This window comes from Phaeoacremonium minimum, assembly GCF_000392275.1.
Source record: "Phaeoacremonium minimum UCRPA7 unplaced genomic scaffold PA7_03_scaffold_363, whole genome shotgun sequence".
In the NCBI taxonomy this organism is placed as follows: domain Eukaryota; kingdom Fungi; phylum Ascomycota; class Sordariomycetes; order Togniniales; family Togniniaceae; genus Phaeoacremonium; species Phaeoacremonium minimum.
Window position 1 is genome coordinate 134,848 of NW_006921267.1, and position 142,811 is coordinate 277,658.

Consider the following 142,811-nt stretch of genomic DNA (forward strand, 5'->3'; position numbering starts at 1 on the left):
GCTTCCGCGCCAGTGCATCGTCCCTCGCCTGGGGGCTCGCATTGCCGTGCACGCCAACAGGCGTGTAATACTCACCGCTCACAACATCCTTCGAAACCGACGCCCACAGCTGGTTCTTGGTCCCGCTCTCGATGCTTGTGAGGAGCAGGTCCGCGAGTGGCTGCAGGAAGCTGAGGAAAGGATAGCTTTCTTTCAAATACCGACCCAGGTTGGTGTTGACAGCTCCCGGATGGACAGCAGCTGTTTTGAGCTGAGGATATCGCTTCGCCAATTCGCGCGCGAACAGCGCATTGGCAAGCTTACTCTGGCCGTATCGTGTCCAGGTCTGCACGTTGTCGCACTTTGTGTGCACGTTCTCGAATTGAATGCCCTCCTTAGGACTCATGTTGTGTCCCACCGATGACAGGACAATTACGCGAACATCCGCATTGGGGGCCTCGGCCGTCTTGAGCAATAGAGGCATTAGCAGTTTGGTCAATAATGCATGCGCAACATGATTGACGCCAAATTGAAGCTCTAGCCCATCTTGTGTCAGACCTGGAGGAGACGCCATGATGCCCGCATTCAGCACTGTTTCTGGTTAGTCAGCTAAATCCCGAATTGCTCATCAAACCAAGCAAAGTGATTGACGCGGAAACCCTACACAAGAGATCGAGGCGGTCAGACTGTTCTAACAAGGTCTTGGCGGCATTCCTGACTGAATCGAGAGACGTGAGATCCAGCTCGATATGCTTGATATTGGCATTTGGAACTTCTTTCCTGACATCATCGATGGCAGTCTTGGCCTTATCTGAATCGCGTGCGGCGAGCCATATCTGTGCCGGCTCGTGTCGAGCAAATTCGAGGACGGACTGCTTCCCAAGCCCGCTGTTCCCGCCTGTCACGAGGATCACTTTGCCTTCGAGGGATGGGATGTCCGTTTTCGGATTAAATGAGACGCCACGGTTGAAGAACAGCATTATCGATCAGAATGGTGATAGCAGATGATTTGCAGTGTCGAAGGTTGCGAGAGGAGAATGCGCGAGAGTCAAAATCACGCAAGCCTCTCCTGATGAACGAGTCTCGTATCTTGAGCAGGCCCCTCGGCACAATTTAAGACCCGTGGCGGGACATCCCAAACGTCCTTCGATGGCGTCAAGACTGCCGACACCCCACTAAGCGGGTTTGGAGTAGGTCGAGAACCTGTTTAGCGCCAAAGGGTGTTCTTGGGAATGGTGAGGAGCTAGAGGTAAACTAAGGACAGAACTGCGAGGGGGACATTCGGGCGATTCGGAATGCCCGCATGTGCGTTTACTAATGCCATGTGACAGAACCTACGACCAACACACAGAACTTGGTCGCAACAAGAGCCGTTATGCCGAGAGTTCGACGAGCTGCATCAACCCTCCATAGTCCATGGGTCTCGACGTTGAGCGGTGGCTGTATGTCTGTCACTCATCATCACCCGCCGATGCCTCAATCAATATGAATCAAGAAGTAGGGTACTCAGGCAGGAAAAGCGCCCTTCTTCTTGTACACAGACAATTTATCGACGAAATTCTGGACTTGATATCGAGATTGAGAAATGCAAACTCGTGTTGAAAATGCATGCTGTCAATCAAGCTAACGGCCAAGTAAGTGTAGCCGAGATCCCCACGGGGAAGCAGGGCCTAAAAAACGATGTTGCTTGGTTCTGATCCGACCATTCCACCTTGATGCCATGGACCGCGGAGTATCCGTCGAACTTCGGCCTTATCGGTCGGCAAATTCACGCCTGATCCACGACTGCTGTGCCTCACTTTGAACCATGCAGCAACAGTGTAGCACCGGGGAAGGTTCACTAAGTTGCAACACCGAACTTCGGGTCCGACTCAATTTACCGGAAGGAGGTAACCCTAAGGTTTCGCGACCAGGAAAGAAAAGCTTTTGAGGATGTTCGGTCTGCCAAGGTCACCTTCTTTTGGGTTCTGAGATGTTGAGGACTTTCATCAGCGGCTGAATTCATAAGCCTTTGCATCCAAAAAATTCTAGGGATCCCATGGAGGTCCTTGCCGTCAGCCATTCATTCCCGACCGAGCAAGATGTTCGCGGGTTGAAAATCAAGACCAGTATTATACACACACCATTGGCTTCCGTCACAGACTACATCGAGCTTGACGAAGCAGGGGTCATAGATAATGCGACAGCTGCGCACGACGGGCCGGTATATGTTTGTTTGGCGGAAAATTATGATCACTGGTGTTCGGAGTTGAATGTGGACCGGTCATCGTGGGATTGGTGCCATTGGGGAGAGAATATCACCTTTCGTTGCACAGAAGCGTCACTTACGGAACGCGACTTCCATCTCGGAGACATCTGGCGAGTTGGACCCTCGGTACGACTCCAGGTTTGTGGCTCCCGAATACCGTGTATGAAGTTGTCCTGGCGATGTGGACAACCCGACTCTTGGCTAAAGCCACTGGCTGACTCGGGTCGTGTTGGAATCTATCTACGGGTTCTACAAGGTGGCCGAGTGCATCCGGGAGACGTGGCGGTTCTAGAAAGCTCCTCTGGCGATCCAATGGACGTGGCCATAATCAGCAAGTTGGCCTTTGATGCTTCACTTACAACACGAGATACTCTGAATTTGTTAGCGAACCATGCTGGTCTGCTCCGACTCAATCGATTCTTCATAGAACGCAAGTTGATCAACATAGACGATAAAGTCAACGTCGGAAAGAATGCGTGGAAAGGGTGGCGTGAGTTTCGACCATACCAGATCGTGGATGAAGGTGGGAGTGTCAAATCGTTCTACATCCGCCCCTTGGATAGTGAAGCACTTGCACATTATCTGCCTGGACAATTTCTTACTGTACGGCTGCCAAGCGGTCAAGTGAGGAGCTGGAGTATCTCGCAGTGGTTCGGAAGAGACGGGCCAACATATTACCGCCTGAGTATCAAGAAGGGAACCGGCGCGTCCGCGTGGATGCACGACCAGTGCACCGTGGAGACAGCTCTTTGGGTTCGCTCTCCAGCTGGACGATTTGTTCTGGACTGGACCCAGATTGCGTCACCCCGGCAGGTGTATATCACCGCGGGGATTGGCCTCACGCCGATATTAGCCATGATGAAAGCACATGCCACTCACCCAAACATGACGAAGACACCAGGAGTCTGGATTCATGTCGCCAAGAACAGCGATCACTTCCCCTTTCAGGGGGAGTTTCTTGACATTGAGCAGAATCCGGTTGAGAAAAGAGTCTTCTTCACAGATGCAATGATAACAGACGTCATCGGGGAGAGCCATGACTATGCCGGTCGACCTACCCGCGAGATCCTGATGCAGCTCTTGGCTAGCAACTACACGATGAACCCTTTGGGAGGCTCCGAGATGTCACTTCCAGGCCGCTTTTCCGCAGTGTATATATGCGGGCCTTCCAGTTTTGAAGCGGACATGAAGGCTTTACTCACCGAAGTCGGCATCCCACCTCCATTTGTGCACAGCGAATCTTTCTCGCCATCTAGTAACGTTCTCGGCGACCTCACACAGGCGCGGGTACGCTTCACCAAGTCGAACAAGTCTTGTATATGGAAGAAGGAAAAGCCAGTATCGCTACTCGAGCTAGCTGACTCTCTGGGACTGAAGCCGGATTACGGGTGTCGCGTGGGGGCATGTGGCAGTTGCGCTGTGAAGCTGATCAGCGGCTCAGTCTCTGGAGGCATTCAGCTGGATGGCACGATTCTCACTTGCTCGTCGACTCCATCATCGGAAGACGTTGAAGTCGAGCTATAATCAGATATGTGACTATGCTCAAGTAATATCATCTTGATTCTTTAGACAGGATGAGTTTTGCCACACCCCTAAAGAAAGGTTGGTAGGTTCAAGTTCTTGATGGATGCTGTATTATTACTCAGGCCGATGTGGCACAGCGGGCGGGTGATCGATCAATCGATTGGATCAGCTCTCAAGTGTGGAAATGATGCTTTTATGGATCCGATATCTTTGATTTCTAGAGGGGGCTAATGATTGCCAATGGAATGGCTCGTCTGGGTGTTCTCATTGCGAAAGGAAAATCTTGGCTGAGCTTGGGCTTGGGTCATCGCAGTAGCCATGGAAAGGAAGGAAGGAAGGAAGGGTTCCTTCCATTGTGGCCGGTTGAGTCACTGGGGGAGCCCAGGCAGCACCGACCCTACCCCGCCAAATACAAATACAGCGCTGTAAGGAGCACTGAGTCAGGGCCTAATTACCTACTCTCCTGTAATGGCAATTGACAACCTCGACAAATGTCTATAAATCGGCCAGGCATTTGTATATTTCTGCAACGAAAAAGCCTCTTTTTATTATCAAACAGCGAGGCAGGTTTATATGATTAATTTCTCAAACAAAGCCCCGTCTTTGGTGTGGTCATAGGTATTTTTCTCTGTCGTCGCTGGCCGAAGTTCAGAGAGATTCCCATCGTCCCCCCCGATCATTGCGCTTGGCCCCCCTTTTCCTGAGGTTGGGCGCCTGCACCTGCATACTACGACTCCCCGTCTCCCCTCCAGCTCAGCTCGGATAAGTTCAACTCAACGCGTCTAATTCTGACGAGTAGATATTGCCGCCAGGTAAACCTCGACTTGGCATATTCTTGATCATCGCGCGCTCAGCTTCAGTATCAGTATCAGTATCAGTATATGTCACTTTCAAGAATCCTTCGCTTTCCGAGATACCCACCTACCGCCATCTGCCATCATGGAGTCAACCGAACAGAGCCAGGAGCCGTGGTTCCTAAAATACAAATTCCCCGTCTTTCTACCATCTCATCCAGCCCTTGACCTCGCGTCTGATGACTATGAGAGGTATCTCGTCACAGAGTTCAAACAATGCCGCCAGGGCCTGGCCGGTGCAGGTGCCTCTCAGGCGAGTATCGATCAAGATGAGACCGATACAAATATGGGCACGGAGATCTTCACTCTTGTTAGCGGAGAGTCGTCTAGTACCACTGGAGAAGTCCGTCAAGGTTTGGAGAAGATGGCTGTGGTTACTGACGCTGCTTCTCCCGTGCCTGAGGGCCAACACCCGTTCATGCAAGGCCTCCTCTCCCATGGCAACGCTGCAACCCCTTCAAATGAAGATACGGAAAACAAGATGTTGACCGAGAATGCGGGAGTCGCCTATCGCTCCACTACAAATGCTCTGGTAGACCTTTTCGCGGAGCTCGAGGATGTCGTCTCAGGTCCTCGCCTCCTCGAACTCCTCAACGCTGCTTGGGAGTGCGACCCACTTGTCACCCTGAAAATCGTCTTCAACAGTCGTTCCATCCACCTGGGAAAGAGCTCTCGCCAGACTTTCTACCGATGTGCTGGATGGCTCGCAAAGTACCATCCTCTCACCCTCGTGGCGAACCTCCCTTGGCTCAGTCGACCAGTAATACAAAAGAAGATTGAGACAAATGCTGAGAATAAGCAAGGCAATGATGATCTGGTCATTGTGGAGGCTGAAAAAGATGATAAAGATCCAGCTCGATTCGATGTTCGACACGGGGTGTCCCACGGCTACTGGAAGGACCTCCTGAATATTCTTGCTTTGCATGTCAATGGAAAGCTCGACGTTCTGGCCAACCCAAAGGACATCCTAAATATCGAGCAAGAGAAGGGCAAAAATGACTTCCCAGATCAGAGAACAGCGAAAGATCTCCGTCACGAGAAGCGCGACGCTCGCCATGATGCCGCGCTCGATGCCTTCAACAATGACCCTGTCTATCGTGCTCTCCATCTTACCATTGCCAGGCTCTTCGCATCTGAGCTGAAGTCAGACCTCGCTCGTCTCCGCGCAGAAGACCCCAAAGCCAGGCGAGATATCTCGCTTTGCGCAAAATGGGCACCGTCCCACGAGCGCTTCCACGATAAGCACACGTTCATTGTCTCATCCGTCGCCGAGCTCATGCATCCGGCCACCGAATATAGCAGTGAGCTGGGGTTTTATGATGCCGGCAGTAAAGAACAGCGGGTGCTGTATCTTCGCTACGCTCGTGAGGCATATCGTAAAGACATTGCGGCTCTTCGCAAACGACTCGAAGTTGTCGAGCGTGAAATTACCGCAAAGACATTCGAGAACATCAAGTACGAGAGGCTTCCATCTATCGCGATGAACAACTATGCCCCTCTCTTTGCAGTCAAGGACGCAGATCGCTTTGATCAGTACCTCGACCACGTTGCGAATGGAAAGGCGCGTATTTCAGGTGCTACGCTTCTTCCAAGCACCCTAATCAAGGCCGTTCGAGAAGCAAACGGCGGTGCTTACATTAGCCCATCCGCTGTAGGCCGCAAGAACAAGCGCAAAGGTACCAACCACTTAGTCGAGAGCAAAATCCAGCAGATGCAGACCAAGTCTCTTGACGGACAGTGGAAGGCACTTGTGCAGCGGATCAAAGACTCGGGTAAACTACAATCTAGTATCGCAGTGGCCGATGTATCTGGGTCCATGTATTCCCCCCAATTCCCCGATGGGAGTTGCCCCATGGATACATCCATCGGTCTTGCTCTGCTTCTTGCAGAAGTCACCGAGCCACCATTTGGAGGCGCTTTCATCACTTTCAGCGCTAACCCCAAGGTCCAAAAGATCGATCTTTCCAAAGATCTGAGCGACAAGTACTCTCAGCTGAGCCGGGCTGACTGGGATATGAACACCGATTTCGAGGCTGTATTCGAGAAGCTCATCTTGCCGATGGCCCTTGAAAATAAGCTGAAGCAGGAGGATATGGTGAAGCAAATCTTCGTCTTCTCCGATATGCAGTTTGATTCTGCTTCTTATGGTGGAGGATGGTCTACTTCATACGAGCGCATCAAGAGGAAGTTCGAGCAAGCCGGCTACGAGATGCCTCAACTCATCTTCTGGAATCTAGCAGGGGGTCGAGCTGGCTATGGAGCTGGATACGGCGGCGGCGATCCTGTAGCTCCGAAGCCCATCACAACGGCAGACGAGGGAACAGCCATCGTTAGCGGATACTCTCAGGGCATGCTCAAGGTATTCCTTGATAACGGCTCGTTCGATGATGGTTCCGACGAGGAGGCAGACGAAGTGATGACAATTGTTAACGAGGACGGTGAGACTGTCGAAGAGACCCGAAAGAAGCCTAGAATAGACCCTCTAAGTACATTGAAGAAGGCTGTCGGCCACAAGGCGTACGTTATGTTGAAGGTTGTAGATTGAGAAGAGGCTCGTCTAGGATAGCAACGATTGGGGCAAGCATCAAGCTTTCTTTCTTTAATAGTTAGAGCATTGTGTACTTGTCATCGTCAAACAAGCTATCTTCCCGTGTTTTGTGGCTTGCCTCATCTGCATGACTTGCATTTTGATCTCAGGGAACTGCATGTGCAGAGTGTTCATGAGGACCGTGGTGTGTTGGCCTCAAACCCCCCCATCACCATGGGCTTTTGCAGTGTCTAGAACTGTCTTCTTGACGCTAATGTGGACTGAAAGTGCCTTTGCCCTTGGAGCCCTTGCCGATCTCCTTATTTCTGAGCAAAAGCGCCAGTAAGCCTTGCAGGCAGTCGGGCAGAAGTCAAGCCGCAAAGGTGATACAGCCCAATGCGCGATTGGTGCATCTCAGAAAGCGGCTGAGCCAACCCCTGTGAGCTCCCCTGTAAGCGATGCAGAACAACACGGCCGTCTATCTTGGCAAGCCACAAACGGCCCTGACTTGAAAGTGCCTACAACATGATTACCAGCGTGTTGTCCCATTTCGCAAGGTTTCGCGTGGAAACGAAGTTGTTAGGCTGGATTGGCAGAAAACATGTGATGGGTGACAATAAAAAGACGACTCCCCAGCACGCGATGCGATCCTCGGGCTATTTGTGCACGCTCCGAGTCAAATTAATCCCACCTGGCAAGGACTTTGATCTGTGACACGTTCCATTGAAATCCTGAACAACATTTACGTGTTACATTCGGTCGCCTCGCAAGATGGGCCTCAACCAATTGTGGAAAATGTGGGCAATCGCTGTGCTGCTGTTGCTGAACGCATCGCCTGTGTCGTCAACATACTGGACTGTAACCTCTTACTACCAATATGCCCTATCATCTACGCAATATGGGACATACACAGATGATATCTATTTTTATACGTATACCACAGTGGAAACAGTCAAATCTGGGGTGACGCCAACTGCAACACCTGTCTCAACCTCCAGCTATGTCTACACATATGACGACGTCACGGTCATATACGTCTATCTGGCCCCTGGGGCAGTGGCAGAAAGCGATATTATAACTACCACTGAGGAATTTACAATCGACAACCGTTATACTGTCTACGTAGAACCAGTTGTGTAAGTGGAGATAACCCTACCGCAACGGTCCTTCTCAAGAGGCTCAAACCCAGGATTATGACCTTGAACGCGCTTCTGGAACAATCAGTATTGATTGACTCAATCTAGGTACACCGCGCCATCATCTTGTCCAACACCTTTCACGGTGACAACTGTAACCGGAGTGAACATTCCGTCTCAAGTCACGGACCAATACACGCCCACATCAACGGCCACCTCAATTGCAACCTACGGTGATCGCTACACGTACATCACCGCTTATCTGGCCCCTAGTGCTGTGCCCTTGAGCAATTCACCCGCGACATCGGATTTCATCTACTCCTACTACATCGCGGACTGTCGCAACCCTACAGCGACGGATGACTCATATTATGGCCCATCAAGCGGTGGGGGAAGTTCTGGTGATGATGGTGATGATGGCGATGACGGTCCTCGTAGTGGTGGCGGATCAAGCGAAAGTACCGCCACCAGAGCACTGAGAACCTGGGTTATCGTTGTCATTGTCATTTTGGTACTTTTGGTGGTTCTGTTCTTCTTTGGCTTCCTGGAAAACTTCCTGTGGTTCCGTCGGCTTATGCTCGGCAAGAGTACCTTGCGTTTTGGAACAATCAGCTGGATTTTAATATCTCTGTGGGTAGCCTGCTTTACCCGCTCGCAATCTGCCCGAACTCCAGAGGATCAGGCCAGACTGAAGCAACAATGGGAGGCTATGAGCGGCGGGACAAAGTGGAAACTATGGTGGAAATGGGGGTTCCGACACGCATACCCAGTTGACCTGCTGGGTGACCCCAACACTCCCGGGTCAGCTCCGATGGGACCACCACAAATGCAGGCTATGGCATTTCAGGGACAGCCGCCATCGGATCCCAAGAATCCAATGGCGACAGCACAGCCCTATGCAGGAGCTCCTCCCCAGCAACATCAGTGGGGAGGACAGCCAATGTACCAATATGCTCAGCCAGGGCAGCCAGTACAAGGGCAGTATCCGATGCAGTTTCAAGGACAACCTCCGCAATATCAACATCCGATGCAGCAGCAATATCCTGGGTATCCCATGCAGTATCAGATGCAACCTCCCGATCAAAGTCACTCCTTGTCGCCTCAACCAACTGGAACTACTACATTGACGCAAACTTCCCAGATTCCATCACCTCAAACACCATCCCCAGCTCCAGATCAAGGCCAACATCAGCACCCACACCAGCAGCAATAGTCGTCGTTTCTCAGATTTGCTTACTTGACTGAGGAGTTAAGAATTCGGTTCGACAAGTTCATGGTGATAATAATAGCGTGAGCGTAATCGCAACGGTCGAGGCATAATTAGCTATGAAGTTCATACACATTTCGAATTTCACTTTAAATCGTAATAAAGCACATTTACACCCCGGGTTGTATATCAGAATGTGATCACGCATCTACTTCAGCCAGGTCATTGGAACGTTGTCATACAAACAATAGACTCTGCTTAAATTAGTCTATTTTAACATTCTAGCTCCGGCGGATTTATTGAACGCGAATCTTCAGGAGGTGCAAATACTCCGATCTTGGCAGTACAGTATTGCAATGAAAATATTGGCTCATATACTTGTGACGGCCGCCGGGTGGAGCCACCCGGCATGCTGGATTGCCAGCTGCCAGTGCGTCGTTGGAAGCGCGGGTGCAGCCGGCGGCCAGTGAGCTTTCAGATTTTAGCTCATCACGGACGCCGAAACATCATCTTTGCCAGGGCCAAATGCCTTAAAACAATGACCGTCAGCGACCCGTCGCGCGGCTCTGGCGACGCATTCCCTGGAAACTTCGGCGTCCTTCCGGTTGTCCCACCAGACTTTCCAGATAAGAATCCGCGGACAAACGCCGCGACCGCGGCAACCGCCGCCGGAGTGCGCGCCTTCACGGCGCAGGCTATCGCGTTCTACTTCCGTGCGCCGGTTAAGGCGTTCTTCCGAACCCGCGTAGACTACCTCGCCTACGCGAGGAATCTGCAGCAGCAGAATCATAGCTATCTATCAAATCTCGGCGATGCTGCAAGTCCGAGCAACGGTGGCGCCCAGTCCTGGTGGCAGTGGTTGCGCTCCGTCGGCAGGAGCACCACGCCTGGCGTTCTCGCCTCCGCCGTCAGACACTACGGCTGGCGCATCATTCCGGACCAGGTGGTCCCACCCCTGATTGCGAATGTTGGTGTAGGAGCTGTGCTGTATACCAGCTACCTTCAGATTCTTGGGCGCCTCCATGAGGAGAGCGGGAAGGCCACTCGGCGTGTATATCCACCGCCGCAGCCCGTAGACACATTCACAGCCGGATTTCTTGCCGGCTCATTTCAAAGCATCGTGGCCGCTCCGCTCGATGCCATCCAAGCACGCTTTGAACGCGGAGGCAAAGGGCCAGAGATTCTCAATGAGAATGGCAGGCCTCAAAGTATGTGGACTTTCGGCTATGCCAAATTGCGTGAGATCGGAGTACGCGGCATCTTCGCGGGCTGGGGTCTTTCCTTTGCTAAAGATGGGCTTGGGAGCGCCATTTTCTTCAGCACTTTTGAATATGTTAAGGCGCAGGCTTACTACAACTTTGTGGGCTGGTACTATGGCTCGCTGAGCGCGGATGTGGTGCATATCCTATCACGGCAAAGGCCTACACAGGATGCAGATGGCGATCAACCGACAACAATAAGGCCGCATTATGCAATAGAACCCGCCTTTCTTATGCTTGCAGGCTTCAGTGCTTCTATGGCGCAGCAAACTGTCATCCACCCACTCACCCACATCCAAATGGAACATTGGGAACACCTCGAGTATATTGATACGCAGGCGCGAAAGATTCGGCATTACTCGCAGTCAGATACGCACAAGTCGAAGTGGCGATGGCGAATGTTCCGAGCATACTATCATGCTTATCAGGAGACCTGGGCGAAGTGTCTAGCAGAGACGTCGGCTACAGAGGGTAACGGACCCAATGCACTCCGGAGGTGGCTATATCGAGGGTTTTGGTGGAATACAATTCGTCAGGTGCCAAGTACAAGTGCCGGATTGATCATCTTCGAGTTGGTCAGGAGAAAGTACGGAATGGGAGGAGAACCAGTCAGAATCACCAGAGACGGCTATGACATCTTGCTCAGTTAGAGTGTGGATTTAGAGAGGGCGTTCCAGAGTTTGTAAAGTCAACTTCCTCTCTGCTCATGATAGCATGTATCAAAGGATAGTCTCATGGGAGCTAGTGGCTCTTCAATGGCCGGAAAGCCGGCAAGATGCAAGTGGCTATCATGGATAGTCTAAACCATCACCGCTCTTGATGTTGTAAAATAACAAGTCGACTCACCAGATCATGCACGTTGTTCGATCGATTAGGTTCGAAGTCTTCTTTAAGAATAGACAGAAGATCTAGATTCAGGGTTATAATATAAGCATTGCCAGAGGGTATATATCTATGTATTATCTATTCCGAAAGCTCGAAATCAGTTGCTGGGGTTGTGCTCCCGCCTTCAATGTTTTCCTGTTTTGTCTTTCCGGTTTGCTTCCGTCTTCTCCTATATTCCTTCTCCAGAAAAGCCAAACAGATGACTAGGCCAAGGCCAGCCAGTCCGATTCCTAGGTACAAAGCACCTCGAAACCCTTTCAGAAGATCCTCTTCCGTCCGGCCTCCATTATTAACGTGGACCTCAACAGTACCTGCAAATCCGACACCAAGTGAGATACCATAATTTACCACCGTATTGACGAGACTTGCGGCGATACCCTGATGTTCCTTCTTGACTGCATCCGAAAGGATCAGTGTAGCTGCCGGAAAGCTCATATCCATTCCAAAGGGCATGATAATGACCGACACAAATGTCTGTGCCCAATAGACCTGGTGTACAGGGGCTGTAGCAGCCAATATGTCGCCAACGGCAAAGGCGAGCAAGGCCATGGTCATGACTACAGGAGGCGGCGTCTTGAGAGGTCCAAGCAGTTTGCCCGTCGCTACAGCGGCAATTACGCCGGCTATAGCCACGGGAGAGAACCAGGCCGAAGACAAAAGAGGCGAGAGATGCCGAATTTGCTGTAAGATCTGCAGGAAGTAGAGTGTCCATACTCCGAAAGTCGCCCAGCCACACGCAACCGCACCGAGAACGAACGCAACATCGGCGTTGACCGCGTCAAACGGCAATAAAGGCCGTTTCGCCCACTTAGCCTCGATATAGAAGAATGCGCCCAAAAGGACGAGTCCGATAACCAACGTAGCGATGACTTCCGGTGCGTCCCATCCAGCGAGTGGCGCCTGATTCCATGCGAAATTGAAAACAACAAGACCTGTGCATCCGACAACTGCTCCAGCAATATCGAGCTCTGTAACTAGCGTACGGAGGTCTAGAGTCAAGACCGTCTTCCGTGGCGGCGAGGGTATAACGAAGTAGCCAACAACCGTAATAATCGCCAGCGTGATAGAGAGGGCCCAAAGAACCCACGGCCACCAGGCCAGCTCGAGGACTGATCCGATTACTGTTCCGACCATAGCCCCTACAGGGGCACTAGCACCGAAGAATGAAAATACCATTGCCTTTCGGTGGCCAGGAGGGTACGATGCACCAAAAATAGCAAGAGCGTTGGGCAAAGCGATGGCTGGCCCAATGCCTTGGAAGACGCGTGAAAAAACGAAGAGGACATAGTTGGAATAGACAGCCAGACCGGCAACCATCGACCAGATCGAGAACCAGCTCAAACCAATGAGGAGCATCAGCTTGTAGCCAAATGCATCACCTAGGCGGCCGGAGAAAAGAATGAACGTGCCAACCGTCAAACTATAGCCAGCGACAAGCCAGCTTAGCTGGCCTGGGTTGGTCACACCATAACTGCCTCCTATCTGGTGCAGTAAGAACAATGTCTGGCAAAATGCGCCCTCTGTGTTGGTGATAATTAGTTAGTTCATCATGGCCGAGCTGAGAAGAAGACGGGGCATCGTGCTTCCGGTTGAAAAGCGGATGAGAAGATGATGAAATGGCAGTACTTACGCGTACAAAACTGGGTGAGGCAGATGACGGAGACGAAAAGGAACTCGCGTGGAAGTGTGAGGGTTGTGGCAAGCCATATTGACTCGGCGTTGGAGTGCTCGCGGGCGAGGTCTCGATGTGGCTGCTCCTCTTCCACGAATTCGCTGCGGTTACTGCCACTGCTACTGCTGCTGCGCGGCGATGCCGGCGCGGCGGTCTTGTTTTCCATCTCGTCCTCCGGCCCGCTCCGGCGTGCGGCTACCTGATCGGCAGGCTTTTCGCCGACAGCTTCTGCACCGGGCATGTTGGACGGATTCACCACTTCGAGCAGATTCGAAGAGGATGCTGGAGGGATTGCCCTCAGACACCAGCCCTATTCACGAGGAAAGGCTCGTAACGGCTGACGCGAGGCAAAGTGAAGAGTGTGCAGGTGATGCTGTTGCTAGAGAACAGTCCATTGATGGCGCGCTCAATGACGACAAATTTTAGTTGTTGTGACATCGGAGCAGAAGTGGGCCGGAGTGGGTTGGCCGACTCTTTGATTCCCAATGCTTAGAAATTTGCGAACTTTCTTTTTCTTGATTGTGCAGGTTCCTCTTCTATCGCCGAACGGCTCCGAGTCAGTCAGCTAGCTAGTCGACCGGTCAGTAGGCGCTCTTCCAGCCTTTCTTCCCTCCGCCCTTGGAAATACTGGTATGGTCCTTGAACGGTTGACGGTGAGGAAACTGAAGAAACAAGCATTGTTTTAAAATCCATAGTTCTCTAGATGACGTTCAAGACTTTGCGCAATGTAGGCAATCCTCGCTGTTGTTATCCTATCTTAGTTAGTCTAGCGTCCGCGTCCATTCCCTAGGTTTGTTTGAGAATTAAGGAGGATCGGAGGCGCCGGGAGCCTCCGGAGCCCACCTACCGAACCGCACAGCGCCCGTACCGGTGATTGATGGCCGCACACGCATGCATACACACATAACTTCCCTCAAAGCCGATGCAAAGGACTGCGCACCATTCCGTGGTGTCTGGTACCCCATCTCGGCCCCAAGTCACTGAGTGGATCAGCCGGTCACCGTGAAGTGCACGCGAGAGCTTATGGAACTCGAGTGTTCAACTGCCCCCGGTCCTACGAACACAGATTAATCTCAATGATGAGGTTGTCTGTGCTGAACTTCACATTGAATCGATGGGTCTTTGTTTGACGCGTTGAAGCGCCGCTAATCTGCCAGGTCTGTAAAGAAGTCCGGCAGTCGGGATCGGCTGTATTAGATTAGATAGAGACCAAGTGTCCTGCCCAGCCGCCGAGCCCGAGTGCGGGGGTTACCGAGCACATCTACTCCGGTAACGTCAGAGCTGTGTTGTGTTACCGGGCACGCCCTTTCGTCATTCAGTCCGCTTAGAAAAGCATCCATCAAACAGACCTTTAGGAGCCATTCTTCACCAAAATTCTGCTGAAAGTGCCAACATAAACTACCATTAACTGAGACAAGGAACCTGGGCCTGAAGATTCTCATCATCGATCTTCTCTTGTCTTGGATATCATGTCTGCTCCGTCAGCCAAGAAACTAATTCTTCATAACTTCTACCGCTCGTCTTGCTCATCCCGCATCCGCATTGCCCTCCATCACAAGCAGATACCTTTCGATTACGTGTCTGTTAACATCAACACTGGCGAGCAGAATTCAGAAGCATACATCAAACTCAATCCTTCCCAGAGTGTGCCCACGCTTGTCGTTCCTGGAGAGAATGGCGGACCGCCAAGCTATATCACTCAATCATTCGCAGCTTTAGAGTGGCTAGAAGAAGCGTATCCGAACCAAAATCCGCTCTTACCAACTGGAAGCACGCACCAAGCGATGCTGTCACGCGCCCGCATACGCAGCCTGGTGCAAATCATTGTTGGTGACGTGCAGCCGATCACCAACACCAAGGTACAAAAGTTCATCCGCGGTTTCGGCTACGACTCTGCCAAGTGGACCGCTGAGTGGTATGCCGTTGGCCTCAGAGCTTACGAGAGCGTAATCCATGATATTGCTCGTAAATATTCGGTTGGGGATGATGTGACAATGGCAGACGCGTGCCTGGCACCTGCCATTTGGAATTGTGAGGCAGTCGGTTTATCTTTGGATGAATTCCCCACGGTGAAGAAAGTGTATGCAGAGTTGATGCAGCTCGAGGCTTTTCAGAACAGCCATTGGAAGGCACAGGTTGACTGCCCCGAAGATCTCAAATGATCCAATCAATGTGATTGCATTATTGCCTCTAACAACGCCTGATAGATATCAAGATGTAGCTTAGCAAATTTACATAAACACAGAACTTATATACTGAAGCACTTCAGAGCACTATCTTCCTCCAGAGTGTTGTGATTAAAAGATAGAAGAAGCCCTATTCAAGTGGCAACCTCAATGTGCTTAACAAGCTGGAAACTACAGTCATCTCCTAGAGACTCGGGAAATTCACATTAAAGTATTGGAGACATGCTGCAGGCATCGATTACCAAATACATGGAATTTATTCGGAGGCTGCACTGATCCACTGCCCCTATGCGTGAGTTCTATGATAGCACAAGTCGTATAGGAAGATCTCCATGAGCATTCAGTAGCAATTAATCGACGTGAGATACCGCAATGTCTAGCCCTACTCTTGTTGATGCGGCCCTTTTCTTGTCTTGGTGCACCATGATGATTTAGTCACGGATGATGGAGTCGCCGTCAGACAAGCTGGTTCCGTTACAGTGAGCGTCACTGTTGTAGGGCCAGCGGTGCACAGAGATGAAGTCGGCGTCGGGTCCACACAAGCCTCTCCTTCAACGAAAAACTTTTCTGACTCTGCGTATATCACGTATACATTGGTGCCATTGATAGCAGAGCTAATGCAAAATTAGTGGTGTGACGATGCCTACTCTGTCTCAATGGCTTCTTACAATTGAAATCCGAAAGACGAATCAACAGAGCATGGAATGTGCACGTTGTAGCTTGATAGGGAAATTGGGATATCCTGGGCCAACAGCTCGTAGTAAGGTGGAAAATTGACGAAGTTCCAGAGGTAGATACTGAAGGTGGAAGGGTCGGTATCAACATATGTCCAAGTCACATCCACATTTGAGCCTTTGAGCAACGTAGAATTCTCGGCGGGGCCGGAAAATTGGATAGCCCCGACCAATGGCCAAACAATGGCTAGTAATGTGATAGGGAAATGCATCTTTTTATGGAGGTTGAGTGCCGTTGTACGGACATCTTGAAGGCAGGTCTGACTTATGGATGGCCTCTTATTATACCCGTTCATTGACACCCCGGGAATTGAAATTAGGTGTAATCTGACAGCCTATCCGCGCAACGCATGGCGGTCTTAGTGCCTGCATTGACCAATTGGGCCGAGACAAAATCGCCAAGCATGCTGTCAGTGCTGACGTGAGTCGCTTTTCGACTATTGCGTAGAGCAACATCATTCAGCTCTGCCACTTCCTTAAGGCTGGTCTGCGCTTCCTTCGATCCTCTCCTTTGTCCCAACAAAGATGTTCTCTGCCTGCTGTTGATCTTTCCCTACTCATCACAGCAACGTGTCGAGAACCCATTTGGTACGACAAAGCTTGTGAACAACAGTAATGGCTTGCGGAAATGAGCGTCTTCTTTTGCATCTTCGCTGAACTCTATACGCATCCGGTCACTCTACACTGCCGCTCAACTGGTGGGGGAAGCATTTGGGAGCGATATATATCTAAAAGACATGTCGAGCATGATACATGTGACTTGAGCTCATTGGCCACAGCTCGATGTTGAGGAACCGTGTTCCAGCTCCGGAATGTGGCATCGAGCCTCCTGTCCAGTTTCACCAAGAAGTGCATGGCCTGTGTTCACGGGTTTGATCAAATGCAAAACGAGGCGAACGCTTGAAAGGACCGTGAAAAGCAAGAAGATTGAGCAGTTCGCGGTCCCATTTCGCGTGACCCGCCACATTTCCAGATTCTCAAGTTTACTTCAGTGTAAGCACCGAGCTTTAGCCCTCCTTAGTATTCTGGTAATGCAATGATTCATAGGTAGGCGAGGTAGGCTATTTTATCTAGGTATATCGCCGCCATCGGGTGACAGAGGAGGTGTGGAAATTGTCCAATATCTCGGTAGTTCAAAGGTAAACAAGAGAAGCTTTTCTATTCCTCCGCTTACTGTTTCACAGAATGAAATATGATGCATTTGTGTGTCATGGTATACGTTTTAGAGGTAGCCTGTAATAATGTTAAGGATTAGCAAGCGGTTTCGTGCAAAGCCACGGTGGCGGGCCGGGTGAAGCTTCCCAATGTGTCGGCGGAAGCCGGAGGGTTCTAGGGTGAGTGCTCGAATCTGCCTTGCAGGGCTGACTGCGCCTTCTCCGATCCAGGGGTGCGCCAGCCGCAGTCCATTGTGTTCTCCCTCCTACTCGGTAGCATTACCAGGCGCAATCCAAATCCATGATCTCAATATGATTATACTCTCCAAACGTCCATCAGGTTCTTAAAGACATCATCAACATTACAATGACAGAGCTGGGAGCATGGCACTATGTCTGTCTCGAAACAAAGCGCAAAAAGACAAGCAACTGGGCCAACCAGTAGTACCAGGCAAATGATATGATCAGATCTTGGGACTCCTTACTTCTACCGTAGAAGCCACACGATGAACCTTCGCCGCGCTATCATCCCCGTCTGCATTTTACATGGCAAGTTAGCAAGCAGCACGAATTGAAACCCTACGAGCTACAATAGCTCACGGGATACCCTATAGCGGCACAGTACCGCGCTGTAAAAACTGGGTGGATTGTGGAGGCGGTAGAAGCCGCAATTCCGTTTGATTTTGTACCATAATCGCCATGCTAGGCGTGAACATTGGCTGCCGCCTGTGTTCAGCACGTGAATCAAAGAGTCAATCGAGCCGCAACCGTAAGTATTTTCTAGCTCCAAATCCTCCAATGTTTCAAAAGTCTTGTTCCTAGGTATTATGTGTTTCCGAGCAAACATACCTGTTGCCTAACCTACTAGCCTCAATGACAAGCACATTCACATCTTACTTAGTACTACACAGCCGTTAACCCATGGCGTGTTTGTGGAAAGGACCTATTTGGCCGGCCGTACATATGCTATACGATATGTGTCTGAAATTTGTTAACAGCAGCCATAATCCTCAGTGCCTCAGTAATAGCGAGAACCAAGTGCCATGATGCACCCCAGATTGCCAGCTCCTGTCCGGTAAGATCCAGCGGCTTTGTAGCGAAAGAGAGTGCGACCGCGACCGCAGGTTTGGCGATCGATGTGGCGGTGAGGCGCTGGGGCTGTGCCACCTTGCACCCAATACTTGCTAACAAATTTCTAACAGCGGCTCAGCCCGGTGTGGTATGGGGGGGAATAATAGAACTTTCGTAGGGCCTCCGAAATGGTCGCGAGCAGGCAAGAGCACAGCCCACCGACCTCCGGGCAACTACGAGGGAAAACCCAGACACACAACATCTTCCGGATTGATACAACACATGCCATCAGGCAAAAGCAGAAAGAATGTTCACAATGAGAATGGCCCTTACACGGTAGCAGATTCCCTTCGACTCAAAACGCGGAACGAGGGTTTTCACAGCAGGCAGAAGTGTTTTAGATCCCTGTAAAAGGTGACTACTAAGTATCTGAGGTATGTCGTATAAGACTACACTTAGTGGGTTTGATGGTGGCCAACTCTGCCTGTATGAGAAGAGAAATATGATGAGGCCATGTAGGCAGGAGGACAAAATAATGATTAGACAACTAACAATTGCTTGGAGTATGTCTCTGCAGGATACCTCTATTTGAAATCTAACTACTTACCTTAGGTCGATGTCGGCATGAGAATCATCCTCACTTAGGAGACCGCCGGAAGTAGAGTACTTGCCATTCTGCGCATACGCTGAACATTCCAAGAACTGCCTTTTAAGGTTGCCATTCTAGGCTCACACTGTATAGGGACTATCTCCATTATTGAAGCATCTTGCAACGACAATGTGGGGTAACCTTGCTCTCGTTTTCCTCTGTCCGTTCATCCAGCATCATGAATGTAGGCAGTCGCCGTATGGAGGGTCTGGCGCGAGCTTTTGGCCATTAATCATAGAGAGGCCGCTCTTCACCTGGCGAACCGTCCAAACCGTCATGCAGCAGACCATACTAGAACCGGCTAAGTCGAGTAAGCCGTAATGAAGTTGGCCCAGACTGTGACTCAACCGCTGAACTGGGTCTACCAGGACTAATAACGCGCTGCCCTAGGCCTGCAAAGGCCGTACAAACGGTTCGTGACGCGCGCACTGTTGGAGGTCAAGTCGAGACTAAACCAACGGCCCAAGTCTTAGGCAACTCAATTCTCGAGATCCGCTTTTCTTGACTAAGCTAAATAATACGGGGGGACCACTGTACTGCATAATACAATACAGACCATCCAGACGGAAGGCCAACCTGACCGTGAGAAGATCAGCAGATATTATCTGTCGCTTCTGCCAGTGGGCTAATTTCTGGTGCACAGTACCAAGAAGCATTTATTTGGAGTAGAGTCACTGTTGGTTGCTGTTTCGTCTCGCGCCTATGGGTGGCCGACTTGACTGGTTGCATGGTTTCTAATCCAGCCCTGGACAAGCCAGTCTCAAGAGTATACTGGTCTTCGCAGCGGGCGGTTCAGTGTCTTTGCGTCTAGTTGGCCTTTTGCCGCTTAATGGCCCGTCTCGCTGTCCGATTTGATTAGTGTAGCTTATTTTTATTCTTCAATGTCGGCATCAATCGCCTTGGATCGTTTCGCCTGCGTCGGTTCCAGCCAGTTGGGTGCTCTCCAGCGCCGTTCACAGCCATTGGGCTGCCTCATCCTTCGCGATTCTCATACACGCCACAGGGGAGAGGACTGCAGCCACGCAATTACGCACTGAAGGGGGTGCATGTACTGTACGTACTAGACAGGACTATCCTATGTCGCAGGGTTAGTAATGCCGTAGGTAGGACAAGGCCACTCAAACCCTCGACAGCCACAGGCAGCTTGCCCACCCCGTAGGACTACCGAACCACGTACGTACTGTATGTAGGCAGGACAGTCCTACTGATGGTCCCGGCTCCCTCCGAGCGCGGCCTCTGCTGCGTAGTAGACCCCCTCCCAGCCCGTTTGAGGTGCTGGTGGGTGTTGAGGACTTTGGTCATTCGTACACACCTAGTACGCAGTATGGTGACCTACCAGGGGCTCAGCCCCGGGCTGTGAAGCTCGATTGGCCTCCTCCCAGGGACATTGGCGTCCTCTCCACCCACCTGCTAAGTTGCTAGACCGCGTCTGTCTAGCGCCTGGTCTACCCCCGGCTCGTTTGCGAGATGAATCACCGGCCGGGGCCCATTGGAGCTACCGCAGGCAGACACTCTCACTCGATGGGCATTGGCGCATTGCGAGATTTGACTGCTGCGGCAGGCGGTTGGCGGCAGAAGCACACACCACCCAGACGCAGGTTTAACCTTTGGGGTTTGCAGAGCAGCAAGCAGCAGCAGCATGCATGGGTAGGGGTATTGTATCGTACTGTAAGGGGAACGTACATACATGCCATACCTTAGCTAGTACTGGACAAAAACAATTACCTTATGTATGTACCCTTCCACAGTGTGCATGTCGCTAGGGATGCCCGTCATGGCGCAGGATTGGGGGCCAGCCAGGCCACCACCACTTCAAGCTCCCTCAAAAACCTTCACACAAACCCTGTATTTAAATGTCCATCGAGTCCCGTGTCCTAGACTTGCGATTCCCCAGGCCTTCCAGGTATATATCCAACAGGAAATTCTCTGACCACTTAACCAATTCTTCCCTCGATCCATAACTCATTCCGCCTTGGCCTTCGCAAGTCTTGCTGAATGAACGACGAGTCTGCCTGACTAGGTACCATTCATAACCATCTTCAATCACTGTCGCATTCGCATACCGCCAAGTGACCTCCTTCACCGAGCGTTCTCCCTCATACGCTTTCGACTCACGAGTCTTTGCTCGTCTCCGCCGTTCTTGACCCCCAGACACTGGCTTATATGTCCCCATGTCGCTGAGCAGCGAGCGATATTTAAACGATCGATTCGTCTCTGACACGGCCGATTGACATTAGCTGCGTCGGTGTCTCGACCCCATTCCTCATCGTTCACCACAAGCTCTCTTCAGTTCTATCAAGAGGACATCCCTCGCCGGAGTCTCTACACCCAAGACAACTCACAGTCTCAAAGAAAGACAGTTGATTCATTGAGTCAACCTCACAGCTTATTGTGCACGACGCGCCATACGTTCCGAGACCAACGCCCACAATGTGCATCAAGGTCATCTACCACAACCGCTATGCGGACGGCACCCGGGACATCACCGAGCACGTCGATATCTGCCGGCCCGGTGGCCCTATGTGCCCTGCCCCTTACATCTGCGAAAAGGACCGCAGATTTGGTGTCACGAAGCACCAACTTGCATCATCACCACACCGCGGCCAGTCACCACTTTCGCTGACAGACCGTGTACCTGCGCCATTCTACTCCGAACACCTGCGCCCACCTACCCCTCGATCCGGTCATGGTTCCGGAAGCGAGAGGGAGAGCGACCTCGAGCGCTCATTCAAGCGACGTAGTGGCGTTTATGTTAACGGCGAGAAAGTCCTGGACCTGAATCGGCGCAAGCATGAGCGCCGCGCTGAACGACCAGTTGTCCTGGAGCCTACGTACCGCGCCCCAGCTGCTCCCATGCCGCCCCCAATCCCTATCCCTATCCCCAGAATCCGCCGCTCCACCACTATGCCCTCTGGCGGACCTTTCGTTGTCGATGCAACCCCACCTGCCGCAGAGAAACGCCCCAAGCCCATCATCATCGAAAACACCAACCGTCGGTCCAAGCATGAATCCAAGTCCAATTCACTTGAATCTGATGTTCTGAAAAGGCACGGATCGCGCAAGGAACGGGACTATCTCGAGCCCCACCCCCATCATCGCCGGTCATCCCGCTCTCCATTGGAGATGTACGCTGCAGATGACGATTTTGAGAGGGCTGAGCGACGCCGACGCCGTGAGATGCGCGCACAGCGTGTTCAGGAACCTGCACCAGTCCCTGCTGCCGATGTCTATGGTTCATCCCCCTTCGGATCATCATGGGGCTCCTCAACAGCCGCTGATACCCGGGTGGCTACCCCAGTTATCGTGAACGCATCCCCTGCCGTGACGGAAGTCAAGAAAGAGCTGCGGTGGGAGGACCAACAGCGTGCGAAGCACAATGCGAATATCAAGTCGCGCCCCAAGCTTGGCCGCTCGGCAACAGTTACCGAAAAGCCGACTCTACACGGAGAGGTCAAGAGCATTCTAAAGAATGGTCAGGAGACCAAGGATGATCTAGATCAACTTTATGCCTCTCTTCGTGGTCTTGGGCTGAATGACAAGGTGGCCGGCGCACAAAGGTTTCCTCGCCAAGAAGACGGCCTTTCGCGAGAATTACAAGAGGAGCAAGAGTATCGGGACAGACTGAAAAACCGCTTTAGCATGCCCTCCAGGAGATTTACTGTTGAGAAAGGTGGCACGGGGAAGCGAAGGACTGAGGTGTTTTATCCTGAGGAAGGACGTTACAAATGGATGTAAAGTCCAGGGATCATCGCAATGCCTTTTGTCTATGGTAATTGAAACTGAGAGCGACCAGGTATAACTCTAGGTCTTGTTGTTTGTCATAGATTACATTAGAACTTGTTTTAGGCGTTCGCATTTGATAGAAGTCTCTTGTAATAGAGTTAAATCTCGTCTCACAGAAGTTTGCCGGTCCTTTCGTCAAAGATGTGCCAAAACACCTGCAATCTGAAATCGCAGGGTGCACCACGTTCCACCTGTGAAAACTGAAGTCTCCCAGCTATCGACATGACTACACCTTGGAACCGCCATTCCCGGTAAACTTACGGATACTTCTTCAAGATAGCTACATGAAATACCAAACACGAGCACACCACCTTGAAGTTTATCCAGTGTCGGCATATCCACCCGCAAGCTGCAGTCAAGGCGTGCCTTTCGCCATGTTCCAGACCACACTCACCACGAGCTGTCATGTGCCTGCGACGTGCATAAAGTGTGGCACCTCAAAGTGTCCGACCGACATCGGCAGATCTTATTCGCAAGACGTACCAACCAATTCTCAATTCTGCTTTGGGAAAGGCGCCGTGCCTAGCGGTTCTTTTGCCGGTGCGTCACTCGGATGATGACAGCGCCTGGAGATAGCCGACTTCAATAGGAAAGCCTTCAGATACTATCTCTTCAAAGCTAGAGACCAATACAATAAGCTCGGGAAAACAGGGTTGAGGTCACTTTACAAAGTAGGCTTGCTTAACGTCTGTAAAAGACGCTTCGTTCTGCACAGGGCTTATCTCAGTGTGAAAGGGAGAGAATTATGACTATTTACGGCTTTATGGACAATGCAATCTTATACCGAGATAGCCTTTCGAAATTTGTACATAATATAAGTAGCCGTAGCCGTAGTCCCTTCTCAGGGACTATTCGTCTATTTAGATGTAGCACTGTTGGATAGTCTCAGCTCCATGACATGGATGCCAAAAAGAAAGAGATGTACAAAATAAGCGTGTGTAGTTTCTGATAGCATGACGAAACTAGGTATGCAAATATTACGCCCCAAGCCTTCCTTACAAGTGAAAGTGACACTTGATGCATCGTTGTACACCAGCCACTGATCGGCCGTTGAGCCCCCCATGATGACATAATAACTTTCACTGATCAGCTCCAGGTGGAAAGTTGCCACACCTGACGTTCAACAAAATCGCGGGGATGCTATGTTCAACAACACACAAAATACTGTGTTATGACAGTGAGCCCAGCAAAGAAAATGCCGACTCGCGAGGAAGCCTTAGAGCGGTTCGTCTATAGTGTAAGCCATGATTTTCACGGACCCAATAATGAAGCGCCAACATGGGCGGAAGGATATCCAAAACAGTGGGGAGATGAGGACGAGTGCATTATTCTACAGATTCAACAATCAGAAGCCGGTATATGGAACAGAACATTCAGGCGATATGGCAGCGCAGTGACCTCAGATGGGAAGTTGCTTGCTGCTATGGATGACAAGGGCACCTTAATATATGACCTCCAAACTAAAGAATTACGGCAGAGAATTAGAGATGGAGAGCATCCGATCAGGAGTTTATGGTTCCCTGCTGCCCAGGAGTCATCCGGATACGTGCTGATTTGCTCAAGAGAAGACCCAAGAGGACTTGACGGCACGATAGAGCTCTATCAATTGGACCAGTATGGACGACTAGTCGACGAGGATGCGCCCCTCGATACTCGTGGACTGGCTGCCAAAGCATTTACCAGCATTCGAAAAGACCTTGTTGAGACTTATGGATGGACCGACGGCAGTATTGAGCCTCTTGATTTGGTGAGAGAATTCGAGAATGTTCTCGACCTGGCAGAGAAACGGCATGCAACTAAAAACAAGATAATTATCCAGGGCTCGGCTACTGGCTTCGGGTCCACTCCGTTCGACACCAGTGGAAGATTCATGTTGCTTCGACGTAATAATTCTACCACTCAACGCGGAATGCGCCCTCCCGAAAAACTGCCGCATATAATCGTATACGATTTAGTCGGAAAGAAGGAGGTGTTTACCCTGGCAGGTCACTCCGACGCCATTGTGTGGTCGGCATACAGCCCTGACAACTCCAAGATAGCGACTGTGTCTTGGGATGGGTCGGCGCGCGTCCACTCTTCCGCCACGGGGAAGCTTAACTGGAATACCAACGTTGGAGAGGGCCAAGCATGGTCAGCATCATTCTCTCCGGACTCTAGATATATTGTTGTTAGCACTGGGAAAGGCCGCATTATCACAGTTCATTCCAGTGAAGATGGAAACATTGTCGGGAGGCTGAATGATCTCGAGATCAATGACTGGGTGCGTAACTTGATCTGGCGTCCTACAGATAAACACTCTATCGCATTGTCTCATCGAAAGTCGGTTTATATATGGCGACCATTTGAAGAACCAGGGGCACAAGTAGAACAAATATTTGCGATTGATGATAGGGCTGGAGATGGATTCCGCGGCATTGGAGCCCTTCAGGTGGACTGGTTGGATGATGGAAAGAAGCTCATTGTGGTATGCAATGATGGATCTCTTGAGATCTGGGACGTCGAAACAAACAGGAAATGGAGGATGTTGAAACCACAAGGCCTAGTTGTGGGGTCTAATCTCGAGAAGCGGCATCTTGTTCAAGGGGCGGACGGAAAGAAAACTCTATTGTCAACAGATGGGGATGGTGTTGTGCGATTCTGGCAACTGATATAGCGGGAAGGGCATAAGCTACCAATTCTCTGCATGATACATCCGTGTGTATCGTGAACCACGAATGTATTGTGAACGGGAACTATCACATTTGGCCACATCAATCAAATAAATGGGTATATTCTCATCGATAAAGTCTCAAACCTATAACCAAACAATGTTCAAAGCAACAAAGGTCGCACGATATACTTGCAACTCACTCGACAGATCCTAAATGCGATAAATGAAAGCCAATTCTAATGGGTCCTGGTTGTGGTTCCATGACACATGACGACGTGGGTTCAAGGATGCTCAAAGCCGCAGACCTTTTCCCACGCTGTGGACCTTGAAACCTAGATGCCTCAATTTGATGCCATCCACAATATTACGTCCGTCAAATACCCAGCTTGATTTACCCACCAAGTCAGCGACAGTCTCCCATATGACAAGGTCATTGCCTTTCTGCTTTATATAAGCGTTGCACAATGCCTGCAACCTTTCTCACATGGATCTTGTGTGCATAATATAAATAAAGGATCCACTTCATCAATCAATCCTTTCTGACTCAGGACCAATTGTTCGAACTCTAGGATCTGTTTCTGTGGGGTCTGATTCATCACCTTGCAAAAGACGTGACAAGGTTGCATCATCCATTCGATGTATCAGTGTATTAGGCGATGGAAGCGGAATCATTGGTAGTGGCCCACGGAATCGGTCCCACGGCGTAAGAATGCAGACTGCTGCTGCTCCATTAACTGCTTCTCTCCACCCAGGGTGAACTCGAATTCTACTCATTTGAGCAGGATCTTTAATATGACTCTGAATTTCTGACCCAACTTCCTCGACCGCACAGCCAGGATCAAAGATGGCGATTTCTCGTGGTAGCTCAGCAGCTAGCTGAGCAATAATGTGCACAGCAACACTATTACGAGTATCGTTGGTTCCGTCTCTGAAGGCGAAGCCGAAAATGGCGATTTTCTTGCCTCGCAATGTTCCGTTGAGCTTCCGAATCACAGTCCGAGCGAAACGGTCACATTGATATCGGTTAATGCTGAGAATGCTCAACCAGTAATCTGCGACCTCGTCGAGATATAATGTTCGCGCAAGATATGACAAATTGAGAATGTCTTTTTCGAAGCAAGAACCATCGAAACCAACGCTAGCTTGCCGGAACTTGGGACATAAACGAGTGTCGGCGCCAAGCGCAGAATTCACATTCTAAACATCGGCACATACACAGCACATGCCAATGCCGCATGAGTACGGGCTCGTGGCGAGGCATTCATCATCATTTCATCAGTCTTTTATTGCGATTTGGTCATGCCTTAAATCCCATGCCACTCACTCCAAGCATACGGCCAGATTGTTTCTTGACAATAACACATCTGATAAAAGTATTGAGTTTAGGTTGATCCTTGAGTATGAAATCTTAGCAAATTCTCTGAGTCAACAGTATGAAAGCATCCCTTTCTTTTAATCAACCTCAGCTTTCAAGGCACAGTAATTTTCTGCTTCTCCGAGTACGCTCTGAAGACTTGGTGTGTTCCAAAATCTTGGCATCTGGTCGTTCTATGGTTTTATCGCACGAACAAGAGGGATCGGAGCCGCTAAGAAAGGTTCGTAGAGTTAGATTTGCTGATTCTTCTGTATGCCAATCTATCGTCAAGAGCTGTCCCGTTGTTACCGGTAATGAATCAAAGCAATTACATGATGAACGCAAACTTTGCCATGCCAAGGATGTGTGTACGTATGTATTCGAACAAGGCAAGACTCTTTGCCGATCACATCAAGAGGAATGCGTTGGATATCTAGATTCGAGTGAGAATCTCAGACACCGCCTCTTAACAGCGTCAGATAGAGAGAGCATGACTATCCAGGCATCAAATTGCGATATCAAGAACCTAGCTTCAATCATCGATCCATCCAAAGAGGGAAGCATTACGGTCTACGGACAACTCCGACTTGCACTTCAGCTTGCACGATCTGTTCTTGAATATCACTCAACACCATGGTGGCGACGGCATTGAAACTCTCGGATCTCTCGTACTTTGATATCGACCCTCACTTAACTACCTGTCTAAACACACTCCACATCGACACAAAATTACTTCCCAGAGATGATAACATCGGGATCAGGATATTCTGCCCCAGGTTCCTCCAGAGTCCGTTGATGATGATGCATTGATGTTCTGCGGGATTCGAAATCTGACAGTGCATAGCCTCGGGGTGGCTTTGCTGCAGATAGGGCGCTGGCGATATCTAGACCCGGAAGATGTTGTCCAGATCCGCAAATTAGTAGGTAAAAAATCAAGATTAGGGCCCAGGTATGATGACCTGACATCTAAATGCTTATTCTGTGACTTTGGCTTTGGGGCAAATCTCGATAGGCCGCATTTACAAGCGGCTATCTACGAAAATGTTATATGCGAGCTTGAGAAAATGATCAGTCCTTTCGGGGGTCCAAGAGCAGTTTAAAGGCTTTGCTCATCAGATGGAAAAGTACCAATAAGCTTTTTGACTTTTACTTAAAAATAATCATAATAATTACCAACTTCCAGAATCTAGCAACAACAATTTCTTGCAAGGTAATATATTTGCACGGTGTACAATTATTGACTATAATCCTAGCGAGTCTGTCGATCATCTCCGTTTAGTAACCATTTCATTCCCGTGAAGGATGACTGAAAGGCGACTTCCTCATATCACCCCAGCTTGCAACGGATCGGCATAAGGCCAAACTGCAGAGGAGGTTTACCAACGAGAGTTGAGCCTTGTTCACTCTGCTTTTAATCTAACACCTAGATGAGTCACTGAATGACGTCATGTTTCACTCTTTCAAGAGCGCCGCACTCGAAGACAGCAATCTCGAGTGCATGAATGTTTGAAGTTGCCTGCAAGACCATACCGTCACTACTTAGAGGAGCCCATTAGGCGCGCAGCAAAGTGATAAATTTGTGCGATATTCTGAGCGCTCATGGATCGCGAGATAAGCCCACCGCGCGTGAAGCGTAGGAGACTCCTACATCCTGGTAGCGATTGTGACCGAAAGATGCCAACTGGCCACCGGGGGGTTCGAGTCTACTCCTGGAATATCAATGGTATTCAAGCATTTATTTCAGCTTCCGCAGCCCCAATCACGTCGTATTTCAAAGCTCTGGACGTGGATAGAGACCTCGCTCAGCCACAAACCCTACCACACAATTCATTACGAGGATTCCTCTGCCGACACAACTGGCCGGAAGTGTTGTTCCTCCAGGAACTAAAGGTTGGCCCATCGAACAGGAAACAACTGGCATCCCTGTTGTCGTCTTTGAACAGCAGCCTGGGAGTCGGTGACAAAATGTCATCGGAGAGGACATATGAGCTTCATTATGTCCTTCCACGAGACAAGTACAACGCCAAGGGCTTTCAAGGACGCCTCTACGGCGTAGGGACTATCTTGCGCAAGGATTTTGCCCAGACATATGGCTGTCGAGTTCGGCACGCTGACTGGGATTTGGAGGGCCGTGTAAGTATTGTTGAGACGACACAGCAGAAAACAGGGCATCTGTTTTCAGTTGATGGCACATCTGGGATGACAGCCAGGGCAGATGCTGCGACTGGCATCACAAGTACAGACAAGCCGCTAGCCCTCATCAATGTGTATGCTGTTAACGGAACGTCGGCGGAGTACAAGTCTCCCGACACTGGCCAAGTCACAGGAACTCGGCATGATCATAAGCTGGCATTTCATTCACGTCTTGTTGCTGAGTGTTTATTCCTCGAGTCTCGAGGCTTTCATGTCGTCATTGCAGGGGATCTCAATGTCGCACGTGGACCGTGGGATGGGCACCCGAACCTACGAACCTCGCCATTACAGCACTGTGTCAACAGAGCAGATTTCAACGCGAAGTTCTTTGATTCCAACGATAATGAAAAAACCAGAGCATACTGTCCGCAGCCTTCAAAAGGCGACGGGATGAATCGCTGCTTCCAAGGTGTCGACGTTTTCCGAGCGATTCACGGAGATGAGAGAAGATATACGTATCATGCACGGACGAAACCATGGGGAAGCAGTTGCGATCGAGTAGACTTGATTATTGTATCAAAAGGCTTATGGGAGAGCAGTCGTATTATACAGACCGGCATACTAGACACTCCTGCTGAGCGAGGACCCAGCGACCATGTTCCAATATGGGTCGAAATCGCCATGCAGCAGCCTGGCCAAGACAGATCAGCTGATTCAGGGAAACACCTAGAGGAAGGTGTTGCATAGATGTACATCATCTGGAAAAATCATATCATGTCCCAGCCGACTGTGTGACAATTGTTTGTGGGGCCTAAGTCACGACAACATCTAGCAGCAAGGAGATGCTTTGTGAACCACATCAGACAGAATTCGCTGCCTTGATGGCTCCTGTTCTGGCCGGCAGTTCTTGTAAAAGCAGCCCTTGCTGGGTATCATATTCTCCCTGTCGGCGTGCGATGGTTGTGCGTGTACGATCGTACGAATCATGGCACTCGTGTTTTCAGCTGTACCCCGTGCCAATTTTTCATGAGATCTCCCAATACAGAGTTCACCATCCGCTGCTGTTTCAGCATGGTAGCTCCCCTAAAACGCTCCGAGCTTATTTCGATGCCATACATCGATCCACAGCCCCCTGAAATGTCTTGTACAACCAGTTCAACGGGGGCAAACTCGGTAGACAACCTATCCCAAATAAGAGCCTCGGCTTCATCCAGGAAGTCAGGCTTCTCGAGCGATGGCCGATCGGGGCTCGACTGAATGGTACCTGATTGCGGCGAGGGTGCTGGCGCTGATGAATAAGACCTGGAGGGCAGTGGTGCAGGGAAAAGGCGGGATAGCTGAGGAGCTCGTGTTTCTTGGGGTCGTTTGGACGGAAAAGCGACTGGAGTTGCAGAGGGGGCTGCTGCGGCAGCCACGGCGGAAAGGTGTCGCAGACGGGGACGGGTGGTGGAGAGGATGTTGGAAGATCGTTCGGCGAGAAGCCTCGCCCGGAGGCAAGAACGGCAGAGCATGACAAGCAGGGCAACGAGAAACGAAGCGGTAATCGACTTTACGACGTGATTTCGTTAGGAGCTGCGATTTTACCACTACTGCATCGATGTATCGATCGACGGAGATGAGGTCGATGGTGAGTGGTGGTCCGCGAAGGTCATACACCAAAGTCTCGTTAGAATTTGGTTTTGATGACAGAAGGAGCTGTAGGTCTCGCGCCCAATTAAAACCGACCTCGCATCCGACAGCCGGAGCCAGAAATGAAGCATGGATTTGCAATCGACTCGGCTCGATTCTGATTGGTCAATACCGCCACGGAGAAATCGGTGGTCCGCACCGGGAACAGTTCAGGAACGGTATATATAATACATTCGCATCGTCTTCACACTTAACGATGCGAGAACAATTAAGACAGTATGCCCTAGATGCTCTGCTGGAATATATCAATGCTCTTATTCCATCACCTACCGATTTAGAGGTCAAATGGCGAGTGCAGCAGATCCAGATCTCATGTACGTGGGCGAGAAGTGAGATCAATCCACTGGCCTTGTGGAAAGTCATGGTACAACCCGACTTAATCCAGGATATGATGCGATGCGATACTCAGGCTCGCCTACAACTCTACTGTGACGACGACCTATCGAAGTTCAGGCAAGGCTGCTGCGCAATCACGCGATGCTCATGGACATCGCCGACATGATTGTCATCAGTACCAGAGTCTGAACTGTATAGTCAGAGGACAGGCGCGGTACCCCAACTTTTACCCCACATTCTCCGCCATCTGCATATTCTCAACTCCAACTAAACAATCGACGTAAATGACACAAACTTGGCCGGCGGCGGATTTTCCTCCAATCATTGGAACGAATGGAGGAATCCGATGCTCAATAGAGCGCATATACAACCATGTATAAGTGCCATGTCAGCCAGAAAGAGGCGAAATGTTGGGCCGAGCTGCATGTATTAGCAGAAGACGAAATACCCTATATTGTGGCTCTCTTGTACTGTACGGAATCCCCAGATGCAGAGGTTTGAGTCGCACAAGATGAGATCTGCTGTTCTCGTCACGACGGCGATCTTGCAATTATGCAGTCGAGCATGGGCCGCTGTGGTGCCCACTGCGGCAGTCCTAAATGGCACATATCAGGGTCGCTACTTGAGTGAATGGGACCAGGATGCCTTCCTCGGCATTCCCTATGCGCAGCCTCCAGTAGGGTCGCTCCGCTTCAAATGGCCGCAGAGCCTCAATGGCTCCTTTGATGAGGTCCGTGATGCCACCTCCTACGGCTACAGCTGCATGCAGTACCATACAGCTTTCAATCTCTCAGAGGATTGTCTAAGCTTGAATGTAATCCGTCCATCTGGCGACCTCAAAGACCTGCCGGTCCTCGTTTGGATATACGGCGGCGGCCTGTACACCGGTTCTACTGCTGACCCTCAATACAACCTTTCTGGAATTGTCAAGCTTAGTCAGGAAATGGGTCAGCCCCTCATAGCTGTGGACATGAATTATCGACTTAACATGTACGGCTTCCTTCAAACACCCCAGATAGTGGCAGAAGGTTCATCCAATGCTGGGCTGATGGATCAGCGAATGGCTCTACGCTGGATACAAGAGAACATCGCGGCGTTTGGGGGTGACCCGGAGCGGGTCGTCATTTGGGGCGAGAGCGCTGGCGCCCAGAGTATTGCATATCACCTGTTGAGCTATGATGGCCGAGATGATGGCTTATACCGGGGAGCGATCATGGAGAGTGGTGGACCGACCGGTTGTCAAGTCCAAGACCTGGCCTACTATACGCCGCCCGTTGAGAACCTCACGCGTACTGTCGGCTGCTGGACGGCCAAAGATCAACTCTCATGTCTACGCGGCCTGAGCCAGGAGAGCCTGTTCGCGGCCGCTCCAACACAGGTGTGGAATCCTCTCATCGACGGTGATTTTCTGACGGGTTATCCAAGCCAGCTTCTTCGTGCTGGCAAGTTCAACCGCGTCCCACTACTCACTGGAACCAACACCGACGAGGGGACCAGCTTTAGTCCCTCCGGCCCGAATTCCGAGCATGATCTCTTCAACTTGTTCCTATATTGGAGGTCGTACGCTCTCTCTCCGCCGACGATTCTGAAGCTGCTCGAGCTGTACCCTAATGACCCATGTAACGAGCCGCCGTTCTACATCACCAACTGCTCCGTGTTTTCTTCTAAAGGCCTACAGTGGCGCCGAGGTGCTGCTATCGGAGGGGATTTGGTCATGCACTCTGGCCGACGCAAGATGTGCGAGCAGTACACACTGGCAGGGCAAGATGTATATTCTTACCGATTCGACACACGGCTCTGGAACAAAACCGAGCTTGCTGGAATAGCACATTTCGACAATGTCGCATTCAGCTTCCAGAATATCAGTGGCTTACTGGGACCCAGCCCCGAGTACGACTCAGACATGAAGATAGCAAGAGCGGTGGGAACAGCTTATATCCGCTTTGTCAATACCCTGAATCCAAACCAGCCGAGCACTTATGATGGGACTAAGATTTCCAACATCATACAAGCACCGCACTGGCCAAAGTATGTTCTGAACAGCCCGGAAAACATGGTCTTTAACGCAACGCATGTTTTCGTGGAGGCGGATACTTGGAGAAAGGAGGGCATCTCGTTTATGAATACATACGAGGTTGCTAGGGAGTTGTTAGCATAGCTACCTTGATACTGAATACACAAATAGCACACTGATCAAGGTCGTTATATGATCTTTGCCTTTTAGTGATGTCGAAACGGTTATACTACAATGGGGATTCTGGGCTAGTCGACTGCCAGCAGATCTACAGGCCTGCACTATTCGAGGGGGTTTTCCTTAACATCGCCAGACTGTGCCCTAACGCGACAAATTACTGTATGTATACTTATACAACGTTGGCTGCGAAATATAATGTAATAATATTAGATGAGCGAGTATCCCTGTACGAGCTTACGAGTACCGTTGTCATTGGGTCACTGTGTTAGTGGACTTTAGTATACAATAGCCGCTAAGGGGAAGACAAATGTTTAATCACTGGAGCGCCTGCCCCTCTCACTATATCTTTTATTAAGGCTGCTCCTCATGAGGACGATCATGTCCCGGAAAGTGTCTGCTCCGGAAGTTTCCTGCCTGTCATCATCGAGAGAACGTGGGATTGATCAAGCCTTTTTCTTCATTTGCCCACAACTCTCAGTGCGGTCTAGGATTTATCTCTGTCTACCCCATTGTCGCTGGTAGCCGACGTTGATTTTAGCGAGGCGGCTTATGGGATTGGCGTTCGGGCAGTGGGTATCGACATTTGCGAGGCAAGTTGGGGTACTTTATTGCGTAACGAGAGTACAGATTTACTTGGCTAGCTTAGATATTCTCTCGCTGACCCTATGCATCACAGCGATTTGTATCCCCACAATGAAAGCTACAAATCTTTATATGCCTGTGGGCATAAGTCGCAGTATGAGATAGGCATGGGAAAACCGGCAGAATGAATCTGAGGTAACGATTCGATGTGAGTAGGCAATATTGGTCTTCCGCCATGAGGTGGTCTACTGCCGCTATTCGTGCCAGCAGTTCGCCGGCTCAGCCGGATCATTGACTTTAGTCCGATTCAGGCCATTATTCATTAATTGCGTCGCACCTCGAAGACAAGGAACTCATTCCATTCGGATACAATGTCAGCTTCCATAATGAGCTGTGGCACAGCGAATCGACCCATCGCATAACCTTGGCGCAGACGGATCCGTAGGCGATTATTATCGCTGATGAGCGTGGAGTAGAGTAAGCTGCCTGTTCCTGGGAAGATGCAGGTACAGGTAGGTTGGGCGCGTCCCCAGTCTCACGCATTCCAGCCAACCTATATGCTGTACATGTACAGTAGGCACTGTATTTGCGTATGTTCGCGGGGTTGGCTTTTCCAGCACTTCACGTATTGAAGAAACTAGTCCTGCGAGAAAACCTTCATACCCGGCCATGAAAATAACTCAATTAGCACATGGGTTGCATGCAAAGCATATCTGGAAGTTGGTTTCTTGAGAAGCTATTTGGATCGAGGCCAAGCCTGCGATCTCAATCGTCTGAGAGCCAGAATAGAAAATGCCCAGCATTGATCTTCCCCTCAGTGGAAGGTGTCCCAACGGCCTTGGGAAGTTGGCTTCCAAGAGGCGTCTGGAGGGGGCATCAAATGTCCAACCGAGGCCTAGAATTACCTTATCTTTTCCCGCCTGGGCCAGCCACATTTCCTTGGCGCACGATGGAGTTGACGGCGGTTGTTCTTTTGCTTAAGTCGATCTTCCGTGTCAATCTTCTTTTCTGTGATCTTCTGCTTGGCTTTCTGAATGAGCCACTCCTCGGCCTAGACACGCCGCAACGGCTGACAGCTTTGCCATGCCACAGTCGCAACCTTGCCTTTAAAGGGAGGTCGCGATGGCCCCTTGCTGCAAAGTTATTCTGCGTAAATCTGTCGGCTCTGGCAGGCAGGCGGCTGGGCAACGGCATTGCCATCGAGGCCCTCGTTCGGGCTCAGGCAGATTTCACAGCAAGTCAAGCAATAAAGTCGTGCATCAATCGGAGCAAGTGCCCAGCGATCGAGATGCTGATGGTCTAAATAGCAAAAGTGACAATTGCTCCACGATGGATTCTCGGCGCATTGGATTCTCACAACCTCCCTCTTTCTTAAGAAGAGAGCGACGCTCCTTGGTGAGGCTGTTGCTTAACAGAGGAATTGTTTCCCTCCAATCGAGCTCTGTATCTTGCCCCCAATTCATGCTCCCCCAGAAGCAAATTAAACTGCACCAGCGCTAAGGCACGCTCCCAACTTGGCGGACTTGGCGGCCCTTTGTTCTCTCTTGCACGGCCTGGCGACCTGCCTCCCTGAGCAAAGTTGATACAGGGTATGCGTGGCCCACCGCAATGAACAGCATGGACCAAGCCTGCTTGGGCTGTCTCTCCGAGATGCTCAATGGCCACCCGAGCCACCCAACAGTTGCTCGCGCCTTTGCACATCATGGTTGTGTTCCGAGAGTGCGCATGCTTTAATGATGGCGTCGCTGCCGGGCTGCCCAATGGGGTGCATCTGCTCTGCCCCGATTATATTGATAAGAGCTTCTGGTTAAATTCGATGATTTCATCCTGGCAGACATCCTAGCTCACCTCACACTGCGCCGTGGTATGCTGCTGTGCATGTCCGGCCGCGGAATGCAAACCAACGCAGAAGAGGCGGGTGGCACCGTCGTATCCTAACCCCTCCCCGAGATGGATATCGACCAGGGAACACATGGGCACGGGCGAGAAGGTGGAGAGATATAAACATGAGGACCGCCTTCCGCTGATCTGCCTCTCGCCTTGCTTCGCCACGGATTGCAGCTGTCTGTGTTGAGCAAAGCGTTATCTGAACGCGCTTAACCGGGTTGCTACCTAGCGTTCGTTCTTCTTATTCCGGTCTTTCGACTTCCAGTGTTAACTGGTTGGGATTCAAAGGTCAACAATGGTCCGAACGGCCTCAGTCCTGTCGGTTCTAGCGGTTGCAGCAGGCGTATTGGCCAAGTCAAGTCCTCCGATATTGCCCGGTGCGTACATCATCGAGTACGAGGACGGTCATGCAAGTATTGTATCGCGCTCCTCACACGATGGTTTGCTGACATATGCTCCTAGGATGGGGATGCCTTGCTCGATTCGATCGCTGGTGACGCCTCACCGCGTATGAAGCTTGACTTCAAGCTCTTCAAGGGCGTCTCGGTGCAGTTTAACGACTTGGACAAGGCTGAAGAGAGTGCTGCTGCGATAGCGGCCTTGCCTGCTGTCAAGTCAATTTGGCCCCAACGTCTGTATCAAATGCCGAAGCCCACTGTTCATCAGATCTTGGGTGATGGAACCGATATAGCCGCCGCCACTGCGACCAAACGGCAGTTTGAGAATGATACGTTCTCGACCCATGTGATGACGCAAGTTGACAAGTTGAGGGCGGAGGGCAATGTTGGAACTGGTATCAAAGTTGCTGTTATTGATACTGGTGTAAGTATTGGGCCTGCAATCCGACCGTACAGGCGTATGACCACTAACTCCAAACAAGGTTGACTATCGACATCCCGCGCTTGGTGGCTGCTTCGGTCCGGAGTGTCTCGTGACTTTTGGCTATGACCTTGTGGGCGACGATTTTGACGGCTTTAACACACCTGTTCCAGATCCGGACCCGTTTGACTGCGGTGGTCACGGTAGTCATGTGGCAGGTATTATCGCTGCGCAGACCAACAACCCCTTTGGCATCATTGGAGCCGCTACTGGTGTTACTCTGGGCTCATTCCGAGTTTTCGGCTGTGATGGCTCGACTCCTGATGATGTTCTCATCTCTGCGTACAACATGGCATACGAGGCAGGCGCCGACATTATCACCGCCTCCATCGGTGGCCCCTCAGGTTGGACCGAAGACCCTTGGGCCGTTGCCGTTCAACGCATTGTGGAGAACGGTGTCCCATGCACTATCTCGGCCGGTAATGATGGCGATGCTGGTCTCTTCTATGCCAGCACCGCAGCCAATGGCAAGAAGGTCACAGCCATCGCCTCTATCGACAACACGCACGTCCCAACTCTCTTCAACAATGGTACCTACACCGTCGATGGCGGCGCCAACACCTCTTTCGGCTTCACTGCAGGCTCTCCAGCGAACTGGGGCGGTGTTACTCTTCCGCTCTGGTCTGTGAACTTCAATACCGCTGACCCAGCGAATGCCTGTGAAGCTCTGCCGGCCGATACTCCAGACCTGTCTGGATATGTTGTTCTCGTTCGTCGAGGTACTTGTACCTTCGTGACCAAACTTGCCAATGTCGCCGCGAAGGGCGCAAAGTATGTCATCTTTTATAACAACGTACCTGCCGGCACGGTCTCTGTCTCTGGTACAGGGGTTCCGGGTATCGAGGCGGTCGCAATGGTTGAAGCAAGCCTTGGCGCTACTTGGATTACGGCTCTCGCTGCGGGCTCAGAAGTCGTGGTCAGTCTGGTCGACCCAATCACAGGACCCAAATTCCTTGTTGATCAGGTCAACACTGCCACCGGCGGTTTCCTGAGCACGTATACTTCTTGGGGCCCAACATACGAGGCCGATCTCAAGCCGCAGCTCGCGACCCCTGGCGGTTTGATTCTGTCTACGTATCCCACCGCTTTAGGGTCGTATGCAGTCCTGTCCGGAACCTCCATGGCCTGTCCCCTAGCTGCCGGCATCTATGCGCTCATCATGGTCGCTCGAGGCACAAAGGACCCTAAGACAATTGAGAACATCCTTTCAGCCACGGCCAATCCAAATCTCTTCAATGACGGCGCTTCCACATACCCCGTCCTCGCACCAGTAGCGCAACAGGGCTCTGGACTCCTGCAAGCTTATGACGCTGCATATGCGACAACCCTGCTCAGCGTAAGCAGTCTCGCGTACAACGATACCGACAACTTTGTGGCTGTACAGAATTTCAGCATTTCTAATGAGGGCAAGGCCGCGGTAACATACACCCTCAGCAATATCGGTGCCGCAACTGGATATACATTTGAAGACGACACTACCATATTCCCCGCCACATTTCCCAATGAGCTCACCGATGATTTTGCGACTCTTGTATTCGGGCCTTCATCGACTGTCACAATTCCTGCCGGTCAGCGACGCATAATCTCTGTCACCGCCACACCTCCGGTTGGCCTCGATGCTCTGCGCCTGCCCGTCTGGTCTGGATACATCGCAATCAATGGCACGGATGGCTCTTCTTTGTCATTGCCGTATCAAGGTGTTACGGGCTCTTTGCACAGCAGAACTGTCCTGGATCCCAATAATACATACCTGTCGTCGGATGCAGATGATTACGGCACGCCCGAAGATGTCGACTTCGATGCCCTCCCCCCAGTTCCAGCAAATACCACCTTCATCTTGCCGCCTCCTGGGCACGCGAACGATACAAAGTATGAGAACAGTACCGTGTTGCCACTCCTTGTAGTCAATCTCGCGTTCGGATCTCCGCTATTGCTCGCGGATGTTGTACCCATCAGTACATGTAAGCCAGTCGAAACCAAGACAAATCTAGGTATCACCACCCTTGGCCAAGCCTACAGCTTCCCGCACCAGTATGAACCACGTGCTGCGCAGAAGTCAATATGGGATGGTCGACTTGCTGACGGAACCTACGCTCCATCTGGAGTATACAAATTTGTTGTGCGTGCATTGCACGTTTATGGAAACCCATCCGATCCCGCAGAGTACGATGTTGTTCAGACCGTTCCATTTAGAATTAGGTACATCGGGGCCAACTCGACTGCAACAGCCCTTGAACGGGTGAAAAGGTTGTAAGAGAAGATAGGTGGCCTAAAGAAAGATCCATGCAAAATGTACGGTAGTAGAAAACTAGACAGGCGCTTCTTGTAATGTAATGCAGCGCCTTTATGTAATGAATGTCTATGTTTTTCTTTCTGCTTCCCCGGCAACGCCGAGACTTGATAATTATTAGTACCGGCTCAATAGTAATAAGCAGCATGAATCTTAATCGTGCTATTCATGGCACATCTGCATCATGGTCTGACACCACTTGCTATATTGGGCTCTTCCGTAATAAACTCATGTCATTGCAGATGTCTACATCGTATCACATTTTCAAAGCTCGTACCTGCTACGAAGGCTCCATGCTGCATATTTGACTCTCTCATCCACCAGACTTCTGTTCCTGCTCGCAAATTATGATGGGCCCTGAGGTACTGACTCGAAGTGCTACGCAGAAGATTGGCATCGATTCCCCGACATGGATACCTTACAGAACGTGTCCAGTTTCATCATGACTAGTCCAGTCATCCTAGGAAGCGACTTTTTGAGCTTCTTTCTCTGGAACCTCTACCTGCTCGGTCGCGCCGTAGCCAGCCTCGATATCCTTGCTTTGCTCATCCACCTCACATTCCAAGTTCATGCCAGCTGGACGAGCCGTCTCGAAGTGTCGACCTCTCTTCTCAGGACCGAACGCAGTTGTGACTGCAATACCGATAGCAATTATCGCGGTGGCTATCCCCATTGTAGGGCCGTATGCCTCGACTTGCTTACCGCTGTAGCTTGTAACAAAATTGCTTTCAGCAATAGCGTTTACTATCTGTGCCGAAGGAGAAGAGATCATGTTGCCGATCTGGTAGGTGATACCAGGGAACGACGATCGGAACGCAGGGGGTGACAGTTCGTTGAGATGGATGGGAATGACGCCCCAAGCTCCCTGAACAAAGAACTGGATCCAGAATCCCGTAACAGACAGTGAACGCTCTCCGTGGGGAAGAATCCAGGCTGGAATAAGACATGCACTGATGATCGCAGCACCGACAATGGCTCGTCTGCGACCCAGCCATTGAGAGATGTAACCGATGATGGTACCGCCTACACAAGCACCAGTCTTCATGAGGATACTCGCACGGGTCGCGGCTGAATTGCCAAGCTCTTTTTCTGTAAGCATAAAGGTTGTGTAGTTGTCCTGAGAGGTGTGACTGTAATCTAAGCATGAAAGTCAGCAGTGGCTGGGTAAAGCTTAAAGTTGAAAAGGAGAGCTTACAATTGAACCATGTCATCAAAATGATGCAGTAAATGCACATCTTCCACTCTTGGCCCAACATTATCTTCGTCTCTTTCCAAAATTGAGAAGGATGAGCTTTGTTCTTTCCAGCCTTACGAGCCTCTATGAACTGTTGGGAATCTGGGAAGAAGCATCTTAGGATTCCCACGCCAATGGAAAGGCCAGCAGCGATCCAAAAGACGGTCTTCCAGCTATCTGAAGTATCGCCCACTCCAAGAACGGCACATGCAGCACACACGTAGCCGAATGAGTAGCCTTGCTGAAGAACGCCGGACATCAATCCACGCGCATCGACAGGACTATTCTCCAAAGCCATTGCAATAGCATTGCCGTACCTTTGTCAAGACATTAGCTTTGACCGTGTAAGTTGACGAAGTTGACTCACACTCCGCCCATGAAGAGCCCGAATAAGGACCTGACAGCTAGGAACTGGGAAAATGTCGAACTGTAGATGGTGGCGATCTGCAGAATGCCCAAGATGATCATATTGAAGACCATGGGCCATTTTCGTCCCCACTTGTCACCAGCGAGGCCGAAGAATGCTGCACCGATAGAACGTAAAAGAAGTGTCAGAGTAATCGCGGTGGACACGTTAGTCTTGGTGGTTCCATAGTATTTGGCAAGTTTAGCCTGCTGGATGGAAAGAGCGTGAAAGTCGAAGGCATCAGCACTCCAAGCTGCAAAACCAACGAAGAAGAAGAGCCAGCCTTTGGCAGAAAGCTGAGACATCAAACTGATTGGGTTCTTGAGCGGTACTGGCTTCTGCCATTCTGCAGCTTCCTCGCCATACTCATTGCGTACTACTACACGCTGCTTCCATATGAAGAGATCTTTGAAGGATTGCTTCGCTGTTGGCCAAATTCCTTTGGCCACGGGGTCAGCAGGCTCATGAGTAGACTCCATGATTTCAAGCCAGCGATTTTAATAGAGGTCAGTAGGAATAAACCAAGTGTACAGTCCAGAGCTGATATTTGTGTGCAATCTAGTACGACGTTGATCTTTGTTTGCTGTATCTCTAAGATCGAAAGTCGGAGAGCATGTCAGTTATAAATAAAGGAGCGCTGGGTGCTTTGAGGTAGACCCCCCCTCACAACCAATGGGGACTATGCTAGGTATCATCGTGATCCATGACTGTATCCGTTTGCAAAGAAGGTCTATCGTAACATGCAGACAGGGGTCCTAGTCAAGCATACCACTGGAGTCTGCACCAAGATTACGGACCTGCCCTATAGAAGTGATACAGAAGCTACTGCTTACTCTGAGGTCGCTGACTCGAGAGAGGATAAGACGAGCATTGCCAAGTGCTTGGCAGGTGCCAAGAAGAGGGGAAGCCCTGTAAGTCGGATGTGGCCAGCAAATAGCATTGCTCTGAGGCTAGGATGGCGGCGTATATTCTCGGTCAAACTAAGTCTTGGACCTATTGATATTCGTTGAAGACGGGGCGCCGCCATGGCGATGGAGCACGATGTGACGATCGGGCTCCCCGCGGGGAGGAAGGAACTTTACGGGGGACGGTGTTCTCGCCGCGGATAACTCATCTCGGCCATGCGGAGACTCGGAGAGTAGCGGGTGGAGAGCAGGGATTCACGATTTGCCCAGATAAAATCTCACGAGGTCTCACGATCTTGTTGGTGCCCAGCAATGAGCTAGAGAATCGACCGGAATAGTTGATGGCGGACTTTTCCAGGACTTCATCGTCAGGTCGGGTGTCCTAGGAAAGGTCATATCATAGATATTGTAGAGAGCTGCCTCCAAAGTCGCGCAAGAGGTCGAAGCAAGCAACGCCGCGCCGGCCTCGAGATGCTGCCGAGTTGTGTTGTCGTATGCCAAGTGAAACCATGTGGTGGCTGATATTATCAAGCGAGCCAAGCCGGGCGGCTTGACCAGGCCCACGACCAAAGCCTGCAGTCCTCTAACAAGCTTTCACCACGGCACGGCTTACGGCAGTTGAAATGGCGGTCGCTTTGCGGACCAATAATCCTTCAAAAATTACGTCGACCAATGCCAAAATGAGAGACCCCGAAGTAATTCTTCGTTCAACAAGTTGATATGATAATTCTCGATGCTGTAGTTGTGGTTGTGAATGCAGCTAGTAGAGTGGTTCTCACCTTCTAGATTGAAAAAGGGAGATATATCAGTCTCACAAAGGTCACTCATTCTTCCCCCTTTTTTGATTAATAAGGAACAAAACATCTCAACATTCCTGCCAGTCTTCTCTCGATACCATCTATATTTGTCGCGGTGTCTTGTCATTGAGGTGGGATACAGTTCTGATATATGTCTCCGAAGGATTGCATTCATACACTTGGTTTGCATGTGCCACCAGAACACAACAACGGTATCACAAATTGGGTATATTGAGTTTATCTAGAATCAGGCAGGCTAAAAACCGAAGTTGCAATACTAGCGAGATCAACAATATACAAAAGAATAGCTGCTCAGTGGTCTATGACAGAAACCATTACAAGTTCAGGGAGATGACTCGGGATAAAGATCAAGTGTAGAGCGGGTAATCTCTTCGTTGAGTGACGAGAAAGGCACAAGGCTAAACCCAAGCTCCAGGGATCGGCTGGCCCATGATGCTTCTCCGTATTGCAGTTGTAGACTCAATTTCCGAATCACTCGATGAGCCCGATTCGGATGACGAATCACGTATAGTGATTTTAACATCGTGGTCACTTTCACTACCATCCACTTTGCAGAGCAGATGTTCGACAGCAGACTGCTCATCCAGCATCGCAGCCTCTTCGTCTTCCTTCGCGCTCTCGAACATGGATTTGAGCAGTGAATTTTTGTCCTCGGTCCTCGGAACTACATCGAACGAGAACCTAACAGGCTTTGCAATCAAGAGCGGAGTGTAATTGTTCCAATGAATCGGGATTTCCATGCCGTTTTCGTCACGTCTTTTTTTGATATCGAAAGCCCAGGCAAGGCCGCCCATAGTGAGAAACAAGTCTTGCTCAACAATTGGTACGCCTTGGCATGTTCGTCGACCAAAGCCGAATTGTGAATACCCATTCAGATTAGGATACACAGTTAGTGGCTCCTTAAAGGTTGGGTAGTCTGGCGAGAGCCAGCGCTGAGGATTAAACATTTCTGGCTGGGGATACACAGACTGATCGCGTGTCATTCCCCTGGGAGTGTGTTAGCGCTTGTATATAATAAAATTTGCATTTTCTTACCATTCTAATGCATGGATAGTTGCGCCTGCAGGAATCAAGTATCCATCATAAATATCGTCCTTCTCTACGGCATGAGGAATACCTGCTTGTGTTAGCTAAATTCACTGGTTTCTCTCATCTATACTTCCTACCTGTTGGCACAGGTGGTCGCCAGCGCATGACTTCCTTTACAACAGCCCTCAGAAGTGGGAGCTTTTCGCGATCCTCCCACTGCGGACACTTTCCTGCACATGATTGGTCGATTTCCTTTTGCAACCTTCGTTGCCAGTCTGGATAATGACACATTGCCAGGAAGAAGCTCTGTATAGGACTACCGATGGTCAAAGCTCCGGCAATCGCCATGAGTCCTGCGACATATGAGCCTTCCTTTATGTTACCCCATCGATCTTTCAACTTCTCGTCCATAGTCTCACGATCCTTATCCTCTAAGAATGTGCGTATGAAACTCGGGTTTGCTGAATCTCGGTCCAGCATCTTTCGGACGTAGTCCACATTGCCCTCGAACAGTTTTTCTTCGAGTCTGTGGCGAGCCTTCTCTTTTTGTTTCCAGGGACTCAAAATGCTAGGAATGTGAGCAAGCCAGCTAATGACATTGGGCAAAGCTCCGGAAGGGCTTATCGCCTCAAGAAGGCCAAATGTCGTTTTCCGTAGCACTTTGGCAGGATGGGGGCTGCCCCAAGCTAGTCGAGAGACTGTCCGGCTTGTAAATTGCTCAACCCATTCGATGTAGTTACCGGGATCCTGCCCCATTAGGTAAAGAAACCGGTCTCGCTCACGAGTAGGATAGCCATGGAGAGACGCAGTTGAGCTCGTGCCCATAAGGTGGTGGCATAATTTACGTTGACGCTTCCAAGTATCTGCATGCATATACATTGTAAGCACCGTCTCACACCTTGGTGGTTATACCTTCGTAGTCTCGGTGCAGCAATTGATGTGTTCATACTTACCAGTTCGCCCCAGCAGTGCGAGATAGTCGCCGCTCGTTCTGTTATCGGCAAGGTTTGGTATGACAGGTCGGTCTGAGTAAATAGCACTACGTCTAGACAAAAGATCGTGGGCAATCTTCTCGGACGAAATCCAAACATGGATTGAGCCAAAAATTTCCATTTGATAGATGGGTCCATATTCTTGACTCCATTCATAAAACTTCAACCACGAAGACTCAGATGGCACATCGTGAACCCTTCCAACAAGCGGAAGGCCTTGAGGTACTCGTCAGAAACACATACAACTCGTAAAGAAAGATAAACAATAGAAGGCAAGATAGTACAGGCTTACCTTTCGGTCCAGGTAAAGGCTTTACCCCTTCGGGTAGCCTTTTCGCTCCCGAGTACAGGCGGAAGAGGCAGAAGCCAACTAGCAGAGCCAGCAGTAGAGCTAACAGTGCCGCCATGGGTTCTCTCAATCCTAACGGCTGATCTATATGTATTACGGCTAGGACAAAGACCAAGAGAAAACGACAAGAAGAATAATATAGTATGCCACCGCTCATGGGAAGAGGAGGCTAATATGGTCCCAAGCTGCGGTCCTACGGCTTTGTCCTCCCCGAGTACGTATGTCAGTTATCCAATGCCTGACACACTGGTAGCTCAATGCTGTACTATGGTCATTAAATCCTTGGAGACAACTTGTACAGGTTCAGCTCCACTCAACATTCCCGATGCTACGGAGACCGCCATCCCACGGTAGACCGATGATCATTCCTGCGTTATAAGTCCGCCCCACACAGCATAGTTCTTCATCACCGGGACAGGCAAGAGAGTAGCCAGCACAACAGCTCGGTAACTGTAGTAAACGGGGCGTTGTCACACATTCAGGATTGTAATCACAAAGGATGTCCTTACGTCCTCGAGCGCTCCGCACGTTTCACGAGATCCCATTTGTTAACCGTGCTCTAATCGAGGCATAGTAATCGGGCTAAAAACTAAGGTGCTATGTTCGTTCTGCATGTGATACGCGTAGAGGAGGTTTGCTAAAGGGATTGATGGGAGGTATCGCCGATGATTGCACAAACCTAATCACAATCCGAGCTTTCCAAGATGGAAAGGGGAGAGAGCAATCTTATTATGGAAATAGATCAACATCGCCGACCATGTCACTGGTAGGCATGCACACCCGTATCATCAATACCAAGGCTGATATTCCAAGTTGGTCAAGGCCCGGACATTCTCGGCCCGTCAGCCGAGTACCTTTCGGTCTTGTACCCTTGTCCTATGAGTCGCGTAAACCTCGCTTATCTGAAGACTTGCTTCATCAAGAAAAATCAAACCGATGATGTTAACTACAAATAATTAATGCATAGGATATAGGACCGGCAAGAGCGAATAATTTCACTACTACTGTCGTTGATCTGATATTTGGCTTACACCTACATCGAGGAGTCATTCTGTAATTACGTAGCAATCAACATGATGAGGACGAAAGATTCCATCGGTCATCATCGCGAGGGCATCAAGGACGGACCCAGACCGTTATCGTTTGTGTTACGTGGGCTTGTCCGGTCACCCAAGAGTTGGTGTCTGAGAAGCCACCTGGTTTATGCATAAGACAACGGTCTTTTCATCTACGTGGCTTTCTGTCGGCGTATGCAAAAGCTAGACTGACAGTTGTGTGCAGTTCGTGTAACTTATCGCAGCGTGGCCATAGCCCAAGACGCCAGCCTCATTGAGCAGCGATCGGCTTTCTCGGCGTTCTTAGGCCGGCTGTCAAACCGACGCCGTCATGCAGGCTTCGGTATTGCAGGGGGCGCGGCACCCTCTAGCGTCGGGATGATCACCATTGCACTACGGGTTCCCCCACGGTGGCTCAGGCACTTCAGGTACCCCTCCACAAGAAGGCACATGCTGTCAGCGTGTGGCATCTGTGGCTGGTTCCTGGAGCCAAACAACTTCGTCGCCCTTCCTAAGTGGCGGGCGACCAACGTCGATCTAGAAGTGCAATCTAGTGTATATGCTCTCGAGTATATCAGTCAATGCTGCCCTTGGACTCCAGATGGGACCAGATATTTTCTCTCGCGAGATGGAACGAGCATCATGAGCTCGATCACTGGGTAAGCGACCCGCACGCAGCGAGCACCTCTTCAAGGCTTTCTCGCCTCTCCTAAATACATAAGGGAATGCATCATCATACTAGGGCGGATCAATATCACGATGCCTATGGCTTTCGGCCTGACGTTAATCCCGGGCAATTGAGAGAAAGTGTTTACAAGCCAAAGCCTGGCTTTGGATCACTGAATTACACTATCAAATGGCTGACTATGGACTGTTTGCAAGTATGATATCACGTCGTGTTCTATTTTCAATGAATAAAAAGAGGAATCGGATCTGTGGCGGTGAATAGCTAAGGTATTCGCCCATTTATTTCAGGTACAATGCTCTTCGCTGCCGTTCACGGGCTTCACCTGTGCCTCGCGAAGGAGAATGGCCGCAGCTCTATTTGCGTGCCACCCATCGGCACAGGCTGGAAACGCCCTCAGTTCTCAGTTCTGCGCCGCATACCGTCCATCTTTTCTACAGTAGCGTCGTTACTCCAAGAGGAGCCAGCCAGTGAGGTTTGTTGTAGGTCGGACTTGAACTCTGATCAGGATGAAGTGAATAGCTTGACGGGTACACAGTCCACAAAGATAGAGACAAGATAAGGGGGGTTTCCATTTCAACTACTGGATGGATATATGACGTTTCAGGCGATTACATCGGTTTCGCACGTCCCTGTATAACGCGTAATCCAAGAGATCAGAGGTGCCATATCGATTCGTGGTTCTTGGTTCGCTGGATCATTGCAAAGCTACCGAAAACCTACTGAGTTACATTCTTCATGATTGGTCTATTCATATGCCAAAAAGATATTGCAAAATATCTCAAAAGCCATAATGCCACCAACCGGTGTGCTCCCTCAATGCCAGGAAGAAATTATGAGAAGCTTTGATGTGGTTAGTTCTCGGATCGAGCCATTGACCATAAGACTACGTTCTAACGCCACCTCACAAAGCATGCTCGCATAGCTGAATTCCCAAGAGTGCACACTGGAGATGTGGGATCGCTTGATTCAGGATTCTAGTGACGGGAAATTGGCTGTCAGCAACGTTTAAATTGCCGCCGAAAGGAGAGTCTGTCAGTACCCAGGAGATCAAGTTTACCTAGAGTCTTTGAGTGCATAGTGATCTTTATGAGCATGATCAGACCGACTGTGAGACGAAGCGCGCGGCTATGTCTGATAGTTAGTCCGGACTTATTTGTTAGATGGAGATACTCAGCAATTTAGAGACTTGAATGTTATTGAAGGTTATATTAGAGAGTTTCGCAAAATCAGATGATCCTTGATGAGTTTTCAATGACATTCGAAAATGTGTTTATGAGACGGCGAGGACGCCGAAGAATATATATCACAGGTTGGGGTTGGAGTGGATGAAAGAGAAGTTGAAAGCGAGTTTGCTTCGCAAAGAGTCCGTCTGGATTATTGGTATCGAAGCTTTCTTACAAATAAGTTAGGCATTGCTTCATCACTGGGCCTTGCCCCCTATTCATCAGCGATCGTCAATCGAATGCTAATGACGCAGTCAACGATGTCTTGGCTGCACAGCAAGCCACCCAAACGAGAAGTTCGTTGCCGTTGTAATCAACGGCCTTAGCTAGGCGCACCGACACCTCAATATCCGACTCCATAGCTACAACAATAGTTGTGACCAGGCTAGGCTACCTACCAATAATTCTAGCCACGTCCCATATCATCAGTGTGCCCAGCTCACATCCTCTCGACAGGGGTCAAGCCTAGTAGCCTCATGCCGTTTGCTAGTACTATCCTAGCCGCATCATAAAGCGCCATACGGGCCTTCTGGAGCTCTTTCTCGCTACCGACAATCTTGAGATGGTCGTAACTTGCGCTCAATGCGTGTGTCATCTTGAAGAGATATGTCAAGACCGTGGTGGGCTCAAGAGTCTTGAGAGTGTTGTTCACTACGTCTGGCCATTGGGACAGCATCCTGACGATATTGATCGCATGTGTCTCTGTCAGTAATGACAGGTCCGCCGCCGCGAGTTCCTCGACCGGGATGGCTGCCCTGCGCTCGATAGAGCAGACACGAGCGTGCGCATACTGCAGGTACGGGCCAGTATCGCCCTCGAAAGACGTCATAGTCTCCATGTTGAACGTGTAGTTGTTGACCCTAAAGCTTAAGTCAGATCATGGAGAATCATTTACAAAACGCCTAATGGAGCTTACCTCTTGCCAGTCATATCCTGAACCATGACACTGCTGATGCCAAGGGTATCTGCGACAGCATCTGGGTTCTCGACCTGCGCATACTTGTCCTCGTTCTTCCGCATGACCTCGTGCATCTTGTCACCTACATCTCGAAGAATGTCGTCCAAAAACTTGACTGTGCCTTTTCGTGTGCTCATTCCTAGAACTAGACCAAAGTTGATGTGTTGACACTTCGCCGCGATGTCCTTGTACCCCATGAGCTCCACAATCTTGAACAGCTGCTTCAGATGCAAGTCTTGCTGGGAGGCAACAACGTAGATCATATGGTCGAAGTGATACTTTTCATGGCGTCCAAGCAGCTCACTGATGTCTCGGGTGAGATAGAGCGCAGTGCCGTCCTTCTTCCGTACGATCGGCCGCTCCAAACGCTTGCCCTCCTTGCCAGGAACAAGCTTCTGGAAATCGATAATCACTGCACCCTCTGACTCTTCAGAGATACCCATCTCGGCCATCTTCCTGGCCGCTGCCTCCATTGCTGACTCGGGCACCTGACTCTCTCCAGAATACTCGTCAAAGTGGATGTTTAGCCGTGCATATGTTTCCTTGTATCGCACGATACTGAGATCTCGGAATCGTCTCCACTGGGCGACCGCTGCTTCGTCCCCGTCGACCATCTTCTTGAAGTATCCTCGCGCCTGTTCGTCAAGGCTGGTCGCCTCCAGCTCCGTGACATCCTTACCTTCCTTCTTCGCCGTATCAATCGTTAACTTCTCCTCGGTAAGCTCCTTGTTGATCTTGACGTAGAGCTCGTAGAGATGGTTGATTGGGTCTTTTTGGAGTGCCTCTTCATCGCCATACCGCGCGAAGCCTAATGCCAGAAGACCGTACTGCTTTCCCCAATCGCCTAGATAGTTGATTCGAGTGACGTCCCATCCCATGCCGTCGTACAGATTTGAAATAAAGCCGCCAATGATGGTACTTCGCAAGTGGCCGGCATGGAAGGGCTTGGCAATGTTGGGGGAGGAGAACTCGACAATGATCCGCTTCTGTCCCTTGCTGGGGTCTTTGGAATCTTTCAACCCAAGTGCTTTATTATTACCGAAGGACCTGCCCAGTTGTCGGATCATGGGAATGACTGCCTGTGTGAGAGGTCCAGTCTTGAAGAAGAAGGACATGAAGTAGCCAGTGACGATGGGTTTGGATACTAGGGGGTCTTCAGGAAACTATGAGGAAAGCAGAGTTAGCCTCAGCCGGCAAGATATGCACGACCAGGTATGGGCGCAAAGAGAGAGTTTGGCACTGTATCTACTGACCTTCTCGGACCACTCCTTCACGAGCTCGTCAGGTTTCTTGCCCTTGACCCTCAAAGCAGGCGCCGCAAGGATGAGATCACCCTTTTCCAGCCCCGACGTCCATTGAAGGGCGTTGTAGATGATCTTGGGATCAACGCCAGTGATCTTCTCAAGAATTCCCGTTAGGTGGGCACGATAGACGTCGAAAGGGTTTACGTCGGGAAAGCAGTTCGGGTACCGGTCGCGCATGTCATCGAGGGCCAGGCCATCGGTGAGCTTCGCTAGCTCGTCGAAGCCTCGATGTGTGGTGGCCATGGCGGCGAATGTGCGCTTGAACTCTCGTGTACGAAGAGGTCCAAATTGGAGGGTTGAGCTGCGCGATTGACCGACAGCGGCGTCGGTCTGGTGGCTGTGGTATATTACCGGGCGTAATTGCGTCAAGAGTTTCGAGGCGGGGTCTGGGCTCGAGGCCGGCCGAGATACAATGCGCCGGGAGAAAGAGTGTCCAGCTCGCGATGTGGTCAGAGTCAACTGCCGAATGCAGAGAGATGAAGTGAAAATAGGTGAGTGTGATGTGCGTGGGAGGAGAACTGGCATAACCTGCGACCGTGACCGTTTTCCCTTGATATCGTCAATGGAGAGCAGACTGGTGACTCGACGGGATGGCGGGCTGTGACTCCCTTCAGAAAATTTTAGGTTTCGCGCGCTCAGGTACCGCCAGTCACATCCTTAGGGCAGGTGCAGCTGCAGGGCGTTGGTTCACCTAACGTTATCAGCACCGCAGCCCAATGCGATAAACCTGACAGCTGTCCGCCACCTGGTAAGGCTGCTGTTTCCAACACGCCGACAATGATGGGTCTGTCATTGTCAACATCACCCTCAATCTGCACATGTTTTACTTAGTGTTTGATTCTAGCAGGCTGTAAACAAATTATATAATCGTTGCTCATAGTCACATATATTTATCCAAAGCTACGTCGCTATGCTTGACATATCCCAACGCTTACTGGCTCAACCCCTAGGGAAGAACATCCTTGCTTCTCAAATGAATTTTCACATTGTTCACGTTGATCGTCCTCGCGTATACGGCAGGACAGCTCTGGTTCTAGTGTCCGACCATCTCCTTAGTCCTGGTATTCCTTTCATCGATCCAACTGGGGTTATATCTACGGATTAGAAGAGCTGTTTCCAGTCTCTTCCGTTTCCGTTCACCTAGCAGACTTCTTCATATTCGGGCCCATGTCCAAAGTCTGGGCAAGGCGCAAAGAGACCGTTGGACCCAAGTCGGGACGACATAGCTCCCTGGCGTGATTGCTGTAGGGCCTCATGTCCTTCCAAGTCAGAGTTCCTAATGTGCCACCACCTTTCTGTTAGAGAATTGGACCTCACAGAAGGGACCGAAATGCCACACATATAAAAGGCATATTACGTTGTGCGCTCGCGCCGCTCTAGCCGTTGTCATCCTTGGTCCGTGAGTCGAACTGCTATCCGCCTCTGATCAAGGAGCATTGGGCCTTCTCAGAGAATTCTCGCCGCATTCAAGCATGCGACTTATGTTGATCAAAAGCAGTACTCTTCCACATGAAGATGAATGCCCTGGGCTCCCGTACCCTTATGCACGGCTCGTTCATCGCTCAATTTTGCGACGCAGTTCCGTGCCCGCGCAACGAGGGACTTCCCGCCACAGACAACAACTGATGTCTCGCCGCCTGTCCGTTCTACAGGTTCCCGGATGAAAGAGTCGATATCGGGTCGTATACTCGAGTGATGGACGTGCGAGTCCGAGCTCGCACTACTGCCGGGTCTGTGGGATCGGGGAGTCGATGTCCGCGCCGCTGATTTCTCAATATCCACCGAGGTCACAGCACCTATTTTTTCATCAAAGCTAGTAGGGGTAGTAGATGATTTGGATGACGACGGTGTAGTGCGAACATTTCCCTCACTCAATCGCTTCTCATTAGAGAATGTTGAGGGACCCCCAGTTACTGCGATGTGCACAGTCAACTCAATGCCAGAATCGGCAGCTTTGTCGATCAACTCGTGGAGTCGTTGCACATAGTAATCGATCTGATCTCCTTTCTTCGCGGCCAGAAGGAAATCGATCCTCCTGGTGCACAAAGTCGTCTTCGCTTGCAGGACGCTTTCAAGGATCGGTAACGTGAAACTGGCACCAGTCGAGGCCGATATGAGTATCAGGGTCTCATAAACGTCCCACCGCGGCGGTGCGCCGTACGGACCGGTCACAAATGCGGTGAGCGTTTCTTTTCTCCCCGTTGCTTGCATTTTCTCTGCGAATGAATGCAACCTCTTAGAAAATCCATTGTGCTTCCGTACAATAAGCTGAATGCTGTTGCAGATGCACGTCTCTGGCAGCTGATGGGCACATGCGATTGTGTACGGATGGTGATCGGTCAGCCCTATCCGAGGTATCCAGAGGTAGAGATGCTGCCCGGCTCGCCACGAGAAATGGACATCTTTGATCGTCACAACAGTGATGTCCTCGCCAACAGCACGCACCTGTGCCTGGTGCCCCAGACGTTGGCCTCCCTTGCAGCGCGACGGATTCGGTCGGAATTTGACGTTCTGCCAAACAAAGAGGACTGCTCGATAGAATCGGTCAAAAGAGAGGGCGGCAATCGCGAACCAGACGTTGTACCGCGCATACACCGGGACATGGACGTAAATGAGCCAGAGGAAGAAGACAGAGGACAGGATATGCTGCACGACGAAGAGCTCGTACCATAGATGTCGGAGTGGAGCAAATGAGCTGAGCAAGGTGAAAAGCAGGACTCCCCAAGCACCCAAGCCGTACTTGACCATGGGCATCATGGGCAGATAGTAGTCGACAATATCAGCGCGCACCCACTCGGTCCAAAAATGCCAGCCATGGACACTCGCGGTAACAAAGATGGTGCGCGCAACCCAGCGATGCGCCCAATTCAGTCGCTCGTAGCTCGTCCCTCCGAGAAGCCCGAGGACGCTAGATTTGGAGGCGAGCAAGTAGAGAAGTGGCACCTGTGTGACAGTGACCCACGCGTTGCGGAAGCCGATACGTTCCCAGAAGTAGGCGTCGTTGACGATGGCATTCGCAGTCGCCATGTAGATGACGACGGCCCAATACACGAGGAGGATGATGATGCGTCCCATGGGCGGGGGAGTCATCCATGAGAAGAACCGCGACGGGACATAGAGCTGCGGATAGCTCATCTCACGGCCGACTGCAGTCAAGGTAGCCCACAACTGGGCGAATTGGCTGGTAGGTTTGGTGGGGAACTGGATGGCGGAGGAAGAGCATGTGCGCAGCCTGAGCGACTGTTAGCATTTCATTCAACACAAAGCCATGCCATGACGTCTTGTCTCGAGTCATCCGACTTGCCTCGTCTGTGTTTGCAGGTAATTGACGGCGCGCACCACCAGCAGCAGACCCAGGACGCCGGCGATGAGATACCAGTAGGCGTGGGCGAGGGCCATGTTCTTGGTCTGGAACATGCCCGAGCCCATGTCCATGGTCATGCCCTCCATGCCGTCCATGTCCGTCTTGGCTCAAATCGTCAAGATAGTTCGATAGCGGCGTGCGAGAAGACGACTCAGAGATGTTGGGACGAGGTGGCCTCGACCGTATGTGCAACTCGTGAGCAAAACCTGCTGGGCAGATAAGATGGTGCCTTGAATAGACTCCAGCTCGTTGAGAGGACGAGAGGCGAGAGGCGAGAGTTGCTGTTTGTCTGTCCCGGCCAGATCAAATCATGTCAAGCCACTCTTGAAGCAAGCAAGCAAGCAAGTAACTAAGCAATGGATAAATCAGTCAGTCAGTCAATCAATCAGTCAATCCATCATCGTCAAGTTGGTTGGATGTTGCGATGATGATGATAATGAACTACGACGGGCGGCGTACAGGAAAACGGAACTGCAGATTTGAGCGTTTGACAGCGGCGGGGGGCACCCAGATCGCCCCAAAGAGTACGTAGAGTAGAGTACATAGTAAGCCCCTCAAACCGATAGATGGCGGCGGATGGGATGCCCACTCACACCAAACTGCCGTATTGCCTCTAGGTACTCAGCTTCTGTACCCCCAGGTTGTCTACCTACTGCATGCGAAACACGAGCACCCTACCGTAGGAGCGTAGGTACTGCGTGCATACCGTAGTAGTGACGGTGAGCAGAAAAGAGCAGATTCAGTCGGAACAGGAACTAACGTTACACTACGCCCGAGAGAAAACGAAACGAATGCGCTCTGGAAATAGCACGGGAAAATCGTAGCGAAGGAGGCTACCACTCGAGATTTACACGTCTGAAGGCATTGCCCTGTACAGTTACTGTAGGTACGGCACCGGTATCTGCCTCGCTACCTCATCTGCCGATACAAATACAAATACAGCAGCAGACATTTGCCAGTACCAGTAGAATAGCCGTGCCATCCAGATTCCAGACGCTCCTAGAACCCCGAACTTGAAGTGCTGTGAGGCAATTAATATCGTATTATGCAGATTTATTATTACATGTCTCCCTCTCCCTCTCCTTCTGTTTCTCTTTCCATGCTGGCGCTGGTCTGCTTCTGTACGAAGCCAGCCGTTCAGCATGCTCATCGTCTTCTTCTGCCTACTTACCTAAGGTAGGTACCAACCTACCTACCTTAAGAACCCTTGGACCCAAGAGTGCGCAGGTGGCGTGTGGCGTGTGCGGTGGCACTTCCGATCCAAGGGCCTGGGACAGACACTGGAGACTGTATTCTGAGGACAGTTGGAAGGGTACCGAGGGTACTCACCGGGTAGTACCTTTAGGTAGTACCCTTACCCTATTGGGAAGCCGTGGAGGGTTCAATCGAAGCTTTGATTGGCCAGATGCCGTTTGCGGACGCACCTGGGCAGGGCAGGAGCAGGGCAGGAGCAGGACAGGAGGCGGGCTCGGCGGGGCAAGGGCATGCAGGCTGCCGCAGATTCGGGCGCTAAGACGCCACAACTTGCTCAAATACCCTCATTCGTCCTCACCAAAAGGAATTACCTACCTAGATACCTAGGTAGGTACTGTAGGCTCGAGGTAGGTACCTCAGATAACGTGAGCTTTGCTGCAACCGTTTTACCGCGCATCAAAGCTCTACCTAGGCTCGCTAGGTACGGCTGGTGTGTGTGTGTGTGTGTGTGCGTGTGTCGGCATTGAAGATCAACAATCAACGGTCTTCTCTGCATGGGCAACTGCTGAATAACGCAGGCTGGCAGAGAATGATACCGAGATCTCGAGACAGATGAGCTGCTGTACTGCCTAGGCGCCTAGGTAGGTACTTATGAGCGGGTTTTGGTACCTACCTTGGGGCTTTGCTAGTGCGTACCTTATCCACATCAGGCCCCTGTCCTTGCAGCTCCCCCCGCTGCCAGAGGGCCAGTGAGGGGTCGCTTATCCCCTCCACGGTACCTACCTGACTTACACCAACACTCCGGACTACGACACTCGAGACTTTTGTGCTTGATCATACAGAACACCGCTGCTCAGTCATCTCCAATTATTCATTGGTAACAGGTAGGACCGAACCTGGATAGCTGCAGATGCAGATGCAGATGCAGATGCCACATACTGGAGTCAGATACCAGATACCAGATACCAGATACCAAACTCCCCGAGTTCCCATCCGGCTACGCGGCACGGTGCACGGCACGACACGGCTGGCCCAGAGGTGACGGATTCCCACAGACAGCACTGGATGTTTGCACGTTTCCAAGTAGTTATGAAATCCAGTGTGGATGGCATCCATGAGGCTATATACCAAGTGCACGAACACCTTCCTTGGCAGACAGCCTGCACAGGAGTGAGGTCGAAATGCGCTGCTGCTGACCAGACCTCTCTGGGTCTGTCATACCTAGGTAGCTTGCCTTGTCGCCATGCCCTGGACATGGCGAAACCTCGTGGATATTGGGTGGATGGATGGATGGTTGGAAGGTTGGTTGGATCTCAAATAGAAGTAGCTGATCCTATCAGGTCGGACCTACTGCTCGCGACATATCACCAAGATGCAGCCCTTGTAGACCCCCAGGCGGAGTGCAAAATAAAAGTCGCATGCATGCTTGGGTATTGCAACTACTTGTGTGACTGGCCTGCCCTGTCTCAGAAATCCTACTTCATTGAGGCAATGCCCTTCCAGCTTTCTTGAGTCCGTCGTCGCCGGATTCCCGGGTCCTGATACACAGCAACCTGGGGGGAGATACCGGTAGTCCAGCAACAAAATGTCGATGTTATGAGCTACTGTAGCTGATCGGAGGTTGGTCCTGGCAGCGTTGGTTGCAAGGAGGCGGCCGTTGTCACGAAGCTTGCAGTGAGCATGTTTTAGGGTGCCCGAGCGGTCCGCCGCCACGGAGCCGTCTGATACTCTACATTCCATTGCTCCGTTTCTCGCCACGCCATGATAAGACCGTACTGTACAGTGCTATACATGTACATGTATGGGTCTTAACGCTTATTTGGCGCACATCCATCCATCAGACAACTTCAAGGTTGGGTCCATGTCTCCAAGGGTACATCGCTCCCCTCTCATCAACGCTCTCCCAGCCTCTTCGCTCGATTCTCTGCCCCATGTTAGCGTCGGTGCGCCATCCTAGCTTGGCCCCTGATTTCTTCATAATAGCAACATTGATCCGCTTTTGCCTGTGTCGAACCCCCCGCCCGGCTTGGCAGTCGGAAGAAACAGCTCAAGGACCGAGCTAGGTTGAAATAAGAATAAGCAACCCAAGACAAGCCGTCGTGGTGGATACATGCAGTCAGTACGTACCTGACCTGACATCGAGCTCCCCCACCATCAAGGTACCGACACCAACAGCTGCGTGCTTGCTCCTCCACCACCAACTGCTGCTGTCGTCGTTACTTAAAAGCTGGGAGATCCGCCGCTCACAGGATCCGCTCCAAGGTCTGACTTCGTTTCCTCTCCTCGTCCCATAATCGCCAGCTTTGCCTCGATCGTAACGGCCAATTCATTGCTGTTGAAGTCATCTTCCCAGTCGCCGGCTGCGTCAACCCACTTGCACCTCACCTCAAGCAAACACCACCACCACCACCACCACCACAAAATGGCTCCCCCCGCCAAGCTCCTTGCTGCTAGCTTGCTCCCTCTGCTTGCCAGCGCGCATTTCAAGCTCAATGCTCCGCCCACAATTGGCTTCGACGAGGACAAGGAGGACACGGACCCCTGCGGTGGCTTCACGCCTGACTTCTCCAAGAACAATGTCACCGACTTCCACGTCGGTGGTGAGCCTGTTGTGCTGTTCCTCGGACATCCTCAGGCCAATTGGCTATTCCGCGCAACCCTCGACACGACAGCCTCCAGCAACTGGACACAGATATTCCCCATTGTCCAGCAGAGCGGACTGGGTGACTTCTGTGAGCCGAGCATCACCGCGCCAGAAGGTTGGATTGGCAAGCAGGGTGTCGTAGGTCTCGTGGCCAACGCGGTAGATGGCTTATTATTTCAGGTACGTGTTACACACTACACACTTATGTGAATCCCATCGCCCGCGTATGCTTGTACTGGGATACGGCAAGGAAGTCGACCGGCCCTTCAATCCATGGCCTGTGCCATGAGGCAACAAGAATGAAAATTCTTCGGATTATCAAGGCTAACAAATCGGCAGTGCGCTGCTGTGAACTTTGTTGAAGGCACTGGCGAGACAAGCTCCGATTGCAAGAACTCGACCTTGACTGCCAGCTTCGTGGCAGACAGCCAACTCTCGGCGCTGGTGAGCTCGGATAGCAGCAGCGGCAGCAACAGCAGCGCCACTGCAGCGACTACTACGGGAGCCAGTGCTACTCAAACGACAAGCCCGACGGCGAGCACCAGCGACAATGCCGCCGCGGGCAAGCTGGCATCGATGGGCCAGTCAGCGCTTGGCAGCGTCCTGACGGTGGCAGCAATGGGCCTTCTGGGAGCTGCGTATATCGTGTGAGTGCGAAGAAGAACAGGTTGGGAGGTTATGCGTGGTAGCGTTGCCACGAGCTGTAGTGTCTTTTTTCTTTGGAAATGCCCCCTACTCGTTTGGATTGAAGGGGTTATGATACCATGTTTTGTACGAATAAAACGAACATCAGAGCGGCCAAGGCGGACCATTGGGAAGAATGTGGCCGAGAAATGGAGCCTTACATTGGATAGCATCACAAAATTTTGATTACAGGCGTTTAGTTCTTACTACTCTGGGGTATCTCCAGCGGCAGCCCACATCTTCGTCGAAAATGTGCTTTTCACAGAGGCCCCCATGACACCGTCACCCTCCATTGCCTACACACTGATCGTGCTGCTCTTTCCGAGGGACCCGATTGCTGACTGACTGCAGCAAATGAATCAATGTTTAGAGGCATATTTCATACGCTGCGAACTGCCCGCTAGACGAACACAAACGACTTGATAATGGACTGAATCTACCTAAGTAAAGCTCCTATCTATGTACGGGGAAACAACACGACAATAATTGATGCTTGGCCCAAACAGTGTGAGCAGCATCGCCCCTACCGCGAGTAGGTGTTGGAGAATGGCATCCGCCCCTTCGAGGCGTCTCTTTGCTGTCGGTTTAGACGCGCCTGCCTACTTTGGTATTACACAACAAGACTTATCACAATGAGCTGAGAACCATTGGTTCTCTTCTCGAAGCGTGAGTCTGCATCGTGAGAGCAGAAGGCACGCCTCCCTGCTAAAGAGCCCACTTAAGGTAGGTGCCTGCCTCAATACCGGTGCTGCAGGAACCATTAGACAAACCTCAATTCATTGAGAAGGCGCCACCGGAGCACCAACTTCAATCCCATTGAGTGGGCGGCTGGTGATTAGGTAGTCAGTCACTCATGCTGCTCGTGCTTCCCTGTTGTGTCTGTTTTTGGAAGGGACGACACAAGGGGCATGGATTGGCCGGCCGTCGACGCTGTTGCTGCCCGGTAAAGGCAGTCACGACTTGCCTTTCGATCGCCCTCTCTCCTTCCACTTCTCCTAGGGAGCCCTCTGCCTGGCTCTTCACTTCAGGTCTCTTACCTCTCTTCGTCTCTTCCTCGTTTCCCCGCTCACAACATCACAGGGTTCGTCTATCCATCTTCATCGTCCTCCACACAACATCGACAGCTCTCCCCCGGCATCGTCATCATCATTGTCATAACCAGCCCCAGGACTTGAAACAACACTACTTCTCCATACCATATCTCTCCGTCTCCGTCCCAAAGCACCGCTCGGTGTCTTCTTGTTCTCCCTGCATCGAGCACAGAGATTCACAGAGCCACTCCACCATCTCAGGTCATAACGCCTCCCGCTCAAACCTCACGATGGCTGCAAACTTCAAGCGCATCACAATCCTGCTTCTGGGCTTGATCGTATCCCTGATCAATTCCCAGGCGACCATCTCAGATGGTGTATCACCATCTCCAGTGGTTTCCACCGCTGTAGCTGCCATGCCGACGACTACTGGATCACTGACGTCCGCTGCCCCCGCAGGCATCTGCACTCTTGGCACTGTTCCTGGCTCTCTGCACCAACCTTCATGCGTCATCAACTGTCTCGTCAACCCTGAGAACTTCGGATCTGCCAATGGCACCGCTTGTGCCGATTCTCTCACTAATGAGTGTGTTTGCCTCGCCGGTCCCGTCGCCGCTATCGAGGCAATTGCAACATGCGTCGTCTCCTCATGTGCGTCAGCTGCCATGACAAACGCCGCCGATGCAGCTGGACTCGCATCTGTCAGCGAAGTTCTTTCTTCGGACTTGGTCATAGCCACCAGCCTCTACAGCAGCTATTGCTTGAGCGTCTTCGGCCCAGCCAGCATCAGCAGTGCCATCTCGAGCGAGGAGGCTGGACCTACAGCAACACCAGCTTCAAATGCGACCCCTGGATCGTCATCCGGCGAGACGGGTACCGCTCAGACAGTGACGAACGCAACAGCCAGCGTGTCTCTGGCCACCACTACCAGCGCTCGAGTGACACCTGCGAGCTCCAATGTCGCTGCGGTCCTGACCAGTGGTCCATTGGATCGGTGAGTAGCTACCGATGTTCTCAAACTGACGTATGACAACTAAACATGCATGCAGCGGCCTGTCTGGACTGCTTCTTGCCATTGTCCCCGTCGCACTCGCACTCTGAACGAAAAATCAAGCACTCGCCTTTTCCGAGTTTATGGAGCCTGACAGCCAATTACATGTTTACGATGGTGTTAAGAACAAGGGATGTAATTGGTCATGGTCATTGTTGACACAAAGTGTCTATTTTCTTTGGGCAGGGGGTGTTCGGAGCTATGGACTGGGCCGGAATCAAAGACATGGCATCCCTGGAGTAGAGGCATAATCACTCAGTTGCTAAGATCCAGCAATCATGTAATGCATTAGTAGAGTATACAAAGTTGCAGAAGCTACTTGTTTTCCGCCTCATCTGTAGGCGCCAATTTCTGTCGCACGCTCCCACTGAAAACTAGCTCCCAACTCCAATCAGCAAGATGCCTTGACACCCACATCGCTCCTTCGCACATGCATGCTGTCCAATTCCTCACTTAGAGCGTCAATGTTATCTGATACGTCAAGCAGCCCCTTGCCGGGAATGGCCGCTTTCGAAGGTATCTTTTTAGATCGTGTTCTTCTGGCGTGGGGGTGGATCTCCAAGTCATCATCTTCGTGAAACCCCTCATCGGTCAATCCATGCCGTCGGCCGGTACTCTCTGCAGTGTCCAAATCAGAGTAGGATCCCTGATAGCCAGTGGCAGTTGCACCTTGTCTCTCCGTGTCTCCATGGCTCAGGCTGTGATGCCCCTCGTCCTGATCCAAACTACTCACAACTGCCTCGCCTCCAGGCAATCTGACCTCACTAGCCTCCAAAGTCTCGGCAATGTCAAGTAGAAGCACCTCCATGGGACATATGTACGCCACTCTCTTCCGCTCACTCCACGCGAGAACGTGACCACAGACCTGTTCGTGTTGACAGTCAACCACCCAGGCACCGCTGTCACCAGGAATGCCCATTGGGAGTGGAGCAGACCTCACATCCATTTTCTCCCTGCGCTCCTCAGTTGACGCAGAACCCTTTGCGTTGGGTCGGCCAGTGACTTGGTACGTATGGCTGGGTGTCATCCGGCCGTATATCTTGACTGAGGTGATGGTCGGCAAGATCAGGCCCGTCTGCAAGCCACTGGTTCGCGCCATACACTGCACCTCAAGTCCCGGCAGTGAGGAGGTCGGCGCAACGGCAGTCGGGTGTATCGCGGATGAGACACGTCCATGAGTATTCCTGTCTCTCTGCCGACGGCCCGTCATCACCTGAGGAATGCTATTCCGATCAGGGAGCCGGTCCGTCTTGAATTCGAATAAGGCCCAGTCGACCTCATGGATCAAGCCGCTATCATCCGAGCGGCGACGAATCCCACTGGAAGCATACATCTCACCCAGACTGAACGTGTCCAGATGGTCTTCGTCTTGAGTCTCTGGCGAGGGATAGAAACCCTCAGTCACGTCATCTAGTGCCGGTTGTGTAATGATATAGCCATCACCGCAACCAGGCTCAACGCCTGGGATGTCACCCGCTTCATCATATTTGTGAACGCCAGAATCTGACTCGGCGTCTGAGTCCTGGGACTCATCCTCACTGGTAATAGCAGACTCGGAGAAAGCATCAGAGTCAGAGTCGGAGAACTCGCACGCAAAGTCTTCGGTGCCACTACTGTCACCTGACGAGTCCTGGTCTGCGTACTGCTCTGCGTACCAAGCAGCCAGATCCGGCACCGGGTTGCTTCTTGCACCACTTCGTAGAATCTGGGAGTCGGCACCTGGAGTTGTGGCTGATTGTGGTTGATCCGGATCGTCAAGCATATGGTGCACGGTCATGCCGTATGGTTTGTCATCGACCAAGACCAAGCCGCCGAAGCTCACGGGTGGCAGGTGTCTGTCACCAATCCACGCTCCAATACTAGCACCATTATGCGGACGCTCCTGAAAATCACCATTCGCAGCGCCAGTATCGCCATCCTCGTCTGGCTTTGCCATGCTCCTCGCTGGGCCCCTGTTCCTAGACCGCAACACTTGGCCCCGACATACCTTCAGGGCAAAGCCTGTGGTTCCGTCAAATAGGAGGCCTAGCTTCCGCTTCAAGATAGCTCGTACTTTGCTGACGGACGTGCACACAACGAGAACTGTTGGTTGGGTTTCCTTAGGTGACTCGCCAATCGACTCAAGTGATATCTCGACAGACTCGGGGTGTTTTCGGTAGAAGTGTCGTAAGGCCTGGTTAATCTGTGGCATCACCACCATGTTCCACTGCTCGACCGCATCGGGAGGGAGGGGAATGTGAGGGTAGAGGCGAAGCTTCGAGGAAGGCTGCTTCGGTTGCATCTCGACAGGAGAGTCTGTATAGTTTATTAGCCAGCATGTCATGTAGAGCACGCCTGGAGTCTTACCTTCTGTACGAAACACCGGCGTAGGGCTTTCAACTATATTTCTCTTTTCCACGTCCGCGGACATAAGAGATGGGGCCGGCAAAGTGGCTGGAGTGGATGCGACTTCAGTCTGTGTGTTTTCAGTCTGTTCTTTTTTCTCTTTCGACGAGCCAGCCACCGCCGATGCGGTAGATTGTGTTCGCTTCGCTGGGGTAGTATCATCACCGAGGTCGTCGCTCAACCTCTCTTCCAGCCCACCGACGCTATCAAGAATACAGCAGGCCTCCAAGTATCGGCTCGCCTTGACTTGCACGCGGGCCAGAACCTGTTCGCCGCTAAGCTGGCCAGACAGTTCTTGATCCACGGCATTCCAACAGGCTTGAACCGCCTTCATGTACAATGTGCCGCAGCGAATAGCGAGTTGCTCCAAGACAGATTCGGGAATAGAGGTGGGGGACGAGGTAGGAACGAGGTTGTCAAGATTAGTCCACAATCCAATTGACAATAGCAACATCGCCAGCGAGTACAGATCGTATGTTTTGGAGTCGGGGTTGGTGATTAGGGCCGAGGCCTGAGCGGTGACCTTTGGGTCGAGTGGATGCCGGTACAACGAGAAGGTTGCGCCTCCTGTTTCTTGGAATGAATCTGGGAAGAGATCGAACGAAGAGATTAACGGTCGGCGAATATCAACCTCCCCATTACCCATTCCGGGTTCAGTCCCAACAGCGTTGCAAAAAGACACATTCGCATCGAATAGATTGCCATGCGAAACGCCACGAGCGTGCATATCAAAAACGGTATTGGCGAGGTTGAAAGCCAGGCGAAACTTTGCCTCTAGTGTAGGCTCGAAATCAGGCCGAGCAAGAAGGTCGGACAGCGAACAAAGATTGTAAAGGGGATTCTGTGTGAGGTGCTCAAAAGAAACAGGATTGAAAGTTGGCGGAAACTGGTAGACTAGACCAAGTCGTGAATGCTCCATGTCTTCGAAGTAGCCCAGCAGGCGCGGAAGTCCAGTCCAAGAACCCGGAGAGCGCTGAGGCTCCGTCTGAAGACCCGACGAAAGTTTTTCGAAGCGCGACATCGATGGCATGATTCCTGTTGCGGAGTACATTGGATCAAACTCGGCGTACTCAAGGAGCAAGGGTGAGTATGGTTGTCGTCCGGCATGGTGTGTGAGCTCAGAGAAGGCTTGCTTGCTCATAAAGACGATTTCTCGCGAGCCCGTGTCTGCTGTCTCCGACATTGGAACAGCTTGCATTTGACGCAGGCTCGTGAGGGACTGTGGATCAATCTGCTGCGGTGTCTGCATTCGTGTTGACTCGAATGCTCGGAGATCTTCCGTAGAGCCCCCTGATTTGAAGAGTCTGGCGCGGGCCTGAGACGACAACGCCGCTGATGACCTTGTTCTCGACAGATCATAAAGAGTGTCGATTGACGTTGTGAGATCGCGCACCAAATCTTCAAAGCGGCCTTTATCCCAGACAACTAGAGGAATCTTCTTGTCTCCCACGGACTTCTCAGGCTGCTTCTCGCCGCCAACCAAACGCTTGGAGCTCTGCCACAAGGGCTCGGCTTCGGCCAGGATATCCTTGATGGTCGACATGATGCTCCCGACAACCTCGCTGAGGCCAGCCTTTGATAGTGACTCGTCGATCTCGGCTGACTGATTTGGGTCGGACCATTCCAAGCCCCAACTCACAAGGCGATCCTTTTGAATGCGCAGCTTGCGGTGAAGCATCTTGATTTCTGGATCCTCTGCATTCTGCACCGGTTCCTTGACGAAGTCGGAAGACTTCTTTGTGTCATTGTAGAGCCTGCTCAGCCGCCGCTGGAAGGGCAGCTGGAAGCCCCCAAGGGGCAAGTAGGACTCCATTTTTGACGATACGGAGAAGCCCAAGGGTGAGGCAAGCCCGCAAGGACAGCCTCGTTAGTTCTCGCAGGGAATGATGATCTGAAGTTCAGGTTGCGGCGTGTGCTCCAGTCAGGACATCACCAATCTGTCAATCGCACTGGCCACTCTAACAGGCGTTGGGGGCTAGAAGCGACTTGCTGTGCCGCTGAAGCACTTCCAAGGGTCCGCTCTCGAAGGCTGATTAAAGATGCGCTCGCGATCGCAAGGCTGAGATCGAGTTTAAAGAGGTGACAGATGACAGCACCAATACCAGTTGCAAAGACAACGACGCGGTAAGCAGACTTGACTGTGCTGGTGTCTGTTGACGACTGCAGGCTCTGGATGTCTGGCTAGCTAGGCAACCCCGTATCGTGCCTGAGTCTGGTTTTCCAGACTAGCTGATGGATTGTCTTACTGCCAGACAGACAGACTCTAGACGGTCGGAGTACAGCAAGACCGCAGAGCTTGACGTTGGTGATAGTGATGATGATGATGATGATGATTATGTCGAAGAAGAAAGAAGGTATTCAGAAGAACTGCGTTCCGTGGTAGAGATTAACGGCGGTAAAGGTCCCCCCCCCTTTGTTAAAGTCGTTACCTAGAGCAGGCCGGCCTAACGTTAGCACAGCACAGCACAGCACCACATCACATCGCGAGACAGCCACTCCGAACAACCCTCGCATTCATTCCGCAGTGCAGTGCAGTGCAGTGCAGTGCAGTCCCGTTGGCAGTCCCCAGTCGCGGTGAACTTAGCTAGCTACTGTAACCCATTCAATGTAGTGCCTCAGGGTCGGTCTCGTTATTCGGGTGCCTGTGATGGAGCCGAGATATCGCCTGCTCTAGGCGTCGTCGCATTGGCTCGGCTGTCTTGGAAATGCTGCTGCCTGGTCCCATCTCAGGGATCGTTCGCTTTTTTTGGTGGGGGATTTGGGAAACCCATTTCAGTCCTGCCGTCACCCTTAGCCACTTGCCACTAGCCTTAGGATCATCTCGTCCAATGACGAGGCATCAAATCAGAGCCGCCTGCGGACTATGCCGGTTCGATGCTAGCCCGTATAACATTCAGAGGCCTGTCTGCGATTACCTAATACTTGATGCCTGAAATAGCCTCCACGTGCCCATTCACGGGATTGACTTCTCTTGATTCAACATGATCACGACCCCATCTTTTGGGCAATGATTTCAAGGAACTATGCGATCTTGCTAAGTACAATGCAGCAATTAGCACCGACTTTGCCAAGGTAGATAAGAGTGATTGACAAACCCCGGAACACAGTCGACCGTCTGAAAAGAAGCAGTCGGTCACCTAAAGTTTCCGTAACCGTAAATTATGATCAAAAAATAGGGAGTATATTGTGAAGGAACCTTATTGTTGATCTACAACTCTACATTATCTACTTAAGTAGATAATAAACATTGCTTACCATGAAGAAAGATATCTATGGCAAATCTTACGATATGGTTTGTTACAAATTATAAACCGTCATTGGAGCTTCGTATGATCTTCAAAACAATTAAAGTTCTATACTTCGGTTTATTCAGAAAATTGTTATATCGATGTATCGTTGACGCAGGAAGTAAATTCGGCAAACCCATTCAGCCATTAAGAAGTGAATGGTTTCTCACCACTGTCACTAGTGTACATTGACATTGCCACATGGCTACGCCAATATTGCCGGCTCACAACTAGACGGTACTAGGTTTGGCGTTCCTAGTCTTCGATTTCGACACAACTCATTGTTTCTTGGTTACCAACTCTTGAACTCACAAAAGGCCTCACCTGGCACGTGACACAGAGGTGATCCAAAATAGTTCTACATATTTATAAATTGTCGCCATTCATAACTCCAGTAAACTAGGATAGTACATATGGGAAGACAGTAAGACAAGGCACACAGGCCGTTTTATCATCAGCCTCAATGACGAGAAATTCCAGGATCAAGTCAATTGGCCTGATCCAGAATCGGTAGAGGGTATATGCTGGCGTGAAAATGAGAGACTGGCAAACCAATTCCATACATCGCTGTTGCATCCCGCCCTCAATATTCCACTTACGCACGCTGGTCAATGTCGTGAGACGCAATACACCGGATATCCTCCGCCGCCATAAAAAGTCGTAACCGCATTCGATGTGTTCGTTGTCAGATTAGGAAATTTCGCTCCAACTCTCCTCCATAGAGAGTTCCCCAACTGTATCCCCATGTTAGGTGAACGGAGTGTCACAAAGCCCGAGGTTTGCGCCAACCTGCCCCATACACAATTTACAACTCGTCTCGCAAATGATCTACGGTTTCCTTGACAGCTTTGGTTGCTTGTGACGCCGCATTTCCAACGTTGTCGGCAACAGATGCCGCGCTTGATGATGCCGCAGTAGCGACACTGCTGGCGGAAGCAAGTGCGGTAGAATAGGCCTCACTCAGTCTCGAATAAACGCTCTCCGAGAACGTAGGCTCCTTTCCTAACAAAAGCTCGGAGACGATACTGCTGACAGCATCGTATTGCTTTGATGCCTCGTCCGATGCCGCAGAAGCATATGTACCGGCAGCGCTGGTGACGGTCTCGGCATTATCACCGAATGCTGATGTGGCAGCGGCCGCATATTCTCCAGCAGCGCTGTAGAAGCTCTCGTACCATGGTGTCGGGGTTGGTGCACCATAGACCTGAACACTGAGTTGATCGAGCAGCGAGTCCCAGCTTCCTTGCACATAGTCTCCGGCGGCTCCAGCAGCAGAGACCACACTCTCATATCCGGCGGCTGCTCCATCGTAACCTGCAGCCGCGGCAGCGCTCACCGTGTCTCCTGCAACGGATGCAGCCGATGCAGCGCTGTCATAACCAGCAGCAGCGGCGGAAGCAACTGTATCACCCACCACAGCGGCGACCGATGACGCGGAATCTTTAGCTGCGGCAAGATTCTCACCAGCAACGGACGCGGCTGAGGATGCGGATTCACTCGCAACAGAGGCTATAGAAGACGCGGTTCCAGCAAAGTCGGTGGGAGTTGGTGTGGCCGTCAGAGAGCTAAAAGCGCTAGAAGCAGCGGCAAGGAACTGGGAGTATCTCTCGTGGGCGACGCCAAGCCCAGCATAGTAGTTATGTCGTGCGTTCTCCAGGATCTTCTCCGCGTTCTCGCCGACAGCAGCCGTAGCATAAGCCACGGATTCGCCAGCTGCGGAAGCAATCGACGAAACTGACCCGGAGAAATCGCTCGGCGTTGGGGTGGCGAGACCAACAGCAATCTTGGCGCTTTCGTATTGCTGCTCGGCCCAAGCCCGGCCATCGTTAAGCCTCTCCGAGGCGATAGACTCTACACGAGCCCAGTCCACTAACGTGGGTATGCTTGGATACTCTTTGGTAGTCGTCCCAAAGACGCCCTCGCTTGCATATTTTAGGGCGCCGTCGAGATGAGCGCTGGCTGTCTCAACAGCCTGACTGTAGGCAGACGACAGTGAAGACAGCATCTCCTCATGGGCAGGCTTGGGTGTGCCTGAAATCTGGACTGATACGGCGGAGAGCGCTTGAGAGTACTGCTCGGCAGCATTCGATACCGCCGCGGCATAGGCAGAAGATGCAGCTGCTGCGATTGTGGAGGGCAGGTCTGAGCGCAGCGACTCAATGATGCTGTTCGCCGAATCAAAAGTGTCATCATCTAGGATCGGCTTCCGGCTTGGGACAGACTGCGCAGCAGCGCCGAGGAAGGCCGATTTGACGGAGGCTGTAGCGGATGACGCCGGGGGAATCGAGAGGGATGAGATCTCAGAGTCCGCAGGTGCGGCAACCTCATCCACAGGCATATGAGCCGGGCCGGGCCCGGCTGCTTCAGTAAATTCAGTTGTATTTCCAGCCACAACTGGTGTTTCGTCCAGAACAATGGTGGATGCCTCCGCAGCAAGATCAGTGGCCGTGGGAGACACTTCGCTATTGGGAGGCACGCCGTCCTGGGAGCTAGAATCGGGGAGGAGAGAAGATGACGCTTCTTTCACCATGCTGGCAGCCGAATCGGACGCACTGCTGAGCCTCGATGCTGCTTGGGAAGCTATGCTCTCAATACTTGAAACCGGAGAGGCATCCGCAACACTAGAAGAAGCCTCAGAAATACTACTGACGAGCGATTCTTCGATTGAGGCTGGAGCCTCGGCGGCTTCGGACGGCAGGATGGTTTCCGCTGCCTCGCTTGCCGCTTCTGTGGCAGATACAGCTTCCTCCGCCACGGACGAGGAGATGGTCTCGCCTGCCTCCTCCACACTCTCGACAGCCTCAGCAGCTAAGCGAGTTGCTTCACTTTCAAACTCGTCTGAATCATCCTTGGCAGCAATCTTCCAACCGGCAACTTGCTTTAAGCGGCCAAGCTCCTGAGCTGCAGATTGAGCAAGCTCCATGCCCCTATCTTCTATGACTTGGCCCTCTGCTTGTGCAGCCAGGAGGCTGGGGTGCGTAACGATCAGGTTTTTGAGATCGACCTCCCACTCATCAAAGCGACCGCGAAGCTCGTGGTACTTAGCCCAGTCTTTGTAGGTAATGCCGTCCATCCAGGCCCACTTCATGCCAATCTTCTGCAGGGCCAGATCTCGAATGGAACCGAGGATTTTGAAATGGTTCTCTGCGGCTTTGGTGATGGCTGCTTGTAGCTCAGCCTCGTAGTTCTCGCGCCAAGTTCGTACCTCTTGAGCTTTGCCCTTGACCTCTGAGCCAGCACGACGCACAACGGTTGTGACTTGTTCCTGGGCCTCCTGGGGAGTGGCTGAGCCCTTGATGACAGCACCCACAATGTTTCTGATGTCTCGTCGCAACGTCACCAGTTCCGAGACGACAGATTGCTGTAGGTCATCTATGACAGACTTGCCCATGGTCTTGGCGTGTCGCTGCACCATGCGCTTTGCGATCTCATCCACTCGTTCCTCAATCTCGGCAGCGCCCTCATCGGCAGCCTTGGCGTATTTCGCCTGCCAGGCCTTGAGGTCTTCTGCCACGGCCTCCCGAGTCGTCCGACGCATATCTGATTCCTCTCCCTCGCCTGGTTCGGGGGCGACGACCGGCTCGCCGCCAACTCGGGACCTAGTAGAATCGGGAGTCTGTTCGGGGGCGCCCGAGCTCGGAGGGGCGGCCTCGGACGACGTGACTTGGGTGGCGGATGTGATGGCATCGCTTGAAGCAGGAAGTGAGGAGGAAGTCGAGGCGCTGGGCTTGGTGAAAGACGAGGCGGATTTGCTAGCGGTGCTGACCAAATAGTTAGAGCTCGAGATACTTCGGCGGGTTATAAACATAAACTGATTTCTCGTAACATACCTTGAAAGGCTCTCCACTATTGTCTTTTGCCCGTTGCTACCACTGTACCGGCCCAGCCTTTGGCCTATCTTGACCAATTGGGGCTCTACGTTTTCTACATAGACAATGCGGAGTTGCGGCCAGACTGTACCATTCAGAAACAGATACGTCTTGTTCCACGCCCATGCGGCGGAGGGGAGAGCTGTGTCGGTGGTGAAAGCCGACGCGACATTATAGCCCTGGTGTACATATGGCTCGACAAACTGGTAGCTTGGCAAGAGCAATTCATGATAGGTCTGAAGGGCGTTGGTCCGAGCAATGTCGTAATACGGTCCGACAGCAGAGGACAGCTGGTCGACATGTGGACCGAGGTTCTGTTCGTACTGCGCCTTGGCCAAGGCCTGGTACTTGGCTAGCTGAGGCTGGACACTCTTCTCCCACTGTGCTTGTCCAAAGGCCTGGGCCTGTGCGACGCGAGGCGCGCCATACTTGGTGGCATACGCCCATGTAGGCGACAAAACCTTCTGATCAACAGTGTTGTAGTAGGGGCGGGCCAGCTCGACGTAAGGAGCGGCGTAGGCATCGTAGTATGGCTCGACGTGGGGAGAGACGGCGTGTTTTATCTGGAAGTATGGCTTGCAGATGCGGGGGCTCGTTTCGGTACATTGGTCAATCGTTGAAGGACAGCGGAACAGCACAGTGAAGATCGAGTACCAGGTCAGTAGTCTGTGCAAGGGAAATGTCAGCGATGGGCAAAGGCATGTAGAGATCTGGCAGGGGTAGAGAAACTGCTATTTACCTAGCAACGATGCTGAATATGCGGGAGACAAAGCCGGGCCCTGCCTTCTGGGTCGTTCTCCTGCGGGGAGTGACGGCGTGGCCATTTGTCGCCGGCTTGATGCCATTTGCGATTCCGTTCATGCCCTTGGCACTCTTTGGGCCCTTGAGAGAGCCGTTGGTGTCGCCCATTACGAGACGCGATGATGCAGCTCCAGGCCGGCAACGGACAGGATGGAATAAGTCGGTGAACGCGGTGGGAGAGCGGAAATGGTTCTGGTCTGATATTGCGACCGTATGCCTATCGCGTGAGAAGCTGGACACAGCTGATCACCGACAGCCGGGAGGGTGCTATCGTGACGGTCGCAGCTGTGTACCTTGGAAGACAGCGGGGCGGATAGAATACCTGCTACCTCCTCAGTCGGATCGTGTCGTCGCCCGAGCCTTGACGCTGCTGGACGGATAAATAGGTCAAAGAGGCAGGGAGGTATGAATGGTGTAGAGTACCTGGTGTCGAGGGGGAAAAAATAATAAATAAGTGACAATCACGGCGCAGGGAGCGGTGGTGGATCTGGCTGCCCTGGGCTGGGCTGTTGATGGATTGCAGTTGCAACGCGGACGGGGGTTTTTCGTTTTGAGCCGGATGAAGCTTGGACGTCACAGGCAAAGCTCGGGGGCGGGCTTCAGACTTGGCGAGAAACACAAGGGGCTGCCTGCTACCTGCTACCTGCTACCTGCTATCCGCTACCTGGTCCCGCTCAACTCAAGGGTAACGAGGAAGGATGAAGATGAAGATGAAGATGAGGATGAGGATGAGGAAAATGATGATGCCGATGATGAGAACAAAAAATATTTATCTCTTCTTGTTTCTTCTTTTTTCTTGGTGGTTGTTGGTGGCAATGATCAAGATCTCGGGATTGTCTCAAGAAAGGGTGCTATCTAGCCTACATGTACCTAGTATCTTGGATAGTAGACTAGGTAATCAATCCACCTCATCCACCTCATCCACCTCCTCATCATCATCATCGCACATAATCTGAGCTTATTAGCACTCTTCCCGGCCGGTTTTCCTCAACCACTAGCGTGGGTCAATCAGGTCGCCCGAAGCCACACCCAGATAGACGTCATCATCCCATCGCATCCCACACCTCCACACATACAATGCAGTACATTCCCCCCCAAAGAAGCAAATGGGCTGCGTTGCATGTGCTCCAAAACCTGAGAAGCGGAGAGGCTAAGGCGTTGGAGGTCTGCACATGGCCGCTGAAACTCGCATCGTGCGACCACTAAGACGCCATCACCGTATGGAGACTGCCAGCTCCCTAGGTAGACGCTCCATCGATTGGCCTGCCCAGAGCAAAACCAAGGTCAAGGGCACCTACTAGCTTCCTAGACGGAGGCGATTTGCTGCGATGAACTGCTTGTGCAGTATTAGTCTACCGACCTGAGGTATAACGTATCCAGGGTGCGCGCGAGGACTCTTGAGTAAGAAGGCTGGAAGGCTTGAAAGGCCACGCCCCTTGGGAGTATCCTGCCATGTATCTCAACTTGGCTGGGGCCGCAGGAATGGTCGATATTCACATGAGAACAACTCGGTAATGGAGCGCGTGGCGTTATATCATAGATAGATTTGGGCAGACGGAGGGAGTGAGAGAAAGAAAGAGGCAGATTCACGATCATTTCCCGTCTATATCATATCGTACATACATACACTCACCTCAGCTTCTACCCCGCGTAGATCCAAGATCCAATTGCCAAACTCTCCCATCCATCCTCCTACGCATTCACCTACCTACCCTACCGGTACTTCCTCGAGGCGTGACAGAACGAGGAGATAAATCTCCACAAGTGTTTGCCGGCTGCTCCTGATTTTCAGCTCATCAGCTAGCCGTCTTAGTTCATATGCAGAGAGCAGGGCCGTACCTATCTATGCAGGTAGCTCATGGTCACTGCTAGTACCTGGACAGATTGTTGTTTGTATCTGCGGAAAGAATCAAGCAAACAAACATTGAATTCAGCGCAGCCCCTTTTGTTGCCCAACCCAAGTCAGCAACAAAAACTTGCTGGGTAATAGTTTTGTATAAGAAACCCAAGGTGTGTGGATAACATGTCAGCTCGGGGTCCTGTCTGACCTATTTGACCATGACTGGCAAATATCATCATCCCCCCAACGCCCCAAACCGGCAGGAGGTAGACGTGCTGTCTTCATCCTTGAAAACGTGCAGAGCGCTTTATAATGTAGACATACTGTAAGAGGGACTGTAAAAAGCCACCTTGCGGTGTTCCTTTGGTGGTATGTTCAAGCCAATGTTATTATTTCCTCATCGTCCTACCTACCTGGGTAAGGGTAGGTAGCTAGCAATATGTTTGATACTCGAACGGAAGGCCGGAGTTTCTCAAGAGCCGCTTGCGATCTGGAGGGCATGGGGATACTGGATACTGGCCCCACCCACCGGAGTAGAGCCCGCCGCCCCCCAAACATGTTACCTACCTACGGCACTCCCTGTCACTCCCGGCAGCCGGACTTTCAATCGCCCAATACGTTATACGCATCTACCTGGTAGGGAAACGTGCGATTCGACTTTTCCAGTTGACTCCTGCCTTTATCATCTGTGTACTTCAAATTAGTGAACTAGTTAGGTAGAGACTAATCTTCGCATCTCTGTGATTCCTCGTCTACTTAGCTACCCAGGTACCTCCTACCTGAGGTGGATACCCGACGCAGCCAAACCTTACCTAACCTCCGGTGTAGTTAGTCCTTAAGTACCCGTACCTATCGACTCCTACTACTTTGTACCGGTGGCCAAATCCTGCTTCCGACTTTCATTCTCTCATCCTCGCTTGACATCCTCGGCGAATACGACACCACGACATCACGACTGTCCCATATACACATAGCACAGCACAGCACAGCACAGCTGGGGGTGCTAGTCCAGTCTCGTCAATCCTGAGCTGCAACTGAGGTAGTCACCTTGCCGACCGACGCCCGTACCAAAAATAACAGCAGCGACGAGGTCCAGAGAGCCGTGAAGAGCTTCTGTTGCTCGGCTGCAGGATGCGCTCTACACCTGCTTAGTCCTTCTTCTTCCCGCACCGACTTGCCGCACATCGAGACACCCACGCGCGCGGCCATGGAGGACGCAGCAGCCGATGCTGGCTTCGCGCCTCAGTCCGGCCCCTCCGCCCACCTGCGCCGACGCATCTCGTCTACCGAACACACTCAGATCCCGCCATCCTCACGACCCGCCGCCGCCGCCGTCAATGACCCCTCAGCTTCGTCAGAACCCGACACCTGTCGAATATGCAGAGGCGAGGCAACGCCCAGCGAGCCGCTCTTCTACCCTTGCAAATGCAGCGGGAGCATCAAGTATGTCCACCAGGACTGCCTGATGGAATGGCTGTCCCATTCTCAGAAGAAGCACTGCGAGCTGTGCAAAACCCCCTTCCGCTTCACCAAGCTATACTCCCCAGACATGCCCAAGTCTCTGCCCTTCATCGTCTTCGTCAGCCACATTGCCAAATACATATTTCGCAACTTCTTGGTCTGGGCACGTGCCCTGCTCGTCGTCTTCGTCTGGCTCTGCTGGCTGCCCTACTTGATGCGTAGTGTATGGTCGTTCCTCTTCTGGATCAGCGACGAGGGGCTTGGGGGTGGACAAAGTATCTTCGCCAGCCAGGACGCCTCTTGGGACCGTCTGACAGGCACCTCATTGTCCGTGTCCACATTCGGAACCAGCGTGTGCCCCTCCAGCCCGCTCTTCGCTGCGACTACGACGGCGGCAGTCCTTGGCGGAGCAGGAAGCCCTCTCCAGACTGCGTCTGACGTTGTACCTCACATAGTCAAGTCTCTCTACAACATCAACCTTACATATATCGATCCATTACCGAGCACGCTCCTACGGTTTCTCTTCGGTGCTGTCGGGCTTTCAGACACATCGTCGCCTTTCAATGCCTCGAATAATGCCGAAGGTGCTGCTTCGTCGACCGCCTACACGACTCCACCAACTCTATTAAGCGACGTCAGCTTTCTCCATATGACCAAGTCTCGCATGTTCAACCTGACCCTCATCGCTGTGCTCGAAGGGCAGATCATCACAGTTCTGGTGATCATATGTTTTATATTGATCATTCTCGTTCGGGACTATGTTGTACAGCAACAGCCTGAGATCAATATGCGCGCTGCGTTTGCAGCAGCTGACAATGGGGCCCCCCAACCACCGGTCGTCGCATTGCCAGCAGATCTTAGGGCAGAAGATATCGATAGACTTCGTGGTCCAGATGAGTCTGACCATGACGAAGTTGATACAGATACTGCTATCATGCAGATTGACGGCCTACCTGACGACAATGAAGCGGGCGCTACTGCACGAGATCAGACCCTTGGCACAGGCCAAGCTCCTCGACTGATAGCTGAACATGATGAACAGAGATCAGGGACTGAACCAACCACAAACGGTGCTTTGCTGCGACCAATTCCTGGGAGGACTGCATCTGCACGTTCAAGTCAATCATCGCGGCCGAATCTGGATTTGCCCGACCCGCAGTCTTCCTCGACTCCTTCTCTTCGATTGACTGAACCGTCTAAACTAGAATCACAGAGCGACAATAGGACGCGCGTTCCCGCGGCCGAGGGAAGCACAGTGCATGAGTACTTGAGGATATACCGTGAAGCTGGGGGTGATCCGGAGAAGATCCTGCAGATTGCCAAGAATGAACAGTTGGAGGACAAGTTGGCCTACTGGATCAGACTTACTCAGTCAATGGTAGAGAGGAGCAGACCCAGCGACGGGGAGGCCATTGGTGAAGCTTCTACTTCGGCCAGGTCACAGAAGCTAGGGTCGGGCTATGCGCCATCCAGCTCTGGTGCTCCTGAAATATCGCGCTCTGGTACTTCCCGGAATTCGGATCGTTCGTCCGAGTGGGAGTGGCCCGACGACTTGCAAAGTAGTGATAGCGGCTCTGCTGAGAAAGGCAAGGGAAAAGCAGGTACTGAAGAAGCAGGGCTCAGGACACATGGCGAGCTTCATACGCATCAACCCCCAAGACCGCGGTCTTACACGGATAACCCACCCATAAGCGACGCAACCGATCTTTTAGGGAACAATAATTGGTCTTTCTCCCACTTACCAGGAGAAGATGACATAGAAGGTGACTCGGCGAGGCTACCAATGGGACACTCAACGTCAGATCCCCCTGTCGAAGAAGCCGAAGAGTCGCGATCTTGGGAATATCCGTCACCACCATCGAGCACGCTCGCAGAGAGCCGACCTTCGAGTATTCGTGATCAAACATCACAACCTCCCAGTCGCAACGAAAGCGGTCCGATTGGTGAAGGCGGATCAGTCCCAAATGCGGTTGGCACACCTGAACCTGAGTCTGGGATACAAGAGGCGCCACCTGCTACAGAATGGGAGAATCTGCCAGATTTCAACGAACTAGAGGCTGTTCGACGCCCTACACTGGAAGGAGCCCTCCCTCCACACCAGCCGGGTGGTCTTGCCCGGCTCCTAGCCGACTTCATGTGGCAAGATGTTGATGCGATCGATCCTGGCGAGCTCCCACCGCTTCCTGACGATGGCAATGACTTTGCAGACCATGACGATCCATTCGCACCCTTGGGAGAGGATCCTGTTCCCCAAGATATAGAACGGGATCGAGAAGTGGTTGAAGCTGCCGCCGCTGCGGGGCTTGATGCGGAAGCCATCGAGGATGCTGAAGATTTGGAAGGCATCATGGAACTGATAGGTATGCGTGGCCCTGTAGCTGGGTTGTTTCAGAATGCTATATTCTGCGCCTTCCTGGTTTCCATCAGCATATTCGTGGGCGTTTTTCTACCTTACAACATTGGAAGAAGCGCAGTGTGGCTCGTGGCGAATCCCATGCGTCCTGTCAGAATCTTGTTCAGCATCTCGAAATTCGTCCAGGATGTTGCTCTCATTGCCGTCGGGTCCTTTTCTTGCGCCTGCTTGTGGATCATTGACTTGGGCCTGTTCGTTTTGCGGTGGAATCCTGTCTCCGATACTATTAAGTCGGCGGCTTTCACGTCATGGAACATGTCATCCAATGCGGCTCTGCGAATTGTCGATAGTTTCACTCTCGACCTACCACCGATCTCTGCAGGCGAAATTCGCAACTTTTCGGCTGTTAGTCACGAAGCGCTCCTGGTGGTAAAGGACCACGTCTCTTATATCTTCGCAGCTGTGGGACGCACAGTAATGTTCTTATTCGGTGGTGACTATTCGATTAAGGCAATCGAAGTTTTCTCAATTGCTGGTGAACTCATTTCGGCCGCAGCTCATGCTCTCAAGGACCTGCCGGCTCACCTCTCCAATCCTGGATCTTGGGTCATTGACTTAAACCGACCAGAGGCTATTCTGACCATCAACTCCGAGCTCGCATACTGGAGTGCAATGGACAGGACTTGGGCAATTCTAGGCGGCTACCTTACGGTCTTTTTTGTTGCCGGTCTTTACCTACGGCGAGGCAGTCCATTTTCACGGGGTCAGGCAGGGCAGGAGTGGGAAGCATCCGTCATCGATGGTCTCAACCAAGCGAGCGGTGTCATGAAAGTTATCTTGATCATCGGCATCGAGATGCTCATCTTTCCACTCTATTGCGGCCTACTCCTCGATATTGCACTACTGCCACTATTTGAGAACACCTCGATCATCTCGCGGATCTTGTTTACCGTAAACTACCCCCTTACCTCAATCTTTGTGCACTGGTTCGTTGGCACAGGATACATGTTCCATTTTGCTCTCTTTGTGTCCATGTGTCGCAAAATCATGCGCAAAGGGGTTCTTTGTACGTCTTCATTACCAGTCCTCGTGATGACAATCCTTGCTAACTGCCATTTTAGACTTTATCCGCGACCCTGATGATCCCGAATTCCACCCTGTCCGTGATGTTCTTGAGCGAAACGTCACCACCCAGCTTCGCAAGATTCTGTTCTCCGCCTTTGTGTATGGAGCTCTGGTCATCATTTGTCTTGGCGGGGTTGTCTGGGGGCTTGCTTACTCGATACCTAACGTGCTACCCATACACTATTCATCGAACGAACCCGTTCTTGAGTTCCCCATCGATCTCTTGTTCTACAATTTCCTCATGCCTTTGGCTGTCAAATTTTTCAAGCCGAGCGATGGACTGCATGCCATGTACACTTGGTGGTTCCGCAAGTGCGCACGTGCTCTTCGCATCTCTTGGTTCTTATTTGGAGAGCGTCGCATTGACGAAGAAGGAACTTTAGTCTTGGCACCAGGCTCACCACATCGCTCATTGGCTTGGTGGAAGAGACAGCTTTTGGAACTGACTGAGGATAACAACGTCATCCCCAAGACATGGAGGGACACTTTTGAGGGCGGAAAAGCAAAGCCCACATCAACGATACCCTCGGACGATATGATCCACCTCAACGTGAAGAAGGTTCACCTAGTACAGTCTCAACAACTGATCCCGGATGGCCGCTTCGTCCGTAGTCCGGCCTCGGATCAGGTCAAGATTCCCAAAGGCAAACAAGTATTCCTGGATGTCTCCGAAAACAATCTTCGCTTGGATGGAAAGGCCGATCTTGTAGAGACAGACCTCTACTCCACGAATCAGTACCAATTCGTGTATATCCCCCCGAACTTCAGGTTGCGAGTCTTCCTGTTCATAATGTTCATTTGGATATTCGCCGCCGTAACCGGGGTCGGGTTTACTATCATCCCACTTGCCTTTGGCCGCCAGATGTTCCACCTCCTCATTCCGTCACATATTCGGACCAACGATATCTACGCATTCAGCATCGGCATCTACCTCTTGGGATCTCTTGCATACTCTATTGTGCATATTCATTCATTAATAAAAAATGCAAGAAACTGGACCAGAGACACGTTGTCAACCATGCTCCAGCGCGATGCTGTCCGCCGCGTCGCAAGAGTTGTTCGCCATGGTGCGAAGCTCGTGTATGCATACTTGTTTCTACTCATTATTTTCCCTCTCATGGTCTCGTCTCTCATGGAGCTCTACTTCCTTATTCCCCTCGATACCTACATGTATTCTGCTATTCTATCCACGACAGTAACTCGGGAGACGGCTGCTTTAGGAATACATGGTCCTAAACACACCATTCGCGTCATTCAGTCTTGGACCATTGGTGTATTGTATCTCAAACTTGGTGCTCGTATCGTGGCATCCTGGTATCGCGACACACGTATGACGGCTGCCATTCGAGCGGTGCTTCGACGTGGGTGGCTCGAGCCCGATGTCTCCATTCTCACACGAGCGTTCGTTGTGCCGGGGGTGCTGCTATGGGTTCTTGCTGTCGCGGGGCCTTTGATATCAGCACGAATCTTCGTTCAGTACGGAGCCTTGGGTCCTGTGCCTGATGACGCAGCTTTGACCCTGATATACCGCCTCAGCTTCCCCATTGCAGCTATGGGCGCCGTAGGTGCTTATATCCTTTGGAGCTTGATCGACGTGTTCAGAAGCTGGCGAGTCAGGATTCGTGACGAGGCTTACTTGATTGGAGAGAGGTTACATAACTTTGGTGTTGGTACAGTGAACACTAGAGCGCGAGCCCGGGATGCATGGAGAGCAGGTGGCACTCGGCTATGATGTTTGCGACAGCATGTCTAGCATGTGAATGTTCGTAAACAGGACATCAATCGCCATTGATAACAATAGAGATATACCCTTCCGTCCTTGATATTTCAAAATTGGCGTTGGGGACAAGCGTCTAGATGTAATTCATGTAAATCGGCACCAACACTTGTTGTTATCGCACGTTACGTTTCTTCTTAACTACAGCGGTGCGTAAACCTTGCATCTGAACATCCTTGTCAAGGCAAATCTGAATCAGGATGAGGCGTCTATGCTGTCTATATCTATGTCTATTGTCTATCTCTCGAACCCATATCCCCCGATGCAGAACCTCTATATGCTTGTATTGTTGATGGAAATTCTGACGAGCTAGGGTCAATTTTTGTAAGCAACCGAGCGCCGTGCCACGAACAAGCAACTAACCTGTCCGGCAATTGTATGCGATGTGTAATTCCAGCTGAATCAGTGGTCCTCAACGTCCTCGTCCCTCCCAGGGTACATGATATCTTGGACTATAACAGCCCGAATGTGATGATACAAAATGAAAAAGTAGATGACAATGATAAAGATGGACATGACGTTCGCGACGTACAGGATTGGCTCACTCTTGAATGCTGTTCCTAGGGAAATGGTTGCTAATGTGAAACCGGTATTCGGAAATACCATAGCCCACCATCCGAGATGGAAGTACTTGGGTCGTTGGAGGAGAACAGCAATAAGAGCAATGCCAAACCACCACAGGCTCAGGCCCCATAGAAATACTGCTCCAATGACAGCCATGGTGCGGATCATGGCCACATCAAGAATGCCGTCCATGTTGGGATCAAAATTATCAGGTAAACCGTTTGCCATGCCGATAAATGCCAAGGCAGTGAAAGCCGGCGGGCCAACATTCATGAACAGCCCAGGCCGGTGTTCACGGTTCGGCATACCAGATTGCATGAGCCGGCCAACCATGTGTCCATACATGACGACTGACACAGATATGCCCAGTCCCTGACATGCTAGACCCCCTACAACTATGGGGACAGCCGCAATATCTGGCTGGGTGTCCGCAATGACAGATGCTATCGTCCCCGACAGCATTATGGGAAATATGGGTAGAATCCATGTTGGCATCATTGTCTGAAGCCCAAAGCTATGCCGGGTAAACACAAAGCTATACTGTGCCAGAGCAAGAATAAGCGTGATGATCACATAACCCCAGAATGCTGTCTGGACGGCCCAGTTAAGCGCGACGTCGTTCTCTGGAATTGCGTATCGATGAGTGCTTGTGATGATTGTCGCCAAGGACAGGAAGAATGTCGGGAAGAAGAAGCCTTCGCGAGGATGTGTGAGCGACTTCTTCAGATCACCAGCATTGAGGAAGAAGCGGCTTAACATTCCGGACACCACGAGCGCAAACATGATGATGTTCAGGATATAGAAGAAAAGGCCGATTTGCTTTAATCCTGGAAATTGATGAGGTTGTGCAAATATCAGTAGCGATAGGCCTCCAGTGCTCATAATCAAGGTAAACCATGCCCATGTGAAGTGGTGCATCCGCTGCTTGAGGCGTAGTTTTGGGCGGCGAGGATCATAGTTGTCGAAGGGCTGGGCCTGTTTCTCACTGTCGTCTGGATGGCGATGAATGTTTGTACCATAGCCTTCCGAGCTCGTCGCTGAGGAGTGACTGTGTCGTCTTTCTTCCCTTTGCAGTTGCGTTGGCGTCGGTATTTGGGGTGGGCCGGATTCCATTGTTGCAAAATGGCTCTAAGGATTTCCCCCGAGAAATAACCCTATATTAATGAATATTGTTCCAGGTTGCTGTTTTAGTGTGAGGGTAGGTCTTCCGGAGACCAACGAAATCGAGAATGAGTGACTGAAGTTTGTTTCGTTTTCACAGACAACGGAGAAAGAAGAGCGGATGTATTGCAAGTATTAGAACTCTGAAAGGTTATTCACAGCTGGCCAGCCACGTAACCTCCTGGGTCTCTAAGCCTCCTTATGCTGAGAGCAACTTCGCACATCTCTGGGAATGGACTGGTTTAATAGCATGCTTGTATCTTGGGTTGTCGATCGGCATATGCCAAGACATCAATACGTGCGGGTCTGGCACGAAACATCGACTTCTAATCTAAGAGCAGCGGTGCTGCATCTGAGTGCCGGATCCCTTTGCCGCATGCAAATCTACGAATCGCGGCCGATCGCTCCCCTGTGAACGTCGAGCATGGCAACATGGTGAGTTTAGGCCTGGTGGGTTCATTGTCGAGAATAGCGTGCCAAGAAGAGAGCCCAACGAATCTATATGAATACTTTGGTTCTTGGTGGAACACTGCGAATTTTGCTCCACAATGGGCCAAGTGTGACCAAGACCCAGGTCTTCCTTGATCCCGAGACATACAATGGCGCGAATGCATCACCAATCAATTCTTACCTAAATTACGATACAAGCGTTCATTTTCACAAAGCGGAATTCTCAAGTAGCCTTCACATGGTCTTCTCAAGACAAGTCCGACAAGACCATACCAGCGTTGTTGAGAATGTGGATGATGATGAAAAGGCTAGGATACCATGGCCCCTGAAAGACTTGGCGGACCCCCACGGATGCTAGGTGATTCATCCCGGATGCACATCTTGCATCAAAATAAGAATAGATATGAAGCAGATGGAAACGTGCAAGGGTAAAAGTGGACCTGTGAATCCCGGATATGTGGTCCCCAAAGGAAAGTCCCGAATTTGGCTCCACCACGGTCTGATTACATTAAACATTTATAAAGCCTAACATGTCCTCGATAATCTGTTGATGCCCAGGGGTTTTGTCATATGCATCGAGCAGCGAGTTTACCAATTGTCAGCACTATTATTCTTGTAAAATTGGCATGTGTTCATGTTACTGTACAATGTCCTGCCTCTCTATGGTTATTTAGAAACAAATGTCGTTCGAATGAACAAATCGGCCGGTTTGAGCAATGATGACCAATACCACTGGACTCAGGGGTATTTTCCCTTTGGTTTTATATCTCTTCTTTTCTCTTTTCTTTCCAGAATGGTCGTGATCGCCAACCTTGGTGTTCCGTTCGGAGTGGGCTCGTGGCTCCGTGCCAAGCTTGCTCTAGAGATAGGACATTGTATTTGAGACATTTCGGTAACAACAACGGATGCAGTTTCACATGTAAGGGTCCACATACCATGATTCACGATTCTGCCTATGCTCGGAAGATCTCTCAAATTCGTAAACGTGCACTTGACATTGCGTGATTCACACTACTTGGGTTGTTATCAAAGACGACTATAATAGAAGCTGGAGCTGAAGGGATATCATTGATGGCAACATTTCATGTCATCAAAGCTTCATTTCTGAGAGTAATGGCCATCTCCTATGATGTTGCCGGGCGCACGCTTTGAGGATTGTGAAATAGATCCGCAGAGTCCCATTTCTGCTTGATCGTCTCCAACGCAGGCAAGTTTGTCATCCAATACTCCGCCTGAGCTGCGCCATCCGCTACCGCCGGATCGACATAGCCAGGGTATGTCCCATAAACATCCGCAGGTGCCGCTTTGAGTAGTTGGTTGTGGAAGTTGGTCAGAAACGCGCGTGTACTGTCGGACACTTCAAGGAGACCTATGGCATAGGACTGGTAGAACATAACCTTGTCGCGATGAGCATAGGCAGTCGCGTTCATGGGAACGTCTGAGACAGCACCACCGCTGGCATCGAATATGATAAACCAGAGCAATGTGCCCTTGTCAGCGGATTCGACGTAATTGAAGAGATCCACTGCTCCTTGATCTGAAAGGGCATCTTCTGGTTTGAAAGCTAAGCTCTTGGAGTAGAAGGCCGTTGGCGTGTCAGAGAGATACAGGGCTTCGTGCTCGGCCCATTCAGTAAGCGAGCCAAGCCAATCGGTGATAACGAGACTGCCATTGCCATTCTGAGGGAGGCGATCAAGAATGCCGCTTGCTTCGAACTCTTCCTTTGTGCCGTAGAAAGTGCCAGTAATAATGACACCGAGTGGATAGATGACCAGCTCCGTTCCGAAGCGGCGATCCAAGTCTGGGTCTGTGATCACATCTTGCCATAGCTTGTAAGCTTTTGCGAGGTCTTCACCGTTGCCAAAGGTAAAGCTGTAGGAGTATTGCACCACATCTCCCGGTTCGGGGTGAGTCCTAAACACAAACTCGGTGATTACGCCAAACCCAGCACCGGCACCTTTGAGAGCCTGCACAAAGATGTTAGCCGTACGGACTGGGTTTGAAAAGCCCCCGCGAATCCGAGATGGACTTACAAAGAAGAGATCAGAGTTCTGTTGGTCGCTGGCGCGGACGATGCTGCCATCTGCCGTGACGACCTCAACTTCCACAACATGATCGAGAGCAGCTCCCCACATCCTAGACATGGGGCCTAGACCGCCCTTCAAAACAATAAACAATTAGCTAGGCAAAGACAAAGAGGTCGAGTGTCGAATGGACGGGGCGTACAATTGTCGCATGGCCACCAACACCCACGCCGGGGCAGATGCCATGGGCGAATGCACGACCACCCGCAGCATGGAGCTTGTCGTCGACGGAACCCAGCTTGGTGCCTGGCCCAATGGTGGCATGCCAGGTTGTATTGTCGATGCTGAACTGCTGAAAGTTTACCATGTCGATTGCGACAAGGTCATCTTCGCCTCCTCCGAGCCCGAAGTTGCTGTCCGAAGGTCAGTCTTTGATCGCTGGTCTTGACTCCTGCAGATGTATGGACATGAATGGGATAGTTCCTGCACAGATGGGCTCTTCAATGACAGTTGCTTACGCGTAGGAATGGCCGCCAGACTTAGCCTGCACCTTGACGCCGGCAGTGGAAGCACACTTGACGATGCCGGACACCTCTTGAGCGGTGTTTGGGCGCACCACGGCAAGAGGGGTGACATCGACGGCGAGGTTGTATGGCTTAACCCAGTTGATCTGGTAGAGAGGATCACTGGGGAACGAGACGCAGCCGGTTCTGCTCCCGCAGACATTGCTCAGACATGTCTCTAAGGCGCTCGGGTTATTGCCCATAATGGCAACAGGTCCAGTCTGGCGTGCGTAGAGACAAAACGGCGCAACGGTCGCCAGTGTTTGATGCTAGCAAAACGACAACGACGACGACATTGAGAGCAAAAAGAAGAGAGGAGAGAGAGGGAAAAAAAAAAAAAAAAAAGGACCGAAATGAGCAGGGGATCAGCAATGACGACGATTTATTAACGTTCGCACAGAGATTATTCTGTACTTCAGCTAATGCTGTTAGGCGCAGCTTCCCCCATCAGGGACGTGGACAGGGTCAAGAGGCCCCCTCATTCCCCCTTTCTGACCGATCAGCTGCTGGGTTGTCATCCTCCAGAACATGTACATACCTAGGCCAGGGCAAGTGCTGCATGGATGGGAACGGAAACTGGCACGTTACTTCCACTTCTACTTCCGGTTCCATATGCAGTTCCATTTCCTGGAACCACGAGACATCCATGGATGCAAAGAGCGAGCGAGCGAGCGAGCGAGAGGGAGAATGACAGGGCAGCCTGCGGGAGGTCGCCCATTACCTAAGGGCACACAGCAGAAATGACACGCCGCCGCCGCCGCAGGTTATCTAATGAACGAATCAACATGACCTACAGTACCAATACGTAGATCGGGAGTCAACGGTTAGACGCCGGCTGCTGGGGAATGACAGGCCACGACTGCGCTCTGGTAAGGGCCGCCCAGTTATGAAGGCGCCGTGTCCATACCACCGACTGCCAATTGCCGACAGCGAATTGGCCCATTGCATCGCTTCCCCAAGCCAAAGTCGGCCAGCCTGAGTGTTTCACCATCGCCGTAGTGTGCTGAGGTACACACGGTACAGCAACCTGATGGCCATTCAACAAGCAGGCCCCAGCCAAGCCAAGCCAAGCCAAGCCCAGCCAGCGCGCGTCATCCCGTGGCGAGCTTTTGCCAGGTTACCAGGAAGAAGACTGTACTGCGTAGTAATGGTCCGGAGAGAGTCCAGGAACACCTGGCTGAGCCTGGGCAAGACTACACTAGCTACTAGCTGGGCTGGGAGAGTAGCAGGATGTTAATGTTGCGCGGGGAGCACGAATCACAGGTGACAACACAGCCCGGACGCACTCGCTAGGCATCCCGGCCTGCTGAGGGTGCCCTCTCGAGGCCCTCTAGGCGCCACAACAAGAGGAAGGACGGGGAGTCCTTGGAGGTCCCAGGAGGGTTTGCGGGGGATGGTTGGCTGGCAGGTCAGCGGCCTTGCCCGTGGCACCTACACGCTGCAACCCTACGCGTAGACTAACACCACACCAAGCAAGGTAATCCAGATTTGATGCTGATCGGCAGAGACCTGCGCCGCGCCCATTTCTCCCCCCCATTGCCAATTACCTGTTCTCAGAGCATGGTTGGTTGTTTGCGTGTCTGTTTGTTTGCTTGCTGGCCAGGAACCAGGCGGATTGCTGGGGGCGCTAGATAGCATCTTAGCATGTGATTGTGGTCGGCTGACTCTCTCCAAGACGAACTTTTCCGAATACATGAAATACAGTAGAAAAATAACAACAAAGGAATGGGAAGAAATGGCAAGACAAGAATACCCGATGAGGCATAACCACCATAAAGGCGACGGTGATGGTAACTGTCCTGCTGGGTGGGATTTGCGTAGGGGTAGGTACCTTATCAAATGACAACATCGTGCATGCACAGTACATGTACGTCAAGAAGGTAGGTATGTATGTATGGCATCTCCAACTCCAACTCCCACACACACAATCACAATCACAACACCACCACACCACACAGCGCAACACGATCTAAAAACCATAGCAGCATCTCTTGCTTGTTCAATGGTTGATCGATAAATATATATTTTCATATAGACTACCTCGGTGGAGTGCCTTAGCATTGCAGCATTGCAGCGGTAGGTATACCAAAACTCGCACACACTTACATCAGACCAGCACCCAGCATCTGGCATCTAATTAACTCCTGATATCTGACGCCCGCCGCAAATTACCTAGGTAAGGTAGGAATCAAGTTAGTCGGCGGCACTTTCCAAAACAGTGAGTCAATCAGGGAGGGAGGACACTTGTAGCGCGCCTCTCGTCATCACGTCACGAGCTTTGATACCACTCGATATCCTGACTGGCCAGTCTTTCTTCTTGTTTTTTTATTATTATATTATATATATCTCTAGAAAAAAAAAGGGAGAGAGAGAGAGAGAGAGAATTAAACAGCCCGAGCGCCAATAGACTACCTATTCCGTAGGTAGGAGGTAGGCGGGCTAGGTAGGTCGGTAAATGCCCCTCTAAGCTCAGTGACATGCGGCTCAGCGCACGAGCCCCAAGCCCCGCACTAGGTGTGACTGGCTTCTTGACTCTAATGGAGATAGCTGCCTCATCCCACTGAGGAAACCTCCACCTCCTTCAAGTTTCTACCAGCTTTGCCAGACCCTCGAACGCACTCCAGCATTCAACCACAAACCACACAAACAAACACACTCGATACTCCTGTCTTGCAGCAGACTCGTCTCTATCAATTCAACTTTGATCCGCCATAAGAGCTTGATCAAAGTACGTCTTCTGCCGCCTATCTACCCACACGGCCCCCGCACACTCGAACCAAGCAAACGATCGACATATCGCGCTATCTACCCGTCCTCCTACCAGGAAGAAACTTCAACATCGCCCGCAGAACAAAATGAAGTCTGACTACTATCTCAATCTCTGTCTCGAGCAGGCCGCGCTCTCGCCCCTCCACTTCCGCCACGGCTGCGTTGTCGTCAAGGGCGGCAAGGTCATCGGCCAGGGCTTCAATGATTACCGCCCCGGCTACGATGGCGGCGCTCTCAAGACCGGTCGCCTCTCCTCTCGCGCCTCTCCTCTCGCCTCCGACGCCCATAGCAGAACAAAGAATCCGCCCGGCGCCAAGCGCGACTTCACGGCTTTCGAGACCGTCGGCGGTACAACGCGCGGCGCCGGGCCTCACGGCACCGTGGGCCTCAGCATGCACTCCGAGATGATGGCCATCCACTCTGCTCTCGCCTCATCGAGCACCCTTGCTGCCAGCACCGTGTCCTATATCAAACCGTCGCTCAAACTACCTGGTGATTATAAACACAAACTACGTGACGCCGTTCGGTCCTACACCGAGAGAGTCTGTCTCGAGGCAGTGGGGCAACATGTTCAACAAGGTACCGGCACGACTCAGACCGACGAGTGGCGTTTTGATACCCCTACACCTGGACGCGACGCTCCAGCCTCGTCATCATATCCATCGGCAGCGTCCGAAGGAGAGTGGGGGGAACAAGGACAAGAAGAACGAGAACAAGAACGACAACAAGAGCAAGAATAAAGCAAACACCAACAGACTGGAGAGAAGCAACGTGAAGAGAAGCAAGAAGCCTCCAGCATGTACCTCAGACAATGCCCTCCTTGCTAGCCAGCACGAAGCTGGCCGAGAACTACATCACCGTGACATATTGAACAAACGTAAATCAAATAAGAAGGAAGCTGTACAGCATCATCTCCACGAGGTCAGCCGCCCGCATCAGCTTAAGTTTGTAGCCTTCGCTAATCTTTTACAGCACAATCGACTAAGAAGCCCGTCAGGTCGATACACCCTTACCTCGAAGAAGGGTGTCGAGGATTCTGGCCATAGCGTTAAAGAACGTACAAAGCACCCCAAGCTTATCGGCGCTGACATTTATGTGGCTCGTCGTGTCAATTATTCCACCGCATGCGAAGAAAACAGCAGCCCTGTTGCCGTACCTGAAGCAATCCTCAACTCCGATGCGTCCCAGTCGAGGAGCGGCGTGGATGAGATATGTGCGCCGGCTTGCACGGGTTCCCTTCATGACGAGTTAGTCTGCAAAGTCTTGGACGTTCCGGAGGAGGATGTCGTCGAGGCTGAGCAGCAGGCTTTTAGGGGAATCGCCGAGTCTCGTCCGTGCTATCGCTGCGTTTCTTACATGCATTCTGTTGGCATCAAGCGAGTCTTTTGGACAACCAATAGTGGCCAGTGGGAGGGTGCCAAGGTCAGAGACCTAATGGATTGTTTGGCCGGTGACCCAACGGCATCTACTGGTGATCCTTCTAGCTTCGGGGACCGCGTCTTTGTCACCAAGCACGAGGTCTTGATGATGCGGAGAATATGTGATGGAAACCGTAATACGAGACGATAGATATACATTCCTACGCTTTGTGGATGTAGCAAACGATGTTTTGCTTGTATTTCTTGGATTGTTTCCGCGCGTTCCTCCATGACTGCAAATTGTCCAGAGTAGCACGTCGCTTTTGCCTACCCGTTATCGTGAGCTTCTCTATCGCCCACTCATACTGTAGTCGCTCCCTTTACCTCCCATAAATCGCCTTGGCTAGAGCACACATCCTCTGCTGCGGTATATTGATGTAGTTGAACGTGTATGAAAATGAATCGGGTTGTAAACCGGGCCCAATATGCTAAGCAATTGCAATCAGCCACACTAAGTTGCGGAGACTGCAGCATAATGTATGTGAGGATATTATTTGAATCCACACATAAGGTAGACATTCGATTCAGCACTATTTACACTGCTTCCTTGTTTCTCTCTTGAGGTTTGCTTCGGGCATCCGTTTTCTTATGCGACCTGAACAAGCCCCAGAAACCGCCACCACTGTTCCATTTCTTTACTCGGAATATATAGTATACCAGGACAGCCATCGCAATATTAAAGAAAATGTATGCCCACATGATGCCGAAGTTGCGCCAGCGTTCGCTCCAATATATACTAGCCGTCGACATGAACTGATCAGCGTTTGAAAATGCACAATAACGGCACTGCTCAAGGCCTTCTGGGTTTTGCAACTGCCCGGGAGCCATTTGTAAGAACGGCTCCAGATATTGGCCGCACGTCTGATTAGCTGGGGGGTCGAATATTGCAGTTTCGCTAGCCGAACAGGTGACTAGTCGCTGATGAAGAGCAGTTGACACGATACCGCCAATCCAGTACGTAAAAGGAGAGACGCGGTACATGAAGATCCAGAAGCCCGGGAGTGCCGTTGGTGACTGGAGGACGCCACTAAAGATAGTGCTGAGCATCGTAAGTAACACAACAATACCCGCAGCTGCTTGGGCGTTCGGCAGCGCAGCAATAGTCATGTGTGCAAAAGCACTGGCATAGACAAACAGCTGGATGACAAATAGAAGAACAAGGCCTTGGCGATCAGAGCTCTGAACACCGACTACCGGATAATAAAAGCATGCATATATGAGCACCGCTGTGAAAATCTGATAAGGGATTTCCACGACAATATTTGCGATGAGAAATGCCTTCCAGGAATAGGCCTTGCTGGGGCGCTCGCGTACTTCATAGAGAGACCGCTGGGTTATAAAAAGTGGTTGAATCTGGTATCAAACGGTTAGTCTTTATATAGCATTCAACCAGGACTTTTTAGCGTACCTGTTGCACCAAGGTAGTGAAGATTGTCGTGACCATGAAGACAGAGAACATGACATCACGCATGCCAGCCTGCGTTTGCTTCGCCTGATAAAATGTAAAACCGATGAAGAGGCCTGCCGCAATGCCTAACATACACTTGGCGAAGACGTAGCTAGGCATTCTCCAGTACTGTTGGAATACGCGTCTAGTGACCACTTCTAACTGCACCAGAAATGGCATGGCAAATTCAGAGTGAGTTCTGACATTGCCATCCCCGACCAACTTTTCGTTCTCCTTATCGTGTTGAAGTCTGCTGATCTCGGCCTGTGTTTCTTGAAACTCCCTGCTCGATTTCCAAATCGAATGCCAGTCGTCGCCGCTTCCATTGGCACCTTTATTCACGACCTCGAGCATATACTCAGCAGGATTCTCTTTATCGCCACAGGGCCGGGCACCATTAGACTCAAAGTAATCTAGAAGGGTACGCGAGTTGCGTCCGACATTGCCAAAGTAGACTGTTTTGCCGCCATTGGCCAAGAACAGAAGCCGGTCAAACTCTTGGAAAAGGATTGCGTTGGGCTGGTGAATTGTGCAAAGTACAGCTTGACCTGCATCTGCAAGTTTGCGAAGAAAAACGCAAATAACCCATGAGCTTTGAGAGTCGAGACCGCTAGTAGGCTCGTCCAAGAAGAGAAGCAACTTGGGTTTGGCAACTAGTTCAACGCCAATGGTCAATAGTTTTCGTTGCTCAACATTCAGGCCTTGCCCTGGGACGCCAACTACTGCGTTTGCGTAGTCTTCCATATTCAACATCTTTATCACTTCCTCCACAAAGACGTACTTGTCCTTTTTACTCACTGATGGAGGTTGTCGAAGCATAGCGCTGAATTGAAGGCTCTCTCGAACAGTAGCTGTTTCAAGATGCAAGTCTGAACAAGGGCGTTAGCGTGGGAAGGTATTGTAGACGACTAGCTTGGACGAAATCTACCTTGTTGTTGAACATATCCTGTCTTCCGTTGGAAACTAGGATCCAGCGGTTTACCGTTGACAAGCATGTCGCCTGTAATGATGCCCATAGTTGTACGCTGTGCCAGAACATCAAGAAGTGTGGTCTTTCCAGCACCACTAACACCCATCAAGGCCGTCAGAGTACCTGGCTTCACCCAGCCGGAAATATTATCTAGGAGACGGCGTTTCTCCCCTTTTATATCAATGTCATAGGTGACATCTCTCCAGGTGAAGATGTCTTTGTGAGGCTCAATGGCTTGCATGTCATTTTCTTGCTCATCTCTGACATGAGATATTGTCTCGTTGTTCGTCGTACTTTGCCTACCACCTTTCTGAAGGTATGCAGGGACATTGCCACGCTGAAAGACTAAAGCCTCTGCTGTACTTGTTGTAGAGGAATTGATCTCTGTCGCAATGAAATAAATTGCGATAAATGCAATTAAGAAGGCGAGGAGTATGCCAAAATTTCGCCACACATGAGAGTAGTAGTATCCATAGGTGGTTGCGATATATGCGTCGCCACTGACCGTCCGCTCTCCAGCAACTGCACCTGTGATCGCGCAAACCCATGAGTTCCCCACAAGTGGAGTGTACGGAGGTACGATGCTGGAACATGTAAAGTTCTGCCCATGGAACTCATTCGCGATTAGAATCTCGAATGCATAATAGATAGGATTGATCCAGCGAATCCAACTGAACCACGGATGCATTTGCGGTACAGCAATGACAAATCCAGTGTATATAACGAGAGCAAGAACAAGCACACCGGCGAATGTCATGGCTTGTGAAACAGTTTTAGTGATAGCAGCCATTGTCCTGAAGATACCGCTCATGACAAAAGTGGAAATATACGTGATGAGGAAATAGATGAAAAATTGGGCTGGCTCTCGACGCAGTCCTGACATGAAGTAAATTAGCACATTGAAGACTGTGGCCGTAGCAAACTTGACCGGTATATCTGCAACGATCCCAGCAGCAGCTTCCGTAGCTGGATGATAAAAAGCATAAGATGCATGCTTTTCGACGATGGGCCGCTGAGCATATAAATCGTTGATTTCAGAGATGGCGGTAAGAGCATTAAGCAATATAGCCATGAATAATACTGAACCTTTGGAAGAGAATCCAGCAGTGGCGTTCGGAGTCGCTACGAATATGGATCCGATAATTACTGCCATGATGAGATACGTGACAGTCGTGGTAAGTGTTGCTGCAAAGTCATTCCAAATTCGTTGATAGGCGCGTTTCGTATTCAGCCTCACCTGCATGAGAATGCTTATCGTATACGGCGACTTTGGACGGACGTGCTTCGCTTGTCTAAAGTTCTTCTGTTGTCGAAATTGAGCAACGCTTTCGCCCTGTCGCTGTTCTAGAAACTCTTGATCGTATCGTTTGATCTCGACTTTGAGTGTTTTGTATTCGGCAGACTCCTGCCAGCATCGTTCGAAGTCTTCTGGAGTTCTTGGTACTCGATTCTCCATTCCATTCCGTGCTCTCCGTTCTAAGGGATTCGTGATGGATGTTAGGAAGTCGCCCGTCGTTTGGCGTGGTGGGCAGTACCACCCTTGTCGTTCGAAAAAGTCCTTAGCCATGTTGGCAGGTCCAAAGTATATCTGCCTACCCTCGTATAAAACGGTTGCTCTATCGAAGATGTCGTAGATAGCTTGGCTAGCCTGATAAATGGCGACAGCATTGGCGTGTGATCCGAATTCTGACGACAGCCGTAGTGCCTGGACAAATTTGAGAGCTGTCGCAGCATCAAGTCCTCGTGTACTAGTAGAAAATTTAGCTTCGGTATGTGAGCATCATCAAATTAAACATCTAACCTATTATCCCAGGCCGTAAAAGGCGAGCCAGCAAGGACCATTTCCGCAATGCTGACTCGTTTTCTCTCTCCTCCCGAGACTCCACGAACAAAATCATTACCGACTTTGGTATTGTATGTATGGCTGAGGCCAAAAACAGCCATGACGACGCGCGCAATGTACTGAGCAAACTCGGAGCGTGACATGCCCTGTATTCGACGAGACGGGGTTCGAACCGATGCCGCGAATTCCAAGGTCTGGCCGACAGTCAAGTGCGGAAAATGTTTATCAACCTGTAATGATGAGCGTTTCGTCACCATCCTCAAAAGGTGGACATACCTCTTGGTTATAGATCGCTTCGCCTTTGAACTCCTTGTTCATTTGCTTTTGGGGAATACCGTTGTAATGAATAGTAGACCTCTCGTCTACAGCTAGACCATGTAATTCTCCGCACATTGTCTTCAATAGGGTGCTGCATCCCGACCCAGGCCGTCCGAGAACCACCAACAACTCGCCACTTCTAAGGATACCGTTGAAGTTATGAAGAATTTGTTTTGGCTGCCTTTTGCCAGTGCTAAAGAACTCGCCAGGTCTAAATGGCGCAGATACGACTGAAGTGACTGTCTGTTGGAGCTGAAGAGCAGCCCCTGAGCCAAAAACATTGAGATCTTTGAAGGCAATCCCGGTATTTCTAGCGGTGAGACCCTGATCTTGCAGGTCTCGTACGAAAGTATGCAGCCATTTGATCAAATCGAAATCCTTATGCTCCGGATCGAGTGTTGGGTCGGCTTCCCGAACAATTCTCCCGTCGATGCTCTCTTGACCAACCCTGGATCGATGCCGCGAGAGGGCCGTTGCTATACGCTGAAGCTCGCTGGTTTCCGCTTCTCCGAGCATAGACTGACCATCTTGATGAAAAGAGCTTGGTCCGTTGACATAATTATCAGCAGTGCCTACTGCGCTGGAGCTCGTGTCCGCAGCTGTGTCATTATCGTTTCGGACACCGTTCGCTAACGACAAAGACTGCCTGTCTGACTCCTCCATGACACTTTCTGGCGAAGCGGTCATCTTGTCCTAGGTTTGTTGCTGTTCAACATATGATATGTACTGTATTGGAGATGAAGCGTTCTTGGAGAACAACGCGAGATTTTCATGTGCTTAGTCGTAGATATTCTGCTTGTTGGAACATCAACACCACAAGCAATGACCAAGTGATTTTGTCTTGATTTGAGGCGAGAGCTGACAAGTCCTGGAGTCAAGCATGCAAGATCAGTCGGAAAGGAGAAGGACATTAAAAAGGGTCGACGGCACAAACTTAATTAGCTTTTCCACAGCCATGGCAAGTGACACACGACGAGTCGGTGTCAACATGTGCTTCCGGCATTCCATTATGCTTTCGGTTACCAAATGTTAAACGATTGCTTGGTGGACCCTGTCGAGCGGGATCCAGCCGACATGAGATTGCCTGACGCAAACTGGCCACCAACACCAAGCAGACATCAGCATTAGGTCAGGTACATTCCACCGATCACGCTAGGCGCTAAACGCCGCTGTGCTTCACTGGAGGCGCTAAATATTTGCAAATTACTTCGTCTGCATCCGCCGGTGTGATTTTACATCCCGCCGGAGTGGCCTCTCAATCATTGCGGGTTAGGACGCATTCTATCTCGGTTGTTTTGGACACAAAAAGTACCTACTCCATGCGAATGGCAGACAAGGCATCAACATCCTTCATACACTATTTCCTTGGTCGGTTAAGTAAGAGTCAAAGGGAACTCGTTCCTCGTCGTCAATAGATAAGAATTTACTGTGCAAGAAACTATGGCTGACGATGTAGTCCATCACGAAGAGTAACAAGAACCTCTGTTATTGAGGTGAATGTGTTCATGCTCTCGTTTCCGGCGGACACTTGCTTCCCGAAACCGAAAATCCATCAATTGTGGACCCAATATGTAGATCTAAAGACGCTTATCGTCTCCCAGAATAGGCCCGGCTCAGAAGAACAAAGCAACACAAGATAGGTGGTGGTCATTTGGCATAGCACGAGGGTTTGTCTGGCCTTGGGATTATTTTCTAGTCTCTGGATTGCATGAACATCTGTTCCAGCTAAAAGATGCCAAAGTCCTTCTTTTGACACTACAGCTCGCGTACAATATCGGATAAGAAAGCCGGGAGATTTTGTAAGACTCCGGGTGTCTGGTGAAGAGAGAGCTATGGCTTATCGTGTGTTTTATGATGTTGACTTTACTACTCTAATCTTCTTTCGTGTTAATTAAATTTGTAAAGAACACATTTGTAATTGACGGGGCTAGGCGCTGATATTGCTGTAGCTGAACCGTTATATATTCAGCATGAAAAAAGTTACGTTGTGTACTAGCTGTGGGTCACTGTGGGTCCATGTACCGAATATACGGGACCACTCCGAGGATGACCGGATCGGTTCCGATAGAGGCGCCAAGCCTGGAAGCCGGAACAATATGAGAATACTCGTTCACTAGGTCCGTATTTATGCGTCTCGTGCATTCCGTGTCTCGTCAAATACAAATCGGGCGAAATATACTCAATTGACCGAGAAAATCGTAATTGAACAACTCTCTCCAGGTTGGCTATGCTATCTCAGCATCAAGTCCTTATGTATAATATTCTGATACAAACCCACGTATTGCGTTTATCGTCCAATGTGGCACATTGATAGAACTTTTTGTTATTTTAACTAGACTTGGATAAGAGCGTGAAATTCACAATTCGTCTGGAGCATTAGGGGCTCGCCACGAGCAGTCAAAGGCATCTGCATTCACCAGTATATTGACCAACATGGAAGCAATTAGACGTGTATGACAACTCTGAAAGTCATTCATAAGTCGTGGCTCAGGTTCAGACTATTCGGTAGACTGGCTTTTGGGAAACGGATGTTGGATTAGACACTCTTTTTAGGTCAGATCATTAAAAGAATTACTGAGGCATTTATTACACTAGATTAAGTGGCTCTTCTCCCCTCTTCCTCCTCCACGTATTAGTTGCATTTAAAATATCGTCGCAATTCTTCAAAGACCAACCCCATTTTCGTAAGAACCCCTCGGACATCTCCCACCCGCTAACATCCCATGGTGGTGACCACACAATTACCCCACGTTGCTCGATTTCTGAATGTGGAAAACCCTCGAAGAGTCCACCAATGGTGTCAGACCACAGCTGGTCTTCGTCAAAAGATCCAATGGCTCGAATAACGTTATCTCGCCAAACCGGGTGTGGAATAATGTCAACCCACTCTTCGTGGGGAATTGTACGTTGCAGGAAAGTTGGCTGGAGAGCTGGGGGAAGCGCAATACAGCTTGGGAGGCTTGGCAAGATATGAAGCTGCGCAGAAGCGCAGTCAGTGATAATCGATGTTGAGAAGAATTGGGATAGAATGGCGCGATTGGTCATGCATGCCCGCAAAACATTGTACTGTAGGAGGATAATCAGATGGTCTGATGATAACGGGAAGATAATGCCACCTTTGGCTTGTCTTTCGATCGCAGCTGTAGGCCGTGTGGAACGGCTTGTCTCCGGAATCAGAGGTTTTCTGATATCTCGAGGGCCTTCTGCATCACAAACTGGCAGATGAAACACACATTGTTCGTCTTCAATCCAGCATGGAACACGTGATGTCTGTGGCACAAAGCTGGCGAACATGTCAGGCGAAGTACTTGTCGTTACGACCCTTTCACGCAATTCTCGGGCTTTGCGCTTGCCTACTAAGATGTTAAGACGAGCGATACCGGCTGTAAGTATTGGAACCTACGGTATGCTCTAACATTCAGTCTGTTCTGTCTCTTCCTGCGAGTGATCGGATCCGTGACACCGGTCCAGTCGTCTTCGCTGTCAATGGCCTATTTTTCTTGGTAAGCGCATCGTTCAAGTCATCAGTGCTCGCAGACGTACTTCAGCCAATTCTCTCATTGGCGCGAGTTGAATTTGAGGGAGTATATTGAGACGAGCCATTGTTCCCAGAATCAATTGCTGAGCCTCATATCAATGAAAGAGAATTAATTAGTCAGGACCTGGGTGCCTTCAATCAAGCGTTTAAGATGTCGCTTGCTTACCGTTAGCAGGGATTCGAAAGGATCTGCGGCACAGCCGACGCCATAGACAAGCGTTAACGGATTGTAATGAATCACCCACGCAACATTGTTTACAGGCACTTCTAGGGATTGGAAGCTAGTTAACCGACTTCACCACCTTTAGCCTAGCTTCATGCAACTGCCTTACAATAACGCTTAACCAACTGAGCAACTGAGGACTTCCTCATTCGTCATCACCAGTCCTTAGCGGCAACTTCATCCCCCGGCTGTCCTGGTGGCTTATACGTCCCATGTTAGGTAAAGTAATGAGCTAGGAGGAAATCTTGTGCCCTCAGAAGCCATTCCGTTCTCCCTGGCCCGTCTGAATCATGACCTGGGTTATGTATTTATATAAGACACACCTCCTTGGTAATGCAGATTTCCTTTTTTTTTTTTGGTTTTTTTTTTGGCTCAATTTGTTTCTTGAATTGCCCTTATCACTGAATTCATTATGACTTTCCATCCTGATACCCTGCCCGATCTGACAGGGAAAGTATACATCGTCACTGGAGGCACGTCTGGCATGTTTGTCTCACCATCAAGTAAACAACCTTAAGCCATAACTGATCCAACATCATAGAGGTTACTACACCGTTGCCCGTCTGGCTCAACATGGAGCTCACGTTTATCTTTGTGGTCGATCTATTGAGAAGGCTGCCACCGCCATCGAAAGCATTAAGAAATTGTACCCACAAGCGCACATAACACCTTTGGAAATGAATCATCTTTCCTTGTCTAGCGTTGTCGCAGCGAGTAAGCGGTTCACATCCCAAGAAAATGTTCTACACGGCATTGTCAATAATGCGGGTATCATGGCCACGCCTTTCGAAATCACTGTGGACGGACACGAAGCGCAATGGCAAACTAATTATCTTGCCCACTGGGTCCTGACCTATCATTTGATACCCCTCCTGCTAAAGACCTCTCAAGGCCTTCCGTCAGGTAGTGTCCGTATCATTAATGTATCTTCTTCGGGACACTATTCGGCTCCAAAATCCGGAATCAACTTCGAAGATACGTCACTCCACGATAAAGGTAGCATGGAACGCTATGGACAATCGAAGCTTGCCATTTTACTACATGCCAAAACTCTCCACAAGCTTTACGGACCGGGCTCAGCCGGCAATCGATCCGGTGAAGGAGAAATTTGGTCTGCAATTGTTCACCCGGGCTTGGTTGAAAGCAGATTAGGGGAGCATGCTCTTGAAATGCCGTGGCTTCTGAAAAAGATTTTCAACCTGTACGGGGCAGCAGGGGGCCGTATCGATGGTGACAAAGGATCTTGGACAAGCCTTTTCTGTGTGGCCAGTCAGGAATTTCAGAAACAACAGAGCGGTACCTATTTCCAAAGGATTGCAGAGCCGGGATGGACGAGTAAAAAGGCAAAGGATGAGGACCTTGCTGCGATATTGGAGGATTGGACCACGAAGACGATGAGACAGGAAGGTTGGATTGGTTGAACATATGCGGTCACAAACTTTTTGGTAACTGTTGTCTCACTCGGTAGTGTTCTGCAATCAAACCTCTTAGGTCTCTTGGCTTCGAAAATTTTGTGGTGAGAAGCGAGCCTTTCTGATGAGTGGTTTGTTGACCCAGAAACTGGGGCCTTGGTTGTTAGTAATCTTGTGGACCAACGTAGATTTGAAATGTTTACTTGATCTACTCGTGAGTTGGTCTGAACCTTGTCCTCGAGCTCAACTAAGATCTAGATTAAGGGCAATCATCGGGAAAAGCTGCTCCTTGAGGAAGTAGCACTTCACTATTGTTAACTATGCCATAATGCCCTGAACCATCCATCCTCTTTTTGCAATAACACCGTTGGCTTTCCATCCTCCACTATGATTCCTTTATCTAATACAATTATACGGTCACATGTCATTGCCAATTGCTGACGATGTGTCACCATAATGACCGTGTATGCACTGAATTCCTCCCTTAGAATTGTTTGTACCCGCCGCTCAGTCTCTATGTCTACATTGGACGTGATTTCGTCCAAGAGTAATAAACCGCCATCGACTTGTGTCTCCTTTCGCTTTACTCGGCGACGAAGTACAGCTCGAGCGAGACTAAATAACTGCTTTTGTCCTGCACTAAGCTCGGAGCCAGTGAAAGGGGCATCTAGCCCACCATTCCTCTCGACAACTGGCGCAATTCCAACATCTTGTAATGTAGTCTGGCACTCATCGTCGGAAGCTACGGCCCAGGGATCAAGGTTGGTCCTGAAAGATGTCCCATCAGGAAGAAACACAGAGTCTTGTGACGCCGAGATGATGCGCTCGCGAAGAACAGTACGATCGATTGTCTTAATTGGAAGCTCGTCGATGCAAATTGAACCAACCCGCAAGTTTGCCAAACTGAAATGTTGTGTGAATGGCACTGGATCAATCAAACGAAGAAGAAGAGAAAGAATTGATGATTTGCCACTGAAATGTTTCTGATCGTCAATTTATCTTGATTGCCACAGATGAGGAAAGCACATACCTGCCAGTTCGTCCGCAAATTGCCAGTTTCTGCCTAGATGGGACTATCAAGGTTATTTCTTTCAACACTCGATCTGAAGCTTCATAGCTGGCCTCGACTGAAGCCATCCGGACAGACCCAGCGGGAGGCCATTGGCTATCAGGGACTATATCCTCATTGGGCTTGTCCTCTGATTCTGTATCCTCACCAAAGCTCTTTAGCCTGCTGATAGCCCCAAGAGATGTTTCTAGACCAGTGTACGCAATGACGATTGTCGTCATTGTTCCGCCAAGCGTGATGAGTGTGACCAAGCCCGCACCAACGCTGCCCGTATCAGAGCCTAAGTGAGTCGCGAGTGTTACTAACACTACAGCTACGATTGCCACTAGCACGTTCATGGTTAGCGTTAACCATTGTTGTGCCATAGCCAATAGATACGAGGGACGTTGCGAGTCATCTAGAAGGTGGCTGTTTCTGACTACCTGCTGCGGGAACCATCCAAATGCTCGGATTGTTGGCAACCCAGAGAGTGTATCTAGGAAATTAGTACTGTTGGACGTGTTGCTGTTAGTAACCGCGGGATTAGTACTGAAGCATTGGAGGACAACTTACTACAGCGGCGTCTTTGCTTCCAAATCTAATATACGGAGTCGCTTCGAACTCGGAAGGTATATGCGTTGGACTACCCACAACAACACGAGGAAGATGGGATAGCTTAACGCAAGCCACGCTGAAGACAAACCAATTACCGCGGCCTGGCCCACCGCTGTGGATAAGCATATACACATGTTGTTGACCATGCGCGGTAACTGCGTGTCCATGATATTCATGTCCTGGCTGAAAAGGTTCAGGACCTTCCCTACATCGGTACTGGTCAGGAAACGTAAACTACTATGAATGATCGTATCAACAGCAGCGTGATGCAACCTGGATCCGGAGAGGCGCACTCCAGTTCGAAGCATGATTAGCCCGCCTGGAAGTACGCATATAATGGCACCAGCTCCGAGTAACGCGTAGATGCCAATCCAAAAAGCAAATGGATGACTTGGTTGCGGAGATGTCGAATCTGCCGACCACAATTTGAGCCAGATGGTTGTAAAGTTGGAGCAAAATCCAATGCCAACCACGAGCACGACATAAAGGAGTAGCGGCCAAGGCCCTATCGTGGATAGCCAATGACGATAGACTGCAATGTCCACAGTGGGTGCCGGTGAAGGGAGTAGCGGAGTTTGTGTGGTTAAATGGCCGTTCGAAGGGCGACCGTGCATCGTTGTCGATAGTTCCTTTCTAGCTTGCTTGGCAATCTCATATCTGTTGGAATTGGTCTTGCTTGACTCGGTAGCTAAGCTTCGAGTCTCTGATATGTCAGTGCGTTTAGCATATTGCGCGTCCTGCATAGTTTCGGTAGAAATGCATTGTTGGGAAACTGTTCCGTCTGGGGAAAGTTCAACAACGTAGTCCGCAGCATACGTAAAATGGATAGAATGCGTGCAGATAATGACAGTCGTTCCACGCTTTCGCAGAAGCCCCCGGGTGCCAAATAGAGACCGAGAAACTAGATTTTGAGTAGATCCGTCGAGCCCACTGAATATGTCATCCAACACAAGAATATCAGCTTCATGATAGAGAGCTCGAGCAAGGGAAACGCGCTGTCGCTGGCCACCACTGAGCGAGACACCTTTGGTCCCGATGATAGTGCTATCTCCATAGGGTAGATTCTCCAGATCATCGCCGAGTATAGTTGCTTGTATAACGTCGTTGTAGCGCAGAGCATCAAATGATGAGAAGCCGATGATGTTTTCCTTGATGGAAGCATTGAACAGAAATGGCACTTGATCGCAATACCCCAAACGGTCTGAACCCAAAACAATGGTACCTCGCACATGGGGCACTTCGCCGAGAATCGCTCGACATAGGGTGGATTTGCCTGACGCAACAGGGCCAACCACAAACGTAATAGATGATCTAGGGAAGCGTAGGTTAACGTTTTTGAGCATCATATTGTCCGCCACCCACCCGAAGTTTGCGTTCTCGACAATAATATACGCTTCTTTTGTATTCTGTCTCATAAAATCAGTATCCTCTTCGATGGGCCTTGATGGCTTCAGGACTCGCCCATCCACTCTTCCACTCTGGGTTAAGAATACCCTAATTCTCCTTAAACAAGCGAAGCAGGCAGCGATAATGGGTATACTTTGCAGCACCACCAGCAACGGCGCAGTGAGCAGTGCGAGGAACGACAGCGCCGTAAAAGCACGGGTCTGGTCTAACACATGTGGTCCGAATGCGAAGGCTAGCGCAGGTGCCACTGCCTGGGGCAGCTGGCTCAAGCTGGCACTGACAGCGATAACGATGCGGGACCGTTCCCCGACTCGGATCTCATCTTCACGTTCGCTTTGAAGGAGTGCTGCCGCTGGATTTGCCATGCCAGAGAGACGCAAGTCCTTGATACGTCCAAGGACGGCGGAAGTTACACCGATTCTTTTTTGCACCCGAGCCATCCAGGCACTCTGATATCTCACTGCGCGCTTTGATAGAACGAATGATCCTACAAAGCCAAAAATAACAACAATGAGCGGTGCAAGGAAAGCAAGGCCAAGTTGCCGTTCAAGGAACCAAGCCGCTAGCACGATCTGGATTGCGTTCGCCCACACCTCGTGGACGAGTCGTATACCGGTGTATATGCGTTCAACGTCGGCACCCATGAGAGTAACAGATGCGGAATCTCCGTCCCCGACATGCACGATATGACCGGCCTTCTGATAAATGGCGGATATGAGGAATGCGCGTAGCAAGGACTGAAAACGCTCCTGGTAATACCAGTACAGTGATGTTGAGATCGCAATGCCAGAGTATGTCATTACGGCGACAGAGATGAGCCCGGAAGCAGTCGAGGATTCATGGCCGTCGGAAGATAGAAAGTCTAGTAGGCGCTGTAAGAAGAATGGTTGACAGAAAGTGAAGCCGAGAAGGCACAGCCGGGGGAAGACGGGCAGAAGTAACGACTGGCCCAGTGGCTTAGCTAGCCACAGCAGGATCTGCCAAGTCGACACTTCCGTAGACCTTTCTAAGGAGCTCCACTCAATCCGACCCTCGAGTCTCTCGACGGAAATAGCTCGATCTAATGCATACAAGTTCTGCATAGTCAATGGCTCATGGTACCCTTTCCACAGAAGAGGATTGAGCCACGAGTACAGGCCGAGACTCAAAATACTGCTCGTCTCTTCTGGGCTGTACCCTGCTGCATCCTTTCCAAGCCAGCGCCTCCGTCGCAAGCTTTCCAGAGCCATAAATGTAAACTCGACGACGATGGAAGCCGTGAACAGGCCGTTGAAAGTTGTATGGCTGTCGCCATGGCGGTGACCGGAGACAGCCCACAAATTAGGGCAACGCGCAAGGTCGCAAACAAATGAGAGAAATAAGTAGGAGCAGGCTAAGATAGACGGCCTGTCGCTTCTGAAATGCTCAAGAGATGAGAGTGCGAGGAGCAGACAGGAAGCGGCAAAGTCTAACGTTTTTGAGGCCACAAGTTGCCCAGCCCATGAGGTTGTTTCTTGAGTAGCTATGATCAGAAGGCCGAGGCGGAGGCCAGCGAATGAAGCGCCAACAATGACCTTGGCAATCAAAAAAAGGGTCGGGGGTCGCAAAACGACTGGGCAGCGCAGTAAGTAGAGCACTCGCAGCAAAGCGAGCGCTACGAACGCTCCAGCAGCAGTAAGTGACAGCCAAAAGATCCACTCGTACTCAGTAGAGGCAAAGTCGCTTGCTGCACAGCTATTCGCGAAGCCAAATGCGACCTTAACGAGACAGTCCATCGGGAGAGTTGTGCATGACGAGCAATACGGGAGGCCGATATATTCAATGGTAAGATCGAGAAAAGAAGAGCTACGTAGAGAGAGGAACAGAAATGGACATATTGGGAAACTGTACGGAGTACTAGGATCAATTCAAGCTCCACAAAGCACTGACGAGAGGTAGAACCGAAGCTACGATTGGCGGAGTTCGGAGTTCAGAGGCCGTCATTCACTGTTGAACCACTATCAAACCTGCCGCACAACACCGATCTCAGCACCGATGCGCCGAGTCAATCTCGGTGTTCACAACACTTTAATCTCTCCAGTCTCTCGATCTCTGGCTCGAAGACAGGATTTTTAGATTCCAGAGTCATCCTGAAATGCAAACGCAGGATCTGAAGCGTTCCTCGCACAGCCGCCGTCCTTCCCAGGCCACCAATTATCGCATTCCTTGCGCCAATCTGTCCATTTCTTGCACGCATCTCGCGCCGAAGCAATGGCTGGTGATGTGTTCCAGGGCCAGATGTCGCTGGCAGCTGCCTGACGCTCTAATATCTGTAGGGCCAATCCCTCTGCAGCATGCTTGGCAATGTGGCAATGCATAAGCCATGAACCCGGATTGTTGGTCTTGAAGGCGATGACGATGAAGCCGTTTCTAGGGAGGAGGACGACGTCACGGCGGGGTGGGTTGTTGAAGGTAAGGTTGAGATAGCCGTAGTTTAGTGTTTGATTTTCAGCTTGCTGGAGAATGGCAAAATCGTGGCCATGAAGATGGATCTAATATACATCAGATGTGCACACGCAGTAGAGATTCTTGATCATTCGTGGTATAGATTGCGTACGTACCGGATGTGCACCAATGGTATTATAGCCCTGGCTTCTGTCGCCAGCAATTGCCATGTACACCTAGAGGCATTATTGTCAGTGGGAGCCAAAGTGCTGCGTTTCTGTTCGTTTGTTGAGACTGGCTACAACGATGTAGTGGCTATTGTAGGGGTTGGGAACTCAATTCAAATGATGTATTACTCACTTACCCAATCCTTATCTGTATAGTTTTCTGGAATGACCACCCATTGCGAGGGCCACGATTTGCTGTTATTCAAGTGTAGAAAAGTTGGATCGTCATAGTCGATACGTAAGGGAGTGAAAGTGGCACCGAATGTTGTTGGCTCTAGAGAAAACGCAGCCAGTGGATATGCTGCAGGCTTAGTGACGTTGAGCACCACATCTTGTTCTTGCCCAGCATTGGCTGGATTTCCGACCTTCCATTCCAAAATAGGGCGCAGACTGCTGTACGTTTCATCGGAGCAAGCATTTGAGACATCGTTCCACGGCTGTGAGGTTGGAAAAGCCTGGCTAGTGTTATCGTAGCGTAGAATCCCAGTCTGCTCATATTGTGCTGGGTAGAAGGAGGTGTTTGTACAGGCAGCGACATATGTCCGAATCCAAAAATTGTTATCATTCGGAATGGGTTGACTCTTGTTACTGATTGGGTTCGCCTCGACAATTACCTGATATCGTTGGCCGATGCCAACAAGAACGGACGTATTAGTATACGGGTGAATAGGAACAAAATCGGCTCCGACCATGGTGAGATAATGATTGTCAATACTAAAGACAAATGTCGTATTGTATGAAGTATTGATAAGTCGTAAGAGGTATCTCTTTGGCTGTCCTGCTGTCTGATTCTGAAATACAAGTGTGTATGGCTCTGAAATGTTAAGCTTGGGCGGAGTCCGCGAGAACCGAGTAACGTTGCCGATACCGTTCAGCAGAATGCTTGCATCTTTTAGACCATTCCTGGAGTAGACGGCCTCGAATGCACTGTTATGGCCTACTCCAAAAGTTAGATCGACCTGAGAGCCTTAACATCATGGACTTGCTTCTTCAACAGTTGGAGCTGGACGTTATGGCAATAGATGATTCCCATCAAAACCAAGATCACCCCATTACTCCAAAGAGATCAACTTACCCCAATCCGTAATCAAAAGCGGAGTATCTGCAGCTTCATCATAATTGCCCGATGTTGGGCCGTGGAGCGTCTACATGTTTTGATATGTTTAGATTGGCAAGTATCAGGCAGAGCCGTGATGATGGAACTCACTAGAGGACCCACGAGACCATCGGCATACTGTATCGAGTAGTGTGAATGGTACCATGTCGACCCGTACTGCGTCGCCGTCCAGTTGTAGATGAAGCGCTGCCCTGGAGCGATGGGACATTGCGTGACACCGTTCACGCCGTCCATATGCATGGTTTGATTTTGCCTGATGCCATGCCAATGAATACTAGTCCCATTGTAGGGCATATTGTTTATAACAGTAATCTCAACAATATCGCCCCAGCATGCTTGGATCCACGGTCCAGGGTATGTTTGATTGAAAAGCTTCGCTTCTGCAAAACCAAGTCCGTCCGCATTGTACGATCCATTTGCAGTGAACAGAGTATACTTTCGTAAAGTTCCTGTAGGTGCGACCCTCTCATAATCTGTGTTAATATCGAAGTAACCGCCCTTGTCGTTGGTAAGCCAACAGGACCGATTCGTAGGCGTTGAACACGATCGCCAACCAGTCATGGTTGTATAATTGCACGTGAAGTCAGATCCATCACCTTTAAGACGACGTCCAGGAGGTTGAAATATTGGCCCAGGATGCTCACCCATATCGATAGCGGCACCTAATTCGTCAATGACAATGTCTGCTGCACTCTCTTGTGTAGTCAATGGAGTGCCTCCGACTTCATGAGCCGGAGGTGCAAGAGTCGCTGCAATTGGTGTGTACCAGTCGCCAACTGCGTTCAATGGAATTTGTTGAACTCCATGGTCCCAGAGCAAAGGGAAATCTACACAGCTGAGTATTCGGGTTAAGATAGATACCAAATTCGTAAAAAAGCTCATGATTGGAAATGAACACTGCTTATAGTAACGTGGTTGTGAAGAGTCTAAAGACTGGTGGAGCTGATATAATGGAATTGTGCAAATGATATACATTGGCAGAAGCCGGAGAATTGAACAAGGGGTGGATTCGAAGCTGAGAGGCCGGCCGGTGGAGCTGAGGCAACTAGCCATTTCGACCGATCGAGATGTATGCTGTGCCGGGCATCAGCAAGCCACGGAATAGAAGCGTATGACCATTCATTCGTCATAGAAAACGAAACAAGAAAAATTAACTAAGATATTTGACACAGCCAACTAGTCGAGCGTGTAATGTACTCTCGATACGCGGTGGGCATGCGGGCTGCGGAGAAATCGGGATGATCTAGGGTTTCAGGCGTTCTTTGTACGCCCGTGGCGTTTTAAAGCAACTAACCCTTGCGTCGTCGGGGCGGACTTTGCTGACGGGAGTGTCTTGGTATTGAGCCACTGATTCACTTGATTGCAAGCCTCGATGGGAACATCCGAGCAAGTCACTTGGTATGGTGTACACTCGTCTAGCCCTTATCTAGCTAGGACACTCATAGAAAAGGCCCCGTGGAGTAGGTTACTGCACGGGAGAAACCTAGTAGTATTCAAAAGTCTGCTTCATCTATGTATTGGCATCCGACAACTGGAACATCGACGAGAGTGCATCTTGCTGTAGGTATGAAGGAAGGCGGGCATAATTCGTCTAGAGATATGACTAAAATAGCCTAGGACCGTTGAAGTATCAGACAGAGTTGCTGGTCTAGCCTATGAATCGCCCTGTGTGAAGTGTGATTGTCCGAATCTTGAGGGAGCCACACTCGGAAGCAATGGTAAGTATTGTCAAGGATCCGTACCTTTTGACGAGCTAAACCTACCTAGAGCGTCGTGACGATCACCACAAACGACGATTCTTGAGAGTCTCATCGCCCAAAATATCTATATCATTCTCTCCATTGTATTGACGGCCTTCCTTTTTTGCTGCAAGAACCTCGCGTCTCACACGCAAAACTTGCGATTCCACCCTTCGCGTGAGCCACCAAGCGTACAATGTAGACAAAAAGCCACTAGCGACCATACACATGCAAATGACGAAGCTGTTCTTGTAACCATTGTATTTCCATCTCGCCTGAAAATATTGTGGTCCAACGATGGACCCGATATTTGATATTGAGCTTTGCAGTCCCATAGCGAAGGAGGCTCCTGTGGCACCGGACAAATATCCCGCCCGCCATGACCAGTAAGGAGGATAGAAAGCAATGGTAAAGAACCCGCCAAGAATGCACGCAGCATATTTGCCATTTTTGTTCAGCGTAATGAGCAAGATGTAAGACAGGAGTGAGCCCAAAATTAGGATCCTGCGCACGTTATCTTGATTAGTGGTCGATTATTCCTGAAAGCCATGCCCCGAGTGTACTTACAAGCAATACAATGGTCTCCAACAATATCCTCTCCCTATAAACCATGCACTAAATATGACGCCTATTACACCGGCAGCAACGGGCGGAATGTTGAGGAGCTGGTTGGCTGGCAGTCCTACAAACCCAAAGTCTGTGATGATGGTGGGGAGATACCAGTTGAAGCCAGCGAGACTGAGGTTCATTGACAACTGGATCAAAGTGAAAACCCAAATGATCGGGCTTTTGAAGGTGTTCCAAGCCTCTTTTCCGTCAAAATTCTTGTCGCTTGTTGTTGGGGTGTTGATCGGCAAACGTGCCTCAATAAATTCTTGTTCTCGTAGCGTCAACCATGACCGACTACGGGGTGACTTTGGAAAGTCAGGCAAGATCCAGAAAATGACTCCTCCCAGCAAAATGGTTGCACAGCCCTCAATGATGAATACCCAGCGCCAGGCACTAAGGCCTCGAACGCCGTCCATATAGCTAATACCGTAGCAGAGCAGAGATCCTACTATGCCCGAAACTTGAGAAATTGCGAAGAACCACATCATAGGCCGTCCGAACTCATCTGTACGATACCAGTATGTAAGAGTTGTAATAACGCCCGGAAACATGCCGGCTTCGAACATACTGCTCGAATTGTCGCTAATCAGTATGGGTTCCATCTTGGTAGACCAAGAATGGAGAGGCTCACTTACCCAACAAGAAAACGACAGGCATACAGTTGACCCATAGTCTTAACAGCACCAGAGCATGCGGTAGCAATACCCCATGAAAGGAATATTCTAGATTGCCAGGTGTGGGGAGTGAAGTACTTTAGCACAAGCGTGCTTGGAAACTCGAATAGTGTGTAGGGTATCTTTGTATAAGTCAGCACGGGCACAGCATATAATGATTATCTTTTCAATAACTCCATACTCCATATATTGAGCCAACCCAATTATATTGGTTCAAGCTCATTCCTAGCTCAGCTCGGATGTTTGTTGGTTGACCAACTTGAAGGACCTTGATCAGTGTGGCGTTGTTATTGTCAATCTGTCATCATGCTTAGTTAGAATCTAGCGCAAGTTCGACGTGATTGTTTGCTCGACATACATTCTTGACCATGAACATAAGTCCAATTAGAACGAAGAAGCGAACGTCGACCTTTCTCATGATGATCTTTGCTTCTTCTTGAGAGAAGGTTGCTAGAAATGCAGCTCTCGCCTCTGGATCATCTCGCAATTTGGGTGTCCGACCCTCATCTGTCTGGGCCGCCGTAGCATTGATGATGGCATCGCCCTTTAAATTGCTTGTGACATGATCACTACTGGAGCTATTGCTCTTACTGATAGGGAGAGAACTCTGACCAGCCATTGCGACGAAAAGCAATAGACGGGCGCAACGATGCAAAATGAATAAACCGCCCGAACAAGACACGGAGGATGCACGGTATGCTGGTACCAAGACCTTGCGATCTGTGTAAGCTGTTCTACGGATCAAAGTATCTTCTAGATAACCTCGAGGGTTTGGAAAAACAGAGCAAGATTGTACAGACATTCCTTGTTTTTATTTGCGGTCCTCCAAGCTACAACGCCGACGAGGTCTCTCCTACAGCTGCAGCTAACGTGACAAGCGCAAGTCGTGATAGTCAGGCGAAGAGTGCGTGCTTAAGCACTAAATAATATAGTCGTGGATGTCGGTCCCGGGGTTGCATAATTGAACCGAAATATTAGCTACTTAAACGTGCGCCTTAACTACATTTTGAAGATAGCCTGGAAATCTAGTCAAAGTGTACTCGAGTCCAGCTGTGCTGATGAATATCATTCGACACTACAGTAGCAGCCTTACAAGATTATCTGAAACTAGATACAACAGGGATAGGCGAACACGACCTCTATCAGTCTAACTAGGCTATGTTCGGCTTAGAGAGGTCCAATTACCGTTGATGGGAGTACAAATATGTATAGCGATCGGACATTACTCATTGGGATGACCGAGGATCAAATTGCAACATATAGCCCCAAAAATGCGAATTTACAAGCGTGATCATATGCCGTAGGCCGCAGGGACAAGTTACAAGCACTTTGTTGAACGACATTTATAGTAGCCATATTTATCCCCGAAAGACCCTGCCAGTCTTTCCCCTTCTGCTCACCATGTTCGGAGATAGAGAGAAGCCACGCAAATCAGATATAAAATTGACCATCAATGGCATGCAATCGGACCGGTGAGGGGATAAAATGTTGATTATTGCATCCAGTGAAATTCTTGGATTGTAGATAGTATCCGCCATTTGCGAAGCGATGTCGCAAGCCGGTGCCTACCGACTTCGGCCGAGGACTTCGATGCGCGATACAGGAAGAAACAGTCCCACTAAATAACTAAGCTTTTTGTAAGTGGGATTCTGTCCGAGTTGGCATCATCGAGATAATCAGCAGCATTTTATTTTGCAAGTCGCATCTCCCCCTCTTTTTTTTTTTTTTTTTTTTACTTAAAAAAAGGTTCTAAACTATTAGCCAGGCGGCGGAATGATCTGGCTCTTATTGCAGAACTCGGTCTCGTTTGCACATACTGAAATTTCCCGTAGGAAATCTCTGAGATTAGAGACAAAATCTGGTGGGGAGGGTGACAGAAGTCATTGGATGGTGTCACAACGGCAAACTATCATAACATTTTGGTGTCACTCTATCATTTGAAGTCTGTTTTACTGGTTGGAAACTTGTAATAATTCACTTTATCACTTTACTACCAAAGGCAATTTGCTGCCTAACTCCACGACTTGTCAAATCGTGTTACGTCAGGCAAAGGAAGTATGTTTTGGTTAAGAATCTTAGAGGTTGTAAAACGTGGAGCGCAGTTGATTATCAAATCTTATTCTAAATTTCGAATTGAGAGTTTATATAGCAGTTTTTGCAAACCGAAATGCCTCGTATCCGCAAGTACATTCTAAAACGCTATCACATTGTTTTGATGGCAACACGAGAATTCGCGTGAATGGTAACAAACGTAATCAACCTCGACTTAGAAGTCATTCTAATATCATAAGATAAACAGGACGAAGTTTCTCAATTGAAGCGACAATATGAATGACCTAGATTTTTACTGATGGAATTTGGTGAGATGTACGAGAGATGACTATCAAGAAGAAATGATGTGACATTAAACTAGTGCTGAACACGGAACAGTGTTACAGTGCCAAAACGACGCCTTTAGTGTAAGCCGGGGCATTATTGGCTTATATTCTCAACATGATGAAAAGGAATGTAACAAGTCTCCGAGCTTCTGACTCAAGTTCCAAATTGGACTTGCCTCTGTAAAATGCAAACATCGGTATTGATGACGAGTACTAGAGAGAATGTATTGAGAAGCATCACTTATACAAGGCTATCAATCATGTGGTTCTAATGTGCGAGGATGTCAGCCGTCAATACTGACTAAAAAGGACTAGCCACGAAGCTTGAAGGATCGTGTAACGAATCCTTCACAAGTCCACACAGATGAAGCATACGGCAATTTAAGTACACGTCCCAATTACAACTGTTGCCAAGGGCCTAGGGCTTACGGGAGACCTTTGGAGACTGCCTTGCTGGTAGTGGACGGCTGCAACAGAGCTCCGACTCTCAAGAGTATATAGTCGAACCAATCCACATCGTCTGCGCTTGTATTTTCATATGTGTATAAAACCTCCTGCTCCCGGCTTCCAATCTCTGAGGGTTAGTGTTTCTATACTACTCTGTCAACAGTCCAAATGGAGTCGCGGGGGACAGCAATGGACCAAGAGGGTCAATACACAAGATCTCGACTTAGCACGATGCCTGCTCAGCTATTGGATCCACAGACATCCGATAGCGACACAATCGAATTAAAAAATGTTGCGACAGATAATAATGCTGATCTTGCAGAGCCAGACCATGCGGAATCTCCATGGAAGCCGGATTACCGATTTTGGTGTATCCTCGCATCGCTTGGCATCGGCGTTACTATGGCAGGCGTTGAGAACACAATTATTGTTACGGCGCTTCCTTTCATCATCGAAGACCTCGGCAACGGAAAGACCTATGTTTGGATTGCAAATGTTCATTTTCTGACTGGGTGAGTTAACAGATTTGCTGGATCCACACGAATGTTCTCATTGACAATCCTCGAGATCAGCGGTCCTCCCTCTATTCAGTCAATTGGCCAACATATTTGGAAGACGATATTTGACGATTTTCGCGATGATGCTCTATCTTCTGGGCAGTGGCTTGTCGGGCGGTGCATATAATCAAGTAAGATTCCGCGCGGGCTTTACGACTGTTCGAAGAATGTCTAATGATCGAGCTGCCTACTACAGAACATGCTCCTTGCTGGCAGAGGGATTCAAGGTGCCGGAGGTCAAGGATTAGTCATGATGACAGAAATAATCATTTCAGATCTTGTCCCCCTTGCACATCGGGCCAACTATATGGGCATCGTGCTCGGCATTAGCGGAATAGCCATCATGGCAGGGCCAGTCATAGGGGGTGCTATTGTTGAATATACTACCTGGAGATGGGTAAGTCTTGACCAGCTTTGATATCTTGGAAACCTCATTGCCTGCAACTAACGATCAAATAGATTTTTTACATCAATCTGCCAACTTGTGGCCTTGCACTTGTTCTCATCTTTATCTTTCTTCATGTCAAATGGAACCGTGATGAAGACATATTTACGAAATTGCGGAGGATCGACTGGACCGGAAATGTGATTCTCATTGGCTCCACCACGTCTGTTCTATTGGCACTTACATGGGCTGGCACTATATATCCCTGGAGATCTTCGAATATCTTGGCCCCTCTTATAATCGGACTGCTTGGTCTTGCCGCATTCTTGATTTATGAGTCCTTGCCTAGCGTCAAAGAGCCCTTGATGCCCCTACGGCTGTTCGCGACACGGACGTCGCTCATTCTTTACATTAACACCTTTCTTTGTTTTGCCATGACATTTTGGATGACATTTTTCCTGCCAGTGTATTTCCAAGGTGTTCAGCGTAAAGAGCCGTCGCTAGCAGCTGTTTTCATGCTGCCCATGACAGTTTGCACTATTCCAACGATCGTCATTGCAGGAGTGGTGCTATCGAAATGGGGTCGATACAAATGGCTCCATGTCTCTGGTTTCATAATTTGGACGATTGGCATGGGACTACTCTCATTGCTGCGCAAAGACGATTCCGTGGCGAGATATATTTGCTTGCAGCTTCCTGGTGGCTTTGCCATGGGATTTCTTGTCACAGTTCTGTTGCCCGCATTTCAAGCTGGTGTACCTGAGAGTGATCAAGCGGTTGCTACCGGTTCCTGGACATTTATCAGGAGCTTTAGCATGGTGTGGGGCATAGCAATTGCAGGCACCGTCTTCAACCAGTACATGCGCAAATACGGCGCCGGTGTTGCTGATCCGGCGCTGAGAGCAATTCTAACAGATGGTGACGCCTTTTCCAAGGCAACAAAGCAGTTCGTCGATGCAATTCCCGAGCCGTCGCGTAGCCAGGTGCAGTCGGCTTTCGAGCATGCCTTAGAGAAGGTCTTTCAGGTTGGCATTGCTTTTGCAGGGTTAGGGACAGTTCTAGCTTTCTTCGAAAAGGACGTCAAATTGCGGACAGATCTTGCTACTGAATATGGACTTGAGGACAGAAAAGCCCCGGTGAATGAGTCGAAAGTCTCTGTATAAATTCCAGCGTGCGGAAAGAAGAAGTCAGATTGATAGATTATGTTTGTATGATAATGGATTGCATTGACGTACGCAAACCCTCGATTTTACAGCAATCTGCAGAACGTGTAATACCTCTCTCAGATTTGATTATCTGGTTCATCCATTTCAGCCGCAAGACCACAAAAGACAATAACGCTGGAATCATTAGCGGGCTAGTAATGACAACGAGCCACAAAGAATGGAGATGTAGTCAAGATTCTCAATCAGATGAGGTGAGGAGATCGAAAATATACCTGGGTTTATAGATGCTAAGGTCGGGGCTGGTTGCGAGAAGGCGTCAAAATATACGCTGCTCGTCTACGTAGGGCGAATATTGAATTTGCATGCGTGGGAAAATTTACCGTGGCTTAGTTATTGGCGCTTTAAGATAGCATAAAATGTGTTGGAGATGTGGCGTCGTCAAGTGGTTTTTTCTTTTTCTTTTTTGTATTTTTTAGCGTCTGGGCGGGTACGCTGCCTCAATAACCGAATACGCTTCTAGCAGTATTTGTCAATTGAGTTGCCTCTGATTTGTCCACAGTCGCTGCGCCACGCGCTACGAGAGCGTATCTGCGTCAGTCTCATTCACCTTAAATCATGCATTTCAAGTGATCGAATCGCATGAAAGACAGGTTGACAGATATGAATATGATCAAGTTAGGAGTTTCTTGCACTGCCTGGTCAAAGGTTTCTAAAAGAATATAAGGAGATGCCTATTGCCCCTCATCTATTCTCCAAACAGCAGGAGCATTCAATCTAAACTTTTTATCCATCGAAATCTACCTTTACATTTGCTCAGGCCTATTACTCTAAAAATGGGCCTATTCAAAGAATCTGGAGTTACGGAGGAGTGCAAAAAGGCAGCCAAGATTCTCAAAGGCTTTCTTGGTAAGCCCTGTTTCCTTTCGAATTTCCATTGTTGTGAGTATAGTCGTACAAGAGCTAACTGCAATGTAGACAAAGGCAAGATTCCTACTGAAGCAATTGCCAATGCAAAGGGCTGGCAGTTTTCACAGCCTTCAGGGCCGGAATGTATCTTGCAGGCACTGGCGGCTCAGGCGTCGTTGTTGCACGTCTTCCTGACGGAACATGGTCTCCACCGTCTGCATTCTCTGTGCGGTCTGGTGGCATTGGACTTGTTTATGGCGTCGACGTATATGATTGCGTGTGCATCCTCAATACGCAAGCTGCCGTCGATGCGTACGCCAAATCCGAGATGAATCTTGGTGGAGCTGTTGCTCTTGCAGCAGGGCCTGTGGGTGGTAACGCGAATACGAAAGAAATCAAGCCGGTCTGGACTTACACAAGGTCGCGTGGTCTATATGGCGGATTGACTGTAGATGGGACGATTGTCAAGGAGAAACCAGACGCTAACGCTGATTTCTACGGATGCAAAATTACGGCCGCTCAAATTCTGAAAGGCCAGGTTCAAAGACAAGAGGGACCAAATTATTGGCCAGCAGGTGCTCAACAACTTGGAGAGATCCTAAGAGTAGCAGAAGGTAAAGACGCCGAGGCGACAGTCCTTCAAGAAATTGACACTGAGAGCTGATATGAGGGTTCATGAACAATCTATACATGTATTGATAGACTATGCTTTTTCCCAAGTCATTCACGAAGCTCGTCTAGAAATTCCTCGACAATTGTTAGTGGCAGATTTGGTATGGATTTTACGTATAGGATAAACAGAAGGCTAGGTTATCACTTGGTTTACCACCGATTCTCTGCGACTCTACTCCTATTACCATTTGGAAGCACTCAAATTTTGGTATTCTCTAACAATGAACATATGTTTCAACAGTAACTTATTTGTTTTGCTAACAAATCCTAATAATAAAAGCCAATCCCCTCAGTGACGTGTTATTCAGCATTTGTTCCTTAGCTGATATTACTCCAATAAATTTGAACTGTTCATATAAGGCTTTGCTCTGATACTCGCGACACCCATTCAGGCTGGCTGATACGACACCTATGAACCGCTGATAATATGGCTCGTTTATCAGAATAAGCTCACTGGTGATATTTAGGGCCAACTCCCCTTCTGCACCGAGGTCTATCCTGACTTCCAACCCTTGTGGCGGCCCAGTGTTAACTGTTGGTGGATATTCACTGTTAACACCCCAAGGACACATGCAGTTTCTTCGTCAGCTTACTATGCATTTGGATGCGTGGCTGAATGAAGGGTCCGCGAATGAGATTTAGAAAGGGAAAACAAGGTCCATCCAGGCTATTTTACCGGGCGGTCAGCACAGCCGCTGCCATTGGGGGTGTCTTTCACCACACCACCTCTAAAAAGATCGTAAAAAGATCACACATTCAATTCGGCCACAGTTCATCGATAAAGAAAAATAAAAAATTCTTATCGTCTAGATACCCCTAATTGGCCTACAGTTCTCATGTGCTTCTTCCTGATTTGAGCTTTGACTATGACCATGCATCAAGCGATCCTTGAAAGATCGCTACACTGGCGTCATGACAGTTGTCCACCGAAAATGGTAATGACACCAGCCAGAACGTCATACCGTCCAGTGGTAATAGGATCCGATGTGAAGAACATTGATATTTTCTGTGATACGAAACTCCAGAGAGAGGTATGGGCAACGCCCGAGGAATAGTTCATAATGAGCAGTGTACTGAATCTCGGGACCTGACTAACAGTAGAACTGGAAACAGTGGCGTCGTTGTGCGGCCGCGCTTGAAAACTATACCAGTAACCACAGGTGCAATGACGGCAGTGCTGTTTCAAAGGTGCCTATTGTCCGGCCTGCCGAGTTCAAAGCAACGTATAAGTTGATCCGGGCAGTTCTGGCTGAGCAAGTGAGCATAGCCATCAACGCAATAAAGCTTCTGCAAGACACCGCGACCACCAAGGCTCACAACCTCCTGTCTCGGAAACTAGTACACAGTCGAGTTGCTGCAAATTCAGTGCCTAGGCTCCCCAGGACTTAAAACGCATCCAAACTAATATGAAACTTGAAAAGGACATTTCAATAGCTTATGTTGGAGCAAGCGTTGAAGGGGAAACTGCCGAGGAGAAATGAGCTCGTAGAGCTTCCAGACAAAGGGTTATTATCTAGACGCCTCTAGTACTTAACTCACAACGCAATACCGCAGTCGGTCCGAAGACTTATCTCTAGCTTACTCTGCCTCTCATGACAAATCAAGGGTAAACGGTATATCCTGTACGTCCGGAGGATTGACATGACGCGTCATAGGTAGCATGCCAGACCAAATGGCTTCTGTTTCTGTCTAACCGCTATAGTAATAAATCTGCAAACCCTTTGAAAGTTGATGCTGTGCCGCTCCAAGACAGGAAAACAAACCATTTTACATTAAGTCCCACTAACACCGTGCCCTATACGTGGAGCTTTGCTAGCGAAGCACTCGGTCGGTCATTCAAGGTGTATTACAATCATCGGTGCTGAAAATATTAGGAACAGACCGATGATGCCATATCAAAGACGCCTATACCTTGCGCCCACGGGCCCTGGTAATGGTCTACAAAATCCCCTGGTCCTGGATTGTCGGTTTGCATATGACCACCAATAGACATCATCTGGCTGTTACCGGCAACAACACATCTTTAGTCAACGCGTGTGTTGTTATCTGTCGAGGCACTGAACCATTGCAACACCAGAATAGAGGGGATGTGGACGTCACTCAAAACAACTTGGTCAGGATTGAACCCTCCATACACATGCTGAGTTGGGGGAGCATGGTCTTACCCCTGCCAGCCGTCATGTGACTTATTTGCTATTAATTACTTCATTTTTACTCGCTTCACTTAGCTATCATTACACGGAATACAAGAATGGCTACCCCTTCATTCCAATACGTTCTTTTGGCCCTGGAGGCTTCTTTTTGTGTGTGCTATGTGATATCTTGAGTAGGTGTTGGTCAGCAGTAGACACTGCTGCCCTGTTTCAATGCATAGAAATGAAAGAAGAGGGTCAAATCGAGTGGCGAAGATAGATTGACATAGAAAAAAAGCTTACATATCATTAGTACCATTAGCTCCGGTTGCTCTAACTACACAACGTTGTTTCCTCTGGTCTGGAATGTCACCTGTCATTGTCTGCAAAAACTCAACTTTGATATTAGGATCGTAGAATGTTACATTGGCAAATAACGCGTATTTTAACTTGCTGATAGAAATTTTGTCTATCTGCGCGCCACCAAAGAAGCTGATGACCCCGTCAGTTCCAAAGGGTAAGCATGCAGCTTGGCCGTGGACGTGAGGGGAATATCGAGACGGAGCGGAGACATTCTCCTATGCCCTGGATGGAAGGTCGAAAATAATTATTCCTGGCTGCGGAATGTCTTCTTGTTCCATGTATCCACAGGATAAGATCAATAGCCGCCTCGTAGAATTTACCGCCTAGCGCACACGATTGACGTCCCAGATGTACCAGGGCTGATGCCTTCGCCCAGCGAACCGTCGGCTGGCCACGAATCCTGTCTTGCCCCGTTTGGTGTGAACTTCCACAGATGAATGTTCGTAGCTGTGGTGATGTTCGGAAATACGCATTCGTCGCTCTTCGGTATGTCGTACCTGAGCCCATGTTCGACCAGAGGGCTGGGTTTTTGACTGATGGCGAGGGGCCTTTATGGATGATGTTGATAGAAACAGTCGAGGGTGTCTAAGCTCAATCTAGTGCAACAGATAGCGTGCTACGGGTTAGTAAGTTGTGAGCTGAAGTGATGCAGATAAAGTTGACACATTCGGCATCGGGCAGCGAGACAATATGAACTTGGTCGTGCCCGATGAATATCTTCGGCGCCATCCACGTATTAAGGATTATCTCCGCCATCAATGTACAAGCAATTGCCTGATCTCGCCACTGTTATGCATTAGCAACAATCAAACTAGTGATGTAGTTATCACCCTTGATTGGAATGATCGCTAGCGAAAGTTCTTAGGAGGTGGCGTGTCGGATAGACAGTGGGAACAGCAAACATTTTTGGGACAGCGTGAAGTTTCCAGGTTATCATCGTAGAAAAGCTCCAGCAGGCCGCCTGATGAAACTCTTCTCTTCAAGTCCAAAATTGAAGAGTGTGAGTCGCCGCGAGATGACGTTAACTATTGTAGATTCTTAGCCAATTCGTCTTAAGGGCCTAAACTCTCAGGCAGATCGTTGCGACTGCATTTTCAAATCCCAGGAGCCCCACTACCCCAGTTTATGGATGTCTTCCTCGTTAACCAGAAACTCATTATTGGATACACACATGATAGTACGGAGGATGCTACGAAAAGCATGTCGTTTGTCTCGTGCAGGGGGCTCATTCTGTCACTTCATTTCAGCAGCTCCAAAATCCCTGCATGCTGGGGGAAGGCTGTGTTGGAGCCCACGGACCAATCATAATGCAGCGTATACGATGCCTAATTAAGCCTAGTTTGAGATACAATGGTTTAAGTCTCGGACTTGAACTTGGGGGTTCACCTTCTGATGATTTTCGCTGCACTAAGTCGATGAGAAAGCCTGCTCGTAGCTTGCAAGTCACGTCCTCAACTTGGAGATACGCTTTGAGTTGACTATCGTTATAAGAATATCCACCTACTGATCGCTTTAGTACAGTGTCGATGGCACGTACTCGTACAAGGCGAGTCCACACTAGGAGTCGGACGGGTTGCCACCCATGTAAGAAGCGGCATATTCGATGCGATGAGGCGCGACCGCTGTGGTGCGTACAACTCCTTTATCTCAGACACAATGTGGCTTCGACCCAGTCATTTGGGTACCCTGTGACGGCTTGCGCAGCAACGAAACAGTATACCCAATCCTTGAGCTTGTACTAATCCACAATGGTCCTCGTAGCAACAGATGCGTGATTTCAAACCTAGAGTGCGCGTATCCCCAGTTACATGTCGAGCTTTGGAGTGACATTCCAAAGACTACAAGGCAACAGGGTGTCTTTTCCGTGTGGCGGATTCCGAAGAATTTAACTGCAAGCATTGATCCATTTGACACCCTCCCCGGCGGTATGCCCCTCAAGTCACATCAGCTGTTCGAATATTGTAAGTATTCATTACCCTATGAACCTCATATAGAGTTATCGGATTCTTCTGTAACATAAGCTAACCGTTCCGTCAAGTCCTGCATGCCCACAAAGCCGATTGCAGCACGCCGCTGTCCGCATCAAGGTCGGTCTCAAATCTAAGATCTGAAGATAATTTCCACACTTTGCCCAAAGCTGACACTAAATTTCTCAGCATCGCTGGTGCATTGCAGAGCCCGAATTCGTTTCGCAGTCTCTTGCTTCTTGCGGCTCTACACTATTCGTGGAATACCGGCGATCTCCGAGAATACGAGACTACCTATCTCGCGCACAAAATTGAATGCCTTCGGACTATCAATGATTTTATTCAAGATTCAAATAGAGACTCACGAGGGTGGCCACCTCGTTTGAATTCTATTGCGACCCTTTGCCTAACAGATGTCAGTCTCTCGCCGCTCTCTTTCAGATGACAAGCCGAGGCCATTCTCCTGACACTATACACAGGCAAGCACCGGCGATTTAGAAGCGGCAGAAGCTCATATCTACGGACTAACGGCACTTCTCGGCGGTCGCGAAACTAAAAGCTCTCGAGAGTGCATTGCAACCCAGGAGGAAAAGGGCGAATACGCTGTACTCGAACGATACATATTGATATGCATCACTGAAGTTGCACGCATGAGATATGAGCGTGACCGCATAGAGAGTAGTTCTCAGGAGGCAACTATCGATTTGACAAAGACCAATGCATCTTTGGGTGCCGTGATGCCATTGCACAAATTAGAAGATAGGCTGTCGGGTTTCTGGATCATGCCATACTTTCTTGCGACCAAGGAGCTAACAAGTACCGAAGTTGATGGCGCGAAGCACCTTAACAACTTGCGATATCTGACCATTACCTATGGTGGAAGACTTCCATCGACGCTGCCCACTGGCTTGAGTGATATTATGACCCAAGACTGGGGGATGAGTGCGGCGGGGATGAAGAGCTATTTCCTCCAAGGCTTGACTAAACAGAATGGTAAGACATTACAGTCCGGCCTAATTCGCATTTCTAGGGTTAACAATACTCAAAGGCAGTTCTTCTTCCATGACCAAGAGCTCCACGAGTCTCAAAGCATCGGAAGAGACTCAGCCCACGAACGCTCTAGCCTTGAACGGGACGAGATATGCCATGTCCTGGAATACTCTCACCATAACCTCTGGCTTCTACCTCTACGCTGTTCTTAATCTCGGCACATCCCAAGGCAACTTGTCTATCAAAGGAGCCCCTCTTCTATGGGTAATTCGAACGCTACAGCGCGAGGCGGATGCTGCTTTTCAGCGCCTAGTAGACCATAGGCATGTCATCGATGAAAAGAAACAATCATCCGAGCTGTTGCTTTGGACTATGTTTATGGGAAGCATCACGGTGGCTGGGCTTCACCATTCGGCAACCACCTCAGACGGCCTAGAATGCAACATGCCGGGCGGCGAGTTTACCTTTCAAGAATTATTGAGGTGGTTCGCATTACGGATACGGAACTGGAGTGACTTTTCCGGGGTAACTTCATGGGAGGGGCAAGGCGGTGCACGGGACTCGTTGGCGGCAGTGGTGTGGCCGATGCAGTCGAAAGTAGAACCATTAGCAAAGGCGATCTGGGAGGAGGCTGTAGGACCTCGACATGACAAATAATCGCGTCGACCCTGACATGGGTAATCTATTCTAGGCCTCTGACGCTTCAGAAGTGCTTCAACATGGTGCGATGGCTAAATTTCCACGCCAGTCACCATGATTATCTCAATTTACCTGCGCGGGATTAGCAAACAACTCGGCTGCACTAGATAGATGCTCGATCATATCAAGAGCCAAGCACTTACGGCCATGTCAGAGCACTGTTCCAATCATACATTTAGTGATTGGGGAATAAATCGAATATGATGCAAAGAAGCCCGCGAAACCTGGATCGGTCCAGTCATATTGCCGGCGTTGACTCGGGCTTGGACCGTGGAATGGCTGAGAATAGCCATCCGGTCTCGCCGTTATATATACCGAGGATTATCAGTGAAATTACAAAGATGCTGAAATATGGCGATAGCAGAACCATCCTCCCGTCTCAAGTCCTCTGGTCTCTCAAGTAGCAATGCTAGAGACATGGCTAACAGCATTATGCATATGAATGTGACATAAACTGAGGTTGGGACACCGGAGTTGGATCTATGCGCATTGATCCCGAGCACTAAGGAGCTTGCAATCATGTTTCTGCGGCTTTCATGGCGGCTTGTGTCGCATAGAATCGACCCTTGTTCTCATCAGCGTATGCAATGGCGATGTAGTTCACACCGGCCCAAAGCTGGCCTGCGCAGAGACCAAGTACGGCCCCGCCAACGATTGGGTACGTAAGAGTGGCCTTGCGGTCGTAATAGAAAAGTTCAGATACGTAGAATGGGTAGCCAAAAGCACCAACCTAGTTTGAAAAGTGTTCAATTACTAAGAAACCTTCAGGAGAGTTGGGAACTTTTGTATCACCCACAAATACTGACCGCCTAAGCCCAAATCTATTGATGACAGAGCCGCCATAAAAGCCAGTCACCGCAAAGACGACATAGAGCGTAGACGAAATAACGTAAATTATATCGGTAGAAGTAGGTTTTTCGCCTCCTGCCCCCAGAGCCGTTATTGCAACATAGATACCAACAATGCCAAAGAGCACCAGTCCAGCAATAAGGTTTTGCACTAATGGTAACGTAAGTCTGAAGCCATTTGTGAGGCACACCATTGTGAACGTGAGTGTCAAGCCAACAGATGGTGCGTTGTGGACCAAAGCATTCCAACTCCGGGCTCTACAACCTCTAACAATGGTGAATTTACGATAATACCTACCATTTATAAAGGCTTTAGTTTAGTATTAGTGTCATCTTCTGATATTTTGATAATAGGATTCGAAATAAGTAAATCCTTAGAATCTTTGCCATCAATCGCTATAACTAGAGGGCTTAGCCTTTCCTCAGATAGTAGAGCTGAACTTCATATAGCCAATTATGTCAAAATTACTGCTAACAGCACATACTGCTCGAAAATAACAGCAGATGTGTCTTCGTAATTTTCGATTGCTAAATAGACACAAGATGAATCGCAGAATCGGACATCATTGTAGTAGAGAGCCCGATTATAGACTGTAGAATTTAGAGCAGCAATTTTTTCTTAGGCTTTGTTGTTTGTATAATCTTTTACAGATTGACATATAATTGGAATGTATAATTGGCACTGTACGAGACGGTGCAAACATCGTTGTAAGGCTATAGACGTAGTTGGCGTTTAGTAGATTGAAATAGTTGTTGAATAGACTACAGTGAAGCCCAAGGGCAACACAATTACATACACATGCCCGGAACGTGCTTAAATCATGAGACTCTCCATGTGGTGCAGGTTGGTGGTGTCAATCATATAAGTTTTGTTAGTCAAGCCATACAAAATATACTTCACAACACAATAAGGCTCTTTTAAGGCTATGCTTAGGGCCAATCTAATATCTATAGAATAGCATTTGGATAATTCAAGAACGTAATAAAACTGGCTTCTACTTAGTTAATGATACACCATCAGGCGTTTAATCTCGACCGTGCACCCAATGTAGAATCAGCCCAGTAGGCTTCTCCATTGCTTAAGACATTGTCTGTGTTGCCTATATCTCATCATCCTCATCCGTTGCTTTCTCCAGAAAAACATATCTAGAATGACCTGTAACATTATCATGTTCGTGTCCAACAGTAAGCTTTTGTAGCTGACCAAGCACATTCTCGATCATTGTGTCCTTGTTGCTGCGATTCTTCCGGCCGAGGTCGTTCAGCCAGGTAATACGGTTGAGAATCAAGTAAACAATAGCAATGAAAACGGTGACACCAAATGAATAGAGCCAGATGACCACCACAGTGACAATATCCGTCCAGCCATCTGCTCGTTGGTGCCACAAGTCGAGTGGAGTATCAGTCTCTGGTCGTCCGGAGAGCCAGCCAAACAAGCAGAAAATCGTAGCCATGATGTCAACGCCCAAAATAGCTCCTACAAGCTGCCAAGAAGGTAGCGTCTTGCCACCTCGCGTGACAAATGTGAGCCAATTCTCTGTGAGTGCAACTTCAAGAAAGATAATCTCTTGAGCAGACCCAAAGTTTTCGACAACACCACCATCTGGTAGATACATCGTCCCTCGAATGATCCATGTTCCTGATGCGAGTAGCACGCCCAAGATCACACTGATAATCCATATCTTTGGTAGCTGCCACTCGACTGGACGAGGCTCCCCATGGGCGTTGTCGTATGCTACTGCAACTGTTGCGAGATCGGCGAACAAGGCCAGAAACACGACCAAATCAGTGGTGATCGATTCATTGATAATAATCATGGATAGTGTTAGATATATCTCAAGATGAAGACACAAGGCAATTCGATACTGGATATATGCCTTCATCCGCTGAAATATTTGCCTTGATGTCTTTATAGCAAGGACGATGGCACTCAATCCAGGAGCAAGAAACACAATATCAGCAGCTGCTTGTGCTGCTTCCGAGGCACCTTCAACGGCAATTCCGCAATCGGCCTTTTTGAGAGATGGTGCATCATTGACGCCATCTCCGGTCATGGCTGTCAGATGACCACGCTGCTGTAGCATCTCGACCACTGTATATTTGTGCTCCGGAACACTTCAGCGAATCCATCAGCTCTCTCAACAAGGTCGTGTTGTACACTGCCAGAGAAACTGCCATGAATCAGCTTATCAGAATTGTAGACTTTGGTTCCTAAAGAAAGCATCTTGCAAGTTTCTTTTGCAATGGCGATTGCATCTCCAGTCAACATTTTGACAGACCACGCCAAGTTGTCCCGCTTCGACAATTGTTTGTGCAGTGTCCTCTCGAGGGGGGTCAAACATAGATAAAAGTCCCAGAATTGTCCAGTCCTCGTTGTTCTTCTTGACAGCAACGCCAAGCGACCGGAAACCCCGGTGTGCAAACTCTTGTGCTTTGTCTTTATACAAATCGCTCTCTTCTTTCAAACAATTCGCTAATTTGAGAATCGCTTTCGGTGCACCTTTGGCACAGGTGTAATGTATCTTCTCCAAGATGGCACTCCGTTGTGATTTTCTTAGAAACTGGGTCGAAAGGCGTGGACCTGTCCGTTTGCCACCCCTGCTGAAGGATATCACGGGCTTTGGGGTAGCGTTTGAGTGTTAAAATAGTTACTTTGTCGATTGGTCAAGAGAGTTTAGATTGTGTGAAGAAGCGAGAGCCGCAACTGTCATCATCCAATTGACATCTTGACCATTTGAAACAAATGGTTCACGAATGCTAAGCTTATTGGCTTTTAATGTACCCGTCTTGTCGGAACATAAAATGTCAACACCCTAAGAATTAATTAGAAAGATCGATGATTGTCTGCAGCACGAAGACGTACGGCCAATGATTCAATGGCTGTTAACTTCTGAACAATCGCTTTCTGCTCGGCGAGATACGCAGCACCAACTGCAAGAGTTGTTGTAGTTACTACAGGTAAGCCGACAGGAACTCCAATAATCAGAAGTACAAGCGCGTAGTGGAGAAGGTTCTGGTCGCCGGGAAGGGCAATTTTGATGTGGTGAAAAAAGCCGCCAATCCATGCAACAAGGATCCAAAACATGACCAATACTAGAAGAGCAGTGCCGATATTATTCATCACAGCCTTGAAATGGCCTTGGTCCTTTGCTCCTTGGACCAGATTTGCTGTACGACCAACAAATGAAAACTTGGCAGATGTTTGTACTATCGCATACGCCTTTCTACGCTTACAGCTAGTCGTATAATAGACGATATCACCCATATATTTGTCCACTGCCAGGGACTCGCCAGTGATGGCAGACTGGTCGACGGCAATCAAGGGGTGATTTCGATGCTCTGTTCCTCCATTAATGCCTTCGGATTGCTGATTGTCTCGTTCGAGACCTTCATGATCTTCTTCATCATTATCGCTACCATTGTTCTCAAATCCCTCCTCAGCCTTAAGGATCTTGAAGGTCTCGAAGTGTTCCGGGTGGCCATAATCACAAATTAATTGGACATCGGCGGGTACGGTACCGCCTTCTTCCACGAAAACCTTCGTGTTTATTAGTAATGATCGAAAGGAAACCCATGATAGACGGAATTTGTTACTTGCTATGTTGCCCGGAACAAGCTCACGAGCGAGTATGTTTTGTTCCTGCCCATCTCGAATAACAGTACAGCGCATTGCGATGTCTTTTAGACTAGCAACGACATCCGCCGCTTGCTTTTCCTGATAAAACCCGACGAAAGCATTAAGGAACAGGATACCCAGGATTACTCCAAAATCAATCCAGTCACCAAGGCCAACAGCTAGCAGAGCTGCAACGTCCATCACTATAGTTCAGTTAGTCTGCAGGTTCAGCAAGGGAATAGAAACCATCCTTACCATGGAGGATCGGCCCGGTGAAGAAAGAGAGAAACTTGGCAATCATGTTCTCCTTCTCCGCTGTCAATTCATTCCATCCGGATACCTTTCTTCTGTCCACGACCTTGCTCTGTTCAATACCATTGCGGATGTCGGTTTCCAGCCATGTTCTGGGTATGTTTGCGGCGTCAGACTTTTGCTGTGCAGGTTTCTCGGATGATTGCCAAAGCTTCCACCATGCCAAATGCCGACCGCCCTTTTGATTATTGTGGAAGTCTCTTTTGGTGTAACCATCCTCACGGTAAGTGCTTATGAAGCTTTCAAGGGCGGCATACTCGCTTAAATTGGTGGAAGATAGAGGATTGCAACTAACAGGCTCTTCGCTGTTGGGGCTGGCTTCAATGTCGTGGTTTGCGGAGTGACTGTGTTGCTTGCGCTTGTGGAACAAGTGAGCCATGACAACCAATTGTTCGTAGTTGCTCTCGTGACCTAGCAAATATGTTGTGAAATGAACAAATAGAAGAGAGTTAAATGGTGTCGTGTGCCTCAGTGTAGAATCATGGCGACCACCGTTAGATTTAAGAACTCAGCTCAGCCTATGCGCGATATTTCACCCCTGGTTAGTTGCAGCCGAACCAGAGGTATTGCGATCTATCCGATGATTCCGTCATCAAGAGTTGATCAAGTTCCGCGGAGAGTGTTTAGGTTATCCGACTTACCCGATGGCTGGTTGGTCAGTCCATCAGAGTAGTCTAGACAAGCTTTTTTAAACCTTTATTTGAAGCTTCTCCGTTCTCCAGGTGCTGGTTACTCGGCATCATTAGCCTCCTCTAGCTTGCCTGACTGTACACGAGAGTTCGCCCAGGTTGTGAGAGCGATTTTTAGGAATCCGCAATAGGCAATTCCTCTTTCAGATAGCTCGATTTCTCGGCGGCTTCGCGATATTCTTTTGCGCCGAGGAAAAGAGAAACGAGCGTTCCACAGACCATCCGGAACTGTATTCTGTTTGCATACAGAAATACATTGTAGGATCAAAAGCTTCCCAATACATTGATTATTCGTGTCCATTTCGCAAAAGCATCATCAACCTCAATCAACCAAATCACTCAATTTGTCAATTCATGAGAACGGAGAAAATTGTCTACACAAGATGAAAACACCTCGATTTCACTCGTAGTGACCGAAAAGTTTGAAAGGCTCCAAATAGTGCCTACGAAACTGGTGGCATTTATCCTGAGGTGTAGATAATCGAGGCCATCTCGACAGCTCAATACATTGCGCCCAATGCTGACATTTCGGGAATCACCCCGTGGTTTTCTACCTGTCTCTAGTTCGTAGTCTATCAGAGCAAGATCTAGTTGTTGCATCCCTATGCAAGTCTCGTAGAAAGTCGCTGGCCTCCTTGCCGACGCCGCCGGCGCGTGCAAGACTGGCTTGGGCTAACTAGACCCCATGGGTGCGATTTCCGTCTCAGATCTCGCTGCTTTGCGACGAAACTACCTGCACCCGTGGAGAAGAGGAAAGGCGGGGTAAGCCTTTCAGAGCACTGAGGCAGGCTTAAATGAAGAAGATGGACCTCTCCCAAGATTGTCGAAGTTGTCTTATATATTGGAAAACATGAAGTTCATGGTACGAGTCAACCCGAATGCAGTTTTGGTGGTGAAGACGTAGCCAGTGTCTTAGAAATATTTCAACTAAGAACGCAAATACGCAATCCATCAGCAGTGGCCACCTTCGACATGATAAGTCCGACCACGGACACGCTATACTCGATAGAGGAATATGGCCGGCATATCGACCCCCGCGGCGGAGGAACTCTGGCCAAAAGCCCTCACAAATCTGAACCTTCATAGTTCCTCTCAGTGAAGCTGTCGCTCTGCCTTCACCACGAGCCTGAGGCAGACTGATAAAATTGTTCCTTGTCGTTGACAAGCTATTCCTATAAATAGACAGAGGACCGACACAAGATCTGCCCCGCGTCTTCAGGATGAGTCAACCGCAATGGCAAGCTATTGCGAGTCAGAAGCAAGCCGAACGGCTGTCCAGGATTCCTGCTGCGTGGACAATACCAAATGCTATTCTCCCTCCTGCGGAGACCACATTTGTTCAGGACTTCCCTAGACTATCAGGATTCTTCACTGATCGTGAGCTAGCCCTTACTGAGGCCACAGCATCCGAGGTAGTGGCAAAAATAGCTTCAGGAGAATGGACTGCGACTGAAGTAACAACCGCGATTTGCAAACGGGCCGCCGTAGCGCAGCAGTTAATTAATTGTGTGACGGAGATATGTTTTGATCACGCCATTGCAAGAGCGGGCGAGCTTGATGATTACTTCAAAAGAGAAAACAAGACTGTTGGACCCTTGCATGGCCTTCCGATCAGGTAATTGTGGCTGCTTTGTTTCATGAGAATCTAGTGCCACTAGACTGTGTTATATGAATGAGCATAGCTGATGGTGCGAAAAGCCTCAAGGATCAGTTCAACCTGAAGGGCAAGTGGATCACATTTATATCAAATACCGTGGGAAAATCACCCAGGAAGCTAATACACTTAAATTAGGTCTCGATTCGACCATCGGCTACTGTTCCTATGCAAACAAGCCTGCTGTATCAGATTCAACACTAGTGTCTCTACTTGCAAATGCTGGGGCAATTTTCTATGTAAAGTCTAATGTGCCAGCCTCACTGATGATGGGGGAATCAGTTAACAACATTTTTGGCCGCACTCTAAATCCCCGGAATCGGCAGCTGACTACCGGAGGGTCATCTGGTGGGGAGTCCGCCTTGGTGACTTTTAGAGCCAGCTTTATGGGTGTTGGCACAGATATCGGAGGCTCTATTCGGCACCCGAGCTCGTACACCGGTCTGTACGCCCTCCGGCCGTCTCACGGCAGAGTCTCGTATCAGAACGTGACAAACACATTTCTCGGACAGGGAGCAGTAAGATCCTGTGCGGGGCCTATGTGTCGGAGCCCTGAGGACGTGCGATTATTCATGTCGAGCGTCGCAGGAACGAAGCCATGGCTCTATGACCCCCAATGCGTGCCACTGCCCTGGAGAACCGAGGACGAGCAACTGCCAGAGAAGTTGGCTTTTGGAATTGGTATGGGAGATGGATATGTCAGTCCATCGTGAGTTGAATTCCATTCTGTTCTTCTCCCGTTACACGCAATCCGTTTGAGGACTAACTGATGTGCAACTGTAAGACCACCTCTCAGGCGGGCTGTTGAGATTACCAAGGCAAAGTTGTTGGCTGCTGGCCACGAAGTCATTGAGTTTACGCCTTACGAGAGCCCTGAAGCTGCTGAAATTATCAACAAGATGTGGACTGCGGATGGCGGGTTCGAGGTGCAACGGGACAGCGACGCTACGGGTGAACCACTGCCGGGATATGTAGAGGATTGGCTAGGCCATAGTTCTGGCGTCAAAGCACTGACCGTATTTGAGACATGGCAAAACCAACACCGCCATGCTCTGCTAGCAGAAAGGTTCCTGGCTAGATGGCAAGCTACAGTCACGCAGACGAGCACGGGACGCCCCATCGATGGGTTGATTATGCCGTCTACGCCATTTCCGGCTATCAGACATGATGGAGGGTACCCGTGGCATTATGGCGCGTTGTCCCCGCTTCTGGATTTGACAACCGGTGTGTTTCCCGTAACGAAAGTTGACCTAGACAAGGACAAGGTCCCAGAGGATTGGCAACCTCTCTCTGAAAAGGACCAAGAGGTCATGGACTACTGTGAGTGTTTAAATCTCATCCCAACATCTTGGTACTGTGACCGTTCCAGTTACTGACAGCCCCTAGATGGCAAGCCAGAAAATCACGAGGAAGCCTTGATAGGGCTGTCACTGATTGCTAGAAGACTAGAGGAAGAAAAGGTCACCGCAATGCTTCATCTAATGCGGGATGTCGTAGGTGTGGATTATTAGGCACGCTTTCTCTTACCCTTGACCTATCCAGGCATTTCCACAGATTAGATCACGTTTTAGTTATGCGTTTGCAGCACCAGTGGGTTCTGAGGGTGAGGTTTTTCCTAGACAGCGACTAGATATGATGCCAATACCGTCGTAGTGCGCAATTTGGTGCCTGATTTCTACATGTTCTTTGATGGGGACATTCAGCAGCCGTAAGAGATCTGAGTGTAAACAATACTCGACAAGTCTTCAAACAATTTAAAGATGGATGCAACCGGGTCCAGTATCTCGTCTGTGACGACAAAGCTGTCAAGGGTTAGCTGAAATCTGTTACAAGTCGCTAGTTTCAATATGGTAATGCCCCGATGGCTTTGAAGTAGTCGCCCACCGATGCGGACGGGCAGTCATGCCATTTTGCACCCTGCTTGCATGGGCAGCCACGAAGCACACCCCTCGAGAATGATTGGTTTGTGTCGCTCAGGTGCGGGGGAATTAGGGGTCTAATCTTATTTCCTTAGTGAATGCCGAAATCCAGACATCCTTCACCGCAATCCGTGTTCCAGTCAAGACAAGGACCAGGAGCGCTAGCCATAGCCACCTTATGCGGCGGCTCTCGTTCCTATTGGCTCTAGATATGAGCGGGTATTTCCGTTTACAGACCCCGGCCTTCCCAAACCTGGTTTCGAGCAATGTGTTTTTAAGCGGGCATGACCTTGCCTGCCAACAAATCATGACTTGTCCCCACCGAAGATTCAATCCCTCCCTTTCGCCTTTGGTGACAGTACGTGAAGGTAGCCCATCCTAATGAGATGGCTGAGGAACAACCTCAGAGCCCGCCAAGCCCAGCTTCACCGGTGCAAGATCTCCTGGCGGAGAATCCGTTGCAAGTGGATGTGAATAAACGGCTACCCAGAACAAGCAGTGCAGCGAGAGTTTGACTGACATTGCCTAGCAGGACGATGGCGATTCTGCTTATAATGAGTCGTGAGATTACATATTGTCTCTTCGGCTGGCTTGATTCTGTCTGACGGTAGTTTAGAGAAGCATCTAGCTGTTTGACATCTATGAAGTCGAGCATCGTGAATTACAGGTTCGTTGCAGTAATAGACTGTGGCTGATGAAGCACGAAAGATTTCTGATGATTTATTCTCTTCGATATTGTAGATACGAGGTAAGTCTCGGGAACGTGTACTCTGCTAGCGGCTAACAGCGTGATAGAACGGACGCCGCTATCATGCATTCAGAGAAGGGTCATATCCAGTGGTATCTCAATTCTAAACATCTATTAAAAAAAAGGCCGAGACGCTTACTTGACTATCGGTAGCCAAACGACGCAGAGGAGCAAAATCGTATGGATATGGTGCATCACATATATCGTCTACTGCTCGGAGGGAAACTGTTTCTTGCTCCTATCAGTGACAATGTTCAGCGCGTGCTCGACCTTGGCACCGGAACAGGAATATGGGCAATAGACTTTGCAGAGTAAGTATTCTTTCATGTTATGATGCTTCTCTATTCTCACATCTGACATTAAACTCCAGTGAATACCCGTCTGCAGAGGTTCTTGGGGTTGATTTGAGTCCCATTCAACCTATTTGGTAAGAAAACCAGTTACTTATTGTTTACACTTAATCAATGATAAAATGTAGGACTCCGCCCAATTGTATTTTCGAAGTCGATGACTTCGAGTCTGACTGGCTGTATCGTAAGCCATTCGACTACATACATGGCCGGGAACTAGAAGGATGCATAGCAAATGAGGACGAACTATTTCAACAGGCATTCCGACATCTTTCGTCTGGTGGGTATCTCGAAATGCAGGCCGTTGATGGATTCTTCCTATCCGATGATGGCACAGCCCAGATGGCCACTAATGCCCAGGCATGGATCAAGAGTATGCTCGAGGGCGCCCGGAAGTTTGGTAAACCTTTGGACAATGCGTCGCTGTGGAAAGACAAAATGGAGGATGCAGGGTTCGTGGATGTACAGCAAGAAGTCCACAAGGTTAGCATGTTTTGACCCTTTGTGCAACTGAAACTTGTGAAATGTTTATTGCTGACAATGATACCTAGTTTCCGATCGGATTTTGGCCTAAAGATCCCAAAATGAAGGAAATTGGGACCTGGCAGTATTGGCAAGAGCTACAAGTTATAGACTCCTATACGTACGGAATCTACTCCCGCGTGCTTGGGTGGGACAAAACAGAAGTGGAAGTGTTTAAGGCCAAGGTGAAGAATGATTTCAAGAATCCAGCAATCCATATTTACTTGCCGGTCTATTTTGTCTGGGGAAGAAAGCCATGATCAGCCTTGGCTTGCCACACGTGCACTTCTTCTTGGTGTAGGTGCAGCACGACGAATACCCTATTTTGAAGTCTTGGTATCATTTTTGCCCGAGGAGGTCAAAAGATTCAGCATCTGGTGGTGAATACAAAGGCCGGGCAGCATTAAAGTTGTACAAATCAACCTTGTACAGTCCCGTACCAAAAGTACCATTGATGAGATATCATGATATTGGCCTGTGTTTAATGCGAATACGACATTAGTGATGTACATGGGTCTCCATTCTCCATGTTAGAACTAATTGAAACTGCGACGCAGACTTATCACCAGCAAGGTCCTGTTCTACCCCCGCGCGGAATGCTCCGTTTGCCGTATCTATTGGCAATCTTGTCGCCAAATGCCCCAATTTTAATAATGACCCCCCTGTTAAGGCTTTTGTGGAACCCCCTGGCTCCTTTGCGCGCGTCAACCGGGGCTGGGCTTTAATACTGAATTGGCCCGCACACCTCTGCTCTGAACGAGTCTTGCTCGCTGTTTTCCTTCTGATAAAGGAAAGGGTCCGCGAACTCTTACCCTACGACTTTTCAACAGGGTTTTCAGAGCAGTATTTTCGTTCGATTGCGCCAACATGGCAGCTACAGATGGAACACCGCCACTTCCCCAGAGCCTTGCCTACGGCTTGGTAATTGGCTTTGGCATTGCCTTCGCGCTGATCATGAATTGCATTACCTGGATATCTCGGAAGTATCTCAATGAGTCCACTGACACCAACATGCTTATGACAGCGAAGAAGAGCGTCAAGTCCGGCTTGGTTGCCGCTGCTGTTGTATCGTCCTGGTGTTATGCAGCCACACTTCTCAACTCGGTGCGAATAACTTATTTGTACGGATTCGCCGGCCTTTGGTGGTTTGTCTCGGGCTGCAGTGTCCAGATTCTACTGTTTGCTATCATGGCCATAGAGCTCAAAAGACGAGCGCCCCGTGCCAACACCATCCTCGAGGTTTTACGCGTTCGATTCGGAACCAAGACGCATCTGGTCTTCTTTGCATACGGCGTAGCGGTGCAGATCATTATCACGGCAGCTCTGTTGCTGGGTGGTTCGGCTGCATTTACAGTAACTACTGGCGCAAACATCGTAAGACCCCGAGCAAGTGGTTGTGTTGTCAAATTGACTAAGGCTAATGTTACAAAACTCATGAGGTTGCGATGAATTATCTGATCCCACTCGGCGTGGTAATCTATACATATCTCGGCGGACTGAAATCCACGATCTTGTCCGATTATATCCAGTAAGCTGGACTTCGAATTCTGAAATCTCAATGCTGAGCTAGTCGACACTAACTCGATACGCGTCGCAGCACTCTCATCATATACATTATCCTTCTGTTTTTCATGTTCAAGGTGATGGCCGTGAAGTCGCTACCCGTTCTCGGATCCCCCGGGGCACTCTGGGACTTGCTTCAAACAGACGCAGCCATGGCTAGCGGCGGCGCTATAGGAGCCAAAGATGGTTCCTATCTCACAATGCAGTCTGGCGAGGCACTTCTACTGGCCGGAGTTATCTTGGTTTCAAGTTTTGGATGCGTCTTTGTTGATCCCAGCTACGGTCAAAAAGCCATCGCCGGCGAGCCTGGCGCCGTTGTGCGCGGTTATTTCTACGGGGCCTTCGCGTGGTTCAGCATCCCTCTCGGACTTTGCGCCACCTTGAGTTATGTCGCTGTCGCGCTTGCGAACACACAATACTGGCCGCTAGAAGGTGGTGTAACAATGTATCAGATCAGCAACGCCTTGATCCTACCTCTCGCTGCTGAAGCCGTGATGGGTAAGGGAGGCGCAGCTGCGGTTATTGTCATGATCTTCATGGCCGTTACATCGTCATTTAGTGCCGAAATCATTGCCCACGCCTCGATTGTCACGTTTGATATTTACCAACCGTATATTAACCCCAAAGCTGACGATGCGCGATTGAAACTTGTCTCACACGCGTCTCTGACATTCTTTGCTGTCTTCTCAGCGTCATTCGCTACTGCGCTCAACTACAGCGGCATTTCCATGGGGTGGATACTGGAGTTCTCGGGAGTCATTCTCGGGTCAGCTGTGATACCAATTGCATTGGCTGTCAATTCACCCTATGTTTCTCGAACGTACATGACCTGTGCTGCACCTATTGGTACAGCATGCGCACTTTCTGCATGGCTCGGCATGGCCAAGGGTATGTTCGGGGAGATCACGGTGGACACACTCTTCGAAAACTGGCCCATGTTTACGGGGTGCACCGTCGCATTGTTTATGCCTCTACTGCTCTGGGGATTCATGCTACTCTTCCCAAGTCAGAGACAGCCTTATGATTGGGACAGACTTTTCCTCATGCAAGCCATAGAGCCCCGACCGTCCGACAAGGAGTATGCCGTTGATGACAATACCGATCTTGGGGATGATTGGGACCCTCCAGCACTGGCGAAGGCCAGCCGCAACGCTAAGATCGTGTCTGCCGTTATATGTCTTATCTTCCTCATCATTATTCCATTCTCACTTTACGGAACGGGATACAAGTTTAGCCGAAAGTTTTTCACTGGTTGGACAGTGATCGTGTTTATCTGGTCGTGGGTAGCTGCTGCCCTACTATGGGGATTGCCAATTTGGCAGGCGAGAGATGCATGGATCACCATTTTGAAACGTTTGATTGGTAATACCAAGGCCAACAAGCACAACAATGGCCCTGAGATAGTATCACAGGAAGAACAAAATGAAGCCGAGAATGTTTGGATATCGCAGGATAAGAAAGAGGTAGTAGTGTGAAAGTATATGATACTCCGCTTCCATTCTTCTGCGGCAGGGTTGAGCGCTTCTAAGTATTTTGCGAAATCCGTTTCTCCTCGCTCCCCTAGGTGCCAGAGTCCTAGTCTCCGTAGAAATTAGATAGTCTTTAGTGCACTGCAAATTATAAAGCTATCTACCGAATGTTTCTTCTCCAGGTAAACTTCATACCTAGCATACCTGAATGCTCGGCAGTTTTTGTCCAAGACGACAACGAATACAGACTGAAATTCATCGAAATATCTACTTTCCTAGACCAATAAATTTGTCGAATGCAGTACGTTCAATGCTATAAATAATGATTTAACCTCCGCTAGATTATAGATCGATACTTTGTATAAAGAGTAAAATAGTATAATGAATGCATTCATATTTGTCTAACGAGACCTGGCCACTATAGGATAGGATATACTATAGCATATCCTTTTAATTTATATAGGGCGTTTGGACGAAAAGTAAAAGATGAAGGGTAAATATCCCTTTGAAAATAAGGGTAGATATCCTAGCCACCATAGTACGCATTATGCTAGTAGATAAGCTTTTGAAATAATGGAAAAATAGGGTGAGTATGGACCGAAAAAAAAAAAGACAAAGGGTAGATAAGTTTGTGAAAAGAGGGAGTAGAAAGGTTTTTATTATATGAATGAAAATAGCTGTAAATTGGATAGTAGGGTGATAAGTGTCATCTCCTTTGTAAGTATATGTCTTTAACTCTTTATGATATATTATATATGGTTAGGTTGAAGCAGAATAAGAGTTATCGGGTGCCTCATCCTAGATCCCCAGCTGAACGACCTCACTATAATCACTCATCAATAGGACCGAGGTAGTTGGGTCAGTTGGCTGTAATGACATGCAAATTTACAAACTTCATGAATTTCATATTAGCTCAATTATGGACATCTGGTGCCCGCTGGAGGGCGCAGGCCCTCGACCCTTTTCTCGCACATCGTCCCAAAACTCATCTTGCATCTGCTTCGGAACCTTAGCTGGCCCTATAACCTTGTACTGTTTCTTGTAGCTTTGTCCAAGAGGTCGCAAAACCATGAGCATGGGACAGGCAAATAAGACCCAAATTTCGTCCCCTTTCTTGGCAGCACAACCTCGACAACATTGATACGCTAGACCGAGTCGGTTATCTGTAGTTCCGATGAATGTCGCACCGATCAAAGCGAAGTAGATACTTCGGATGGCCTGTATCTCCATTATAGCGGGGTTTTCCTTCATGTTAATTCCTCCTAAATCTTCACCATCAGATAATCCGGTTCCTGGCATCAGATGAGGAATACTCATATCCGGAAATCCAATCTTCTCTGGCCAGAGCGCTACATTTCTTATACCATTAACGATGGCATTGTGTGTCTCATCGACCAAGTCGCCTCTGACAGTCTGGTAATCCCAGATTTCGTCAGCTGAACCACTACTGTAATACAGTAACTCTAAAGCTTTTGACCACGAATTCTCGGAGAATCCAGCGCGAACGCAAATACTTTTCAGCTGCGCAATCCACCGAGAAATTGGTTGATCCAATGAATTCGATTTGGCTGAGATCTCAATCGCATCAATCTTGATTCCCTTGACTTGCAAAATACCTTGTCGTAATCTCTCCAAGTCAATGTTGACAGATCCCCTCCAGTACTCTAGACCATCAATTCGTCGGAGTTCTGCGCGTTTTTCGGGGACCGGAAGCCATGAAGGAAATTCGTGGTGGTGTTCAACTCGAGAGAACCGTCGGCATGAATAGCAAAGGAACAGTAATGATCGATATGTATGGAGAAAATGCTCAATGACCTTGCAGTATACCGCAGTGAGTGAGAGGCCATAGTTGACGTCTATGTGATAATACTCAGTATCGCTTGCGAGTCCGAGAAGACCGTACACGCGATCCTTGGTATCAGTTGTATTCAAATCTGCTGTGTTCAGATAGAGAAGGAGCAAAGTATCTTTGGCAAGGAACTCCTTTGGGCCCCTGTCTGAAGCTCTGCCGAATCCTTCTTCAATCGATTCAAGTATCGTAACTGGAGGTACGAGATGTCCATACGAGAAGAGTCTATCCCAGTCTTTTACTAGATCATCTTCGTCAATTCTCAGGACTGCTGAATTGAATCTAGCGAGTGTGCCTAGTGGCAAGGTACCTCTAGGAAGATAGAATTCGATGCGCTGTGCCAAGAAGAGCTCCTGTTGCGTCCAAACCCTCGTCCAGTATTCGTTGGCAAATAATTGAGCCAGCGGTCGCCAGAATGCAGGTGCATGATCCGTTAGAGTAATCGGGCGGAGGTTTCGATCACCACGTCCGCAGTCGAATATCCATTTAGTTTCATCTCGTTCCGGGTGATACAGTGACCAATGATCTAGCCTACGTGCGGCACGAAAAGGTGCACTGTCAGGACAAACATCCACATCAAGCCATACCCTGACCGTCCTAGCCACGGAATAGATGTATCTCATCAATTCCACTTGACGTTCTCGTTCCCGCAAATCCTCTTGGTTGATACAGATTGCATCAACCCACAGAGTTAAGGGCTCGTCTTGTTTTCTCATAGTGGTTAATAGGTTCTGCAGATTAGTGCCAATAATGATCGAGCCAGCGTTGGTGATATGGAGATGACCGCAAGATCCTGGGGCTCCCCAAACGTAGCTGATCGCATCATATTGGGGCCCATCATCCAAGCTAACCATCTGCAGCTGCCCACACAGTTCGCTATCATGCTGGCCCGGGAATAGCACTAGAACACGGATTTGGCGTCTTGTGTGATCGAGCGGCTCAAATAGAGTGGATTGCGCTGTGAATTGGGCGTTCCCATTGTTTCTCGATCTCGGGAGTCGTCTTAGCCTCTGTCCATTGAGTTTGCGGCTGTGAATCTTCTTGGGCATTGTGGCAGCTTCCTCTATAACTATATTTGTGGCAAATCAGATTTATATTGCCATTGAGTATGTATGCAGTAAACCCTTTTGGTCATAAAACGTCTTTTATTGATGTTTCAGACAAAGATTTTCGTCTTCGACTTATGATGTGAGAGCCTTGTGCGGCTGAGAGAATGATTGGCGGCTGGTGAACCACGTAGCCTAGCCCTCCATCCTCAGATGCAGGCTACCCTAGCCATCATGCTGTCGCCCTCTTTCGCCCAAAGAGGAGACCCCTGCATGTCGTGGCGGGGTACCCCCCGGGCGGCGGCGCGTAGGCGAGATGACATGGCGTGTACGATGGTCCGTCACCTAGGCTATATCCCCAAATCATGCGTAAGTCTCTGGTGTGGCAGGGCAGCCAGCAAAAAACGTATGGAGGCTCCACCAGGTTAGGTATGATTTGGCCATTGGCTGGCAGGTTAGATATGATTTGTAGGGGGCTCGCAAAGTGAAGTTTAAATTATATATAATCATTCTATAATATAAATATAAAAATAAGGTTGGAACTAGATAAAGAAGATAAGGTTAAATCAAATAATCTATTTTATAATAATTTTACTTTATATTATTGTTATTATATACTTACTTTATTAGTTTAACTTTCTTTATTACTAATGATAGGGAGATGATAGGCTTTTAGGAGGGTCTATAATGTTGAGAAGGTAGGTTATAGAGGGAGCCTTTAGGAGTTTACGATAGCTATCGTAAAGGTAGTGTTAGCTTTATAAGATAGTCTATATAAGCTTCTAAGGTAACTTTCTAATCTATCTTAAAGATAATATAGATACTTTTTAAGCTAGCTTAAACGTCTAGCTATAAGGCTTTAAGGATATATAAATAGGGCCTGGCCGCCATGCAGCGGCATATGCTGGCAGTGTATCCCCTTTGGTCTCGTATAGGACGCACGGACGGAAACGAAAAGACTGGAGGGTAGATATCCTCTCGAAGGTAGGAGGTAGATATCCCCAGGTTCCCATACGATAAAACGGCTGCAAATTAGATCAGGCGAGAGAGGATAGTAGTACGACAGCAGATATAAGAGTATACAAGCTATAAAGGTATGGTGGTGGAGATATAGGTGGTTGAAGTTTAGGTATAGATTTTGGTATAGTCTAGTCAAAGTTAAGAGTAAAAGAGGAGAAGGAAGGAAGAAGAGAGGTATATGAAAGACAACCCTAACCCTAAGGATAGAAATAACCCTAAGACAAAGAAAACCTTATATAAGTGTCAGCCTTAGACTATCCTATAGACATAAAGCTAAGATCTAGCTATAAAATCAAGATGCTATATCTACTACCATATAACGATAAAGGCTCTAGTCGTATGGTATGGTACGATACGACACAAAAGACATAATCCTAAGGATATACTATACTATATAATAGCTATAAGGCAAAAGGCTTAATATAATATAAAAAGAAGAAGAAAAGTTATACAACCAACCCTCAAATAGAGTCTGATGATATAATGGTAGTATAGTATATATTGATGCTACGATTTACTTCTCTATACTAGTAGAGAAGTATATTATGACAATCTATAAAGCTTTAGGTTCGACTCTTAGCTAAGCTTAACTTTTTTTTCTTTTTCTTTACCCTTTTTCTCCCCCCTCCCTTTTCCTTTCACTTATACCCTTTTCCTCCCTACCCTATCATACGATATATAAGGCATACTATAGTATCTAAAGCTTATATAATCGAGACGGGCCTAATAATATAATGATAGCATAATATATATCGATACGACAGTAATATAAAGCAGATGAAAGCTACCTTATATTGCCATAGTAATCTATAAAGCTTCAGATTTAACTCTTAGCCAAACTAAACTTTTTTTTCTTTATCTTCCTTCCTTTCCTTTCTTTTTCTTTCCCTTTTCTCCCCCTTTTTCCTTTCAAACCCTTTTCTTCCTACCTTATCGTACGACACATAAGGCATACTATAGCGTCCAAAGCTTATATAATTAAGATAGGCCTAATAGTATAATGATAGCATAATATATATCGATGCCTAAGCCGATGCTATCAACATTATAGTATGACTCTAACGATCTATAAAGCTCTAGGTTCGACTTCTAGCTAAGCTAAACTTTCTTCTTCCTTTTTTTTTTTTTTTTTTTCCTTTCTTTTTCTTTCCTTCCTTTTTTCCTTTTTTCCTTTATATCATACGAACACTATAGAAACATTATACAAACATTCTTTTAATATGTCTACAATATAGTATAAAGAAAAGAATCTAGCAGACACATTATAGGCACATTCTATAAGGATCATATAAGCCAGCTATAGACACTATAGTATCAGAAAGTATACTTAACTTAACCTTCGTCTAAGCAGCTGGCTAGGATGACTTACTGTCAGCCGTCACAAAGGGACCCTCCCTTCCAACCTTAGACAACATATCAGCTAAGTATGATAATGACAGCTCTCCCACCAGCAACCACCAGAAGATACCTTAGGTCGAACACCTTAACATCAAAATGTCAGATGACGACAATCTTAATAAAATGTTTCTTAAGATCGAATACTTTAACATCAAAGATATTAGACGATAATAATAAAATATTTCTTAAGATAAGATCAAATAAAATATAAAGCTAAAAAAGCTTATAATAGCCTTCTATAAACGCTAGAAGGTAAAGCTATAAACTCTATTCGATTCCTCTTTAAGGGCTGGCTAGCATATACAGCCATCAGACATATACAATACCTTCGACACTATACGTTATATTATCATCGTTACCATCATCTAGCCGTCTATTCTCCCTTAACCCTACAACCTTCTAGCATACCCCTACCATACCTCTGACAGTGTCTACTCACTCGCTCAGCCAGCTTGGTTTCACTCGTATGCTTATATAAGCTACTTATATAAGATACCATAAGAAGATACTAGCTTTATCCTATATCTCCCAAACTTCTAGTCGATACCTTCATACCACCACACTTAAGGTAGGCTTCATCAGTCTATCTATATATAAGGCAATAATCATACAAACAAGAAAAAAGCATATATACCTAAAGCTCGATAAGATTAGCAGCCAACCTATCACCAGCAGGCAGACGACAGACAATAGCCACATACGATGGCAGCAGTAGCAGGTGGCATACAGCTAGCATATATGATGGATCGTCATCATCGTTATTATTATTATCATTGTCGTCGTCATCATCTAAGTCTAAGTCTAAGGATAATCTATCATCTTCATCATCCTATATAAAGTAGCAAACAGTATAGTCCTATTACTTATAGTTTGTACAGCAGCTACCAAAGTAACCAAGCAGACAAACATAAAAGAGAATCAGCCTTATATAACCATCTAAGTTAGCCTATATCTACCGACGGCAGACGGTGTAAAGCACTCAAGCGGCAACGCCTCTGCTTACAATAAGTAGGGCGTTTACATACGAAGGCCGATAGCTTCGAATCTACACCTCCAACATAGCCCCTTATATGACAAGCATATTCCAACTATACAAAGCCAAAACCCCACACTATATAACATTATGATAGAATGATGCCAGCTACTAACCACCTATAGGGAGGATTAGTAGTAGTCGGTTTTGTCAGACGATAAGGGCCGACGGATATACCTAGATACTAAAAGTAGGAGGGAGAGTAAGCTAGATGAGTTATATAGTTAGCAACTATTTCTAAAGGATAAAGTGTTTAAAAGAGTGAGTATAATATGATATGATATATATATAAGTATATATGTGTGTATGTGTATATATGTATATATATATATAAGAAGGAAGAATAAGAAAAGGTTAGTAGTAGAGAAGATAAGTTAGTATTATATGGTTGAGTGATGCTTTATATATATAATGTTCGCACTTTGACTAGGTAAAGGAGAAATAAGGATAGGGTTTTCGTACGGCTGTAGGCAGTAGAAGGTTAGTGTTTATATATATGTATATATATACACACGCTATAAGGGCTATTTGGAAGGGAGATGATAGTTAGGTTTTCATACGACTATATACTGTCAATTCGTTGTTTGTATATATATATGAAGGCTATTTGAAGGTTTGGAAGGAAGAGGAAGGAAAGATAGCGACCGAAGGGCTCATACGATAGTATATTGTCGACTGCTTGCTTTTTGTGTTTGTATATATAAGGACTGTTTGAAGGGAAGGGAAGAGATGTTAAGAAAGCTTTATATATACTATAACGTTGCCTTATAATATAGGCACCAAAGCCTGATTATTATTATTGTTATTATTATTATTGTTATTATTGTTACTATAGTATGCTTTATCAGCTATAAGCGACTCATATAATAGAAGCTGATAATATATATGATATAATGATAGTAGTGATGGTAGTGGTGGTGATAGTGGTGGTGGTAGTGGTGGTTGTTATTGTATAAGAAGAGAAGAGAAAGAAGGAAAAAAATTTTCAAAAGTAGGAGAAATAGCTTATAAAGGTAGAAAGCTAGCTTAAGAAAGATACTTAGTCTATATAAGGCTACTATATACCTTCCATTTTCATCTAATATTATAGTATTATAGACCTTAAGTCCAAATAAGGAAGGCACCCCACCCACTCTATTCTGACAGCAAAGATAATACTTTGTCATAAGCCCTTACCAGACTCATATAAAGTCCTAGAAAGGTCCTAAGTTCGATTCTCTATCAGACCAGCCTTTTTATCTTATATAATGAATATATATACCTACTTTTTGCTTCTATAACAACTTTAGCCAACCTTATAAAACCACTTATAGCCTTATACGACAGCCTTATATAGCAGCCTTATATAGCAGCCTTATCGTCTTACCTTACTCAACCACTTAACTTGACTACCTAACCTAGCCAAGCTACTCTACCGCTAGCACCAACCTTAGACAGCCATTCTATCAGCCACCTAAATTCTAACGATAGCTTCAAAATCTACAGCCACTACCTAAACGCCTAGTCTATACTCATACGAATATATAAAGCCCTCTCCTCCTTAGATTCTCAACCTTCTTCCCTCATATAATAACAACAATAGCGATAATCCTAAGATCTTCATATCTTATCTTAGCCACCTTCTCTCTATCTTACTTAAGTCATCACTATCACTACTATCATCACCACCACCACTAAGCCTTCCTACCTACCCTACAAAACAGACTATAGTATATATAGTAAGATAGTAACTAACGCAAAATCTATAAAAGCTATAGCATAGGTTCTCCCCTCCCTTCCATCTCTTCTAATCATATAATATAGCTATTGATACTGACAACTAACCTCAAACAGTGCCAAATCTTCACTTTAGAAAAAAGAAAACACAACCTATATACCCAACCCTATAGAATGATGGCAAGCTCTAACAATCAAGTGGCTATTATTATATGAGACGAGAATAGTATAGAAAATATAATATAGTTTATACTAAAGGTAAGAAGCTTTAACATCTATCATATATAGATGTTCCCTCTTCACTTTTTATGCTAACCCTCTTCTCTCATATAACCCTCCATCAACCAAACCACAATCTATATAGCCTATAGTATCCAACACCCACATATCGATACCTTTACAATTGATGGTAAGGAACTGGCTGCCTTCTACCATATAGTAGAGCAGTATATAGTACTCGCTCAACCTGACAGGCCGGTTGTCTTCATACGAAACCGCCTTAACATAGACTAGCTATTCTCTAGAAGGCCTAGCTATATTAACATACTCTTCATCTAGTCTTATAGAGAGCAAGCTAATAAGCCCTATTCTCTCTACCATACTACTATCAAGAGAGACAATAATAGCCTAGCCAATCCATTCCCTACTTACATACAATTGCCTAGCCATTAGGAAGGCTACTATAGTAATTACAAGTGGCATGATAGCAGTATAGTCTATACTCATCGTACGGATAGTCCTACCTACCCTTATGATAGTCATAATAGCCATAAAGATAGCTACGACGGTGTCAGACGCCGTCGCTAACAAGACGTACGAGCCCAGCTCCTCTCCAGCCAGCATACCCAAACTTTACTTAACGGTTTATCGCCAGAGAATGCTATTATACTAGCCTAAGCTTAGAGCTTACCTTACAATATACCTCTCTTTTTTTTTTCCTACCCCTTTTCTTTTCCCTTCTCTTTTTACTTAGAAAAGGAGAGAGGAAGATGGTAGGTTTTTTTTTCCCTCCTTCCCTCTCAACAACTCCTTATACAACTATAAGCCCTACTCTATCCTATCTTAGTAGTATATACTATCTACCTTATAATATATAGGGTATAAGTTGCTATAGTTTAGCTTTTTTTTCCCTACTAAGGTTTTTTTTTCAGCTGACCCTCTCGTACGAC

The 142,811-nt window shown here is 49.3% G+C and overlaps 18 protein-coding genes across 18 annotated transcripts in view; 9 read left to right on the forward strand and 9 right to left on the reverse strand.

Annotated features, from left to right (window-relative positions):
- UCRPA7_4764 (putative short-chain dehydrogenase reductase protein) overlaps positions 1-959 on the reverse strand; it is a gene marked incomplete at both ends in the record, with an annotated part of 1,003 nt that extends 44 nt beyond the window's left edge. Inside the window, 2 exons of the mRNA XM_007917315.1 lie at positions 1-570; positions 644-959. The exon at positions 1-570 is cut by the window's left edge and continues 44 nt beyond it. Of these exons, the coding sequence (XP_007915506.1) occupies positions 1-570; positions 644-959 (886 nt within the window). The remainder of the gene's footprint in view (positions 571-643) is intronic.
- A 3,731-nt stretch (positions 960-4,690) lies between these two features.
- Positions 4,691-7,150, forward strand: UCRPA7_4765 (hypothetical protein; the record flags this gene model as incomplete). The annotated part of the gene is made up of 1 exon (XM_007917316.1): positions 4,691-7,150. The coding sequence occupies one exon, from the start codon at positions 4,691-4,693 to the stop codon at positions 7,148-7,150; it is 2,460 nt and encodes an 819-aa protein (XP_007915507.1).
- Positions 7,151-15,075: 7,925 nt separating this feature from the next.
- Positions 15,076-15,453, forward strand: UCRPA7_4766 (putative maleylacetoacetate isomerase protein; the record flags this gene model as incomplete). Its single annotated transcript, XM_007917317.1, has 1 exon — positions 15,076-15,453. The coding sequence occupies one exon, from the start codon at positions 15,076-15,078 to the stop codon at positions 15,451-15,453; it is 378 nt and encodes a 125-aa protein (XP_007915508.1).
- Positions 15,454-21,515: 6,062 nt separating this feature from the next.
- On the forward strand, positions 21,516-22,820 carry UCRPA7_4767 (hypothetical protein; the record flags this gene model as incomplete). The annotated part of the gene is made up of 1 exon (XM_007917318.1): positions 21,516-22,820. The coding sequence occupies one exon, from the start codon at positions 21,516-21,518 to the stop codon at positions 22,818-22,820; it is 1,305 nt and encodes a 434-aa protein (XP_007915509.1).
- Positions 22,821-31,517: 8,697 nt separating this feature from the next.
- On the forward strand, positions 31,518-33,188 carry UCRPA7_4768 (putative carboxylesterase family protein; the record flags this gene model as incomplete). Its single annotated transcript, XM_007917319.1, has 1 exon — positions 31,518-33,188. The coding sequence occupies one exon, from the start codon at positions 31,518-31,520 to the stop codon at positions 33,186-33,188; it is 1,671 nt and encodes a 556-aa protein (XP_007915510.1).
- A 2,800-nt stretch (positions 33,189-35,988) lies between these two features.
- On the forward strand, positions 35,989-38,826 carry UCRPA7_4769 (putative minor extracellular protease vpr protein; the record flags this gene model as incomplete). The annotated part of the gene is made up of 3 exons (XM_007917320.1): positions 35,989-36,024; positions 36,156-36,515; positions 36,574-38,826. The coding sequence occupies 3 exons, from the start codon at positions 35,989-35,991 to the stop codon at positions 38,824-38,826; spliced, it is 2,649 nt and encodes an 882-aa protein (XP_007915511.1).
- A 496-nt stretch (positions 38,827-39,322) lies between these two features.
- Positions 39,323-40,981, reverse strand: UCRPA7_4770 (putative carboxylic acid transport protein; the record flags this gene model as incomplete). Its single annotated transcript, XM_007917321.1, has 3 exons — positions 39,323-39,999; positions 40,058-40,413; positions 40,464-40,981. The coding sequence occupies 3 exons, from the start codon at positions 40,979-40,981 to the stop codon at positions 39,323-39,325; spliced, it is 1,551 nt and encodes a 516-aa protein (XP_007915512.1).
- A 7,019-nt stretch (positions 40,982-48,000) lies between these two features.
- UCRPA7_4771 (putative arginyl-trna synthetase protein) lies at positions 48,001-50,066 on the reverse strand (the record flags this gene model as incomplete). The annotated part of the gene is made up of 3 exons (XM_007917322.1): positions 48,001-48,421; positions 48,478-49,682; positions 49,773-50,066. 3 exons carry the CDS (start codon positions 50,064-50,066, stop codon positions 48,001-48,003), a joined length of 1,920 nt encoding a protein of 639 aa, XP_007915513.1.
- A 1,667-nt stretch (positions 50,067-51,733) lies between these two features.
- On the reverse strand, positions 51,734-53,282 carry UCRPA7_4772 (putative ferric reductase like transmembrane component protein; the record flags this gene model as incomplete). The annotated part of the gene is made up of 3 exons (XM_007917323.1): positions 51,734-51,736; positions 52,269-53,055; positions 53,200-53,282. 3 exons carry the CDS (start codon positions 53,280-53,282, stop codon positions 51,734-51,736), a joined length of 873 nt encoding a protein of 290 aa, XP_007915514.1.
- Positions 53,283-56,803: 3,521 nt separating this feature from the next.
- UCRPA7_4773 (putative gpi anchored protein) lies at positions 56,804-57,879 on the forward strand (the record flags this gene model as incomplete). Its single annotated transcript, XM_007917324.1, has 3 exons — positions 56,804-57,205; positions 57,365-57,672; positions 57,819-57,879. The coding sequence occupies 3 exons, from the start codon at positions 56,804-56,806 to the stop codon at positions 57,877-57,879; spliced, it is 771 nt and encodes a 256-aa protein (XP_007915515.1).
- A 2,303-nt stretch (positions 57,880-60,182) lies between these two features.
- On the reverse strand, positions 60,183-63,989 carry UCRPA7_4774 (putative het-s domain protein; the record flags this gene model as incomplete). Its single annotated transcript, XM_007917325.1, has 2 exons — positions 60,183-62,086; positions 62,138-63,989. The coding sequence occupies 2 exons, from the start codon at positions 63,987-63,989 to the stop codon at positions 60,183-60,185; spliced, it is 3,756 nt and encodes a 1,251-aa protein (XP_007915516.1).
- A 2,279-nt stretch (positions 63,990-66,268) lies between these two features.
- On the reverse strand, positions 66,269-70,241 carry UCRPA7_4775 (hypothetical protein; the record flags this gene model as incomplete). The annotated part of the gene is made up of 3 exons (XM_007917326.1): positions 66,269-69,224; positions 69,294-69,998; positions 70,072-70,241. 3 exons carry the CDS (start codon positions 70,239-70,241, stop codon positions 66,269-66,271), a joined length of 3,831 nt encoding a protein of 1,276 aa, XP_007915517.1.
- A 2,939-nt stretch (positions 70,242-73,180) lies between these two features.
- Positions 73,181-78,665, forward strand: UCRPA7_4776 (putative ring finger membrane protein; the record flags this gene model as incomplete). The annotated part of the gene is made up of 6 exons (XM_007917327.1): positions 73,181-74,152; positions 74,648-75,035; positions 75,456-75,794; positions 76,416-76,853; positions 76,909-78,587; positions 78,657-78,665. 6 exons carry the CDS (start codon positions 73,181-73,183, stop codon positions 78,663-78,665), a joined length of 3,825 nt encoding a protein of 1,274 aa, XP_007915518.1.
- Positions 78,666-81,988: 3,323 nt separating this feature from the next.
- On the reverse strand, positions 81,989-83,654 carry UCRPA7_4777 (putative berberine bridge enzyme protein; the record flags this gene model as incomplete). Its single annotated transcript, XM_007917328.1, has 4 exons — positions 81,989-82,831; positions 82,898-83,023; positions 83,091-83,301; positions 83,407-83,654. The coding sequence occupies 4 exons, from the start codon at positions 83,652-83,654 to the stop codon at positions 81,989-81,991; spliced, it is 1,428 nt and encodes a 475-aa protein (XP_007915519.1).
- A 2,652-nt stretch (positions 83,655-86,306) lies between these two features.
- UCRPA7_4778 (hypothetical protein) lies at positions 86,307-87,091 on the forward strand (the record flags this gene model as incomplete). Its single annotated transcript, XM_007917329.1, has 2 exons — positions 86,307-86,799; positions 87,048-87,091. The coding sequence occupies 2 exons, from the start codon at positions 86,307-86,309 to the stop codon at positions 87,089-87,091; spliced, it is 537 nt and encodes a 178-aa protein (XP_007915520.1).
- Positions 87,092-120,407: 33,316 nt separating this feature from the next.
- On the reverse strand, positions 120,408-121,039 carry UCRPA7_4779 (putative duf895 domain membrane protein; the record flags this gene model as incomplete). The annotated part of the gene is made up of 2 exons (XM_007917330.1): positions 120,408-120,620; positions 121,025-121,039. The coding sequence occupies 2 exons, from the start codon at positions 121,037-121,039 to the stop codon at positions 120,408-120,410; spliced, it is 228 nt and encodes a 75-aa protein (XP_007915521.1).
- A 2,347-nt stretch (positions 121,040-123,386) lies between these two features.
- Positions 123,387-124,655, reverse strand: UCRPA7_4780 (putative plasma membrane atpase 2 protein; the record flags this gene model as incomplete). Its single annotated transcript, XM_007917331.1, has 3 exons — positions 123,387-123,551; positions 123,602-124,557; positions 124,610-124,655. 3 exons carry the CDS (start codon positions 124,653-124,655, stop codon positions 123,387-123,389), a joined length of 1,167 nt encoding a protein of 388 aa, XP_007915522.1.
- A 5,201-nt stretch (positions 124,656-129,856) lies between these two features.
- On the forward strand, positions 129,857-130,524 carry UCRPA7_4781 (putative umta methyltransferase family protein; the record flags this gene model as incomplete). Its single annotated transcript, XM_007917332.1, has 3 exons — positions 129,857-129,987; positions 130,047-130,103; positions 130,155-130,524. The coding sequence occupies 3 exons, from the start codon at positions 129,857-129,859 to the stop codon at positions 130,522-130,524; spliced, it is 558 nt and encodes a 185-aa protein (XP_007915523.1).
- Between the last annotated feature and the right edge of the window lie 12,287 nt (positions 130,525-142,811).